Source organism: Neopsephotus bourkii, unplaced genomic scaffold, assembly GCF_033783945.1.
Source record: "Neopsephotus bourkii isolate Nb327-2 ecotype Australia unplaced genomic scaffold, CSIRO-AGI_Nbou_v1 NB_1767, whole genome shotgun sequence".
Classification (NCBI taxonomy): Eukaryota; Metazoa; Chordata; class Aves; order Psittaciformes; family Psittacidae; genus Neopsephotus; species Neopsephotus bourkii.
The window spans coordinates 2,767,060-2,910,044 of NW_026902241.1; the positions used below are offsets into that span (position 1 = coordinate 2,767,060).

General features: G+C 41.4%; 5 protein-coding genes and 1 non-coding gene across 12 annotated transcripts in view; 5 read left to right on the forward strand and 1 right to left on the reverse strand.

Moving 5' to 3' along the window:
• Positions 1–18,512: 18,512 nt before the first annotated feature.
• Positions 18,513–36,335, forward strand: LRP11 (LDL receptor related protein 11). 2 transcript variants are annotated; one of them, XM_061378797.1, is made up of 7 exons: positions 18,517–19,125; positions 23,433–23,593; positions 26,788–26,929; positions 29,167–29,292; positions 30,009–30,218; positions 34,529–34,630; positions 34,913–36,335. In XM_061378797.1, exons 1-7 carry the CDS (start codon positions 18,612–18,614, stop codon positions 35,065–35,067), a joined length of 1,410 nt encoding a protein of 469 aa, XP_061234781.1. In that variant the 5' UTR covers positions 18,517–18,611; the 3' UTR covers positions 35,068–36,335. The 2 variants fall into 2 exon arrangements, with proteins under 2 accessions (XP_061234782.1, XP_061234781.1); XM_061378798.1 differs by lacking the exons at positions 34,529–34,630; positions 34,913–36,335 and adding an exon at positions 30,608–30,910 and having other exon boundaries at positions 18,513–19,125.
• A 5,981-nt stretch (positions 36,336–42,316) lies between these two features.
• Positions 42,317–78,116, reverse strand: PCMT1 (protein-L-isoaspartate (D-aspartate) O-methyltransferase). Of its 2 annotated transcripts, none has more exons than XM_061378493.1 (8): positions 77,834–78,116; positions 63,256–63,360; positions 62,067–62,098; positions 60,532–60,636; positions 57,037–57,157; positions 52,079–52,164; positions 50,379–50,548; positions 42,317–42,755 (listed from the first exon to the last, which is right to left on the reverse strand). In XM_061378493.1, the coding sequence occupies exons 1-8, from the start codon at positions 78,099–78,101 to the stop codon at positions 42,743–42,745; spliced, it is 900 nt and encodes a 299-aa protein (XP_061234477.1). In that variant the 5' UTR covers positions 78,102–78,116; the 3' UTR covers positions 42,317–42,742. The 2 variants fall into 2 exon arrangements, with proteins under 2 accessions (XP_061234477.1, XP_061234478.1); XM_061378494.1 differs by having other exon boundaries at positions 50,332–50,548.
• Positions 78,117–84,317: 6,201 nt separating this feature from the next.
• NUP43 (nucleoporin 43) lies at positions 84,318–93,787 on the forward strand. Its single transcript, XM_061378492.1, has 8 exons — positions 84,318–84,559; positions 84,687–84,809; positions 85,074–85,151; positions 86,042–86,219; positions 89,192–89,327; positions 90,172–90,323; positions 91,284–91,406; positions 92,706–93,787. Exons 1-8 carry the CDS (start codon positions 84,353–84,355, stop codon positions 92,918–92,920), a joined length of 1,212 nt encoding a protein of 403 aa, XP_061234476.1. The 5' UTR covers positions 84,318–84,352; the 3' UTR covers positions 92,921–93,787.
• A 936-nt stretch (positions 93,788–94,723) lies between these two features.
• Positions 94,724–114,808, forward strand: LATS1 (large tumor suppressor kinase 1). Of its 2 annotated transcripts, XM_061378489.1 has the most exons (8): positions 94,724–94,789; positions 99,430–99,937; positions 103,828–103,978; positions 105,824–107,352; positions 111,078–111,660; positions 112,712–112,894; positions 113,134–113,240; positions 114,246–114,808. In XM_061378489.1, exons 2-8 carry the CDS (start codon positions 99,587–99,589, stop codon positions 114,759–114,761), a joined length of 3,420 nt encoding a protein of 1,139 aa, XP_061234473.1. In that variant the 5' UTR covers positions 94,724–94,789; positions 99,430–99,586; the 3' UTR covers positions 114,762–114,808. The 2 variants fall into 2 exon arrangements, with proteins under 2 accessions (XP_061234473.1, XP_061234475.1); XM_061378491.1 differs by lacking the exons at positions 112,712–112,894; positions 113,134–113,240; positions 114,246–114,808 and adding an exon at positions 108,262–108,315 and having other exon boundaries at positions 111,078–111,217.
• Positions 114,809–120,734: 5,926 nt separating this feature from the next.
• On the forward strand, positions 120,735–120,805 carry TRNAG-GCC (transfer RNA glycine (anticodon GCC)). The gene has a single exon. It is a non-coding gene; the product is annotated as a tRNA-Gly (tRNA).
• Positions 120,806–121,093: 288 nt separating this feature from the next.
• KATNA1 (katanin catalytic subunit A1) overlaps positions 121,094–142,985 on the forward strand; it is a 22,460-nt gene continuing 568 nt past the window's right edge. The window contains exons 1-11 of one of the 4 annotated variants that reach the window (XR_009729301.1): positions 121,639–121,836; positions 126,112–126,286; positions 127,013–127,170; positions 131,977–132,160; positions 133,715–133,836; positions 135,648–135,753; positions 136,088–136,246; positions 137,396–137,522; positions 139,045–139,179; positions 139,449–139,575; positions 140,538–140,746. Coding sequence is in view for 2 of the 4 variants with exons in the window: in XM_061378760.1 (XP_061234744.1) it covers positions 126,116–126,286; positions 127,013–127,170; positions 131,977–132,160; positions 133,715–133,836; positions 135,648–135,753; positions 136,088–136,246; positions 137,396–137,522; positions 139,045–139,179; positions 139,449–139,575 (1,289 nt within the window). In the remaining 2 variants the exon portion in view is untranslated. Of the gene's footprint in view, positions 121,158–121,638; positions 121,837–126,111; positions 126,287–127,012; positions 127,171–131,976; positions 132,161–133,714; positions 133,837–135,647; positions 135,754–136,087; positions 136,247–137,395; positions 137,523–139,044; positions 139,180–139,448; positions 139,576–140,537; positions 140,747–142,985 lie in introns of those variants that run through there. The other 3 variants (XR_009729300.1, XM_061378760.1, XM_061378759.1) reach the window with 3 other exon arrangements.

Sequence of the window (142,985 nt, forward strand, 5' to 3'; positions counted from 1 at the left end):
AATATCAACTTTAAGTAATAAGTGGCTGATTTGGTTGCAGGAAAAAATGAATGACTCATCAGGCTGCACATAAACCACTGCATTCTTGTAAATGTATCCTGTATATCTGTATACTCAAACAAGCCTAAGATATGATGATGCTATATTATTTCCAAGCAGAAACAGTATTGAGATCTCTGTGTGGGTGGGTAGGCAGGGGGTGGATATAAGAAAAACCTCTATGATGTATTGTGCATATCTCTATGTTGTTTTTAAATACAGTTCTGAATTATTAATACCTAAAAATGGAATTGTCCAGTTCTGCCCTTATGCATGATTGTTTACTTCAATAAACCTAAATTTAGCAGGAAATACTGAATATTTAATTGCACACAGCATAAGTAAAGAAGACTCCATTCTGGAAAGTCTCCATTTCAGAGATGGCAACAGTCTTGGAGTGAAGTGCCTAATTTCATTTTTTATTGCTGTCATCTGCTGCTAAAGTCTTCTGATTTGTGACTCAGACACTTGATATGCTGTGACGAGCTCCTCACTTTCACAAACCACGGAAAAAAACAAAGGGGTGTCTGACTTCATCCTTCATATCCAGGGCATCATTTATCAAGCAGATGTGAACAAATATGCATCTCCATCAGGCATCCTAATTTAACTTTGGTTTACTTTTTCCTTTAGGACCCACTAGCAGAAGATGCTGAGCCTTCTGTTCATTGTTTCCTTGGCTGGTTTTTGCATACCAGGCCTCAGTGTCTGCCCCATCTGTGCTTTTCCCTTTGGGTGGTGCCTGTAAGGAAAGACAGGTGCTTGTCCATGATGGAGGCCTGTGTGGTTTTGCTTGGCACCCAGGATGGTGGAGGGAGGCACAGCTGCCTGTGCTGGGGAGGCACCCTCAGAGCCAACCACAGTTGCTGGGGTGGCTTGTAGAGCAGGATCTGATGTCACGTACTGATAGGGGATGCACCACAGAAGTCATGTTGATCTCATACAGGTTTTGCCTGTAATTCTTACAGAGGTTTTCTGCCCCTTTGTTTTGGCACTAGCATATGTCTAGTGCCCCTCCATCACTGACTCTGATTTACACCCAAGTGTTCTGCAGTTATGAAAAGTCTGTGATTAAGGCATAATTGGGCTGTTTCCTTACAGTGGATCTCCAGGAAGTCTGTGGCCTCTTCAAACATCCAAGTGGATTTATGGACTAGAGAACTCAACAAAAAAACAATCATGGCCACTCATTTAAATAAAACAGTAAGCTGAAGAACAGCCTCAGACCCCAGCATGCTACTGCCCAGTCCGAAACACTAAGTAAAGTCTGTATTTTGTGTATCTGAGGAGATTGATCTCTATGCATGAAAGGCTCTTTATTCTGTGTACACTCTCATCTACCTCACTGACTTTAGCCCTTCTTTATTCACTACCATATAACTTTTCTTCGCCAGAAATGGATAGGTGGAACCAGAGAAAATGGCATATTTAGTAGGCTATTTAAGAAGTTGCCTCCTGTGTGTCATTGTAAGACCCAGGCTGGCTCTGGCTGCAACCTCCTCTTCCCAAAACCTATCAGTCACAGGGCAGCGTGCATTTTGGCAACATATCCATGTGGGGCTAGTGAGCATAGCTTAGAGTTCCAGGGAGGTAGTGTCTGGAAAAGGATTCTACAGAAGGATAGATAACCAGATACAAAGGCACGCTGCATGTTTCTCACACAGCAGATTGTATCTTAATTCCTGTCAAGACTTAGTATCTAGGCAATGGTGAAAATTCCCCAGTCTAGCAGATCTTTCTGCATACCATTTCTCTCCAGAACTTCAGAGATGTATAAATGCCACCTTTTAATTTCCATTCACTTGACTAAAACATGGTATACAAAATGGCATATCTAAAAGTATTTCTAAACCACAATTCATAAGCATAAAGGAAAAAACCTATCGATTATTTCTCGTTACACTTACAGACACTTTATATGTCCTTCCAATGTAATGCAAATTATGCAACTTGTAATTTCACACTTCCATTTGCAGACAATGATATGCAATTTCAACATTACAGTTAGTGCACACAGTCTGGGTCAGATCTGCAGCTTCACCTCCAGTGGATTTACAAGTGTTGCATGTATGTATTGTATCAGAGAATCATATGCACACAATATAACTTCCAGAGGAAGCAGATTGAAAGCAGTGCCCAAGTCAGGAGTTATGAAAAGGTCTCTGAGTGTGATTGTAAAGCTAGAGATTGACAGAGAAAAAAAAATGAAAATGAATAGGGAACATTATTATTACCAGAAGGTGTGTGGACTACCATACAATTTGGAAGGCATTTCCTAGGACCTGTTCAATCTTTTTCTATAAAAAGAAGGGAGTGTTTGCTAACCTGGTAACAAGGCATATTATTGTGCTGAAGAAGCGTGAAGCAACAATAAATTAAACTTGTTTGAAATATTCTTTCAGAATCTACTGAGGAATCAGCAGACACAGAGGTAATACAGCTCTCCACTCGTTTGTAATACATAGTTCTGGCCTCATACAGGTTAATTGCAATGTCTGAGGGGAGATAGGAAACACTTCTTTTAAAATATCACAGTAATCTTTTCTCACAGGTAGCTCATGCCTCAAATGCAAACCTGCCTTGTGTTTTAGGAACTCATTCAACCAAAACTGAAGTCAAAAGTCAGCCTATTGATGGAGCTAGCATGTAACTTTCTGACCACTGGCAGCATCACAGCTGAATGATGCTTATCAAGGGCCTAGACTTTTCAACAGTAATTCTGGGGTTTCTGTTGTTCTTTCAAAGCAGGTGGGAGGGATAGCATAGTCTCTCGTGCACTTGTATAACGACAGAGGCTGCAGTTAACTGCTCCATTCCTGAGATAAAGTCACAGTTTCCACTGTGAGAATAAAGCCCACCTGTTATTACAATTTCCAGGAGCCTGAGGCTAAAGAATGAACTCTTTCAGCCACCAAGAACTACTTTAACTACCACACTTCCCCTTTTAAAAAGGACATCTTTCTTGAGCCTCAGCTTCTCTGAAAAAAAAAAAAAAGTCTATTTACATAGATTTATATATTCAAATATATGTATGTTTGGGGTTTATATATATACACATACATAAAAAACAAACCCAGGACCTTATTAAAGGAAAACAAAACCCTATTAAAACAAAGCGTTATTCCAAATGCCAATTTTCCCCAAGAGAATGATGAGGCTGAGTTGTTAGTGGCAAATAGCAGATCCATCACTTCAGGCTTGTGCTTGGATATTACTACGAAGAAAGTAAAATGAAAAGCCACATCAAGCATAATGGAGCACTCACTGTCCGTGTGCCAGAACCACCAACAGTGGAGGACATCGTCATAAGAATGAAGAGGTTGGCACAGCTCTGAGCTGGACTTCCAGCTTACCAAATTAAATTACTAAATCTGTATCCCATTATTTTAATGTAATCAAAATTCAGAAGGATGCAAAAACTTGTCTTAGCTAAACAAGTAGTGCAACATCCATGGAATCTTGGTGGGGGAAGGAGGCAAACATAACCTTTTCATGACCTTTGTTAGTATGTTAAGATACTCCCTTACCTACCACTGTACTGTATGTAATAAACATTTTACACCCAGAAACTCTCTCTTCATTTTGCATGACCAGAATAAATAAAATAAGGTTTTCAAAACAAAAAAATATAATTCAATGCAGATCACATTTAGCTGAGAGGAAGCTATGGGCTTGAAAGAGGGAGCAGAGGCACACAAGCATGGTGGTCTGGCTGGGAGAGCTGGTCCCAGTGTGCAGAGGAAGGTAGAGGAAAAGGGGTGTGAGAGTTCTGTCCTGCTTGGGAGAGGTACTGTGTGCTGTGGGAGACAACGGAAGGGAGGATAGGGTGAAAAGGGAATAAAATGGTGTGTGCTGCTTGGAAGAGGTGAAGTGTGATATCGTCCAGAGTAGGGAAGGAGACATGATAGGGAAGAGTTTGTGTCCTGATTAAGAGAGATAGGGCACGCAGTCAGGGAGAGGAAAAAGAGCACAGTGATTATTCAATATGCAGACTTGGGGTGCAAGGAATGCAAAATTATTTCTAATATAAATTAAAGCTACATCTCGAAGTGCAGGGCCAGACTCTTCCAACTGATCAGGCTCCACTCACACAGTGCCCTCATCTGGAACTGGGATATCCTAGTGGAATAATTGTGGTGCTGCTTCAGGATATGAAAGGTACCCGTGAATTCACCTACAGAATAAGTCATGGCATCAAACTGTTGAACGTGGAAGTTGTTTAAGCAGATGTTTTCTTTATGATTATTGTCTAATAAGTACAAAATCCTGTAATTGAAAAAAGAAATATTAAAAACATCAGATGAATAAACAAAAAAGCCAACATGCTATCTCTCAAATTCTAAAGCTGAAGGGTTGTTCAGGTATGTTCCCAATGTGTCTGATTTTGGAAAAGCGACCTGGATTAACATGGATGGATGGATGGATGGCTGGCTGGCTGGCTGGCTGGCTGGCTGGCTGTTGAAAAGCCATGAGCTTGCTGGGGCATTGCAGGGTGGCAGTTGCGCAATCTACTGCAATGACCTGTTGGCTTTGCTGAAGGAGAAGCTTGTCCTGCACGGATATATTCATGCAGACTATCACTAAACTGGTTAAAGCAATACACACAATAATAAATAATTGAAATAGCTTAAAGGAATAGGAGGATAAATTTATTGTAATTAAGTAACAAATGATGCAAAGTATGGCAGAACATCAAATTCTATTAAACGCATGTGTGTGACTCTTGCCTGAATGCAATGCCAGTCTGTGGATAGGTGTGTTACACTCACTGAACAGACTACAGATGTTTAAACAATACTTAAACCTATACTACAGGTGTTTAGGCAATACTTAAACCTATCGTATGTCTGACATTCCGTTCTATGTCAGGCCACTGGAGAGACAAAGGGCAAATATGCAGGATCTCATAGGAGGCCACAGAAGACCCAGATGTCATGGAGTCAACTACCAGGCTTTAAAAAGTCTTTGCCTCGAGATGATATTCCATTTCAGGACATACTGAACAGCAAGTAATACCAGGGAAATAATTCTCAGACTTGAAATTTCAACAACAGCTCATAAAGAGTGAGTAAGCAGAGCTGAAATGCCCTATTGATATCATAGCTGATAAAACATTAGTCTTTCCCTCTTTGTCATACACACTATAACTAAAACATGAAGTGGCTAATGGCACCATTCTTGAAAGAAGACTACAGTAGTATTTTCCAGGAGGATACCTACTCATAAGAATTATATTTCCACTAAGAACAGGAGAAATTTGCTGCAGGAGCCAAGAGAACTTTTTACAAAGTAGGAAATAGCTTTCATCTATTTTCTTTCTGAAAAGAGGAGCTGAGTAAAACAGTTGTGTAAATAAAATGTTATTATAACATATTTAAATTACTAGCTCATATAACCATTAAGTTAAGTGATTCTCCTGCCCCTTTTCTTGGAAAAAAAGAGAGGTCAAATACATTCTTACCTCCTCCGGATTAAGAAAGTTGCTGGCAGAACTGAAAAAGCAAAGGAATGAGAGTGCGGTGGGGTTTTTTACAACATTAAACAAAGCACATAAGCTTTACTAAGAGCTGCTCAAAAATACCAGAAAACCCTATAGCACATACCAGTATCACTTTAATCTACCTCTCAAGTAAACTGACAATCCCACACACTATCCAAACTCTCCACGCCATCTGGCAGGAAGTATACACAGAACCTGAGAAAATTCCTCTGGTTCCAGTCTGGATGGACCTAACAGTGTGATTTCTGAGATTGATCTAACTAAGCAACACATTTGGATACTTGTTCCACACTTAGCCAAATTTCTTGGCCCTTGGAGAAGACAGTTGTTTTTTATTGGGAGAATGCAAAACAGAAAGTATGCATTCAAGTATTTCTTCAAGTATTGAAGACTTGCAGACTATATCAGCCGAGAACAAGAGGTTCAAGTCTGGCCATACTGGAAGAGATCCAGCAAGATATCTTCTACAAGACTTACTTAGATTAGGAGAACAAATAAATTCAGTAGTTTTACTGAAATGAGATACTGCACTGCATACCTGCTGTATAATCAAGCAGTAATAAGAATGTTCTACAATCAAGTGGCTCTATAATACCCTATAGCAACATCACAGTAACTCTTCTGGATATGATCTGACTTTCAGACAGGAATATGGGATACCAGCAACACACATCTCACTCAGACAGCTAATTTACTACACAGGTGATACGGTCTCAGGATTGATTAGTACTTTGGCTTTTCTGTAGCTTCTGGAGATGTAAAATAGGGCAGGCTTTCAACTCCAGGAGTGCCAATCACATGTGCGCTACACAACGTGACTGTGCAGGGAAAGCCTTTCAAAATGGCTTCATGATACAAACCAAGTATACTCTTACTGTGAATTGCACTCCTAATTGCAACTTCAAAATTTCACATATAATTAACTTCTGTGCAACATTAGCATCAAGAAAACCACCTGAGTGAAAAGTATATTGCATAAATATTGCATTTAAATTGCATTCATTCACAGCCCCTTACACTGATTGAAGCACTATCTGGTTAAGCACAAATATAGTATCTTGGTCAAATATATACACAAAAAGAGTCAGTATTGCTCAAGTCCAAGTATTTTCTTTTTCTCTCTGTAAAAGAAATGCAAGAAGGGACAAGCTGGTTTGGTCAAACCATCAACCTGCTGAATCTCCATCTCCTGCCAGAACTGAGCTTCAGGGGAGCTGCTTCTGAAGGTCTGAAATGTTTTTTCACTGCTAGTTTCCAGTTTAGCACAGAGAAGTACAGAAACACCACAAAAACGGTTGTTATCACAACATTTCGAGGCCACATTTAAAGCAAAAAAACCCCACCACACTCTCATTTTAGAAGTGTTTTTCAAGACTATTACCAGCCAGTCCTGGAAATTTATGATATGCAATAGCTCAGACGTGTATTCACACTCTAGGTATTTATTAAATAATAATGAAATCTGAAGTACTGGGGAAAAAATGGAAATTTAAACTCCCAAATCAAAGTCTATATCATATTTAGGATGCTTTTTGGTTATTGCAACCAGTGCATCTTCATTGCACAGTTACCCTGGGTTATCGTATATGAGCCTAACCAAAATCCAGATATTCTTCCATCACAATTTATATACTGTGGCAATATTGAAATTATAGAGACTGAGACAAACTGACTAAGCTTTTTTATGCTGACACCCAATGAGGTATTTGCTCAGGCAATTTCGTCACCCATAAGGAAATATACACATCCTCCAAGACATATATGGAAGAACACCGGGAAGAACATGGCAGGATTATCTGCATTCAAGTCAACTTTCCTCAAGCTTCACTACAAAATGTGTGATTTGCAGCTCAAATGAAAGAAAACCCACTCTCTCATCTAAGTTAACAGCCTTCCCTCTTTGAAGTCCAGGAAGACTATTTTAATGAGGATATAAGTAAAATGCTTGGATAAAACTCATGTAAGAGCTCCAATTAAGAGGCCAACCACAACACACCTAGACCACATTTCTCCACCGTTAAGAAAACAGAAGCACCACTAAACACCACCACTGATTTCACCTGGAGAGATTTGTGTGACCTACAATGCAATAGTGGCAGCAGGCTTAGCATGGCAGCAGCCAGAAATACAAGGGAACTGCTGGAATTGTACAGTCAGAGTGCTTCAAGAAAAAACACACAAATGCAAATATGGTAATCTAAAGCAAACACGGTCAGCTTACCATGCAAAAGGGGAATTGGATTGTACTGAGTGAAAAATACCAGGCAAGAATATTTCTAATTACATCATTTCACTATTCAATGCAATGACTTTCAAGTGTGTTATCATGAATTAATTTTTCTATTGCAGGTCTCCTTTTGTAGACACTTATTAGTGTTTCTAATTTGAAAATAAGAGATGCAGATCATGAATCTGACCCAAAGTCTACTAAAGCCAGCAGAAGTCCCTTGTCAGAGCTGGGAGGGCAAGTGACATGATCAGCTCTGCAAGACAGAGGATCTACTGATCCTGTTCACACACCTTCAGACTAAGAAAAAAGTTGTGCTTCCAGCTATAATGGGTTCATTTTTTATGTATGTAATAGAAAAATACATCAGGTCCTACTTCTCTGACAAAATAATAGCCAGGCAAACCAAAGCAGCCATAAGCTATCACTTTTATTCTTGTAAATTACATGAAGACCTAAAAATGGGTTTTGGCTATTTTTGAACATTGAGGTTCAGAATTAAAATAATCCTTTATGTGAATTTTATTGTCTTTCCACCTAATCATGGTTGCATGCAGTTAGGGCAGTAGAAAAAACATATGAAAGCAGCAGCTCGGGCTGATGGCTGAACTGAAGTGAACTGCACATTTTCCCCAGAGTAGCTAATTTATTAAACCAGCCAATGCATACTCAGCATTAAAAGAAAAATCTTTATCCAAGAAGTCACTTCAGAAAAATCCCTGTGAGATCTAACAGCTGTAACACAATGGGTTAAAATGATCTGTAATGGTTGCTACACTCATTTCTATTGCTTAACATCACCAGGATAAAAAACAGAACAGAAGAGGAGAAAGAAAATGAAAGTAGATTTGAATTTACATTGAGTTTTGTATTTGGCAATGGAGGCTAAAAGGAAGCTTTAAAAACAATGAAGACTGATGTCTTCCATCGCAGATCAAGCTGTCCAGTTGGCTCATAATTTCTGCTGTTGCCAGTAAGCTAAACATTATAATCATTATATTTCTGTTTTTCTGTGAAATTAGTAAAGATGCAAAGGGTCTGTTGCCCTTGCAAACATTCCTGAAGCCCTGTATTTTCTGTAAAGTCTGGAAACTGACAAAAAGAAAGAAGTGCCAAGAAGTTCAAAACTATTCATTTAAGAGCAGCATACTAAATTCAGAACATATAAATGAAGAGTTCTGTATAAAACTGCTTCCAGTGACCAACTAATTGGCTTCTTCATGCCCTCCGTATGAAAAATCATAAGGGGATACTGACAGGAGCGGTGGTGGTCACGACCAGTTTATTTGCTAATTCAGTGGCATCTGCAGAGCCCACTATTATTTGTAACCTGTGACAAAATCTTGACATTATTGATCAACATCAAGGCTGCCATTAGCTTCCATTGACTCACTATTCATGAGCTTATTACCCAATTGATTAACATACTATACCGCAGAAGAAGGCATGGCTCAAATGGCAATGAGTAATATTTTTTAGCTATATATTTTCCTTCTGGGGAGCAATCTTTTGTAGTTTGATGCATATCAAAGCTTTGTGTATTTCAGAAAAATCACGAGCAAAAAGGATTTAGGCTGTCGGTTATGTACTTTCAGCCAGGACATGAAATAGTTTTCCACATTTTCAATATGCAGTAGCAATTTTTTTCATTGACTGGTGGACACAGATTATACAAATCTTTGCTTAGCTAACACACCTTGAAGCACAAGTTGTTCTGCTCCAGTACAAATACAGGCAAAGTCAGTTACTTCAGAGGTTGTAAGATGCTGACCGTAAAAAAATGCATAGTATTGACCCATGTTCATTCTCTCAACCATTCCCCTACTAAGGGTGCTGTTTATAAGCAAAATAACTTTTTCTACTCCTAGCTTAATCTGGGCTCTAGCTGTTAAATTAAGGTTTTACTGTTTGTAAATCAGTGGTAACTTACCCCTACAAAACTGGCTGAAATTCCAGCTACAAATCTACTGCTCTCATATCATCCTTCCCAGAGAAGTAATTTAATAATTTTTAAAATACAATCACAACTGTCCTTCACCTGTCGGACTGCAGTTTTGTATCTTTCATGGCCAAAGAAGCAGCTGCCAGTGCTACTGCATTGACCAGGATGTTGAAGGCACATTTGGTGGATTCTAATTTGAAAAGAAATGTGTTTTTCCAAGATCCAGCTAAGAAATGCATTGAGCGGTACTATTCTCCCAGCAACATTAGGATTTCTTTGCTTAGCTTTACCCTACCTCTCTTTTCCCTGCTCACATTCATGCATGATTTTGATGAAACAGTCAGTTCACTCTAGTACTGCCTATACCCTGGCAACAATGAGCACTATCATTATGTGACACTCTCACAGTGAATTACACTTTATACCAGGTAATAAACACAGTTAATAAATTCACTTTACAGAAGTGGCTCCCCCTTCTCACACCTACCTATCCTCCTTCTTTACAAGGAGATTTATCTCAGTACCAGAGCTTCAGTGCTTTTCCTGTCAGAGTATCTGTACTCATACCACGTGGTGCCTGGCTAATGCCGTGCAGTCAATTATGCAGTATCTGGGCAGAGAAGCAGCCACGGCACACATGAATGCAATGTTAAAGTAATCACCTGATGTCTCCTTCTGAGCCCAATCCTCACCACTGCTGCTAGCGGGAAAGCGTGTCTGAAAAAAAAATCTCCTGCCTTTTTTTCTCATTCTCTGTCTCCTTCCCCGTTCTAGTAAAATAATTGTTTTGTGTTAGGCACAAGTACAGTCAGGCATATAGAAGGAGGGGGAGGCTGCTAATAATATCCCACTTTATCAACTAGTAGAGCTCTCACTTTTTGAACACTGATATTTGATACGGCATTTGATATAAGCACAATTATACACACACATATTGCCAAGACAGGGCTTGGCTATTTTTCTCTTCTTAACGAGAGCAAGGAAAGCTGTTTACAGTACTTGGACTGAAACCATCTCAAGCTGTAACTGGTCATACCTTTTTAACTTGCATCACCGTGGGATGTACATATAATCAATGAGATACGAAACATTTTCATGATTACATTTTTCACTTAGGTGTTTGAAAAATGATTCCTCCTGCTGTTTTCATAACGCCATGTCGTGGTTAAACCATGACACACCAGTACCACAGTATTACACAATTTTGCTTGGAAGGGAAAGGAAATATTAATAAATGATAAAATACAAAGTCGTATATCTGTAATTTCTCCATTCCCACTGTTAACATTTACCACCTTACCCTCTGTAATTTCTGCTGAATGTCTCGGCTTTCACTCTCACAACCAGAAACCTGAGCCTTCAAGCTGCAAAGAAAAGGTTATCACTTCAATTCATTCATGGGCAAATTGCTCAAACTCAGCTGTCAATCAACAGTCCACTCCAGCATCTGAGCCAATTTCTATTTATGATGGGTGTTTACCGAACAGATTCTCACAAGCAAGCTGGAGCAAAGAAAATGTGTTTAATGAGAGCATCATGCTGATGACACATTTTCTGCAGATAACATTTGCATTATGTGTTTACTGATTGCAGAGCACCTAGAAGACATCACATGAAAAAGAAGACATTTCTTTTCCTGAGCACATATTCTACCCAAAAAACAAAAAAACATAAAAAAACAAACAAACAAAAAAAAAAAAAAACATGAGTCCACAGGAAAGAATTTCAGATGGGGAAGCCTGGATGTAACTTTGCCTTTTCTTCCTGCTCCCTTCCTACCTTCTCCATTTCTGTCCATCCTAGTCCTACTCCATTACCTTTCTGTCCCCCTGGTTTTTCTAATCCCTTTTTTTTCTACTAGTTTGGAAAAAATGCATCTAAAGGAAGAGAAAAGCAGTTGCACTCATGTCTTACTCTCATAGTTTCAGTGATTTGTGAATTTCGAATTTGCATAGAAACTGATCAACAGATGGTTGGAAACATGAATATTCATGAATTCTGAATCCCTGTATTACTCTGCCAGGTATTGTTTAGATGGAAAGAACATATGTGTTGTCTAATCCCCACTCTTAGTACAGAAAGCTAGCAGTCTCTGTAACTGTCTCATGTCTTATGAAGTTTTGGACAATAAAACGTGGTACATGTGTATTCTTTGAAAAGGGAAAAAGGATTAAAATCTAACAAACTCCTTTATGAATCTTTAATGCACTCTATTTGAAAATCAAACCATCCCAAAACTTCACTTTGATGACAGGCAAAAATAAAATATCTTAAGCATAACTATAACTGTTTATTTTGATTCGCAACTCCACAAGCTAAAGAAAATCTAAGGCACTCACAACAATGAACCAGTAAAGAAATGTGAAATTACGTACAAGTACTTGCACTTATGCAGACATTAACATCTAGCAGCAATCTAATTTATTTAAGTAATAAGCTGCTGCCACCTTCTGAGTAAAGCTCAACATGACTACAAATGCATCCTTCTCAAAAGGCCAAAGTAACACGAGATGGTAACACGGTAACATTCTGAGCCAATAAAATTAGGCAACAAAACAAGTTCTGCTCCAGCATCAATAAGAAAAAAATCTGCTGCACTTACACATCCTTGCTCAAGAAGCTAATCTGCAGGTGGCCTCAACACTTCCAAGCACAAATTTAAGCACGTCATCCTTATCTCAACTCAGAAAATGCTCTGACATCTATTAATCATCAAACAGCCAAAAGTGACACTGAAGCAAACCAGCAGTTTGGGGTACACTGTTCGCCCTTAAGCCATACCCTTCTTTACCTCTTAAATGCTCACGTGCTCAAAGAAGAGTCTGCTCTCCTTGGGGACACCTTCAAACACAGATTCCTCATTATAAAGTGACAGAAAGAAACACTCTGCTCAAACACAGGAGTTCCAGATCTTTGGTGACTGAGGAAGTGATGACCTGGTGCATTTGCTCCCTCTTCCAACTTCAGCCTGCACAACAGCTGTATGAGCACATTTATGAACACATATCTCATGTTCTCTAAGTGTTTATTTGGCTCAGATCTAAGCTTATTTAGCTTAGACATTAGTTTATTAGCACTTAGACCATAAACCTCTAAGTATTTATTTATGGTTTGCATTCCAGTGGCACAAGAGAGCAGAGCAGTACCAAACCAGTATCACTGCTATCAAGTGAGTGCTTTACAGTCAGTTACTTCAGTTATGAACATATTGATCATCTCCCCAAAATATTCCTAAAAAATAAAATCATGGCCTTGTAGCCTGATTTTCAAAGCAAATGAGGATTATATCATCTCACTGTCTTGCTGTTCCACCTTCCTATAACCTTTCAATGCATTGATCAGTTTCAACTAAAATCGGTAGGAAATTGAAAGCCTTAAAAATACAGGTTTAGAAATCTAGAGCACATAGCTGGAGAAATGCAATCTTTAACTGCACTGGTGACAGGTCAGCCTGCTTCAAAAATCACTGAACTAGAGTCCAGTGATTTGGGGGAGGAGGAGGAGGAAAAATCATAAGCCAAACTATAAGCTGCATGTGAATTTTTTTGGGCAAAACCTAAGGGCCCACGGTGGTAGAATATTAAAGATATGTTTTGGAGGCAATTCTGAGTTACACTAGGAGCATGTCCTGAAACAAGCCAAAAATATGAAGGAGTAAAAAAGGTGTTTGAAAGCCATTCCTAATACACTTTTTTTCCCTCCAGCTGTTCAAAATACCCTGCCCAAATAATCATTTTTTGATGCAGTTATAAAGACTTTTCCAGTGATTCGAGAGGAGTCTATGCTTAAAGATGCTTACAAGAATGAAACAAATACAGAAACAGAGCTGCCCCTTCACCTCTTGCTATACCCCTTTGTACACAGTGCAAAGCCTATTGCCACCTCCATGCAGTTTAGTGCCATGTCTATGTTTCTCAATGCTAGTAAACAGTTCTCAATGTACCATCCCTGCTTTTTGAGGCTCCATCCACCTGATGAAAAATAATGAGGCAGCTGTTTTGGGGGTTGCCGATTTTCAGGGAGGTCGCATCGTTAGTAATCTGTGTCACAGAAGCAGCCTTCATTTCATGACCGAATTAAAACAAAAGCTGTGAAGAATGTAGGGCAACAAAGCTGGTGAAGGGTCTGGAGTACACATCTCATGAGGAAAGTCTGAGGGAACTGGGGTTGTTTAGTCTGGAGAAGAGAACGCTCAGGGGGACCTTATCGCTCTCTACAACTACCAGAAAGGAAGATGGAGCCAGGAGGTGGCTGGTCTCTTCTCTCAAGTAGTAAGTGATAGGACAAGAGGTAATGGCCTCAAGCTGCATCAAGGGAGGTTTAGATTGGATATCAGGAAATATTTCTTCACCAAAAGGGTGCTCAGGCATTGGAACAGGCTGCCCAGGGAAGTGGTGGAATCACCATTCCTGGAAGCATTCAGACTCTTATGTATCACAGTATCACAGTATCACAGTATGTTAGAGATTGGAAGGGACCTCAAAAGATCATCTAGTCCAATCCCCCTGCCGGAGCAGGAACACCTAGATAAGGTTACACAGGAACGTGTCCAGGCGGGTTTTGAATGTCTCCAGAGAAGGAGACTCCACAACCTCCCTGGGCAGCCTGTTCCAGTGTTCTGTCACCCTCACTGAGAAGTTTCTTCTCAAGTTTAAGTGGAACCTCTTGTGTTCCAGTTTGTACCCATTGCCCCTTGTCCTATCATTGTTTGCCACTGAGAAGAGCCTGGCTCCATCCTCGTGACACTCCCCCTTTATATATTTATATACACTAATAAGGTCACCCCTCAATCTCCTCTTCTCCAAACTATAGAGACCCCTCAGTCTTTCCTCATAAGGGAGATGCTCCACTCCCTTAATCATCTTAGTTGCCCTGTGCTGGACTCTCTCCAGCAGGTCCCTGTCCTTCTTAAACTGAGGGGCCCAGAACTGGACACAATATTCCAGATGCGGTCTCACCAGGGCAGAGTAGAGGGGAAGGAGAACCTCTCTCGACCTACTAACCACCCCCCTTCTAATACACCCCAGGATGCCATTGGCCTTCTTGGCCACAAGGGCACAGTGTCGGCTCATGGTCACCCTGTCGTCCACCAGGAACCCCAGGTCCCTCTCCTGCTCTCTAACAGGTCGTTCCCCAACCTATACTGGAACCTGGGGTTGTTCCTGCCCAGATGCAGGACTCTACACTTTCCCTTGTTATATTTCATCAAGTTATTCCCCGCCCAACTCTCCAGCCTGTCCAGGTCTCTCTGGATGGCAGCACAGCCTTCTGGCATGTCGGCCACCCCTCCCAGCTTAGTGTCATCAGCAAACTCAATTCCCTCATCTAAATCATTGATGAATATATGAAGTAATACTGGTCTCAGTACCGACCCTTGAGGCACTCCACTAGTTACAGGCCTCCAACTAGACTCCGCCCCATAGACTACAACTCTCGGGCTTCTCTCCTTCAGCCAGTTCACAGTCCACCTCACTACCCAATCATCCAGACCACACTTCCTCGATTTGGCTGCGAGGATGCTGTGGGAGACTGTCAAACGCTTTGCTGAAGTCAAGGTAGACCACATCCACCGCTCTGCCATCATCCATCCACCGTGTTATTTCCTCAGAAAAGGCCAGCCCTTCCTTCCATGACCTGTAAACTCTCCTCTTCCACTTTAGCATACCCAGCAATTCCCTATTTAGCCACGCAGGTCTCCTGACCCTCTTCCTTGACTTCCTACGTGTCGGGATGCTCCGATCTTGAGCTTGGAAAAAGTGTTCCTTGAATGTCAACCAACTATCTTGGGCCCCTTTACCTTCAAGCAGCCTAGTCCATGGGATTTTCCCTAGCAATTGCTTGAAGAGGCCAAAGTTTGCCCTGCTAAAGTTCAGGGTTGCAATTCTACTTGCTATTCTATTAGCCCTACCACACAAGATCCTGAATTCCACCATCTCATGGTCGCTGCAACCAAGGCAGCCCTCAACCTTCACTCCTTCGATCAGACCCTCCTTGTTAGTGAGGATGAGATCCAGCAGCGCTCCTCTCCTGGCTGGCTCATCCACCATTTGCATGAGGAAGTTATCATCCATACACTGGAGGAACCTCCTGGACTGCGGCTGGGTTGCCGAGTAGTCCTTCCAGCAAACATCAGGGAAGTTAAAATCCCTCACGACGACCACGGCCTGTGACTGTGAGGCCGCTCTCAGCTGCCTGTAGAAGGCCCCGTCAACTTCCTCACCCTGATCCGGTGGCCTGTAACAGACCCCCACAACAGTATCGCCCCTGCCAGCCTGCCCCTTAATTCTCACCCACAGACTCTCAACTCGCTCATCATCTGTCCCCGGACAGAACTCAACGCATTGTAGCTGCTCTTGCACATAAAGAGCAACCGCACCACCCCGCCTGGCTGGCCTGTCTTTCCTGAAAAGGACATAGCCCTCCATGACTCTATTCCAGTCATGTGAGCTGTCTCACCACGTCTCTGTAATTGCCACCAGATCATAATCTCCTGACTTAACACAGGTTTCTAGCTCCTCCTGCTTATTTCCCATGCTGCGCGCATTGGTGTACAGACATTTCAGGGAGCGAGCTGAGCACACCGATTTCACCCTAGGATTACAGGAGGCCTCCCAGTCTTCATCAATTCCGGAGCGCTGTCCCACTGAGGCAAGCCCAGCTACAACCCCATCCCCCTTCGAATCTAGTTTAAAGCTCTCCAAATGAACCCTTCTAATTCTTGCCCCAGCATCTTTTTGCCTCTGTGTGATAAACCTTTCCCACATCCCATTGTCCAGACTGGTGCCCTATAAAACCAGCCGTTATCAAAGAATCCAAAGCCCTGCCTGCAGCACCAGCCTCGAAGCCAATTGTTTATGGACTGAATTTTCCCATTCAGTCCCACATCATCAGTGGAAGATGGAAGGAGTGAAGAGAAGATCACCTGAGCCCCAGAGTCTTTCACCATCCGCCCCAAGTCCCTGTAGTCTTTCTTCATCCCCCTCAGACTGCAGGAAGCAGCTTCCCCCTCACCTGTCTGGAAGACCAGCAGCGGGTAGTAGTCTGTTGGGTGCACCAGGTTGGGGAGCGCCCTGGTGATATCCCTGATCCGGGCTCCAGGCAGACTACACACTTCCCTATGATGAGAGTCAGCTCTGCATATCGGGCCCTCTGTTCCTTTCAGAATGGAATCACCTACTACAGTGACCCTTCTTTCTTTCTTACCAGACGCAGTCTTGAGGTGCGAAGTCGACCGCTTTTTCCTATGTGGCCTTGTAGGCGGGCCTTGCACCACATCCTCACCTACCTCTCCTTCCAGATCCAGGGCCTCAAACCTATTACGGAGGGACACCTGGGGAAGCGGGGCAGGAAGGGAGGAGGGCTGCCCACGACGCCGAACCGGAACTCGCTTCCAACCCTCATCATCTTTTGGTTTCCTACCTCCGGGCGACAGCTACAGGGCAGGGGCTGTCTCGGGCCACCCCCCTCTGTCTGAGAGGACAGGGGGTCCATCCCCTTTTGGGGGGTATCTCCCTGGAGCCGTTCCAACTGGCCAGCCAGGGAGTTACTCCACCAGTCGATCTCCCTTTCACACTCCCTGATGCTCCTCAGCGTCTCAACCTCCTCCTTAAGTTTAGCCACCAAGCTAAGCAGATCTTCTACCTGCTCACACCTCACACAGGTGGAATGCTGTCCTCCCTCCCCCAGCAGTAGCAGGCTCTGGCACTCCCTGCATCCAGAGACCTGAACAGCCACGGTTAGGGCCGGGGTCTCTCTCTGAGTTGCTACAGCCCTCTTACTGCTAGCTCTCTTTCTGGAGACAACCATATTGGTCAGCACAACAACCTGCCTGTTCTTCCCTGGGCCTGGTGGGCAGTGACGTCGTTGCCCTCTCAAAGGCTCTTTCAAGTCAAGGGCAGGGGAGTGGTCGCCGTCACCATGGGAACGCCCCCCGCCACGTCAGCCGCTCTCTCGCAAGGGCTGCTGGGACTTCGGGAATCAGGAAATGTCGGGAATCGCGGTCCCTCTCCGCTATCCCCTCTGAGTTTCCGAGTCTCGGTAGAAGCTCACAGCTGCTGTAGCGTGCCGGCTGCGGCTCTAGCTGGGCTAGCTCCAATCAGCTGACTGATGTAGATGAGGCCCTTGGTGACACGGTTTAGTGGTGGTCTTGGCAGCCCTGGGGTAGTGGTTAGACTTGATCTTATGGGTCTTTCCCAACCGAGCTGTTTCTATGAAAACTGGTAAGTTTTAACTGGAAGCCTTTCTCCAAAACTTGTTCAGCCTTTACTTCAAAAGCTTACATGAGCTCTCCCCCAGCATCCTGAGATTTTTTTCCTAAACCTGAAGAACTCACACCTTTGCTTGCTAGCTTTGACTACTGGGGGCTTTTTCTTAGTTTCTGACCAGAAATGCCACACCTGGGAGGAAGCCCTCCACAATTTGTTCCTTTGTTTGTTGCCCTACACTCATCCAAGCACCAGCAGTTTCAGCGACCATCATTCAGTGACCGCAAGAGGTGCACCCTGACGTACCAAGTGCCTCCCAAATATTCATGCCTGATGGCTCGCGCAAGCCAGGTTTCCCTCACGCGTTTGGGGGACACGTTTGAGGCATTATTTTAGAAGAAAGCGCTTTTTAAAGCCGTCGCGCAGAGCCTGCTCCGACGGGCCCAGACCCAGGCCCAAGCCGAGGACCTCCGCGACCGGCGGGGAGCCCAAAGGGAGGAAAAAGGGGGCGGGACCCGTCTCGGGGGCGGGGCCAAGGCGGCCCCGCCCGGTGGAGCTGTTCAGGGCGGCGGGTACTGAGCGCAGCCGCTCTCAGCCGGGCGGGGCAGGCACCTTCCCGCGCCGCGCTCGCGGGTGCCGGCGGGGGGAGCATCTCCCGCCGCTCCCGCTCCCGCCTGCGCGCCGCCGCCGCCTGGGGCCATGGCGGCGCTGGTGCTGGTGCTGCTGGCGGCGCTGGCCGGGCGGGCCGTGCTGCCAGGCGGGTGGTGCGCGGCGCCTCTGGCCGACCTGCGCTCGCAGATCTCGGGCGTGGAGTCGCTACTGGAGGAGTTTCGCCGGCAGCTGCAGCAGGAGGAGCCGGGTCCGCCAGCGGCGACGGCAGCAGGCGGCGGGGAGGTGTGCGGCGGCAGCAGCAGCTTCTCCGCCAGGCCCGACTCGATCATCCGCACCAAGGACTCCATCGCGGCCGGCGCCACCTTCCTACGGGCCCCCTCCGGCGCGACGGGATGGCGGCAGTGCCTGGACGCCTGCTGCGCCGAGCCGCGCTGCACGCTGGCGGTGGTGCAGGAGCACCCCCGGCCGCGGGGTTCGGCGGCGGAGCTGGGCTGCTACCTCTTCAACTGCACTCACCGAGGCCGCCCCGTCTGCCGCTTCGCCCCGCACCGCGGCTACAGCACCTACAGCCGCCGCCCCTCCGGCCTCGCCCCTCCGCCGGGTAAGTGATGGCTTCGCACCGGGGGGTGGCCGCGCAGGGCCCGGGAAGCGGCGGCCTCACGGCGGGGGGGAAATGGCGGCCGGCAGCCCTCGGCACGGGGGGGCGGGCAGGATCGGCTTCAGGGCCAGCTCTCCGCCGCCATTTGGTGCCCCGCGTAGTGGGAGAAGATGGGAAACCTGCCGCGGGAGGAGAGGACGGGGAGCGCCAGCGGGACCCCTCCCTGAGGCGTCCCAGCCGTGCCTGGGAGTGCGAGCTGGGGGGAAGCCGGCCCTGCCACCGCTGACTCTCAGAACCCGTGGTGCCGGTGGGCCTGCGGCTGGGAGCCGGCTGGTGGGACCCGCGTGTTCACGGGCACCGCACCTCGGACGGGTTGGTGGCCGCTGCGGGGTCCTGCGGGTGTTGGGCACCCTGGAAAGCGGGAAGTGCTGGGGCCGGTTACGCCAGCAGCTGGTGCATAGCTTGAGAGCAAACACAGGGCCGCCTTCTCGGGGGTGCTGTCCAAAAGTTGTCAGCTAAGCGGTTACTCATTCGCTTAATTAAGAGTTTTTTCCTGCTTAAGCAGAACTTGGGAGTTAGACTGAAGAAGACAAGGATGTATCGATACTTAAACTTATATATAAGTATATATATCTATACTTAAACAGGGGAGATTTAGGTTAGATATAAGGAAGAAGTTCTTTACTGTGAGGGTGGTGAGGCACTGGAACAGGTTGCTGAAGAAGTTGCGAATGCTCCATCCCTGGCAGTGTTCAAGGCTAGGCTGGACAGAGCCTTTGGCAACTGTCTTGTCTAGTGTGAGGTGGCCTGGCCCATGGCAGGGGAGCTGGAACTAGATGATCTTAAGGTCCTTTCCAACCCTGACTACTCTGTGATTCTATGATTCCATATTGCACCAGTAGTCCAGAGGCAGCAGGGAGACTGTATAACCGCATGTGGAATCTGGACAACATCAAAAGCATCAAAAGTGTATTTGAGAACAATGTAATCCAGAGCAGGCAGCTGTACAGGAAAACAAGTCTGGGTTTCTAAATATGGAGTCTGATTCCTAGCATCTGCTCCAGAGAACTTACTCTCGCAGCTCCTGTTGTTAAACAGTTGCACTTTAATTCAGTTTGTCTTAATTTCATTATCTTCTGTTGACAGTACTTCCCTAAATGTACTCCTACTAAAGTAAATTACTCATTGCATGAAGAAAACTTATTGGTGGCGTGAATGGACACTGTGGCGCCTGCTGTTGCTGCTCCCTTGGCAGAAGAGCCCTCATAGGCCAGGAGAGATAGAATTAAGATTGAATTATTTTGCTGTCTGATGTTATGTTACTGCTGCATTCTTGAATTACATTGAAAAATTAATCTGGACAACAGTGCATCATCACAGGACGATGAAGGCACACCTCCCTTATGTCATCCCATGATTGAATTTAGGAAATTTAGGAAAGAGTTTTTAATTTCAGGATTTTCTTTCACAAGGAGATCACATTTTACCTGGGTTTTGTTTGGTTTGGTTTTTGTCAGAGTACTGCAGTATTGAGCCTGCTGCTGTTTTCTCTTTGATAATACCAAACCAATCTGTAAACGTGGTGTCCTCATAATTCTGAAACACTTCTGAGCATTAGGATACAGTGATCTCTAGGGTGTTGTGGTTTCATTTATGTTAAGGATCTCCAGTAAAAGAAAAATGATTGCATATTTCATTAATAACAGATCTCTCTTTGTCAGATCAAGTGTATATCTGTATACTTCCAGAGCAGGCAGTGGTGGAATCAATTTGTGAGACTGAACCTTTCACTGTAAATCTAAGTCCTTCTCACTCAGTTTGTGCTGGTTTGGCTGTGGATTTACTTTGCAGTTCCATGCAGTTTGTGCTGTATTAACAGTGAAACCCCGTATGCCTATAGTGAAGCAAGAGGAAATGGGTTTTGCCTTTGTTAGGCATATTTTTAAATTTTGGCATAGAAAGAGGACTTGAGTGCCTCACCAGAAATGTCTGTCTTCTGTGCTGCTCAGTACTGGTGAGCAGTGGGAGAGTTCAACAGTAAGGTGTACTCATATCAAAGACATTTGGGAATCAGCAATGAAATAACCTTTATAACAAAGCCTTCATTCAGAAAACTAGCTGGCACCTTTGTTACTGGCAGGCAAAGCATGCATCATGACAGAGGAAGCAGAGTAAGTTAAGCCATTGGCATTCCCCCCCCAAAGAAAAAATTGTTCATAAAGTTGCAGCTTGTTTTCTTGAAAGTGGACAGCTCTAGCATCTAAGTCTTGATCTGGTATATCAGTTTCATATTGCTTATTTACATTCTACCTAAACAAAAAGTTAGAAACAGAAGTTAAAAGGTGCTTTCTGAGCTGTCCTGTGGCTGGTAGCCCTTTATTGCTGTGAGAAGTGGTTGTACGTGGCTCTGGAGTATGCCTCCTTCCTTTTTTCATGCTGACTTCTTAGCAGCATGTATTCCCCAGATTCAGAGGTGTTTCGCTCACTGAGGGTAATGTATTCCATTGCTTGAAACTTTGCTATGGAAAAAGTGTCTTCAGCTCAATAGGCTGTCTCCTCCCATGCCAGATGTCTCTCTCAGGCCAGTTTTTTCTCATCCACAGCAAAGAGGAGGCATAAGTTTCTGTGACCTGCCCAAAATATGAGATGACATTGCCATTGCAACTCAGAATGTGGAGTATATGGTTAGTCTGGGAAGAGAGTATTTTCACTGCTTAGGGCCTAGGGGAAGTGGGATTGCCTCTCCCCCTGCTGGGCATTGATCGAGTCATTTAAACCAGAGAGGGGACATGAAACCCCTTCCAAGGTAAAAGAATGGGCTGTGCCGTTTCAGATCCACGTCGGTCTCTTTTTGATAGTGACTGGTAAAGTAAATAATCATGTGAAGACTGTGTGTAACTCATATGTACCAAATAGAAGTTACCCTGGCACCATAATGTTGGTGTTTATTAACAATGAGTTCGGGGGCTTTTTGCATCTAAACTTTGCTTTTTAATCTAAGTTGGTTTTGAGAACTGAGTGCATACAAATTAGACAAAGCTTCCTGTGCCAGCTGGATGAGCAAGAACTGTTTCATACTTTCTATTATTAGCCCCTGTTTTCAGTTATTTGTACGTTTTACTAACTTAAGGCATTTGCCTTGAAATTTTCTACGTCTTACTACTGAGAAAAACAAGAAATAGAAAGTTTGCTGTTCAGTCACTGACAAAAAATTGCCCCACTGCTCTGGGCCTTCAAGCAAGTTCTCAATGCTGGAGAGGAGCACGTGCAAGGGGGAATCCTTGCGCTGATGGGGAAGCACCTTTTCTTTCCTGGTGCAGTTCTGCCCACACTGAGTGAAGTTACAGCCTCATGTTCAATAGATTTTTTCTGAGCTTAACATCAATATCCTTTACAGGATATCCTTTGAGAGGTAGAAGAGCAGAATGCACTCTGGCACTTCAGTGTGCCAGGAACATCCCATGCCCAGAGAAAGAATGAAACCTGAGTAGGTAGCTGCAGAAAGATACAGTCTTGTGGCTAAATTTGTCAAATGCTGACTTGTAGAATGGATTTTATATCTCCCTCTTCCCTGCATTGCCTGGTGGTTGCAGAGCAGATGTCTTAAACCACTTCTCACATGCCATATCAGGTTTGTTAGCCTGCTCTGAAAACTTGTAGTCTGATTGGCAAAAGTACTTAGTACTCACAATTTTAATCAATAAGAATTGTACTTTGAATATAGCAAAATATAGCAAATATAGCTACAAATCCTAAATAGTACGAAAATCAAGCTTTGAATGTCTTAAATTCGGCACTTAAAATCAGCAGTCATTTCTGATGTTTTGTAATCAATATGTACACTGCTTTGCCAGGATGTCAGCTTTTGTTAAATATGTCTTTCACTCCTGTAAACATGTATTATAAAAAGTAACTAAAAGCCTATAAAGTTATGCAGGGTACTGTAAAAGGTGTGCAGTAACTGCCATCTGAATATGTATGTAATTCATACTTAAATCCGTTTTCATTAGTTCGGATTAAAAACTACACTGATGCTAACCATGCTGTGTGTTGCATTAGTGAAACACACATGTACATAGAGAGATTTTCTGTGCCATGTGCTTCTAATGTACAAGCTATTTCCTGAAAACATTGAATATGGAACACTTAACTAAAATGTAAGTAGATATTACTTCACTTATCAAAATATGCACTAATGAACATGTTCTACCTTTCAGGAAGTTGCACCTTAACCAAGAAGAACTGTTTTAGATAAATAGTCACTCGGCTTACCCTGATAAATAACAAGAGCTTCTTTTTTTTTATTATAGAAGAATACGATGAGCCTCCACGGTGCAAGGCAGGACAAGATATTGTGCTCCAGTTGCCTGTCGACTGGGTGCTTCTGGATGGCCGAGAAAGTTCAGATGACCATGGAATTGTGCAGTACGAGTGGACCCTGCTGCAAGGTGACTCATCAGTTGAAATGAAGGTACACGTGCAATCGCACCCATGGCCAGTTACTTGCAGATTGATATGTTCATACTGTTTTAAATGTAGAACTAAAAATATTACGGAAATGGATATGGCTACCAGGCACCAACATTAGGATGAATGTAAAGCTTGAGCACTTTTTTCATAGAAGTATAGAGGAGCCCAGGTTGGAAGGGACCTCAAAAGATTGTCTGGTCCAAGCTTTTGTGGGACAAGGAGCCTAGATGGGATTATTTTACCTGTTCAAGCACATCTTAAAAACCTGCAGTGATGGGGACTATACCATGATCCTGGGGGGATTTATTCCAGTGAGTGTTTCTAGAGGTTTATACAGTTCATCTATACGTAGGATGGCATGGGACAGCCAGCAGCTAACAAGTAGATGTTAATTACTGCATTTCAGCTCTGTTTTCAGCATTGTTTGTGTTCACTGGACTTGGTTTTCAGCTTCTGTGATCCAGTTTAGAAACATCTCAGTAATTCAGTTACTAAAAATAAGGTATTTTCACCAACAGTCTTCTGTCAGTGCTTATGGAGAAACTGCAAAAAAATGTGTGATGTAAACCTTGTTATACTATTTTATTACATCCATACAAATCCTGCTTCAATTTGGCTTAATTATTAACATTAATTGATTAATTAATTAAAATTAATTAAAATATTAACTTAAAATTAACCATCAAGAGAGGGATTCTCCATCCCACCTTTCTTTGTGACTGTTTTAGGAGCAGTAGAAAAGGAAGGGAAAAATGTCTCAAACCCATAGAGTTTACTCACAGCCTGTTCACAACCCACAATATTCAGGGCACACTGGGAATTTCACCTAGAGAGGGACATGTAAAGGGGAGTAGGTGTGGACCACAGACTTTACTGTTGCTGAAATGCTGCTGGCGGATAGGAAGAGCTGTTCAAAAGCATTAGTTAAGCCAGTGCTGCATGCTTTTGAAAGTTCTATATTCTACTGCAAGTTCCACATCTTTGAAAGGGTGACTGCAGTCAGCCAGTTCTGAGTGGCTTGAAGCTGCACTGCAATTTGAAACCGTCATGTCAGAGACCACTGTGAGTTTCTTTAGCTTCATTTATTATTTTATTGTCTTGAAAGTAAAAGTTTGAAAGGCTTTGATAAGGAATGTGAACAGAATAATGCATAGAAAAGACTTGAACAAAGTATTTTAAGTATAGTTGCGAGATAGTATCTAGATAAAATGAACAATTTATTATCAAGACTTGTTAGTCTGAGCCTTTGCAGCATTATTTTCTTTAATCAGCAATTAGATACTCTTTAATCTGTGATGTAGTAATATATCTAGAGTAAGACAAAAATTATAAGTGGATTTTATTTTTTTTTTCATACAGCCTTCGTTTTCTGTGTTTAGTGCTTTAGTTGCTATGCTATAGTTACTGGATTTCATGTCATTTATTCTGAGCAAACAATGCACGAATCCATAGCTACAAGGGAGAATGGTTCTGTGTTTAAGTAAGATAAAAGGCAGTCGTTGCATTGCACTTATGTACCAAAGAATAAATAGAAGGTAGAGGAGGGGGCAGGACTGCTATAAAGAGATCTTATCACATTGTAGAAGGAAGCCAGTGGAAATCGTTTTTCTATTGTGACTGATGATTGCTTCTTAGATAATTTGCTTCTGAGATTGCTACCCTTATGCTGTAGCTGTGCAGCTCTGTGACACTCAGGGGCAATTGTGGGGTGTTTGTTATTTATTTTAAAGCTGATTATCTGGAAATTTACTGTCTAGTTTGAGTCAGAGTTTGTAAGAAGGCAGGTACCGCTGGGCATTCTTCAGGGCAGGGCAGAGATAAAAAGGAAAGCACAGAGCATGCCAGGAGGAGTGCAGCGTATTCTTAAGTCAATGGCATTTCTCTGGCTCTGCACTGAGAAGAGAGCTGGACTCCATGGCTCATGAGTTTTAAATACCATATTTGCTCTCCCAGCAGTCATGGTGAAGAGCAGCACGTGCTTTTTAGAGCTTATTAGTCTCTGTAAAACACTAAAGAATAAAATTCTAAGGGGTCATGTACTCCATCAGGAGGTTATCAACAGCATGATCAGATAACTGAGTGCATTCGCATAAATAGAAAATGAAAGCAATTTCAGTTAGGAAATTCACTTACCAGAAGAGAAAAATGCATTTATGAATACACCCTGATATAAATCTGTGCTTAGGACTATTACCATATTTATTGAAAACTGTTCCACTTTAGGCATGAAAAACAACTTTAAGTAAGCAATCCAAAGTTCTTTATTGAATTTAGATGGATATATAGCCCCGTGTGCTTCTTTTGTAAAAATGCACTACATGTCCAATAAACCTGAGTGTTTTCTGTAGTTACTGTATGTGTTACTGAATTTGCAGACAGCTGGAGTTATTCGTGACTGGTAATCGTCACAAGGCTAAAAAAGTTTCAGCATTTGCACTCATTTTATACAAACTTACTTCTAAATGACTGTTATACTGGTAATGCCAGTTTGGTATCTGTTCTGAATTATCATTGAAAATGTTATTTTATTAATTTCTTCAAGATTTAATCCAGTGTAAGATGTTTCTGTATTTGTATCACATGACTTCCTGAAACCTAATGTTTAGGTCACTCACTATAGGTGAACTTATTTCTGGTTCCGAGCAAAGCATGGGCGTCCAGTGCTGGGCATGGAAAAATTCAGTATAGCAATTTGTAAAAGTTGTAAGTGACTACATCAAATGTCATAGTGGACAAAGGTGGGCAGTCTTATTCATATAGTAGTGCTATCAGTCACCTTATCATAAATCAATATATAGCAAAAGCAACTTCTTTGGATACATGTATACTGTCTACAGACTAATTTGACAGAGAATAAAATAGTATTTTACTGCGTACCTTCTCAAATTGCATTCCCAGTTAGCTGACAATTCAAGCTAAATCTGTGTTTCCATTTATCAGCCAGTGCTCAGGGAACTGAGTGTACAAAGGAAGGTGTTACATAAATCTTAGGCATGTTTATTTTTACACCTGGATGCAAAAAAAAAGATCAAAACATCACATGTTGATACACATGCTTGAGTGGGCTGACTAGACTTAAGAGAAGTATTGAATCTGCATGAAAAGCATTATACAGAAATGAGCTCCCTATTCCTACAAATTTATGGATGGATCCTCTATACCAGTGTGGGGTTTTTTGCTGTTCTCTTTCATCAGGTACCACAACCAGGAACACTGAAACTGTCTCACATTCAGGAAGGAGCGTATATTTTCCAGCTAACTGTGACAGACACCGCAGGTCAGCGGAGCTCTGACAACATCTCTGTGACCGTTCTGCCCATGGTTCATTCTGCAGTAGGTGAGAAAATGACGGGAGCCATTGCCTGTGTGACACCCGCGGTATGGTATTCAGAGCAAGGGTCTTGATGGGGGCAGAAATCTTAGTCTCCATTTCTAGTGTTTTATTATGCCCTTATTCACTACATGATGACATCTCTTTCAGCTTTGAATTGCTGTTTCAGAGTTAGGGAGCAAGGAAGCATCGCTTGTTTGTTAGAGCAATAATACTTGCAAGCATTTAAATGTCCATCCTTGTGTTGCTAATAAGCATGCAGGGTTGGAAAAATGAAATACTGACATATGTATCAGGCACATCATAACAGTTCATTATATAGTTAGATGGTGCGTGAAACATGACAGGACTTGTGTCATAGGGAAGACCCAGTTAAAATCAGTTAATAGTATGTGTGAGGCACAGACTCGTAATAATATCGATTTGCATCTGTAGTCTAAAAGATGAGATGATTTCTTGTTTTCATGCATTTAAGCTTTTCTATGCAATGGTTTTTACCAAAGCCTTATGTTATGGGGAAACTGAAACTGGAACTGACCCATCAGTTTTAAACTCTGAGCTCAAGAATCATGTAACAAGCATAAAAGGTAGAAAGTAAAAGATTTCAGTGGCTGCCAATTCTGTAATACTTTCTATTTATATTGTAATTAGCAAGTTGCTAATACAGATCTGCTGCTTTGGCACAAAGGAAAAGTTATACAGTATCATCAGTATGTTCAGCTGAACCAGTCAGAACTGTGCTCTGCCCCAGTGCAGTATCTCTATGTGAGAGAGTAGTCCCTATGGCAATAAATTTATATTACAAGAAACCAGCTACGAGTCTGCTTAATAATGCCTGTATTCCAGTAATGGATGATTGAGTTGTATTCATTAATGTTTAATTCAGCTAAAGCAGCCAGAGAGGTTTTCTGGTTTATTCATTGGCTGCTTGCTGTGGTTGTCTGTGGTATCTTTTGCATGGAACACACAGAGAATTGGCTGTGGTTTTTCTTCTCATTCCCTGAGTACGTTTGCAGTTCGAATGCTACTGCTGGAATTAAACCAGTGCCCAGTGCCTTAATGCATGCAACAATTGTGTGATTATTAGTGCCAAAGATCAGGAGATGCATTTTCTAAGTGTGAATTTAGGAGTTTTAAACAGGTGCCTGTGTTCCTGCCATTCTTCCTTTAGCATTGCACATGTCGGTAGATAGCAAGTTAACAGCCAAAAGCTGTGACTTCTTTATGCAAATCAGTTTGCTATTACAACATTAACCAAACACTGAATTTGATGATACTTTACAAAGCAATGAACTACACTGCTGTTGGAAAGACAAAGGCACGAATGTAAACACTTGATGATTACAAGGTCAGAATGGGTTTCAGGAAAGGTATTAGTGTGCAGATTGAACTGTCCAGGGACCCTCTCCATTTCCAGGGGAATGTAAATATTAAAGCAGGCAGCAGTCAGTTCTTTCTGATGAAGATCCCTTGTGAGACCTTGTGCTTTGTCCTGTTCTGGCATGTGCTGCATTGAAGTCAGTGGATTGCTGATGTAAATAAAGGATGAGCATTCTTTTAGTATTTTAATTAGGCTGCAGAAAACATGCCATAAAAGATCCCATGTAGTCCCTATGTGTGCATGTAAAATAACATACTGTCAGAAATACAGAATGGGTGTATAGTAGGAATTATGTATTGGAGAGATGCAGTTACAGCCATAGAGATTTCGTTTATTTATTTTCAGGACTGTCCTATCTCTTTTAAGCCTGGGCAGAACTCGTTTCAGCTCAGTCCAGCAGGGTTTAAGGTGCTGTAGGGGTGCTGCACAAGGTCTAAGGTGCAACAGCCTCCAGGTTAAGTATTCCTATAGTAAAGAGATTGCCAGAGTAGTGATGAGGGTGTCAGCTATTAGCTGTATTAGCTTCTATGTCAATATAGCATCATATAGCTGAGCCTGGCCTTTCTTTAGCTTTCTGCCTTCTTCATTGTCTTTCTCGACATAGCATGGTTTTGCATTTTCCTTGGTGCTGCAGACTTTACTCTTTGACTCAGTATTTACTGCTTGGATTACTGCTCCATCACTGCCAGTGTTCAAGGCCAGGTTGGACAGCACCTTGAGCAACCTGGTCTAGTGGGAGGTATCCCTGCCCATGGCAGGGGAGGTTGGAACTAGATGATAAGTTTTTTTCGACCCAGACCAGTCTGTGATTCTACGATTCTATGATTTCTGTTTTGGTAATTTGGTAGTTGTTTCTCAACAGCCTGTGTTGGGGTTTGCTCTCGCTACCAGTTTATCTGCGATGATGGATGCTGCATTGACATCACATTTGCTTGCGATGGCGTGAGACAGTGCCCTGATGGATCAGATGAAACTTTCTGCCAGAACCGTAAGTGTGCCAGGCCACAGAAGACTGTGAAAGTAACTACAGCCTGAATGACCAAAGGGCAGTGGTGCCCTTTCTGTGTCTTGTCTCCCTGTGAGCAATCAGCTTGCTCCCACCACAGAGCCATTTGTCGGAAGTAGCACATGGGATGGTTTAATGTGTGGATACAGCAGATGCTCAGAAGTTAACTCCCTTTTCTTCAAAGCATACAAAAACTATTGAAGGTCCCCAAATGGCAGATTTTGCGTTCTCATCATTTAAAAGATCAGTTCTTTACTTGCATAATGATTTTAGAAACAAAGACCCTGGTCTTGATCTGAAAGGGTGTCTCAGTTACGTACCTTGCTAGAATCTGAAACACTGGAAATGTGAGCATATAGGGGAACCAGGGTTTCATGAGTCCTCCTCAACACGTGCCTGTGCTCAGCTAAGTGAACAGAAATCATTAGAGGTGAATTACCTCAACGGATAACCACTATTCCATTGTTATTTCAGTGACTGGATTTCACTGTAGAGTTCATGGATATACTTTTGTGTAATAGCTGTCAGCAGGCGATTGGTAACTTGCTGTGTATCCAGAACTCACACTTCATCATGTATCTGAACCTGAGGAGGTTGTTTATCCTGCCTCAAGGCCCGTGTCAGGAAGTCTCCATCAGAACACTACCATCCCCTTCAATTCTGTACAAAAAGTATGATTTTTGTTTCTGTTCACATAGTCAGCCCAGGTCGGAAGACAGTGACACATGCAGCTCTTGGCACTACCCAGCAAAGGACTGTAGGACTGCCAGAAACCGCGTATGAGAACTCTGCAGAAACCACCCTGAAAGCCACTGCCAGAAATCAGCCTCTTCTCTCAGTGGATGCAGACAGGACAAACCAATCGCTTTCTCAGGGACCAAAGAAACAAATCAGTGGATTTGTGCCAGGTAAGACTTGAAATGAATCAGTTTCAGTAAATCATTCTCTTTACAGAAAGAAAACATCTTGCACCTTGAATTTATTTTAATTGTCTTTTGGTGCCTGGCTAAGAATAAAAATGTGCAGATGTCAAAAATACAGAAGCAGCTTGTAATACAAGTAGGTATTGCTTTATAATTGTCATAGTTCTTACCCAGGGCAAAAGGAAAGTTACAATGTAGGAATGCTAGGAAAAGAATAGTCTAAGGAACAAAACGTGTGGTGAGCTAAACACAAATTCTGCTACAGGCTCAGCTGTGTAAGCTGATGTATAATGCTCTTTAAATCTGTAGGGTGAGAGTAATTGCTTTTCTCCTGGTGCTAACTGAAGACTAATATTTTCTTTCTTATTCTGAAGTCAGACCTTGACTATTATGGGCACTTTTTCCTGAAGTGTGTCTCCAGGGCAGAAGAAATCTTTCATCACTATAGACAAGTCTTTGGTAAAAAGCAGCTCCAAATCTGCAGTACTCTCTGTAGTGTTTCTCCTCCATATTCTGTTGTGAGTCAGTGTGTAATGATTTAGTAAGGCAGTCACCAACCCTTGCCTTGCTAAAGCTCCAGAAGCTGCAGTGAAATTGGTGTGTCTTTCAAAGTTTCTGCTGGTGAATTAAAACGAGCCAAAATGACAGCTGAATAAAACCATGTGCAAAGAGCATAATATGAGTATGAGACCTCTCACTTTTATTTCTTCATGATTTAGACTGATTCTTGCTCGCCAGGACACAGCTGTTTATAAACAGCTGTATTTTCTTGTTACAACAGAGCAGTGCTCAGTGCCCTCTGCTGCTGACTCATGTAAAGAGCACTGCCCTGGTTGGCAATGTGATGTTTCTTCAGATGCTTGTACTGCATCAGTGGAGACCGCTAAAGGAATGAAAACAACATTCTTAAAGAATTGGGCTGCCTCAGCGAATGTGTAGGAACTGATAGTAAAATTCTCTCCCAAATGTTTCCCCCTCTTCTGGCAGTGGAGATGACCTCTGTGCTCCTTATTGGAATGACTTAAAATTCTGCTTCTTGCTCACATAGTCCCAAGTGACACCTAATACAGGGCCACCCAAACTAAACATAAAATTGCCAAAGGCCATTGCAAGCTCAAATGGGAAGTCAACTGCTAAGCAGGTCTCAAAAGCCACTGGGCCTGTGAATCCAGAAGTAAAACCAGAACCGAGGTCACCAACTTTTGCAACCTATAATCAGAGGTTATAACTGGAAGTGCACATAAAAGCGTGGCACTTCTGTACAGTCCTTTTCTGTGCTTACCTGTCACAGTGACTTACTTGCACCACTCTTGCTCTCAAGGCTTATGCACAGCAGTAGACAATAAAAGAAAAAAAGTACTATAAAACTAAAATGAACGTAATGGGGACACAGTGATCAGTGAACTGCCAGCAGCTGCTCTAACCTTTTTCTGTTTTAGACAGAGAGGGTTTTCAGCTGACCATGTCTGGGGTTTAATGCTTGGGGGTTTAATGTTGCTCTTTTGACAAGGCTTATCTGGAATTTAGTTTCAGTTCAATGATACTTAAGGATTTCCTTGTAGAATAGAAGGACCCAAGAGCCCAGTACTTTTAACCAGAAAAGCAGCAAACAGCTCAGTAAGTTTTTACGTTACCTACAGACCAGTTCCAAAGAAGGTGCATGTGGTGAGACACGAAGGGGTACTAGGTAGCAGGGTCCAAAGCCCAGCTGCCAAAACCTGCTCTGCATTGCTGTCTTCTCATGCAGACGCTTAAGCTCCACAGGAGTCACAGGCTGTATGTGAATGATTCCCAGAGGTCCAAAGAGGTTCAAGTCCTGCTCCAGTGGCAAGCATCACAGTCTTTATGGATTTGAGGAGACAGGCATCTAACCTTTTCCTAAAACCCCACCCAGATCTCTCCATCACTGCCATCCCAAGGAGGTTACAGACCAAATCTAATAATGCTACATGCTACAAAAATGAGAGACACAGAAACACTGGAACAGTGCCTTGAAGCCTGCCTGGAAGAGCGTTCAGGAGGGCAGTAATTGCTAGATGCATTTTTGAGAAGAAGCAAGCAGCAGTGAATAGTCTCAGAAGTTCAGCAATTCCACTGGCAAAAATCCTGTTCTGGAATGGACTGTCTCCTGAGACAGTGGCACCTGCTGCTGGTGCCAAGGCAGACCCTGTGCCTCCAGGTCACACTGTAAAGGTCTTTGTTGGACCAAGATGATAATCTTGCTAGTTGGCCTAGAGTTGGCCTTGCAAGCATCCAAAGTGCTCTGATACTTTTCTCCAAGGAAGGTTTCAAGTCCTGCTGCATGTTCCATCACTGCTGCACTTGTAAATGAATATAACAAAAATATCAGTTGCAGCAAAGCACACTGGAGTGAGCAATGGGGCTGGCTTTTAGCAGCAACAGCCAGTGTAGCACACACGGTCAGTGCAGACAGGTTCAGTTCACAAGTGAGATTTGCACTCCCCAGCATAGCCAACTCAAGTGTATAAATCACTGTAACAGCTTTGCATTCCCCTGGCACAGGGTCTCTGCCTCTCCCCAGCTGCCCACGCCAGCTGATGTGCAGTGCCGCTTGGGGCTGGAATTACAGTGTTTGACTGAGCGCCCAAGTCACTGTCATGGCTTTGCTGCAGAGGCATCAACAGCAGTAGCAATAACCTAGATCTCTGATTTAGGGTAGCTGGAAAAGGCTATAAATTGCAGTTTCCTAGGTATGGACTAGAAAATGAAGAGGAAGCAAAAATAAAACCCCCAGAACATATTTAATGTCAGGCTCCTAAACCTGTTTGGAGAAGTCTGTCTTTGTTTTTTACTTGGTAACGGGTAAGATGTTGAGCAGTATTGACTCTGATAGCCCCTCCAGTCCTGTAAGAACAGCCACAAGTCATAAAAAAACCCTTTAAGCTTCATTGAAAGGATTCTGTTATTGTTTAACCCTTCTACAATTTTCCTGCTAAACTTCTCTCCACATTCAGATATGTCTGCCAAATGTCTTTACAAGCAGTTGACTTAAATATTCCCTTTCCTCAAATAGGAAGGAACCAAGTTTATAAAACAGGCATTCAGATCTAGCTTAGGCCTACAGAGTGGAGCAGCTATAAGAAGAGATGATGCCTTTCGGGTACTTTCATAATAAAGACAAATATTCATTTAGCTTTATTTAGGGAAGACAGGAGCAGAAAACAGCTGCTGATTTCAGTCTCGGTATGTTCAGGTTGTTTTGCACAGCTCTGATACCATAGAGGTGCCTTAAATCCAGTACCATTTACACTTAGCATTTCCTTAAGTCCCCTTTATGTGGCAGAACAACTTGAAGAGCCAGATGAGAGCAGGGGCTGTGGCTTGTTACAACACTGTTTCCTAACATGTGAAGTTAATGTTAATGCACCCCTAGCCATAATGGCAGGGCAGTGTAGGCAAAGCTTGGGAGGCTGCATTGTGCCTTACAGCGGGGACATCTGCACTAACCTCGTGCCAATATAAGTGAAACAATTTAAGCTTTAAGTAAGTCACATGTATTTGCTGCTGCCATTTGACAGGGGTGTGCCTTGCAGCCCTTTGGAGCTGGTGGTGGTGGGTGGGAGATACCCATGGTGCGTGTTCCAAGCTAATTCACTGGAACACTTCTTTAACACCCACCAGTAGGTGTAAACCCAATTACGTTTCACATTCATAGTTTACAGATCTTGCAGCATAGTGTGTTTCCACTGGCACTGTCTCAGTTGCGAGGGTTGCCAGCAAATGCATCACAGCGCAAAGTGCCCTTCAGTGTTTATGTTATTAGTAAAAACCAAATACAGTCATTACATTTAAAAACACGGGTGTACTTCTGATTTTTGTGAGGGTGTTGGTGGATTAAGCTGTCAGTCTTGCACAAAGCAATCCCCTAGTCACTGGTGTAGGACTTCAGTGGGAGGGCAGGAGGAGGGAGTCCCAGCTGAGTTACTCTATTTTTCTGAAGCAAAACTGCAGCCGCCTGCACTCCCAACATGTGTGTTTCTTGGCAGCAAAGTATGATTTGTCTCTTCCTGTGTAGTTACAATGCTCTGCAATATCTTCGTACTACACAAAGCTGAAGGGACTCTAAGCCTTCCTCTTTGAAATGTTCACTGCATGTATTCTGATGTCTTGCAAATACTTAAGTTGATTTGGTGACTAAGGTGATTTGTGTAACCAACCTATGCATTTCCTGCTTTACAAGTTCCAAGGGTGGAGGTCAATTCTAGTGTCCCGTGGATAAGATTCCCTGAGTCACTGAACTGCAGTATTCATTTATCCTGCTTGACTTTGTGCAGATAACAGTTCCTCAGGGAGAAGAACAGATGATAAGAATGGGAATGGCGTAATGGTGCCAAAGAGAGACCAGCTTGGAGGTAGTCGTCCAGTCCCAGAAACAGGTAAGAATGACCATGTGAATTCATACTGAATTATGTTAGTTTTCCAGCTAGGTGCTGGAGATGCAGATACTATAGTCAACAATTGAATAACATAGCTCCATATTCTGAACTGTTCCTAACATACCAGATCAGACAGTTCAGTTTCACAGCAAGAGTTGCTCCAAATATTAGCAGCTAAGTGATAGACTGGCTGTATTTTTAAAGGAAAAATAAAAATATCATTATTTCTCTACCAGTTTCTCACTGCATTAAATAAAGTGTAATTTCTCAACCTCCTTGTAGGTGCTGTGTTACCCTTAGCCTTAGGCTTGGCCATCACCGCTTTACTGCTGCTTATGGTTGCTTGTAGACTGCGTTTAGTGAGACAGAAGCTGAAAAAAGCTCGGCCCATTACATCTGAAGAGTCCGATTACCTCATTAATGGGATGTATCTCTAAACACTGGATTTAGGTCAGTTGTTCTCTCCCTTTCTCCTCTGTTCATGAACCTCTGCCTCTATAAAAAAGGACCAAAACCTTTAGTTAAGTTTGAAGTATAGAAGAAGCCTGTAAGATGAGGAACATGTTATTCCCCTTCAGTGATAAATAAACTGGGTAGGTGCCCATGCTCAGAAAAACAGAAGCATTCAGGCTCCTGGAAATAGCCCCGGTTGGCTCTTGAGTAGAAGACACTGCAAGCTGGGGACTCCCCAGAGGGTATGAAGGGTGCCCTTGCCTTGTGAGGGTCCTGGCCATGGCAGAGCAGGCCGCAGGGCCAGGGCACCAGCACAGCCCCAGCCCAGCAGACCCAGTCATGCCGGCCAAGGCACAGAAGGAAGCCTGTGCTGCCCTGCTCTGCCACTGCTGCTGCCGCTGTGCTCTACCCTGGGGACCGGGACCCTCCAGACCAATGTGTTATTCATTGTCCAGCAGAGACTGATTTGTGTACCTTCCACCTGATGCACTGGGAGTGTTGTCATTAAAGAATTTGTCTTGGTTTGTTCATTAAAAGCAATCGCTATTGAAGCACCAGCTTTTGTAATGAAATTTGGGATATAAGGAAGAAAGCATCTTGTTTTCATCAGTAGTTCATACCTCTGTGCAGCTGACAGAGCCATGCTTACTAAATGCTAACATGAAAAAACGCAAGTCATTGGCAGATGAGGTTGGACTTACCAGTACCCGACAGCAGTCATGTGCAATCCCAGAGCCGTGTCTCTCCCTGGAGCTCAGGGCTTGCTCAGCCTCTTCCACGCCTAGCTCGGCACCCTTCATGACATCAGAGAACAGCACGCAGCGGCTTTTACCTGTGACACCGGAGCGTAGGATTCCTCCTGGCTATCCCGTAACTCCCTGCAAAGCTTGGAAGCTTCGGCGACCTGCCCTCACCCCAGCAAAATTCTCATAGAATTAGGAGCAAGTAATTGATATATGTGAGTGAACTTCAGATGTGTTAACAGTAAAACGTGTACAGTACCTGTTATATATACATTTATATATACACACCGTGCTGTCTATCTTGTTTGACTGTCCAAGGATGCCACATTCATCATGGGTCCCAATAAAACCAGAGTCAAATGAGGCATGCATCTTTTTGTATGTCGTCTTTTGTACTTCAGTAACTTCAAGTCAGCGAGAATATTGCCATGGTATACAGATAGTTCTTCAAGTTGCTCGGTCTTGATTACTTCATGTAAAATAGCTCTAATAAACCTATTTTATTCTTATATTTCTTTCATTGCCTTTATTTTCAGCTACCAGCTAAATTTTGTGCTACAAGACCATAGCGTGAGAGCAGACAGCAGCACATCTTTCTGTGAAACAGCCTTAAAAGAAGCTGCAGCATGTATGATGTTTCAGAGATATGTATGAGTTGTTGAGATGTTTTGGTTTAGGAAAACTGAGAAGAACAGGGCATCTACCTCCATGACCTGTCTCTTGAGCAGTACTTGAGCTGAGTGACAGCAATGGCAGAGCTGGTGTGCTAACCACCCAGGGAATCCAGTTGCAGTGCTCCTTGCTCAGTGCCCTTCTACCACATTAGGCAGTCTGGTTGTACTTCAGCATTACATTAGGTCCAGAAGACCTTCTGCTGATGCTGCCTTTTCTGCCTTCTGACTTGCAGAGCATGGCCTCTCTTCCATCCTAGCCTACAGCAGGCAAGGCAAATAGCACAAGATCCAAAAGATTACATTTTAAATGCAGCCTCCTAGGAAACATGCGCTGCCCAGCTGGTTGGGGTGTTGTTTCCCATCATTGAAATTTGAGGTTTTAATTAAATATCTAATTTTCCTTCATCACCTTATGACAGCAGCAAGAAAAGTAGTCTTTTCTCACTGTCCCTGTAGTGCTCCTATTACTGAAACCCCAGCTTGCAGGCAGCACGAGAACGAAAGGTTTGGTTGTGTTCTGGGCAGGATCACAGCGAGATACTACATGGAGCACAAGCCAGCCAGTACAGCCATGCTGCAAGAAGCTGCTCAGCTTTCCAGTCACTTTACCCAACAGCATGTTGGCTGTGTTGTTATGCTGCTGCAAGGGGAATCAACCTTTGTGGGTTTTCCCTATGACACAATCAAGGATAAGTATGTCCAAGCAGAGCTGGAGCCACAGCAGCCGCCAAGTGTAGCACAGGAGTCCAGCTGTCACTACGTTATAGTTGCCACAGTCTTCCCAGGGACTTTTCCAGCAGGGGAGATGGTGAGAGTTGCTGCTGTGCAGATCACCAGCCTGAGGCCTGTGGCCTCTCATGTACCTGCACACACCACAGCTGGACTGAAATGAAAAAGAAGTTTGCACCTTTCCAGAAAGCCTGGGCATCATCAGCTACATGAAGAGCAAGACAAAGGTCGCATAACAACAGATGGGCTTGGCAGGCTCCTGCAATCATACACAGTGGTCTCAGTAACATGGGTTTTCAGTTCTGGGCCACTCATTACAGGAAAGACACTGAGGTGCTGGAGTGCATCCAGAGACAGGCAACAAAGTTGGTGAAGGGCCTGGAGCACAAGTCTTAGGAGGAACTGCTGAGGGAACTGGGGTTGTTTGGACTGGAGAAGAGAAGGCTCAGGTGGACCTAAACACTCACATACCTATCCACAGATCAGGGAATCTGCTCAGACCACTTATTTTTACTACCAACACGCTTTAGATAGATGAGCAGGGAATACTGATTGCTCTGGTAGCACTTACCTGTGGATATTACTCCTCTGTATATTAGGAGAGGTCATCACAGTTTGTTTTGTCTGTATTTTAATAGTGACCAAGATAAAGATATATTTTGGTGAGATCACTTTCTGTACTTTTACTTGTTTTGCCCTTCAGGCCAATTTAGGTACATTTAAGGGTACAGATTATTTCAGAGCAACAAGCAGTGCTTACCTGAGTTTAATCCATAATTAGTAGTCAGTTTTTTTCTGTAAAGGGGGTTGCTTGCTGCCCACTTTTGCAAGGGATTCCTAGCCTCAACATCACTGCTGTAGTCTTCCCATAGAACTGCGGGATTATAGTAGGGACAGTTCCAAAAGCACATTTGCAAAACGAAACGGCTGAAATAGGTCAGTGTGATGCTCCATTTGCTGTTTAAATCCTAGATAAAGCGCTAGAGTTTCAATCCCAAGCTCCACAGAGCGAGTCAGGGGCAGGAACCAAAGGCAACACAAACATGCCACCCCCAAAACAAAGCGAGAGCCTCTCAGCTAAGCCCCATCAGAATTTACTGCCACACATCACTGAGGTCTGTTGCTTGCTCTCATGAGCATCAGGGGTTGGGGGTTTTGGCTTCTAATGGCAAAAACTGAAAGAGTAAAAGCAAAGGGAAAAGGTAGAAAAGATTCAGAGAGGTAATAAACATGTAGTAATTAGTGGGAAAGAAAAGAGCCCATGAAACAGTCAGCTCAACCCGGGTAAGGAAAGGAAAGGAACACATGCTGTAAATGGAGTATTTGCGGGGGTGGGAAGTGCAGAACTAACTTTACTATATATTTTTCAACTAACAGGTACTTAAAACAAGCAAGAATGGAAGGCTCATCTGTACTACAGCAGGAACGCTTGCTGAGCACTGTCCTCTGCACTGGAGCTCTGAAACACAAGGAGAAAGCTGAGAAGGACTGAATCAGCCCAAGAAGCCAGCTCAGAAACAAGTTTTTAGACACCTGCTGGAATGTTAATATTTCATTTGTCAGGCATACTAAACTACTCATAAATCAAATATAGTACTCATACAGTTATAAACTACTCATAAATCAATCAAAAGTACCTTTTGAGCAGGTTGAGAAGAAACAGACAAGGCAGAAAGGTTCAGTGCTGTGGAGGACTGAGTCACAGCTTGACGCCACAATGGCATCAGTTGCTTGGCCAGCCCAAGTGTTTAATCCTGTTTTTAAAGAGGGCAGAGCAAGAAAGTTTAGCATAGTTCTTCACAACTACCCAGTCCTAATGCACAAAACAGATGGATTTGAGATACTGTACATTCAAAACAGATAACTGGACAACAGATACAAGAGGGAGCAGGGAACTTGAATGGGTGCAGGACTAGAAAGATCTTCAAAGTAGGCAGTCCCAAATTTCCACTGCGCTATGGGAAAGCATCTATGAAGTCTAATTCCGTTCACAACAGATGACTTTCCTGAGGCTGCCTCTATACCCAGAGGAGAGAAGCTTGTCCAGAGCTCTGGTCAGAGCATTAGCCTAGACAGATGCTCTCAATCACCTCTTTCCCTATCCAGGGGCCCTTGAAAGTGTCCTCCTAGTCTGTAAGGCACATGAAATAGACGTTACAGATTAACCTCAGATGCTCCTTCTCCATTACAGTAAAAAGGGGATTCAACAGAACAGGTGAACAAGACACTTAACCGTTTGCAATAAAGACATGCAAGATGCAAACATAAGCCCAAATATGGCTGAAAAAAAGGACTTCGTTTTCTCGGTAGCACCAGGGAACTTTCTCAGTAGCTCAGTTCCTCAGTAGGTCTGTTCCTCAGAAGCATACGTTGAAAATGGTTGGGCTACAAATAAACATCAGCAGATCAAAGTGAGATCACAGAGAAGCACCATCAACAGTCCTCATGAGAATAGCCTGTTGGTGCTCGAACAGTTTTGTTTAAAAGGCACAGGATTAAGCCATGCGATGGAGAGCCCTCCCGCTTCACTCACTGCCTGCTTCAAACTCGCTGACTACAAAACGTTCCAGGAATCACCTCAGTGGCCTCCACCAGCAGTGCTGATGCACAGCCTCTGCATGCCAGCTTTCGTCCAGGAAAAATATAACCATGTGATGGTCTCAAGTTAGCTGATCAGCTGGAATGGGAATAGTAAACAGGCAATTCCTGTTACATACACAGCATCCATAGCACACACCAAACTCTCTTCTCTGTGAAGCACCCACAACTGTTTGTGGGTTTTCAAGATACGGGCTCCTGGTTCCTCAAGCTCTGCAGGTCTGCCACTGTTTGACCCCTGGGAACAACTGGATTGGTTGTTCACTGCTTCAGCCAGTCTGTTCTCCCAAGCTGTTCTGGTGTGGAGAGGAGCAAAACAACCCCATGAAACATTACTGCACCTCTTTTTAAAAGATAACCAACCCTTAATGACTGCAAGTGGCAGATCCTACACTCCTAGCTAGCTGGATTCAACCACAGAGGGCAGGCAGAAGTCACACATGGCACACAGGCTGTCCCCAGGACACATGGATGGGAACTGAAAGGAATTCCGAACAGCCAAGTAAAACTCTGCTTGCATTCCGTATGGTATTACTAGGCTTGGTAACTGCTGTGATACATTAGTTACCTGAAAACGGACAGAGTTCAGGTCATTTAGTAAACCAGTACTTCTATACATGCTTGCTCTTTTTTTTAGGGCATGTGAAGTCCTCTGAAGGTTAAACAACCAACCAACCAAGGCCACAAAACCAAGCAGACACCTAGATACAGCTTCCTCTCTGTTTTATTTGGCAAAGTAGCAATTCAGACAGTTCACACAGCATTTATTCAAACTTCAAATCTTCTGCATTTCAGTTTGTCCTCCAAGTTTTTACTTCAGAACCATTGCTCCATCATGAAGGGGCTTTCATTCTTCAATTCCTATGTGTTACTCCTGGATAATCCTTTTCTGTCCAAGTACCTCGACTATCAGCATCCCCTTCAGTGGAAGGGCCGCACTAATCCCAACAGCCTTGGTCCCTGAAGTGGTTCTCCCCCAAGAAGCTGTTGCCGGGTCTCAGCTGTATCACCTCTTCCAAGGTAGGCTAGCTTATCACACTGCGTCCAGAGACAAGAATTTGGATACAGTTGAGCTCATATCTTTCATTTAACTGATTAAATTAGTGAGGAGATGTAAATAAAGCTGAACTCAAACTGACTGATACAGTGACCAAAAGGTTGAACATTAGCATGCATCATTTAAGATATTTCACTTCAACACCAAGAACTAGATTCACAGTTGATTGTGGGTTAGTACAAATTTGTCAGACGCAAGTGGGGTTTTCTGAATTGAATTGTATTGTCTAGAATACACGCTATACTAATTCCTTTGCAAGATTAACCTCGTGCACGTGCTCCCAGGCTGCCGTTGGGTCAGGAGGTGGTACATTAACTTCCCAACATCTAAATAAATTAAGCAATACATATCTTTTACACAGGAATAGGATGGGATCTGCCTTCAAAACGAAGGTTATTTAAAATGTTCCTCTTTCATATTCACAGGCCTTTGAATTTCAAACTTTTATGTTTTCAGGGATTAATTCTGTCACAAAATCATTGCTGTTCTACCATAAAAACTCAATATATTTTTTCAGTGATCACTATGGGTTCTTTTATGCAAGTTATTTTAGTCTATAATCCTTTCTACCATTAAAAAAGAAAAGAAAATAATGATAACATGCTGTTTACTTTAATTCCTGGTTGCTCAAATCTGAGAAGATGACTCAAGATCCACTTCCCCCTTTACCAAAGCAGCCCACCTTATGGTACTGCTTTGCCATTTGCTGTCGACAGTTACAGCACTGAAACAGAAAACTTGAGGCAGAAAAAAAAAAGGTTTATAGCCTTACAAAAGTGAACAATTGCCTCTCTGTCTGTACTTACGAGTCCAGGATTCATTGTTCCTCCTGTACGTATCATGGTTTCCTTGTATGGCAATTAAAATTCATCTTCTAAAAAGCCAGAATTTTTCCTGGGTGCCCACAGTTAGAAAAATGAGAACATTAACAGAGCAAATGGCTTTGCCAAAAGCAACTTTCTTTTAGAACCAAACTGGAGCTGGTTTGGTTTTTTAATAAAGAATCTAGCAAACCCTATCTCAGTATTCTGCTACATACTGATCCTAGTCTTCCACACAAGCACACAACCCTCCTCCTGCTTTTAGCTTTATTTGGCAAAGCAGCATTGCGTAAACTGTTCAGTGATTGGGACACAGCTTACATCATATCTACAGTGTTAAGTCCATGTGTATCTCACCAGTAGTGAGCTATAAACCAAAACAGAATTTCAAGGCTCCACTGATTAATTTTAGAAGGATTACAACACACCTGTTGTGTCCAACTTGAACAGGCATGTTTGATAAGAGTGGCCACCCACCTCTGATGTTCTGAAGTTTAATATACATACAAATGCCTGGTTTTAAGGTAATAAAGCAGCTGATTGTATCTACTACATGCTAGTCTATGACACCATGTCAAAAGCTTAAAAAGGAAGTTCATCTCCTTTTAATAGCATCTAGCAGACATTGGAAGACAGAAAACCTGGTATTGCCTACGTAGTGTTGTAAGGTGCACAGAAGCAGTTTTATCAAGGGACACAGGAGCCAAGAAAAGTGAGTGTTCAAGTACCCCCTTCAAAATTAGAGTTCACAAGCAGTAGGTCTTGATCTGCAGTTCTGCAGAAATTCACTTTGAACAGATGAAAGTAAAATAAAGGCATGTTAAATAAAACAGTGCCCAGTAAAACTTTCTGCCATTTCTTTGTCAGATTTGCCTTGAGCAGCTAAAAAAATAAAACAAACACCACGCTTTTCCATGCTGATAACAGTAGAATGAAGTCCAAAACAAGCTGCAATGCTGTTGGTTTTCAAAAAGCTTTTAGAACTGGAGATGAGCAGTCCACTGTAACACTATGTTTGGGTCAAGATGATGTAGCTTTTACAATTCATCCCTGTAGAAAGAAAATACAGGCAGTTATGTTTCTCCTCCCCTTGGAAATCATATTTGAAAAGTTCTGATATTGAATCAGGTCACATTTAAGTGCTCATGCACATCAGCAAAACTTCAGAAATCTCTTCAAGCATTCAAAAGAAAAAACAAGAACAACTCAAAACCCAAAGGAAAGGCAACAGCAATCCCATATCATCTCATACTGTTATGTGATGTATCGTGAAATATGGGTCCCTTTATTTTACACTGAATGGATCCTTTGCTTTGATGAATGTTCCCCACACCATACAGCTATATACACAGCTACCGGTCATCCACACTGTTGGCTCCATGCTGACGAGAAACTGATCCAACTTACTAGTCAGAGTATTGGCAAAAAACATTATTTGCAGCTGCCAAAAAGAGGACTTTTGCTTCAGCTGCAGTCTCTCAAGAAAGCTAGGAACGCAATCTCACATCACCATTGTGCAGTTTGTACCACCTACGTCATTTACTTCACAGAGGAGCTTGAATAGCTCCCAGTGGAGCTACACTAAATCAGGAGTAGGTTATGGAAAGGGTGGAGGCAGCACGTGCATGTGTTAAAAGGAGACTCAGGTAGAGAAAGGGTGCATCAATAAGTCTCTAAATCATGAGGAATCTACAAAAAGCAGGGACATGTAAAACACACAAATAGGAAACCCATATTTCAAAAGTGAAAGTATCATATATTTCTGAAGGATGGACTTTAATGCAAAATGTCCATAGAATCTGAAAGCTGTGCACTGGGCCACTATGAATGTTGGAAAACTCAAATCATAAGTGTTTGCTCCCCCCCGCCCCTTTCACAAGGCACAAGTGATCTATAAACTCCCAATGAGTTTGCTGCAATTTTTCTTCTAATAGGTACATTATCCTCATTATCCAAAGCAGCGTCTGAATTAGGAAAAACTTCATTAATGTGATTGCTGGCTCAATAATCGTAGTATTTCCAGCTGTCATGCAAACTAACCCACAAGCATATAGTGCTACATGCACACAGGCAAAAGCTTTAAAGTTACAAAGGCATTATCCTTCAAGAATCATATCATATAGCATGGAACAAGAGCATGCAAAACATTTTAGAAGCAACTGAAAAGGCTATTGCAACTAGTGCTTAAATGACTAGCTCTCTATCGAATGCAGCTGGGAGGCAAACCTTGTGATTTGTTAGTGATAAATATTTGCATTCTTTGCACTTTGCACTGCCTTCTAATAGGGAATACTATTCACACATCTTCAGACTGTTCCAGTAATTACAGAAAGCAGAGATAAAGCAGAAGAGGGAAGAACACATCTTGGCAGGGGTAAATAAAAATCTGTTTATAACCAAAGGTTTGGAATCTCTCCATATCTGCCTATTTCACAGAATGGGTATTTGCTTACTTTAAACAGATAAAAATAAATTAACATTTGATACTCAGTTTAAAATGCATTGCCAATGAAATGAGGACAAGTACTCCATTCATCCTTAATGCTTTCAGGAGCTGCACCATCAGTTAAATATTTACAACTTCAAAAAGCATGGGTAAGTAATGACTGCTACTATGGCTGGTTTATTCTCAGACGCCTAATTGCTGATGTGATTTGCATCCTTACTCCCATCATATACCCTCATACCTTTGTAAAAGCCTGACCTTTTACTGTGAAAAATAATTCTTAAGCCTTTAAACCCAAGCTAGATCCTCAAGAAATTGTAAGCCCAAGAAAAATACCATACTTACTCTGAAACTATTAAACATGATAATTTTACCCATTCACAGGCACTGGTAAGGTTTTTGCATAACACTGCTAATGCACTTCATGACTTTGAAGTGGTTTGTTTTTTTATCTTTTACAAAATTGTATGTAGAATCCAAATAAGTGATACCAACATGCCACTGTTTTAACTGTTGGTAGCTCGCATTGCTTTAAGCTATTCCTGACAACATAATAATGTTCCTGTAAGTTATGTATATCCTAGATACCACTTGCAAAATAAAGGTTTTCATATTCTCCTTATTAGAACATTTACTGTATTCAGGGGATCAGCTTCCCTCAAGAGATTTTTCACATGCTTTTCACTATTCATTAATCTAAAAGCAGCACAACAGCCCAAAACAACCCAGGATGTAGGTGTTAAAATTACACAGCATTTATTTTCTACTGTTACAAGACACTGAGCTTATATCTGCACTACTGGAATGTATATATTAGAAAACACAGAAAAGTCTTGGATCATCAGGTAGGCAACATTTCTCAGCTTCTCACTAATGTGAACAGCTTACAGACTTAAACACATATTGCAGAGTAGTTGACTTGAACTTCAGCTGTATGGATCACAAGCTACCAAGCTATGAAATCTACCAGGTTACAATCACTGGTAAAAAACAGTATACTTGCCTCTCCTCCCAGCAGTAAAAGATCTGTCCTAACAGAAAACTTAGAAGGAGACTCACAAGACAGCTGTTTCCCTGTTAATAATATTCTGCTGTCCCCTACAGCCATAGCAAAGATAGACTAATTTGTATCTTTCTGCCTTTCTCTGGCCACAGCTAGTTCCTGTGATTCTTACACAGTTCACTTATTTCCCTCCACCTTCATATATGTACTCCTTCCGATCTGCTTACTAGCTCCTGCTTAGTAAGCAATACATAGGTGTTAAGTCATCACAATAGACCTTCTCAGGTCCCTGGAATTCTAACAAGAGAATCACTTATCTAATATTGTCAATTGAGGCATCAAAGCAATTTTATAAGCTTAAGTTAAAGCAAATCTCAGAAGTCATTAGCTCAAGCTTAGTATTCTAAAAATAAATTTAAGAAACTTTGAAAAACATTGGCTGATAGGGAAAACATATACACAAATATTCCACACTTCCCATTGGGAGTATCCAACAATAAACTACGAAGCAGTCTCAGAAAAATCTAATGGGGAGAGTTTCAGATAAATAAAAACCCCCACAAAACACGAAAGAATCACAACCCTTAGCAACACTAAAAAAATAACAGAAGTTTGGGATACACATAAGTCAGGAGTTTTGTGATCCGTCTCTTCCACTTTGGTGGAGAGCATTCAAATTAGATATTTAAACAAGCATTTATAAATTTATCTGAAATCTGTAACTCACTCTTTTTTATCCACTTCAATTTTCTTGTCATTAGGCAGCATCTGACTTTCCCTTTTGGATACATCACTCATCTATGAAAAATATGCTGTCATTACTGATACTATATTTCTAATTCATATGAGGCTACACTCCATTTCAGGAGCTATTCAGTGTTTCAGCAGCTAATTTTTGATCCCTTTGTAATTTTAAAGGTAACTGAACGCAATATTTAGACTTGTAGCATTTTAATCTGAAAAAGTGCTGTTATAAAGTATTTATTATTTGCTATGATCAATCATCAAATTGAGAGAGTAGATTGAAATGACAAAAGGAATCTTCTCTGCAACCTATTCTGTCAGTTACATCACATGCATTTGTACATTATGCATAAACTCTAAATTTAACCCAAAATATTACTGTGCAGAGATTCTTTTTGCCAAAGTAAAATAAAAGCTTTAATCATAATCATTACTCTAAGGAATTTGAGGCAAACAATTCTTGCTCATTTTAACTGAAATTAGACAACTAGCTCATTAGGGACGTTCAAAACACTGAATAAGTTTCTAAGCAGAAATGTATTTAAATATTTCTTAATAGTTTTTCCAAAAGGGTGCTTAATCATGTTGTATGTATAGATAAGTGGGATACAGTAACAGCCCCAGTCTAGTCTTTGCAGTTTTTGCTGAAAGGTTAATACTGATATTTTTTATTTTATCAGCAAATACGAATTTAGCATGACATTTACAAATAATTCCTACTAATGCAATATTCTAAGTTTAAAAAAGCAGTCTGATAACATTTTTAAACAGCTGTTTGAAAATATCAAGAATTGCAACACAGACTCATTGCTAAGTGTTCCTTACGCTGTTACTCTCTTATTTCTCTTTGTATCAGAAAGAGCATAGCCAACAGGGCCAGGGCAGTGATCACTCTGCCGGTACTCAGCATTGGTGATGCCACACCTCAAATCATGTGTTCAGTTCTGGGCCCCTCACTACAAGAAAGACATTGAGGTGCTGGAGCAAGTGCAGAAAAGGGCAATGAAGCTGGTGAAGGGTCTGGAGCACAAGTGTGATGAGGAGCAGCTCAGGGAACTGGGATTGTTTAGTCTGGAGAGAAGGAAGCTCAGGGGAGACCTCACCACCCTCTACAACTACCTCAAAGAAGGCTGTAGTGAGGTGGGTGTTGGTCTCTTCTCCCAAGTAACAAGACAAGAGGCAATCACCTCAAGCTGTGCCAGGAGAGGTTTAGATCTGATATGATGAAAAATGTCTTCACTGAAAGGACTGTGGAGCGCTGAACAGGCTGCCCAGGGAAGTGGTTGAGTTACCATCCCTGGAGGTATGTAAAAAAAGATGTGTAAATGTGGTGCTTAGGAACATGGTTTAGTGGTGGACCCGTCCATGCTGGGTTAATGGTTGGAACTGATGATCTTGAAGGTCTTTCCCAATCTAAACGATTCTATGATTCTTTAAATCATCTTTCCATATAAGTAGTAAGTGAAGTCTCTGAGAAGTAGAACCACAGAGATGCCAATTCACACAAGAACTACCAATAAGCTAGCCAATAAGTTGTCTTCTCAACTGTGCAGCACAAAAGGTCTTATCTCCTCCCTACTTACCAGCAAGGAAAAAAATAAATATTGGGAAGTTTTATGTGAAAGTATAAACATGCGTACCAGCATAATCACATGAGTAGGGTCTACCTACTGATGGATCTCTGATATACTAATGGATTTAATTTTGTATCAAAGATAGGGTTCCTTTGTATATTCTGCTTCCAAATGCCCCATGAAGTCACATTTGAGAAGACTGCCACTAATACTTCTGCATCTGAACCCAAGCTAGAAAGTTACTGGATTTCTTTTAGTCCACAATATTCACAAAATGAGATTCTTTATTTAACACCACATCAATTTATTGAAATCTAAGGAGTCTTTTTGTTTCCAGCTAGTCCTGATTTTCTTTTATTCAAAGTTCCAGTTTTATACAGTGGTGAATAATGCAAAAGATCTGAAGGTAGGTTTCACCTCAAATATCACCTGGAGATAAAGTCACTGCTGTGCTGGTTTGTAAAGAGCACCTTGCAGCCCAGTAAGGAAGGGTACCAGCTTCTCCAACATGTGAATGGCTAAGCAAAAATTTAAGCCCCTTCTTTCTTGCCAAGTGGAAGGTCTGCTAGCCTAGGAAAATACTGCTGGCCTCCTGATTGTATTTTGTGAAGGAACACCAATATCTCACATCATGAAAGTTACCTGCATTAGGAAAATACCTCTTTCATCTTTGATGCTAGCATAGATAAGAACTGCTGACTTATGATTAGGACTTTCCTTAGCAACAGCTGGTTGACCATACACTTTGGACTCACCAATAGGGAAAAACAACAAAAAGACAGATGTGAACTCCTGTAAGGTCAGCAGTGAGGGCAGCTATTCTTGAGAAGGGAATGGGATTTTTGTCAGATCACAAAAATAACGATTAAAGAAGAAACAAACATTACAAGAAGTGGACTTCTGAGTTTTCCCTTAACAGAGATTTCCAAGTCAGAACCAAATTTAAACATACATAGGAAGAAACAGCCTCTGTGTCACCACAGTGATCAAGATCACCCTTCAGGCTAAGCACTTACCTCTTCTGATAACACCAGTGTATATTCTTAACATTTAAATTAAAAGAAAAAGCCTAGAAGCATTTCAGAAAACAAGAGAAACTGGTAAAAAAATCTGCAGAAAAGAACCCTACAATACCCCCGACTGAAGAAGGCTCAAAGATAACGTATTACTTCTTCCTGAGCTAGCAGAGAAAAAGAGTACAAAGCCACACGGAATAGATGCAAAGACCTTAGAATTCTAGTCCCTAATACACCATACCACCTTCAGCAGCAGCAAAGGATAATCACTGTCACTCCAGAAACTCTTATAAATTGTGTTTATTGAACACACATTGCTGCTACAAAAAAAACCCTCAAACAACAAAACCAAAACAATTGCTATTATAATCAGATCAGGTGGAAATTCAGAAAAAAATTCTGTAAACCTCTCTGGACAAAGAAAGGCTTGAGAAGAACACTTCTCTTTTCTAGAGTAAACTGAGCACATGGACTCCAAACTTGAATAAAGTCCACTAAATTTGCAAGAGCAGGAAACTAACCACAAAGCAAAACTTCCAAAGCCTTACAAGAGGCCCCCAAGTACCACCCTGAGGGAATATTGGCAATATTCGAGGACAAAGTATTCACTTGCATAACAAATACAAAACATCTGAATAATGAGCATGCTTCACAAGCTTTGAAACTAAGCAGGAACTCATTAAAGTCGTTCTAAGAGTAGTTTGTACATGGTGGCTAGAGAGTAATTCAAGAAACATTGAAATGACGTTTCAGTAAGCAGCAGTAATGCAAACTGCTTTGGTTGTACTTTGAATGGACATTTGGATAGCTTAAACTCTTAAGTGTTCATGTATCAGAACCAGAAGCTGTACTGCAGAATATCAAGTGGGGGAAAAAAAACCAAACAAACAAAAAAACCCCCCAAAAAACACAAAACAACACAACAAAGAAATAAACCAAAACCAAAATCTAAATGTAGGAGTTGTAAAGCTCAAGAGTTGTTTTCAGAACTCAGTACACATCTAGGCACTTCATTTACACAGATAATACATTCACAAGGTTTTTCTGACTTTTCTGACAGGAAGCAAAACAGGACTGCTGCTTTGTTCATTTGCATACTAATGCCTAGTATGGTTTAAGCTGACAACTGTGTTACATCTATGTTATTGGCCATTCAATTCAGCAAACTAGGAGGGTTACTACCCCTAGAAAGGCCTTTAGAGTTTGCTGTGTTGGCAACCACAAATATATTCCCATCAGAGACAATGACAGACTTTTAATAACATGTGCAAGAAAAATTTCCAAACACTACTTAACCATATTTATACACTAGGGGAAAAGGGTTTACCTTCTCCGCTTTCTGCTACTTGGGGCTGAGGGAAAAGTGCTTGCAAGATTATCTGTATTTCTCACAAAAGTCTTTACAAAGATTTTTCTTCATCTGTGACGTTTCAGAAAAATAAAATTAAAAAAAAAGAAAAAGACACCCAATTACCACTAACTTACAGGAAAAAAACAATATGTATTCTGAAGTAGTACTTTACCCTAATTACTGGGCAAGCTACTTATAAAAAGTTCATTAAAGGGAAGTTTCATTAAAAAAAAACCAAGCCAACCCTCTGTTGAAAACAACAAATAAGAAACTTCAACACAGCAAAGACTAAATAAAATATGTCTGAAAGAGACAAAGTGCAACACATGCAATATTTTTCTTTTGCTTTTAAATTAACTCAAACTTAGCATAACCTCCTTTTGGTGATGTAGTAATGCAGACTGAGTCACTTGTCATGGTATGGAGCAGAAAGCAATGACAGCAGAAAGGCAGGCCTTGCAGTCTATCTGCTTAAAATTCACACCCTTTCACCTTGTATGTGTGTGGAAGAAGAAAGTGGAACAGAAAATCACTTCCACCTGGACCACTGCTTCTCTTTATCTGTTAAAGGCACATATATCACTCCCATCAGAGGCTTCATTTTGACACTGCCATCTTCTAGTTTGTCATACTGTTCGAGCATCTGGTTTCCCCCTGCAGGACCAACTGGCAATATCAATCTTCCGCCAGGTTTTAACTGATCTATAAGCTAGAACACAACACAGAAATTAGAATGTATCCAGCCACTTCAGAGAAGCTGAATTCAAAGTTTGCTACATTAACAGCTTTCCACCATTCATCTATCTACTATTATGCAGGATATAATTATTTCAATTAGGAAAAATAAAACCATGCACTAGAAATGAGAGTATCTCAACAACATAATAGAAACACAATAATTTCATGTAATTACAAAAGAAGGTAAAATAGTAATTAGACTGAGTTGGTTGCAGTTTTAGTTTCTATGTAAGAGGGGAAAAATATGTAAATCCTGAATTATTTTTACAATAGATGCCATTTTTTTAAACTGCTAGTTTTAATGGTTTGATATTTATTGTGCATCAGTACAGGCCCACTGCCCAGCATTTCTGGGGTAACTGAACCCCAACTTGATCCTTGAATCTTTCAGAATAAGATTTGAGATTTGTGACTTGTCTCTAAATTTATCTTCCTGGAATAATCTTAAATTCTTTACAATACACTCACTACCCAACAGCTCCTCTTTCATTCTGTGAATGGAAGAGATTTTACAAAACTAGTCTAAAATATATGAATATGAGTAAGACAAGTAACAAGTAAGAAAGTATGTGAGAAAAATGCATGGGTTAGATCTGCTTTCATAATAACATGAGGCAGCTGATCGCAGTAGTCTCAAGGAAAATTCAGTACTTCCCAGACACCATGGAAAAAAAAAATCTTAAGCCCTGTTACTAACAAAAGCTATAATTAAGAACTGTTGCGTTCACTACTAAGCTTTACATTACCTTTTTAATTGTCACCTGTCAACACTTTGCTGGGAACACCACACCCCCCCCATACCCCAGAAGAAGAAAACCAAACCAACCGCCAGTACCTGGAACTGTCTAACCTGTCTAAAGCACCCCAAACCTCCAGTCCTTCACTATCCCTTTAAAATTCAGTTTTAAGAAAAACTTTACTGGTATCTAGCATATTATGATTATGGTACATATTCCCAGTCACCTGATAAAAGGAAGAGGAAAAAAAGTTTGCAAGAATGGACTTCAAGTATGCACACTCTAAAGTCCCTAGTTACTCTGGTTTCTTTAGGAAGAACTGGCCTGTGACCACTCAGAAAGCTACAAACACATGGCATCGTCTGTATTTCCAGCTGACCATGTTACTTTTCCAACAGGCTCAATACCTTAGAACCCAGGAAACAAATACTTAAATTTTGTAATTCAGTGTTTGATACAAACAAATTATTTTTTGAAATAAAATGCTCCAGTTCATTGTTGTAATGGAGTTGTGCACAAGTAATTTAAAAATCTTTATTTAAAGGAGAGTTATTAGAACACACAGCTTTTGCAAACCAACAGGAAGCCAAATTGTAACAGAAACAACACCCCCCCATCATACAGTAATACCACGCTGCCCACTGACGCTCCCAGCAGTGTAAGTCTACCAAGTATTTTACATGTATACACGTATACATTATACATGTATACACATGTGAAATAGTCTTTACAGCTAAGAGAAATGCAAAACATAAAAAGCTTACTGCTTGGGGCACAACTGGTGCTGCTGCTCCTACATGAATTGCATCATAGGGAGCTTCTTCTGCATATCCCATTCTTCCATCTCCCACTGCAAGAGAACAGTTTTTTAACATTTTCAAAAGGAGTAAACAGCTAATGTCCCATACCTATAAGGCAGATAAAAGCTATCCTCAGATTTCAACTAAAATTCTGCTGAGCAGTAATAACAAGAAGTCAGTTTAAAAACATTAGCACAATTGCAAAATAAATGCAGCAAAACACCCTTGTACATACATATATACACATACCTATAAAAAATATAAAATACTACAGAAATGCCTGAAATTAGAATGTATAGATTTATAACAAAAGTTCTTGGAAATATGTGGTCCACCCAGAAAAGATACTTAAGCATTTATATGCCTTACCATTCCAATACAGGCAACTTCTCCCCTCACTTACCCTCTTAGAACATACGCTTTGCTTTGCCTTGCCTTCACACACAACATTCTTAAATACAAGGCAAATCATAAATCTAAAGCATTAAATCTCAGCAGCACACATCAGAAGATTCCAAAGATGAGAAAAAGACAAAGCAAGTATTCACATAGGCTGTGAACCTATAACTGTACTACCAGTTAGAATGAAACACCACAGCTACATTCATAAATTAATGCAGTAACACACTAATCCCCATGCATCCCCCTTTGTCAGCAGATGGGTCTCACTACCCTTCCTGGACAAACATGGATAGCCACATCAGACACTCATCAGATCAAGCTCCAGGTGGCTGCTTGGAAGTTATTAGGAGTAATTAAGTTATTCAGAGGGCTACCAATGACGCTTCAAGAAGCTCCCTATTACAGATGTCTCATACCATTGCAGTTATGCAGGATGAAAGGGGAACAGATTGGGTTTTTTAAGCCACTGAAACATGGCAAGCTAAACTAGACTCCAAGTGAAGCTTTGAAAGATGATAATGTGAATGTGGCATTCACAGTATTTACAGGAAACCAACAGGAAATTCAGAGCATGTTAGGCAAGCTCTCTCTGGAGTTATTTAGGAACAAAAGAAGTCAGGCTAAACCATTCATAAATTCATACTCAGTGAGTGCTGAAGTCCCACTAATCAGCTAAGATGAAAAAGCAATGAAGCTAACGAACAGAGTCCTCTTGCTCAGCACAAGTTTTTTGGGGTTTCCTGTCTTCAGACTGAACTTTGACTTCCATGCAATCACTATTATCAGAGCATAATCAAAAGGCTGAAGGAGTCAACAGAAGTTCTAAGACCCTGCCAGAGGCTAAAAATTTGTCAACTTCTTGCCTTCCAACAACTCAGAAGGCAGGAAAAAGATACGGTGGCCATATCAGGTTTCATTTTGATCTCAGTGCTAGAGGGCCACCTGAACACTCACAGCATCAAGTACCCAAAAGTGTACAGGAAGTTCTGGACAGCTCCTTTGAACAATTAGAATTGAGAAGCTTGCCACCTTTCATATCAGCTTCTGAAACAAGACCCTTCAAAGACCTCCTACACCCAAAGCTTAAGGATACAGCACATTTTCTCAGTAGCTGGGAAGCCCCTTAAAAACTCAGTGACTTTATTTCCTCACGTCATCACTTCTGACCAGCACAAGTTTGCACCAAGGGCCACAGGCAGAAGCTGCCAAGCAAGAGCTACCAGTGTTTCAAGAGAACTCATGACTATTGATCACCAGTTCCACTAAGTCAACTTTTATTACTGTTGACAGTAGTGAAAGTTCCAGTATTTGCAGGGCTTCATCTCTGACCCTGCCAAAGTGGATTCAAATGGAAGAACCACCCTAATGCAGTCAAGTATATCATTTATATTTGCTTATCTTAGTGGCACTGTTGTCCTGGTTTCAGCCGGAACAGAGTTAATTTTCTTCCTAGTATCTGATGCAGTGCTGTGTTTCAGCTTTAGTCTGACAACAATGCCGATAACACACCAATGTTTTAGTTGTTGCCAAGTAATGCTTACTCTGATCAAGGACTTTTCAGTCTCATGCTTTGCGCCAGCGAGGAGGGGCACAAGAAGCCAGGAAGGAGCAGAGACAGGACACCTGACCTGAACTAGCCAAATGAGTATTTCAAAAGGTTGGTGAGCAAGCAGCTGCATGGTACTTACTTGCCATCTGGGTTTAAACCAGGACAATTGTACACCTCCTCTAAAGAGAAATGGTTTGTTACTGTATCAACTGCTGTCCCATCAGAGAAGGCAATGGGAAAAGACTTCTTAGCTCAACCATACAGATACTGCTTTGAATTGTTAGTTACACAAGGAGACAGACCTTCACTCCCTAACCTGCAGCAGTAGGCACTAGAAGCAGCAATCTCCAATATGAATCTGTTGACAAAAGATTGTTAAATTGTGAAAGAAACTGCTAAGCTGAAAAAGAGCACTTGTATTCTGCGACTCAAACACACCTTGTGTGCTGCCCAAGGAAGTCTCAGTGTGACTTGTGCACATCTCATCACTTCACTGACAGTGGTAAAAGGGACTCAAAACATTTAAAAACCTTTACTCTTAGAATCAGTAGTCCAAACCCTACCATCTTCAGAATCAGCACAAATACCAACAAAAACAAATTCATGCTTCTTTGTATGCACCATGCACATCATGCTCTTCACTTTTAACATCAACAAAAATTTCCTGACTACAGTAGTCAGGTAGATACCCACTCACGATGGGAACACATGTTTAGATATCCAGAAGATTTTATTTCTTTTTTTAATAAAAAAAAAATTAAAAGTTGGCATTTATATATTCAATGTGATACAAATTATTGTATTATTCAATGTCCAAAGGGAAACAGCAGCCTAAATTTTGAGCTTGTGCTTGCATCCTAAGTAACATCCCCTGTCCTACTTAGATCTCTAGTTATATGCCACCTGTTAATGAAGTAATCACAGTGGTGGGTAGTGGGTGGTGATGAGGGGGAAGTAATGTCAGGACAGGACTTTATGACACAAAAGGGGCTTGTAGCTTGTTTTTGAACCCAGACCTGATCTGCTGGTAGTGGTACTCAAGCCTTCAGTGTCTCTATGTGGACTTGTTTTGCATGGAGTTGTATCATCAGCACAGAAACAGAAGAAAAATACTTCACTGTGGTTATAATACTCTCATCCCCTCTGGCTATGTCTGCATCAGCAAACAGTGCAATACAATAGAAGCAGATCTGTCCAGAAAAACAGCTTTTGCTGAGAACCTGATGTCCATGCAACATCGGCATTTCAGAATGACTGACTGCTCTGGTCTAGTTCTAGTCTTACTTGCTTAATATCCGTTAACAAATCACAATATATTTGGTTGCCTTTCAGAGCACATAATCCAGGCTAGTTTAATCCTAAAGAAATCAGAGTTTGTGCTCTCCAAGAGTACTCACCTGTAAGTCAAAGTGTGGTGAGTGAAAGCAGTTGAGATTCACCTTAAAGGCACCCTCCTCATTTTAAGACAAAAAAACCCAAATCAAAGCAAAAACAAACCACACACCAAAACCAGCAAAACACCCCACAAACTAATATAGAGATACCCTAAGTTACTTATTACAAGTTCTCAGTGCTGTTCTATTACTGAGGCACCCCAAAATAGTGTTGTTGCTTTTGAAATGCAGTTACAGTATATGAGAGGTGTGACAAAGCAATGGAGAGTGCCTGAAACATACTTGTGGAAAGCCAGCAACTGACATACCTCCCATCACCAATTAACCCTGGGGTTTTAGTTTTTTTTCTGTGTGTTGGGGAAGGTGTTGTTGTTTTAAAAAACAGCTCTGGATTTTAGCTCCACACCAAAGTACTTCCAGAAATTAAGAACATCAAGGTTTGTTGTAGGTATGATCAGAAGCGTAAGCCCAAATTTCTCTTGTACAGCAACAATGAAAATTATCCCCCTATTTCCCCTCTCCAGCACAACAGACTCAGGATAACTTCCTTAACAAGAAAGTTTAAGGCATAAAGTGTTCTTAGCAAGGGGCACTGCATTATTTTTTTACACGTGTACAAGAACACATGTAGACTGGCTTAATTTGAATAATAAAAAACTTATTCAGAAAAGTCACTCATTTAAAAAAAACAATTACCAAGAAGCAGAAGGTAATTAAGGTAAGAGCCAAACACCACAATCATTATTTTTCCAAACACTCTTGTAAGAAACCTCAAAAATACTCCAGATCTTCAACTTCTTTTTTAAATTTAAAGAATGGAATGATAATGAAGGGAATGCTTCCTCCTGCCAGCTGTGTATCTTTCTTTTCTTAAAAACAAAACAAAAAAAACCCACAAACCCATCCTTTTGTCAAAAGAAGTATTATTTAAAACAATTCACTGTATAATTTTAGAGTTACTGAGAGGAAATAATCCTATTTGAATTACAGTAGTTTGGTGTCATTTAATCACTTCCCTAACATGCAAATACCATTAATTTTTAAAACAAGTGAAAAACTTCAGGGATGCATACTGCCAATTTGGTACTTTTTCCACTCTGCGCGCAGCTTTCTCCATTACTCTTATCAGAAATATACAGGTTTTGTTAAATCAGGCAAATTTAGATGACAGTACATTTATTCAAGCAAAGTTGTGAATTCAAACCCAATTTTAAATAGCAAATTCACATGACAGACCTTCCGCAGGTGAAGTGGAAAGCACTTCCCTGATAAGCTTCTCTAGTAGTATAATTACATAATCTTTCAGATTATCATAGAATCGTAGAATAGTTAGGGTTGGAAAGGACCTTAAGATCACCAAGTTCCAACCCTCAGAAGTCATATTCTCAAAACTGTGTGAAGATTATATTTTTCAAAGGCCTTAAGATGATTTTAATTTAAAATATTCATTTGGCTTTTCTTTCTTCGGCTTAACGTCTTCAACTGAAATTTTTAATCACCTTCAATTCTAGTCATTTTCAACCAGCTGCTAGAAAGAATATCAGTTTAATTAGTAAGTATATCAGTCTGATGCTCACCAATCAGTTTCACTCTTCCTGAAGACAGCAATGTGGGATCATCTTTTTTGACATTATTTATTGAGTCATCTACTAGTTCTTTGATATGATCAATTCCTACAACTTGTCCTTTGGGACCCACCTGGAATAAAAATATACAGTTGAATAATTTCTGCTAGATTTGTTTACAGAATGAGTATTTCTATCACCTGAGCCCATTTCTCCAAAATAAAAACAAAACCAGTAAAGTGGTAAGTATATTTTCCCCAACGTTACTGAAACTACTGCTTGGAATGACACACCCTGACTGCTAGAAGCAACTGGTAATTAGAATTTGCCAGTACAGTCTTATAAATGCTTGTAATAGTCATATTTTTTTTGAGACATAATTCAATTAAGTTACATTATTAGTGGAGATCTCTTCTTTCAATTTTACAAGTCAGATTAGATCATGAGTGTTTGCACTACCTGCAACAGAAAGTAACAACTTCAAGGACAAAGACTAGAACTAATCTTCTTTCATGTTGAATAAACATACTTAAAGATTAAGGTTTTTTTAGAGAAGACCTTACTTCAAGGAAAATAGAAAGTCATGCATCTTTTTCCAAGTTCTCAAGAGCCCTATCCTTTCAGGAGCAAATGCACTAATTAATAGTCAGGGACAAATTACCTTCCATCTACCATTGCATTCACTAATCTACTTTGAGATTTACAGCTCTCTTCCACAGGAAGAATGGAACTTTTGAGAGCTCATAACTCACAGAAGGTCATAAAAGATCTGTGTAGTCAGTCTGAAGGGAGAAAAAGGTCTACTAGCAAAACTACTACAGGCATTTCTTCTGCAATTGTGTCTTAATTCTAGAAAAAAAAATATCCAATTTCGGGGAGAGGAGAAAGAATCCAAATCTTAAAATCTGATCATTTTGAAGAGGATCCAGCTCAAATAACACAATGGCAGAGTATGTCCTAGCAGTCCATGTTGTCATATAAAACTTTGCCTTTGGTCATATTTGAACCCGTTGGTTACACTTCTGTATCTTATATTTCTATGTTGCCAAGACATGGAAAATTAATAGCTTGTTATTGATACCATGGGGATTTTTCTGTTTCATTATGAAAAAGTGCTATGGTAGGGTTAAAAAAAAGAAAAAAGAAAAAAGGAGAGAGAGGAGTGTTAACTCTTCTTTTTCAAGTAGAAGCCCATCAGCCTAGCCTTTGAAACAGAGCAAGACACGTGGCAAGTTTTTACCATGGCAACTACAGGTTGCCATCTGGAGGAATGCCTGGCAGTCAGCTGTACCAGAAGCTAACAAAAGATAACATCACAGAAATTCCCATTTAGCAAGATAATGATAGCACAAGAACCTCCTGCTGCATGTCAGTCCAGTAAGATATTTCTAAAGCCTCAATCTGTCTATTGCCTGGAACCTTGAAATGTGTGCAGTTGAAACAACAGCAAAATGGCACAATTTTGGGGATCTCTGTGGTTTGTTAAAATTAAATATATACCCCACTTTTTATAATTCCAGTACTTACAGGATGAAAACTACAATTACTTTATTTGCCAGCAAACTTTAAAAGCATATAAACTTAAAATTGCATGCTATATAGTTAAGTTCATCACAGCAGTTTAACATCAAAACCCAAACAAAAAAATCTTAAAGATGCTTTACTAGCTTAAGTAAACATAAAGCTTTCCCAAGACTACCACCAGTGAGATTATCATCACAGGAGCAAAGCTGTTATGACATCAATGTGCACTTAGGTACTTGTGCTACAAATGCAAGCTTTTCATTGAGATCTCAAGTAGACAGAAAAGCAACATCCACATGATCCAGTAAGCACATACCCAAATGAATTTTGATAGGAACACACTTTGCCATCATTCCCTGTAATATACATCTCTCAAACTTTTGTTACAGTTTAAAAGAACTTTACAGAAAAAGTCAGAGCAGTACATCTTGTCTTATCTATATTCATTCAAGTGGATGAAGCAAGACCCATAGTGCATAGTACTGCTATCAAACAGAACAAAGGCATTTATCCAGTTTCACAAAACACATGCTCATAAGGCTTTCCACAGCATACCACTAAGAATTCAGAAGAGGAATGTGACATTCATATGGCAATAGAAGAATAGCATGATTAATGTCAGCAAAATTGGGAAGCAATTTCCTTTTTATGGTAATTCTGACTTCTTGCCATGTTTTCAGCTTTTCATATGTAGCTGTTTTAAAAGAAGAAAGTGCACACCAGAACTTATCATGTCTTATCAAAAATGGCTATTCCCCATGAGTAACTGTAGTGAGAAATACACCTAACCATGACAAAAAATTTTAATACTTGCAGGATTGGAGCTTCCATGCTTACTACTGGCACTTGATTGTTTACTACAAAGTTACAAGAAAAACAGTAGGCACTGAGTTAAATAAGTGACATTTAAGATTTCCTCTAAACTGCAGTTTGATTAACTTATTTCAACTACAAATTTATTTTTTCTTTTTTTTTTTAGATTTTGCAGCTAGCACTTAAAAAAACTAAATACTTTTGCTACTTCATTGCCCAGTCCTACACATTCTTTACAAACAGAACTCAACAGATCAGCTGCTTGAAAACAGAAAACTGAGTAGCAAAAAACCCCATATGTGAATTTATCATCTCATCACCATGTTCTAAATTAACCTCTCAGAAAGATAAAAAGAAAAAAAAAATCTAGTTGGCAGTTTAATAAAGGTGTCTGCTAGTTATAAAGCAATGAGACAGGCCTGGAATGGAGAAGGAAGAACTGACTATAGTCTACTACATAAATTAGTCTAACAGTACTGTAGTTATAACCAGCACAATGTTTTTCATCTCTTTTCCTGATGCAACATAGAGTGGAACCACAGAAAATTCCTTACATACAGGTGGAACAACCCAGAGATTAAGTTTCTTAGAGAAGGTGTCGGGGAAAAAAAAAAATAAATAAAACCAACCAAACAAATTAATATCTAACTTAGAACAAATTAAATGGATACTTATAGTGATGCTCACACAATATAGAAAGGAGGAAAAAAAAGTTAAATTCAGGGACAATTTATATACATACAATATACTTTCCTCTAGAAATAGGATTCTTTTAAGTCTCACTAAGCCCTCGTAGCAGGAAGACACGACAATAGATCACAATGAGAAAATTCACGGCACACAAGATAATGTAAAAATTGAGCTGGACAAGCAAAATATCATCTTCCTTCAAGATATAAAGCAATTACTAAAATACAAGAAAGAAATAAACCCTTCCCCTCTAAACAGTTTCTTCACCATCACATGATTTGCCAGATCTTTAACTCAACCATCTAGTATCAGCTAGGCTAAGAAATAGGTACTAATCGCATCCAGAAGAGTAAACTATCTTCTGCATAACATGCATCAGTCCACTGTACAAAGAACGCTTTCTTCCCCTCCCCTTCAATTCAGAGTTATGCTGCAGTTCAAGCAGTTCTGATGGTTCAGTGATTAAACTAAATATCTCACCATTCGTGAGAAGCATGCTGTAAGGATTCCACTTCCAGATCCTACATCAAGTGCTTTGGCTCCTTCATGTAACTGATCAGACAGAAGTTCAAGAGCATATGCATGCTAAAAGAAGAAAGAGACAGAAAATTTCAATATATTTCAAGTATCTGTTCTACCCAATATATGTTAATTTCTTCAGTGACTTGGACCAATGCACTGAAGATTCATGCAAGATATTTCAGAATTACTTTCTATTACAAAAAAAGTGAAGGGTGGCAGGAGTTAACTATATGATATAATCATTATTATTTCATTGACTTCAAATTGTGCATGTATGTATATTAAAACTACCTCTTGTATTACCTGCATACTTGCTGAATCAAACAGTAGGAAAAAGTTTCTTTACAGCAGCAGATAGCCAGGCTCTTACATGAAATGCAGTAGTTTACAGACACACTTCATGAGTTTTGCTTTCCTACAGGGTGGACCACTACACAAACTAAGCTTAGGTCACACACTCAAACACCAATTTGTTCTTTAGTGTTTCAGAGATAGCCATAACCACACTCTTACAGCTTAATCCATCACACCCAGAAAACAAGTAATTAGAACATTTATTGTTAGAACATTTATTGTCAACATTTGCTTAGAGGATACATTTCGTTTTTGCTCTAACATTTCATATACTACTAGTGCTAAGTAAAGGAGAATTCAAAGGCTATGACTTACACGAATTAAAATTCTGAAAACATAATTAATACTTATTTTATCCCTTAGCCACAGTACCTTCTTTCTCTGTCTTTTCTTGATTAAAATCCTAACATTTCTATACAAAATTCCTGATTTTTTTTATATTGGTAACTAAGTAAATTCTAACCCAACTAGGTAGTTGTCAAGAGAAGCAGACTTTTACTTTGTTTTGCCACTTCTCAAACACTGCAAGGAGAAAATGCATACCAGAGAATCACAGAATGGTTTGGGTTGGAAGGGACCTTAAAGCTCATCTAGTTCCAGCTCCCCTGCCATTTTTTTTCCTCCTGTCTAAAGAATTAAAAGCATTACAGCAATACCAGACCATAGAAATCACTGTTATCCACTCTGAATTTTTACACTTTTATAAATTACAGAGTAATTAAGGTTGGAAAGGTTCTCTCAAAATCCCATGGTTCAACCCTCTTTCAACATATGGGCAATTTATATTAGGGTGCTTAGAGCCCTGTCCAGTCAGCTTCTTTGTATAACACAGAATAGTTTTCACAATCTGTGAAACCTGTTCCAGTGCTTAACTACCCTCAATGGGAATTGTTTTTTACCCTAGAAACTAATCAGAATGGTCCATGTTTCTTTTTTATTGTCCACTACCCCTCGTCTTATCATTGTGCACCTCCAAGGAAAGTCTAGCTTGATCTTCTCTGTGCCTTCCCAGTAGGCAGTCCACAACAACATCACTGCAATCAACTGCTCATTAAATTTGCTAGGATAAATATTTAATTTCAGAAGCATTTTGATGTTTATAAAATCACCTATATTAATCAGGTTAGTTTAAAGCTTACCATATGTGGAGCACTGATTGTTGCTTGGAAACCTGCAAAGCAAGAGAATGAAAGAACATGTTGACCATTGTTCAGACCAACACAATCTTTATTACCTTGACTACACAATGCAATGCTTTAATTGTCACTCTCATTCAGAGGACCACACACAAACCCCTGAACAGTTACACTGGTGCTCCAGAAGTGAGTTAAGGTACATTATCTCAAAGCTATGCCATGTCAACTGTGGACAGAAAAAAAACAAGGGTTCTGCCCTGGACCTCAGTTTGAATCTCCATTTCATCACTATATTGCCTTAGCTTGATCAAGCATGTTGAATTAAAAGAGTAATGAGCCCCAGAATAACGTAATGCCTTTTCCCCTTAGGCCCTATGTAAAAGCCTGAACTTGTCAGTTGAGTTTTATGTGGTGGGGACCATATTGTCTCCAACTTCTGGAGACAATAACCTGCCATCTATCTTGCAAACAGCACACATCTATGAGAACACATGGAAGAACACTCACCTATATTTTTCCTGTGAAGCACACATACAAATACATACTCAAAAGCTTATGCATCTTTAAAAATTCTTGAATTTTCCTATACAACTATTAAAATCCTAATATAATTCATGGTTCTCACCACTCACTATTAGGGCGGGGTGTCAAAAAAAAAAAAAAAGGAATATATTCACTTAATTCATTCTGCTGGCTTGGAAAGATAAAACTGGGATCTGGATGGGAAACAACAACTGTCTTATAAAGAGATTGTCCCATTTAAAGCCTATGTTCATTTTAAAACTTAAGTCTCATGTAAAGGCTTAAGGAACTCTGCATTGATCTCAAATGAATCATTTATGTAAAGAGAAACTGTTTCTGACATAAACTGGATACAAATGATTTTTAAGTAATTAAAAATTATCTGCACCATCACAAGTTCTGTGGTTTAAAAAAATACATATTTATACCTATTAATATTAACTATAAAATGTTTATCCTGATGTATACAGGCATGTTTTAAAAATAAAAAAAAACACAAACAACTTTGCTCCATAACAAACAGAAACTTAGTTAAAAGGTATTGAATAAAGAACTACAGAAGCTTCCAAATTTAAAATAGTATGTTCACATTCTTAACGCATATATGACAAAGGCAGTCACAGTAATGCAAATTGGAGCAATCTCAATCATTTTTACAAGATGCTCTTACCTATAGACTGTGGAGAATCCATATAAGGGTTGTATTTTGCGTAGTGGCAACGGTCTGTAGCCAGCATCACTTCAAATACCTTGTCTGATTTGATGATCCCATTTTCTATAAAATACAAATAAATAAATAAAACTGAAGGCATTGCCTCTCTACTGCAACGCAAGACCTTGTGAAATACATTAATAAATTCCTAATATTGTGAAAAATCATGCAACCTTCCTTACCCTCTCTAATACTCTAACCCTCATCATCACAGTATCACGGTATCACAGTATGTTAGAGATTGGAAGGGACCTCAAAAGATCATCTAGTCCAATCCCCCTGCCGGAGCAGGAACACTTACATAAGGTTACACAGGAATATGTCCAGGCGGGTTTTGAATGTCTCCAGAGAAGGAGACTCCACAATCTCCCTGGGCAGCCTGTTCCAGTGTTCTGTCACCCTCACTGAGAAGTTTCTTCTCAAGTTTAAGTGGAACCTCTTGTGTTCCAGTTTGTACCCATTGCCCCTTGTCCTATCATTGTTTGCCACTGAGAAGAGCCTGGCTCCATCCTCGTGACACTCCCCCTTTATATATTTATATACACTAATAAGGTCACCCCTCAATCTCCTCCAAACTATAGGGACCCAGCTCCCTCAGTCTTTCTTCATAAGGGAGATGCTCCACTCCCTTAATCATCTTAGTTGCCCTGCGCTGGACTCTCTCCAGCAGGTCCCTGTCCTTTTTAAACTGAGGGGCCCAGAACTGGACACAGTATTCCAGATGAGGTCTCACCAGGACAGAGTAGAGGGGAAGGAGGACCTCTCTCGACCTACTAACCACCCCTCTTCTAATACACCCCAGGATGCCATTGGCCTTCTTGGCCACAAGGGCACAGTGTCGGCTCATGGTCACTCTGTCAATCACCAGGACCCCCAGGTCCCTCTCCCCTACACTGCTCTCTAACAGGTCGTTCCCCAACCTATACCGGAACCCGGGGTTGTTCCTGCCCAGATGCAGGACTCTACACTTTCCCTTGTTATATTTCATCAAGTTATTCCCCACCCAACTCTCCAGCCTGTCCAGGTCTCTCTGGATGGCAGCACAGCCTTCTGGCGTGTCGGCCACCCCTCCCAGCTTAGTGTCATCAGCAAACTTGCTGATAGTACACTCAATTCCCTCATCTAAATCATTGATGAATATATTAAATAATATTGGTCCCAGTACCGACCCTTGAGGCACTCCACTAGATACAGGCCTCCAACTAGACTCCGCCCCATAGACTACAACTCTCTGGCTTCTCTCCTTCAGCCAGTTCACAGCCCACCTCACTACCCGATCATCCAGACCACACTTCCTCAATTTAGCCGCAAGGATGCTGTGGGAGACCGTGTCAAACGCTTTGCTGAAGTCGAGGTAGACCACATCCACCGCTCTGCCATCATCCATCCACCGTGTTATTTCCTCATAAAAGGCTATGAGATTGGTCAAGCATGACTTCCCCTTGGTGAAGCCATGTTGACTGCCCCTCATAACCCTCTTATCCTTGATATGCCTTAAGATGGCACCAAGGATAAGGTGTTCCATCACTTTCCCAGGAATGGAGGTGAGGCTGACTGGTCTATAGTTACCTGGGTCCTCCTTCTTGCCCTTTTTGAAGACGGGAGTGACATTTGCTTTCCTCCAGTCCTCAGGCACCTCTCCCGTTTCCCAAGACTTGGTATAGATGATGGAGAGCGGTCTAGCAATGATCTCAGCCAGTTCCCTCAGCACCCGTGGGTGCATCCCATCTGGACCCATGGATTTATGGATGTCCAGATTGCTCAACTGGTCTCTAACCCATTCCTCATCGACTAAGGCAAACTGTTCCGTTGATCTGTCTTCATCTGAGGTCTCAGCGGTACAGGGCTCTTCAGGACTGCCTCCGGCAGAGTAGACAGAGACAAAGAAGGCATTCAGTAACTCTGCCATCTCTGTATCTTCTGTCACCAGGGCACCCGTCCCGTTCATCAGCGGGCCTACATTGCCTCTGGTGTTAGTTTTATCTGCCATGTATTTGAAAAAGCTCTTTCTGCTGTCCTTGACCCTTCTCGCCAGCTTTAATTCCAAGGAGGCCTTAGTCATCCTAGCTGCTTTCCTACATCCTCTAGCAGCAGCCTTATATTCCTCCCAAGTGGCCAGCCCTTCCTTCCATGACCTGTAAACTCTTCTCTTCCACTTCAGCATACCCAGCAATTCCCTATTTAGCCACGCAGGTCTCCTGACCCTCTTCCTTGACTTCCTACGTGTCGGGATGCTCTGATCTTGAGCTCGGAAAAAGCAGTCCTTGAACGTCAACCAACTACCTTGGGCCCCTTTCCCTTCAAGCAGCCTAGCCCATGGGATTTCCCCTAGCAATTGCTTGAAGAGGCCAAAGTTTGCCCTGCTAGAGTCCAGGGTTGCAATTCTACTTGCTATTCTATTGGCCCTACCACACAAGATCCTGAATTCCACCACCTCGTGGTCGCTGCAACCAAGGCAGCCCTCAACCTTCACTGCTTCGACCAGACCCTCCTTGGTAGTGAGGATGAGATCCAGCAGTGCTCCTCTCCTGGTTGGCTCATCCACCATTTGCATGAGGAAGTTATCATCCATACACTGGAGGAACCTCCTGGACTGCGGCTGGGTTGCCGAGTAGTCCTTCCAGCAAATATCAGGGAAGTTAAAATCCCCCATGACGACCACGGCCTGTGACTGTGAGGCCGCTGTCAGCTGCCTGTAGAAGGCCTCATCAACTTCCTCACCCTGATCCGGTGGCCTGTAACAGACCCCCACAACAGTATCGCCCCTGCCATCCTGCCCCTGAATTCTCACCCACAGACTCTCAACTCGCTCATCATCTGTCCCCGGACCGAACTCAACGCATTGTAGCTGCTCTCGCACATAAAGAGCAACCCCACCACCCCGCCTGGCTGGCCTGTCTTTCCTGAAAAGGACATAGCCCTCCATGACTATATTCCAGTCATGTGAGCTGTCCCACCACGTCTCTGTAATTGCCACCAGGTCATAATCTCCTGACTTAACACAGGTTTCTAGCTCCTCCTGCTTATTTCCCATACTGCGCGCATTGGTGTACAGACATTTCAGGGAGCGAGCCGAGCACACCGATTTCACCCTAGGATTACAGGAGGCCTCCCAGTCTTCATCAATTCTGGAGCGCTGTCCCACTGAGGCAAGCCCAGCTACAACCCCATCCCCCTTCGAATCTAGTTTAAAGCTCTCCAAATGAGCCCTGTTAATTCCTGCCCCAGCATCCTTTTGCCTCTGTGCGATAAACCTTTCCCACATCCCATTGTCCAGACTGGTGCCCTATAAAACCAGCTGTTATCAAAGAATCCAAAGCCCTGCCTGCAGCACCAGCCTCGAAGCCAATCGTTTATGGACTGAATTTTCCAATTCAGTCCCACATCATCAACAGAAGATGGAAGGTTGAAGAGAAGATCACTTGAGCTCCAGAGTCTTTCACCATCCGCCCCAAGGCCCTGTAGTCTTTCTTCATCCCCCTCAGACTGCGGGAAGCAGCTTCCCCCTCACCCGTCTGGAAGACCAGCAGCAGGTAGTAGTCTGTCGGGTGCACCAGGTTGGGGAGCGCCCTGGTGATATCCCTGATCCGGGCTCCAGGCAGACTACACACTTCCCTATGATGAGGGTCAACTCTGCATATCGGGCCCTCTGTTCCTTTCAGAATGGAATCACCTACTACAATGACCCTTCTTTCTTTCTTATCAGAGGCAGTCTTGAGGTGTGAAGTCGACCGCTTTTTCCTATGTGGCCTTGTAGGTGGGCCTTGCACCACATCCTCACCTACCTCTCCTTCCAGATCCAGGGCCTCAAACCTATTACGGAGGGTCACCTGGCGAAGCGGGGCAGGAAGGGAGGAGGGCTGCCCACGACACCGAATCGGAACTCGCTTCCAACCCTCATCATCTTTTTGGTCCCCTACCTCTGGGCGACAGCTACATGACAGGGGCTGTCTCAGGCCATCCCCCTCTGTCTGAGAGGGCAGGGGGTCCATCCCCTTTTGGGGGGTATCTCCCTGGAGCCGTTCCAACTGGCCAGCCAGGGAGTCACTCCACCAGTCGATCTCCCTTTCACACTCCCTGATGCTCCTCAGCGTCTCAACCTCCTCCTTAAGTTTAGCCACCAAGCTAAGCATATCTTCTACCTGCTCACACCTCACACAGGTGGAATAATGCTGTCCTCCCTCCCCCGGCAGTAGCAGGCTCTGGCACTCCCTGCATCCAGAGACCTGAACAGCCACGGTTAGGGTCGGGGTCTCTCTCTGAGTTGCTACAGTCCTCTTACTGCTAGCTCTCTTTCTGGAGACGACCATATTGGTCAGCACAACGACCTACCTGTTCTTCCCTGGGCCTGGTGGGCAGCGACGTGTCCCTGCCCTCTCAAAGGCTCTTTCAAGTCAAGGGGCAGGGGGGTGGTAGCCGTCACCGTGGGAACGCCCCCCGCCACGTCAGCTGCTCTCTCGCAAGGGCTGCTTGGACATCGGTAATCAGGAAATGTCGGGAATCGCGGTGCCTCTCCGCTATCCCCTCTGATTTTCCTAATTTCGGTAGAACCTCAATATGGCTGTAGCGTGCCGGCTGCGGCTCTAGCTGGGCTAGCTCCAATCAGCTGACTGAATGCGAGTAGCGAGTTTCAGCCGAATTTAAATCTCCCGCGTCACCGTGGGAACGCCCCCCCTGCCACGTCAGCCGCTCTCTCGCAAGGGCTGCTGGGACTTCGGGAATCAGGAAACATCAGAGTTTAACCTGTTGTTCACAGCTCAAATATTGCTTAAGCCAGTGAACTTCAAACAAGACTGTCCCAGTGGTTAGAGATGCTCTCTGAAACAACAGAGACCATTTTCAAAGATTTATCTATCCCCTAGAAAAACTCGACTTCATGCACACCTACTGACATAAGTCAGTAAGAATCTGATACTACTCTATACACCAAACAAAATATACTTCAGGTTTCTAAGCAGCTATATGTGACTCATTATCAAAACATATACAAAAACAGGTTAGAAATGTGAAGATGCAGTATCATCGCTCAGTATTTTATTTTCAAGATCTTTTTTGAGTTAGCAGAAGAAAAAAAAAATCCTTTTATAAAAAAAACTCTTACAGAACCAGAATTCTTATCCTGGAGCAGACTGAAGCCAAAGAGTTTTTATATCAAAATACTTTGAATCTTTGTTCACTTTTCAAAATAAAATGTAAATATAGATGCGTGTAAATGACAGAAGCACTGTACAGTGCCGCCATTTTTCCTTCCTATTTTATTGAAGTTTTTAACTTTGATAATTCTTTTTTTAAAGTTCTGAAAAGACATTTATGAGTAACAAAAAACTTTAGAAAACAAATGGAAAAAATTAATCACTCGCATTAAAAAGTATAAAACTACAAATAACTGACATTTCAACAATGGATTGTTTCACTGAGCTACTTACTTTAAACAAGGAAGATTTTATTTGGAAAATTGTACTTTAAAGGGGGGGGGGAAATTGAGTACTTTATAACCTAACCCAAAACACATTAACAGAAAAATCAGATTAAGAAACTTTTGTAAGATTGTCCTAACTGAAGTTGCATCGATGTTTTAAAGTACTGTCACTAATGAAGCCACGCCAAGGCCTGGGCTTCCTTCTGCAGAGGCTTCCCTGAGTGTTTATGGTGTGATCCCAAATACCCGGAGCTGTCATGGGATTTTTTTTATTTTGGTTATCCTATATAGCATAAGCTTGACTTCAGAGAGCAAAATAACCCCTACAAATCATTATGCTTCTTAGTCTGAAGACAAAGTATCAACTGCATTAGGAATATACTACCAAATTATTAATAAAAAGAAAATTTCTGTTAAAAAAAAAAAAAATTCTTTTTCAAAATTATTTCTGTATCTGAGAAGTCCCAGAAAAAGCACACACTCCCCTCAAAGACCACACACATATCCTGTGCATTATACTGTATACTATAGTTCCAGCCAGAGGAAACTCCTCATTTCAGTGCAAGCTTTTTAATCTGAGACAGCAGTTGATTGCAGCAGTTTATAAGTTTACTTACTGATAAAAATTGTACCCCAAATTAAAACAAATCAATCCACTAACACTGGCACTACAATAGAAGATAGTAAGTAAAATAAAAGCTTTCCCCTGACCACTTGGAACGGGTAGTGTATCAGTTCTGTGAGCAAAGTAGAGAAACAAAACCAAACAAACAAAAAAAAAACAACTTACCATTAGATTCTCATGAGCTGCCACCAAGAAATAGTAGCTCCAAAATAAATGTACTTAAAAACCAATAAAAATAAATAGGGAGGAGCATAAGGAAAGCCAATGATAACAGGCATAAAGAGATCACTGTTCTGGTGGGTGAAAAGGAGGTCAAAAAGCAGCAGCTAAGAAGCACTCAGAAAAGATCTAAAAATCACAATTTATTCCTGGAGATTGTGTATTGCGTATGTAGATACCTACATTCTAGAAGCTACAGGTAGCCATCTGCTCTTTCCTTTTGTGTCTTCTGGAAACATGAAGAGAATATGAAAATCAAGCTTCCAGCTTGAAAGAGCAACTGCAGGGCCCTATTGTAAGGCTGAGAACCTCCTCTAGTTTCCAGGAAACCTTCTCTATACTACTGTGACTGCAGGCTTCTTCCAAACCTCTTCTTTCACACTACCCATTATCCACTTCCGTCTTTTGCAAAACTCCGTGCCTGCCACCTCACCTCTCTCATCTACTCCTTAGAATATAAGTAAATTCATCTCTCAGCACTCAAAAACTTTGTTTTCTCTATTCTATTACTTTACTCATATTTTACTCATTCTTCCCCCAACTTGTTCAATCAGAGCTCTGACAGAGATTGTCTGTGGTATCTGTGCAAAGCAAAGCATAAAACTTTGTTTCAGCCCACGTATAATTTCACCAAGTGTGATGCTTACACTGACAGATAAATTACAAAAAAAAAAAAAAAAAAACAAAACCAAACCAAAATCAAAACAACATGAAAACAGTAGGCACTATTATTCTAATTTTCTACAAATTCTGAGCATTTCAGCTGCTCTCATTCAGCACTCAGATTTACTGACTGTTGGACTATCTCTAACGAGTGTCATCTTTTCCATTCCAATAAATAAGAAGTTAAGCAAGTAACCCATGCTCAGAGTCCCCTGCAGAACCAATAGGAGAAGCTGGATCTCATGCCTCAGCCAGGTACTTCAATTATCAAATAAAACTCCCTCTTCATAAAAGAATACACCCTCTCAGCTATGAATGTGGAATTACAGGGCATCATATTATTCCCCATAGATTAAGTCTTGCTTTTCAAATTTGCTTATTATATAACAGAGACAACAACAAATTTTAGGTGGGAATTAAGAAATCAAACCTTAAACAGTAAAGTCAATATTGACTTTATAGTGATTTCTTCTGTGTTGATAACGAAAAGGATTTTTCTTAGTCTCATGGTTGAGTATACAGATAAACTGCAACTGCAGGTTACTGAACTCCAATGGAAGTCCTTTCTTTCCTCCAAGTCAGTCCCAAGATGACCAACTGCCAGGATCTTAATTCTGCCTGGAACAAATATCTATCAGATTCTGAAGTACAGAAAACAAGTATATGCCCTAAGAATCCAGTAAACAGTAGATTTATACTGCAAAGATGACTTTTCATGCCATACCTAGGTGCTGAAAAAAATACGACAATCGGCAGTAAATTATTTATTAACAAAATGTCAATGCAAAACTTTTTCTAAATCTTAAAAGGAAGCTATATATTGCAGGAAAGTAATTCACAACCAAATGTATGTAGGTTGATTATCCTTTCCAACAATAACTCTCCTTGAGGAGACTGGTGGGTTTTTTAAGATTCCAGTAATCAGTACTGCAAACAAATCAGATACTAAATTATTAAGTGTTTATACACAAAGGCTAATACACAAACACACCAGCTTACAGCTTAAAATCAAACATTAACTCTCCGATTTATTACAGTTATACCAGCAAAACTCCTAAGCTTCGAAGGGCTAAAGCTGAAAAGTAACCGTTACTTGAAGAGTGGAGCCCAGCCTGCAGAGTTCAAGAGTTACTCTGTGTAGAGGCTGAAGCAATGACAACTTGACATAATTGGAGCTTGTTTGAAAACTCACTCTGGTCTGCTTCTTTTCCACAAAAACCACCATGAAAACAGGAAAAAGAGCTCACAGAGCAGTCCTTGGATCTGAAGGTGGAAATATACCAGGGTTGAATGTAACCTGGGAAACTGGGCAGTGGGCTGTCAGAGAGCAAGGAAAAAAAGAGCTAAGGTCTGAAAAGCCACCATGGACTCCCAACAAGTAAACAACCTACCTTTTTCTTCAGGGCAAACACATTACTGAAGTGCTTATCTTTCAAAGAACTGCCTACATCACTGATGGTATCCTGACTGTTGATCAAACAAGTTTCCAACCAAACCATAAAATACAAGCACTTAACATTTACACCAACACTGGCTTCCAGATCAGAAGGAGGGTGTCTCATTGCCACATGATAAGATCCAGCACACAAGCTTACTATACAAACTATAAACAGCTACTCAAACACCTCCTGTTGCTGGCTTTACATAAACAACACTCATGCAGATTCCAAAACCATTTACTGTAGGACTATTTTAGCATCCATATAGCTATGTTTCTCCCCAGATTACTTTCTCCATAACCACTCGATAGAACTTTACTTACGAAAATGACTTTTGAGCAACAGTGGTATTTTAAAATCATACAGAGGTCTTCAAGCATGATGCAAAGCACAGAGCTCTATATTACTAAAGATTAAATCAAACAGATTAATATTACTCAAGTGACAAATCAGAGTTTTTAGATGTCTCCATCTGACCCACATAAAACAGCTAGCAACATTCAAGAGGAAAGTGGGCAGAACAAAACCACATCTTGATTTTTAAGCGACATGAAGTTAGCTGGTTTTAGGCAGCCAACTGACTGATGTCTTCAAGGTCTTTTTGTGTGGGGAGAGAAAAGAAAAAGATAAGAAAGGAAGCAATTCAGTTAATATAATTTTATTTAATGAGCACAGGAATATTTCACGGTAAGTCATGAAGACAAAAAAGCACGTTGAACAAGAAGTGACGGATCAGCATCCCAAAGTCCAATAAAGGACTCTTGCTCCAAAACATACAAAGTTCTTTGTGTTAAAGAAACTGGAAGTAGGTGTTTGCAAACAAGCGGGTTTTTTTAAACCACTGATACATACAAAACTTTTGTGCTTTGCTGCTAATTTCAGAGTATCTGCTTCAAACATTCAGCTGCACATCTGTCAGCACTATGATTCGGATCCACAATAATACATTTTTCAAACAGAACATTGCATACAGTTAACTGGAGGGAATTAGTTGAGTGTGTGTCATTCTGAGACACGACAGAAAGACTGAGGAAAGTAAGGGCCCATCAGAACTAATCTTAGGGTCCAGAAATTAAACACAAAGGTCAAATCCCATGAAAATCTCAACAAGTCAGAAATTAAAAATAAAATAAATAAAAATAGCATCTAAAACATGCAGAGGTAAAAATACATGGGAACAAACAACTAGGATTCAACACAACAAACAAGTGTGCAGCCTCAAGATTCAGTTACATACAAACCTACCCTCCAAAATTTCACTTCTGCTTTACAGGAGTACCCCTTCCCTATTTAATAATGATCACCTTCATAAACAGCTTGCTCATTTTGGTAGAACAGGTAAGAGCTCTAGATTAATTTTCATGGATTTGAAAGTCTGCAGATAACCAATTTAGACATATTTAATCACAGTTGTATTGCTCCCTCAGACTATAAGCCAACATTGCAAAATTGGCATTAACCATTTTCTTCTCTGGGGGTGGAGAAAACCATGCTAGCTCTTGGCTCACAGTACCCCAGTGCATATCTTTATCACAAAGGCCATCCACAACATACTCATCGCAACAGTTATGCTGATTTTGTCTAAATTTGTATCAGCAGCTGACTGAAAAACGTTTTGGGAGTACATGAAAGAAGAATGTGAATTTAAGGTTGGGTTCAGCATGCAAGAACACAGCACTGCACTTGCCAAGAAACACCTGTGTGCAGACGAGAGAAACTTCACCTCTGAGCACACCTTTATCCCTCTGATTTGAGAGGGCTGAACTACACCAATGAATTACATGGAGTGTCAAAACTGAGGAGTGCAATACAAAGTAGCAACAACCATCAGCAGTAACTAAAAACTGCTGCAGAGAGTAAGATAAACTTAGCTGGATAGGATGGACAGTCAAGGAGCTCCCTTCACAGTAAGGCTTGAGGCAAGACTTCTTTTATAGCTTTAGGAGTTCTTTAACGGCAGATGATGCACATCTTAAACCACTTTGCTGATCTGTTTTCAGAGAAGCCAATACTGTCAAGACCAGCAGTCAGACCACATGAAGAGCCTGTTTTTATGGAGGTGGTAACATTAGAACAGGTACCAGTATTATGCAAAAGCTGGGAAAGATCAAAGGATACAGGAAACATGAACCTGTCTCTTCAGACAAAATGACATAAAGCTGTCATACTAACAGAAAGAGGGAAAAATTTCTAAAGTTACATTTGTCTGACCATCTCTTCCAGATTTTGACAGTACAAGCATTTAAAACTATTTTGTGCTCAACTCCAGTGTTGCAGTATTCAGGTTCTTAACTCTTAAAACATAACTCGCAAGTTAACCAGTCCAGGAAAGACATCATTCCAAAAGTTTACGGGTCCCAAGCTCTGAGTTTACTCTGGTTTTGCCAAAATTTCGGAATTTAAAACAAAATTAAAAACACTAATAAAAACAACCTCACCTTGTAACAGCATTAAGAAAATATTTTACTTGAAAACGTGCTATCATAACGCTAACAAACATGACTTTGATTACATGCACACAAATGATCATGCAAAAGAACACAAACCGTATGCATTTCTTTCCAAGTTTACTAACAGCTTTTAGTGAGCTTTTGATACTATATCAGGATGAAAGAAACAGTAGCATTAAAAGAAAAGCTTAAAGTTATACTGAAGCTAAAATATACAAGATTCCATCTTTTCAACATGGCCACAAGCAATGGTAGTCATCTATATGGGGCAGATTTGCAAAATTATTTCCATTTTACTAAGGATTATTAGGCAGCTTCAGACTACGAGAAAGAAAACATTATGCCATTAAATCCAGAGACAATTAAAAAAAATAAATCTTTAATCAAGCAAAAGAACTAATCTTTAAATTAAAATGACTGATCATGAAATGTTGGGATAGAAAGAAGCCGCCAAAAACATGCTTTTTCCCCCCCCCCCGAATGACTGAGGACTTCGACTTCATTGCATTGAATTTTGGGGTTGCTGTGAGAAAGAATGGGTATGGTTTTAACACTACATTGACAACTTGTCTAACATCAAGGGGAAAAAATATGCCAACAAAGAGCCAGTTAACAACACAATCTCAATTTACATACATCTAAAATAAGATCAATGGTTTTGAAGTTAACATTTTTTATTTTCTGGCATATTAAGTTGTCTTAAAAAGATCACGCATCATTCTTCAGTCACTTGTTTCGAAGTATGCACTGAAAAACATGCAGCATTCCATGGCCTGCTTGGTTACTTTGTCCCTTTTAAGACATGGAAGCAAGCAAAAGGCTTGTAAAGAATACCTGCCTAAATCTGCAAGCAAATACACAAAAAGCACTTACCACTGCTCTAAAACAATGACTGTTACAGTGAAATGAGCAATGAACGTATCTTTATATAGTTTCACTAACTCGGAGAACTGTATTGCCACTAAATAGAAGCGCTGGTAACAGTCAATAACAACTTATAACGAAGAAAAATCTTCAGTGCTATTTTCAAGGAAAAGAATATGTAGCCTACCAGTTTTCTACTGACATTTAATGTGGAAGCAAAACCAGTTTAAGACGTTCCCATTCCCCCCAGTCACTTATACCTGTAACAACATTCACTGCTTCTCTAACCACAATAGCACAACGGGTTACAGACATTGAGGAGTATAAACCCCAGTTTCACAAGAGGAGTAATGAGAAAGTGACCCAGTCTTACAAAACTGCCTCCCTCACAAACAGTTCTGTAAGAACAGTGAAGAAAAGACTCCTGGTGCAAGGGCAGGAGCAAGAACCTCTCAATCCAGGCTTTGCTGCAGAACACATACTGTGTCACTACAACCTATGTTATTTCCCTTATTTTAACTTATGCAAATCACACGCAAAATTACAAATTCAGTTACTAAGTTACGAAATAAACACTTGGACAACTTCATCTGCGTTGCATTCTTACTTCTAGCATAAAAATGCCAGAAATGCTATGCTACTTATCTGGTTTTAGAGGAAAAGAGAGGTTAAAGACATTGAGGGATCTTCTACTACTCAGAAGGAATTCTCCAGAACATTTTAATCTTTCTGCAACCAATGATTTTTAAGTTTGTTTAAAAAGTATCTGAAAGAATAACACTTTCTTCAAAAGTTGCTCCCAACTTTAGCAACAAGGTATAACCTTACCTGGAGAACTCAAGTTACCATCTTAATGCTCCAACTGCTCTGCACTGATAAAACCCTATGCCTCAGCAGAGCTCCACTGAGATCAACAACACAATCCTGCTGCAAGATCAAACGGCTCTCTGCCTCCAAACCATTTTCTTTCCAATCTTCTCTTTAACATCCGTCAAAATATTTGGCATACATATGCAAAACGGTGGGGGGGAGGGGGGAGGGGAAATTACAGACTGTAACTTTGCAGGCAACTACAATCACTGCATATTTTGAGACCACAATATTAAACATGCTAGTTTAATCTCCTGTTGTTGGTTACTGGTAATGGTTTTTAGCTTTTTCATTATTATTATTTACAAAGCCCTAAACAGTTTCCATGTGTTGAAAAACACTGTCATTGTTCTCTTCAACAAATAATTGGTTTTGCCCTCAGGTTCTCAGAGCCATTGACAATTCTGGCAATAACAACTTTTTGGATGTATTTTGGAGCTTGACATTCATTTTTAAGTCAGAATTTTTTTCCCTGCTGTGTAAGGAAATAGAATTTCACTGAAACAATATTTCTAGACCTTACAGTTGCAAAATGAAAGAAAGAAACAAAAAAAAAAAAAAAAAAAAGCACCGTAACTCTTGTAATTAGAGAAGTTATTATTTATTTGTTAGCTTTTACAGTGAAACTGAAAGTCATTTCAGCATTTATTGCTCCACTGGATGGAAGTGTTCTCAGAAGAGCAGAAAAAGAAATTACTGGAAAATACAAGATTATCTCACAGAAGCAGACTAGAGAAAGCAACGAGGACCATTCTCCTCTGTCTCCAAAATAACGAAGAGGCCAAACAGGTGAATCTGTCTGTGGTCTTGCAGTATTACTAAAATAGGAGATAACTGTATAATAGAGGCTCCAAATCTACAACCTTTCATGTTTAGGGCACAGACTTGAAGAGAGGAAAAGGAAGACCAGGAATAAAGACACTACGAGTGTATCTAATACAGATTACTCCGAGGCGAACATGAAAAATGCTAAACTCCGAATAGAGAAGGTGTTATCACCCTGTCCTCTCAGCCTGGATCACGGCTGGAGACCCAGCGGACTCCAGGATGCACTGAAGAACACCAGTGAAGAGCAGCATCCGCCCAACACCCTCCACGTTCAGCACGGGGACAGCACAAACCTTCGGGAAGGACAAGGAACGCCAAGTACCGGGCAGCCGCCGTAAAGTTCGGCGGCAGCAAGAGCGTGTAATATCAACAGCTCCTCTCTCCTATCCCACCCCTCCGAAAAGGGCAGCGCGGGGCTGGGGCCGAAGGCGAGAACTTGAACCCGAGTGGACTACTGCTGCCGTTGCCACACGCCCCTTCCACCCAACAAAAACAACCCTGGCCTCCCCTGCGCGCTTCCCAGCGCCGGACAGCTCTCACTGCGTTTAGCGGGGCCCGGAAAAACCGACGGACGGTGTACGCGCTCCTGCCGCCACCACCGCTCCCCTGCCCGCCCGGCGAGAGGCCCCAGGGCACCGTTCCCGCCACCCGGCGGCCGTGCTGAGCCGGCACAGGCGGCCGGAGCGAAGCCAGAGGGACGCTGAGCCCACTGCGTGTGGAGGATCACGGGCCCTCCAGAGCTGCCGCCGCGGCCCCGCCTGAGCTTGCACAAGAACGTTACGGGCAGACGGGGTCGAGGCGGCGGGAACGGGGCCGCAGCGGGGGGAGGAGGCGGAGGGCTGACAGCAGCCACGGCCGCCGCGTAGCGCTTCCCCTTCGGGACCGCCATCGACGCCACCGCTGCCGCCGCATCTCCTCCCGCAACAACAGCCCGGGCCCGCCCTGCACCAGCGGCCACCGCCCTCCGCCCGGCTGCGGACACCCAGACACACACCCCCCGCCCGGGCGCCGCCTTCGCCTCCTCCCCCCGCCGGCGCTGCTCCTTGACAGTTGGCGGCTGGGCGGGCGCCGCGGGAACGCCAAGTGTGCGCGGCCGAGCGGCCGGTAACGGTCACCCTGCGGCTGAGGCGAGCAGCGGGGCCGCCAGCCCGGGACTCACTGCGGAGATTGTGGATGAGCTCGGAGTGGCTGGCGCCTCCCGACTTCCAGGCCATCGCTAGACACGCTCTGCGGAGCAGGTACAGAGCCGCCTTCAGCACCGCGACTGCGCACAGCAGCTTCCCCAGGAAGGACACAACCTCCAGCGCCGACACAGGCACCGCCTCCTCGCCGCCGCCGCCGCCTCCTCCCCCTCCCGCCGCCGCCGCTGCCGCCGCGCGCTCGCTGAGGGGAGGGGCCACGCGCCCACCGCCCCGCGCGCCCGACATTCTCCGGCCGCCGCCGTTGCCGTGCCAGCCCCTGCCGGCCCCCGCGCATGCGCGCCCACTGCCCCCGGGAGCGCGCGTGGGGAGATCCCCGCGCGCCGGTCCCTTCAGCCGCGACGGTGCCTGGGGGCTACCAGCAGGCGTGGGGAAACCGGCCTGGCCTACCCCCTTCCCCCCCCCGCGGTGCCACCGGGGGCACCCGGTAACGCACGAACGCTCCTGGCTGCCTCAGCACGTCGTGACCACTCGCGGGGGAAGGCGGGGCGCACGGGCCGCTTAATCCCTGGTGCCGGTAGCGCCCTCCAGCCCGGGCCCGGAGTCCTCCCGTCCCCACAGCTGCCATCTGCGGCGCCTGTCGCGGTGGCAGGGCGCAGGTCTGGTTGCAGCGGCCGTGGGTCCTGTGCCTGCCACAGAAGCGGCATGGCCACGGGGCGAGACGGGTCTGCGAACTCAGGAGCTGTGTAATGAATGAGCTAGCGAAAAGCACGTCAGTTCTCTCACTTCCCCGGCTTTGGCCGCTCCCATGAAGCGAGCTGGCACATGCCCCATCCCGAAGAAAGGGAGCGGTGAACCAGAGGTACCGACGCCGCTCGCGCCCCTCCACCCTTGCGACAGAGCCAATTATCGCCGTCCCGCGGAGCGGTGCTGTGCATGGGGCTCGCCGATTGGTCGCGACCAGCCCGCGCGGGCCAGGCCTACGTGTTGTAGGCTGCCATTGGTCAGCTGCCGCGCCCGACCCCGGCGGCGGGAGACTATCAGCGGCGGGCTGCCGGGGCATGTGGGGTATTCACGTGGAAAACGACACAGAAAATGGGGAAGGGAAGCGGGTTACGGGCGTTGGCACCTGCGTCTGTAACTAAACGCTGCCAGGTGATCTACAGCAGCATCGTCTGGCGCGCCGCTGTGGTAGGATGAGGTTAGAAATTGAAGTGCCTTTTAAGAGGTGTCTAGATTGCAAAATCAGTAACTCAAGAAGACATGCCAAAGCACTGCTTCTGCTGTGGCCTTTACTCTGTCCCAGCACAGGCACATGACGAAGTCGTAGCCGCAAGGGAAAAACAGCACTGTTGGTTTATCCCATTGTAATGCAGAAACCCACAGAATTAACTTCCACAGTCATGAGGTATTCCTGGGTACTCCTGACCTCCTTCATCATTAGTTTTACCAGCTATATTCATTTGCCACCTGTTATTTATATGTTTCTACTGGTTTTAAGGGAAAGCAAATTCCAACAGCAAACAGCTTTGGGGAGCCTGCTGCTGCCAGTGATGTGACTTTTGCCTTTGTGCCCCTTCTGGTCTCTGAACAAGCTGCCACAGGCCCAGGACTGCAATTGTACAGTATTTCTTCTCTTACCCGGGGGCAACAGCACAGGTATGTCATTTACATGGTATCAGACAGCACTGGTTTCAGTTCTTTGCTTTTGAAAAGTGAGAATAGTGATACATAACTATGAATAGGTAGGCCCTATCAATAGTGCATTGTATAAACATTAGAGAAAATAAGGTATCATCCAGCAGATATTTCAAATGTTATATTGTTTCCTAAAAGCATTCCTGATAACAAGGACACATAGCCCTAACATTGTGGGAGACACAGGTATCGTCTTGGGTGCAAGAACCCACCCTAGGAGGGATGAGCCTGTTCCAGCTTCACATAACACATATTCCCCATCCCATCACTGCTGGTTCACATGAAGGTGGGAATCTGATTTTCTGGCTATCAGTTAGTCCAGGGCAAATCTGGCAGTTGCCCAATGCGTACACCAATCCTACCACATACACCATGGTCCCACCTATAGACTTCCAAGACCTTTCCCATATGGTTCTTTTACTCCTGGAGGGATATCCACTGCTTTATTCGGTATTCTTCATCTAACTTCTCCTAAGCATGGCTTGGCAGATGCTTTACAGTCTGTGAGGGAATCCCAGCCTGCCCCAGAATATAAAAGATCTCCCTGTGCATCCAGTGGGCTGGAAGAGAAAGAAGGCATGGAGTTACAGGAATTCCTGAAGGGCAGCAAGTATAGAGAACAGACAGACATTGTAAAAGTACACACACAAAAATACTGCATTGTTTTAAATGCAAAAACCATCTTCTGTTGTCAGATGCAAGCAACTGCATTGCTCTCACATAGAGAGGTTGTTGGCAAGAAACTAGCTGGCCCATGTTTAAAAGCATTCCAGGGATACTTACCCCCTCGGGAGACCAGAAACACAAGAGAAACCATTTATATACAAACTGACGCTGCTTACCCATACAAGCTCGAATTAGGGTTAAGCTTGTCACAGGCCACAGGGAGAGCCACCTTTATCTCCTAAGCACACAGACCTGCTCAGGTGCTTTTGGACTGACTGTACCTGTTGGCCATCTCTTGGCTACGTTCTCAGCATGACTATTCAGAGAACGACAACAACATAACTGAGCCTTCCCAAGCAATTTCTGGGGTGTCTTGGATGGATACCAGGCATGTGTGGAGGAAACAGCATTTAGCTTGGCAGGTTTCCATGAGCTTTAAGGCAAACCAAGTTGTCTCAAAGAGCCCTGAGAAACCAACATGTATCAATAGCAGCAGGATTCACCCATGTGTGCAGTCAACAAATGTGGGGGTCCTTAGCTCTTTCTGCTCTATAATCCTAGGCCATGAGTGCACTTTTTAATCTTATTAAGAGCATATCCATTAAGATAAAACTAAAAGGAACACAGGGATTCCATACTAGAGTAAAAGACAAGCAGAAATAAAAAAAACAAAAACAAACCAACCAACCTGTTTTCTGGCCATCAGCATTCACATGGAACCCCTCCATCTGTTCTGACACTCAGCATTCCTGTTATCCTCTTCCCCTCACTTGTCCAAACCAGTGTAAACACCTTGCTCCCTGGATGCTCACTGTCAGTTCCAGGCACCTCCAACTTCCACAGGTACACCATTTCCAGGGAGCTGGTTCATGGATAACCCCGTTAGGGAAGAGCCATGGAAATGCCAGCAGCCAGTGTGAGCTGTCACTTGATTGTTCTGACGTGGAGATCCCACTAATTGTAAGCACATCGGATCTCTCTCCTTTTCTGCAAATTCACCCACATCTCAATCCCTTAGCAGTACTTACATACATTTATATAAAAACCCCTCCATGCTACTATTTCTGTTTCATCCCTTCCCTCCCACCTCATGAACCCATTATATTTTTCAAATTCTTTGAATTTAAAGCATATGAAAAGTTGATCATCACTGTCTGATCCCATCTGCTTCTGCATATACATACCACAAGCAGAAATTTCCTTGTAAAATGAAATGTTCCTGCTGAACATTTCCGCAGTTCTGTCCCAAACCCCACACTAATTGGCTTCTACACGTACATTCCTCTCCCTGCTTCCATTCTGTTTCTAACTTCATCACTCTCCTTCATTTCATCTTTTCCTGTAAACTCCAGCCAGTTTGGTGTGTACCTTCATTTTGTATTCCCCTGTCAGAAGCTTACATTCTTTTGAACTCAGCAACCTTCTTTTCCCAGTCCTGCACTCAGAAAGGATATGAGAAGGACCCAGACTTTCTTCATTAGAGCAGAGGAGTGGGACCCCTCCATGCATGAAGGTAAGCCAGGAGCCAGGGATGAGAATACCACACAGCAAGACACCATCCCAAGCAGAGCAGGGCTGGGGTGGTAATGGTTTTGCCACCAAGCAAAAGCTAAGTGACAAGTCAAGTCCCAAGTCAAGCCAGCCATCGTCAGGGGCATGGCTGGGTGCAGGCCCTCCTACAACACAGCTCAAACCAGGAGTGGTGGGAGCCTCAGGTGAGGACTTGTGAAAGCCTTCAGGGCCCTGGCACTCTGCTCTTGTATCTGCTCTGCAGTACCCTGCACAGCGACTGCGGCTATTCAAGAGATTGAACAGGGCACCACTCCAGGAGTTATGACCAACCATAAATATTATTCTGGCATCTGCAAATAACTTTCTTAAAATATTGTTGAATGATAATTGGAGGCAAGTAGATCACAAGCAAATATTGCTCAGAATTAGCTTTACCCTGCCCTAATACATCCACTGATGTAGAAAGTGCCTTCATTCCCAGGCCCTCTAACCTCTGGCAAAAAGACAGACATGCTTTCTGTTTTCCTGCTTTTCACTCACACTCCTAGCCACATTTAAGGTTGATCCATAGAAGCTCCTTAATGTCTCAGCTAGTATGTTTGGACACAATGCCCAAAGTCAGCTTTGTCTAGACTTAAGGTCCTTTTTGACTACCTCAGACATATTTGATGAGGCATATTTTCTCCTGGTGTTTGTTTCCTCCTTTTATTTGTTTATTTAAATCTGCTATTACACTGAAACAGCATACTAACACAGTAGTCATCTCTTACAGTAATCAAACACAGAGAATATATTTAAAGGTATACAGAGCAGCCCTAAATCCATCACAGCTCCAATCTTCATCACATAACATTTTGACATTTTTTCAAACAAAAATTTAAGGCCAGTAAGAAAAATTGTGATTCTTCTTTCCCTCTTAATGAGAATAAACCTCTATGTCCAACCTACTCCCCTAAATCCTTTTGAACAAACAATCCTAAGCAAAGAAAGAAGCCATTCAAGAACAAGATAAAAAATACACACAGAAATCACAAAGTAACCCACAAAAAATACTTGGCTAATAAAACATTTTGGTAATCCCAAAGTGTTCTCTCTTCCATTTTAAGCTATTTAGAGTGTAGCTGTATCTTGAGGATGCCTATTGACCTTTCTCCCAGGTGTTACGAGAATTAGCTGAAAATACTGCTACAGTTGACAGTGACTTGCAGGATTGCTTTTAGCAGCTTTGTACAGGCTGCCAGAGGTATAGGATACTCTTGAACAATAATGCTACTGTGACATACAACAAAGCTAGTTTAAGGCTTGCAGTATGTTACACTATGATAGCATCCATCTTTGTGAATGTGTTGGAGTCTGCATAACTATCAAAAAAGTTAAGAAGTTCCTCAAAGTTGAAGTTCAAATTATGCCTGAAGTATATATTACTGATTTGGTATCACAGCTGAAAGATTACAAATGGGCATAGCAGACTTGGTGAGGAACTCAAGAATGCTGGGTAGAGAAACTCCAACAGATGGCTTTAGTAGGTGAATTGCAGTAACACAGGTGAAAGTTTGTCTGAGCAGCTGCTGCTAAATCTGACAACTCTGCCTGAGAGAAGAACCTCAGAGAGCTGGCAGGGGCAGCTTTTAAAGAATGAGGCAGAAAATCAGGTTGTAAAGTGGGAAGGTGCTTGTGAGAAAGTCCCTTACTACACTACTAGTTTAGCTGTGCCAAAATAACAGCATAGCTATGTCAGTCTTCAGCTTTTTTCACAGCTAACCACTTAAGTTTTTATTGCACAGTTGTTTAGGTCTCCAGTGAAATACCGTAAAAGAAGTACACGTGAGCTCTTCTTGAACGTGCTATTTGGGACAAAAAATTATTGCTGGCATACAAGGATGCCAGAGAGGTACTTTTCATCAGGGACTGTAGTGATAGGACAAGGGATAATGGGATCAAACTTACACAGGGAAAGTTTAGGTTAGATCTAAGGAAGTTTTTTACTTTAACGGTGGTGAGGCACTGGCACAGGTTACCCAAGAAACTTGTGTCTGCCCCATCCCTAGCAGTGTTCAAGGCCAGGCTGGATGGAGACTTGGGTGACATGGTCTAGTGCAAGGTGTCCCTGCCCATGGCAGGGGGGGTGGAACTAGATGATCTTAAGGGTTAGAAACCCAACCCTAAGTAGTCTATGATTCTGTGATTTCTGTACAGGTAGGCATCTGATGGAGTGAGTGGAGTACCACTTGCAGATATATAAAAGCGAATGTAGACCAGAGACCATTAGCTGCTGTAAAAGCCACTGATTTTGAGAAAAGGTGGTGGCCTCGCAGAAACCATTCATGTACGTAACTATCATTGTGGGTGCAGACAGCCCAGCTGAGCAGTCAGGGAAGGGCACCGGCACACTCACGCCTTTTGTTTCTTCCTCTACCGGACCCGATTCCGCACATACCCACCTGTTTGGCAGCTTGCTGTTCGTGTTGGTGAGGCCCGAGCGACCAGGGCAGGGCCCCCCTCACTCCCGGACCCCTGCGGGGCGTCGCGCTGTTACCCCAACTTGTTCAACTCGGTAAAGGGCAGCAGCGGCCGCCGGGCCGCTGGTACATACGGCCATGCCGGGTACGCCCCCGTCCCGCTGCTCCGGTCCGCGCGCTCGCGCTCTCCGCCGTGCCCCGTGCATGTCCCTCCACGCTTGCCGTCGCCCCGCAGCCAATCAGCAGTGGTGCGGCGAAGCGGGCGGGAGCCGGTGTGCGGCGGGGTCGGCCATGGAGGACGTGTGCGCCAAGTTCGTGTCGCAGAAGATCAGCAAGGCGCGCTGGCGGCCCCTGCCCGCCGCCGCCCTCCAGCCCCCGGACATCTTCGCCACCGGCTCCTGGGACAACGAGGTAGTGAGCCCGTAGGCGTAGCGCGGCACGGCCTTCCCGCCGGGGCGTGGGTCCGCCGCAGTCCCCGTCGCTTCTTGTCTAGGAGAAAATACGTTCGGGTAAAACTGGTGGTGTTGTTTCCATACAGGATAACAGGATTTCCGTTTGGTCTGTTGGAGACCTTGGAAATGCGGGCCTCAGCGGGGAGTACCAAGGAGAACCTCAGCTGCTGTGTGACATCCGGCACAACGGTGATGTTATGGACATGCAGGTAAAACAGCTGTGTTGAAAAGATCTGTGTTTTTTAAGGGCTTGTCACTTAAGAAAGTGATAGTAAGCTGTCAAAATGCTGAGACGGACAAAAAAACCACCAAACAACAAAACTTACGAACTAAGGCAAAACCAACTATTATTAGTTTGTGGGTTTGTTTTTTCTATTTTTATTATATTTACCAGTAATTCAGGTTACCCTGAAATCAAAGTTATCATCGTGGTACTGACATCAACTAATAGCATGTTTATTGTCTCTCTTTAGTTTTTGGATCAAGAGAGAATTGTGGTTGCTTCATCAACAGGAACTGTAACTGTATTCCGTCATCATCAAAATAACCAGGTAAGTTACTTGCACTGGCTTTAAGCTGCTATTCTGAGTAATGCAGTTTGCTTTGATCTTAACATAAGATTTTTCAAAAGGACTACAGCAAGAAACATCTGCATACGAAAATTTCATTTTATTATTTGAAGTCTGTTAGAAAAAACTTTGGCTTTATACATACAAGGAAAGGAAAAACATTTTGCATACATTACATAAGTTAGATTCCAGAGCCAGCTAGACTGGGGTGGCTGCTTGTATGTATCTGTAACCAAATAGTTCATTCATTGAAAACATACTTCAAGAGTGTAGAGTGTTTTGGGAGAATGGGTATTAATAGACTTGTACCTGCTTTATTAGAGTTTCTGTACTCATGAACTTAATGATTCATGTTGAGTTTCTCTCATGTGAGGAAAGATAGGTAAACTCTAGAGTCTTTTGCTTTTATTATAAATTATCGCAAATAAATATGTAATAACTTTATAAACTCATAATGACACAATAAAGACTAATAAAGATGTACTACCTAAAATAAACTGAATTCCTTGCAGTCTAACCCTGACCATGTATTTTTTTAAGGCCTTGGTTCTTTTCCCTTGTCCTGAGGAAAGATGGAAGGGATAAACCTAGTGAAACGCATTTCAGAGTTCATAAATCATGTTCTTTCTAATTTCTAGCTTATGTGAAAAAGGGGGTTATAGAGGAAATAATCAATGATTCATTGAAAATTTGTATGCTCAAGAGTTGAGGACAGTTTAGATCTCTGATTCTTACTCATATAGAAGAGTCTCATTCCTGTGAGGTAGTGTGGCTTTCCTGGGGCTTGCTTCTGGTTTCCTGAGTATTCTGGAAGCTTTGGTCTATCAGGATTGTTATTTAATAGCAGAACTTCATGTCTGGTTACTATTTAGACTTTATCAGCCAACCAGCGGTGGGAGAAAGCCCACTATCATGTGGATCAAGATACATCTTGTGGTGGAGCAGCATGTACCGGAGTTATCTGCAACAAACCAGAAATTATAACTGTTGGCGAAGATGGTAGAATAAACCTCTTCAGAGCTGACCAAAAGGATGCAGTAAGAACTATAGGTATGTCAAGTAACTGTTCAAATTAGTGATTGATCTTAAGGTCCTTTCCAGCCCTAACTATTCTAAGATTCTATGATTTGTTTGGGTTTTAGCTTCTCAAATGATAACAAAAAAGTCAGTTGTGAATTGCAGTAAATATTCAAGCTGAACATTTTTGCTCCAGATTATTCCTGTGTTCCTTCAGCCTTCAGATACGTGAAACATATTTCAGATGTATTTCTATATTAATTCAGGTATTTACAAGTAAATGTTTTAACTGATGGAGAAGTTTCAAGCCTGATATTCTCTGGAGGCTTCTCTTTCATCTGGAATTGTTAAATGCTATGACAGTATACATGAAATCTGGTTAGATTTCAAGATGTTTTTTATTCCAAGTTCTTCATAACTGGAGGTCAGTGAAGCGGTTATTTCAATTCACTGTTTGTACTAAGATTAACCCTCGTGATGTCCATATATATAAATATCTGTTTCGCTGTGCCTAAAGAGAACACCAAAGACCAGACACCCCCGTGTTCCGTGTTCTTCTGTCATATATCATGGCTTACAGTGATTGTTTCTCACTCACTGAAAAAGCTCCATATTTCCTGGAGTAGTAGATTAAATGATGGAGTAAGATGTTTCTGAAAGGTGTCAATACATGGTTATTCCCAACTCCTCTGTCATGCTAGTCTCATGGAAATAGGATACAAATCTGTAGCATCTGTTGGAAATGAAACTTAAAAGCTGAAATAATTTAAAAGGCCAGTAACACCATGTTTGATAGTGGCATTATTAAACCAGGACCTTCTCTCTGAAGCTTCAGTCTGATACACAGCACCCGTGTTTCTCCTCAAGCAATACCTTTCCTCCAGCAGGTGAAGGAATTCACACAGTGATAAGCCAATTAAGAGAGGAGGCTGTCTGGGATTTCTAGAGGGAATACTGGTGTATGCATGGCTGTATATGCACACACAAGATAAATCCTATTAACTGCATACAGTCCGTTACTGAAGCTCCTTGAGAAGCCTCTCTATGCTTTAAAAAAAAGTAGGGCATGAGGCAGATTTTATTAGCACATGCACACAAAAGACAGTAACTTCCCCTCTGAGGGGTGACAACATGGACTAGCTTAAAAGGATTACTTTATTTGTAAGATTTTTGTTGCATACAGATACTAGCAGAGTGTTTTGGTACAAGTTTGAGAGTAGAATGTTTTGCTGACTCACAGGAAGCAGATATCCACACAAAAAATGTGTGTTTTTCTCTGGCCAATTGCTGAGATGCTTAGATACAGATTTGCTAATGTGCAGGATGCAAGTTGTTCATTTCTATAGCACTCACTTGATAGTACTTTGTAAAAATGCTTGCTTTGTAGTGGCAGCATCAGTCAGCTTTAGCTGCAGTGAGACTGCATTGAGATTTGCTGGCATTTGAGAAATCACATGTAAATTAATTGAGAAGCGTCCTTTTGGAAATGGGAAGGGAAATGTTAAAATAGCAATTAAAATAGAACCTGATAAGTGAAGCTTACCAGGAGTTATGTAGAAGGGCCTAGCACAAAGTTGTTAACTACAGACTGACAGTAAGACTTGGAGAGGGAAGAGAAAACATCTTGGAAGATGCTTTCAGGTTCTTCAGGATGGAGCTCTGTTGAGTAAGCAATCCTTTGTGCTGGTTCCCAGTTCAGTTACGTCCTCACATTTCCCAGGCCCTGAGCTGAACCCTCAACATGTTTTACCATGAAGATAGAACTCTTGTACCTCATGAAATATTTGTAAAGGAGTAACTTGCTATTTTTCTTGTTATTTAATAGATTTAATAGTAGAATACAAAATTGATGTGTTTATAGTCAATCATGGCAGGAAAAAGCTTCCAAGTTAGAGATGATGTAAAAATCTTTCGGAGCCATAAAGATGCATCACTGCTAAATCACTTTTTTTTATTCTGTTACAAAATTCTAAAACCTTTATAATGTCGGTGTTCAGTAATCTAACATTTCTTCTTAAAGGTGGTCTGGTGGTTTTCTTCCCCTCTGCTTTTATTTAAATAACAGGCAGAAAAGAAAACTCAGTTCAAATATCTGTAATCAGGCATCAGTGTGGCTTGTCTGTCTCAATATGGGAAAAGGTTTCCATCTTTTGAAGCCAAAAATTCACCTATGATTTCAATATGGGCTTACACAAAGAGTTTTAAAATACTGGAGATGAAAGTAGAGTTAACAATGTTACCCATCATAATCCAGATGAAAAGTTTATGTAAAATAACAGAATGAAAATACAAGAAAACGATGTCTATGTTCTCTCCTAAAGTCTCTAATGTTCTACCTCAGGCTGTAAAGTGTTTGACATTGTAAATTACTGTGTCCAAAAGAAGCACTGGACTAAAGAACCTGAAAAAAAAGCTTTGCTATTTAGTTATTAACAAGCACAGCATAATTCTGGTTTGGCTTTAGGGACAGGGCTGGATATCACATTGACAGTTCTTGGAAAAGGTCTAAAGCAAGCTAGTGAATACAAAAGCTTCTGTATGCAACCTCTTAATGTTCTTAGCCAGAGTGCCTGTTTCTTGTATTCAAAAGAACTGCATTCTGAAAAGCTCCATAGCTTGCCTGCTGTCAGCAGGTGCAGAGCATATAAAGAAAACTCTTATGAAAACCATGCAAATTGACTTATCTTTTAGGAACTATAGACAAATCTTACTTATTGAAAAAGTAGTTCTGTAACCACTGGAGCTAATCACACATAGCTTCTTACAGATTTGCCTCAGTAGTATTTGATATGGCAAGCAAGGGCTCTGTTTTCACAGGGTACCCTTTACCCTTTAAGACTTAAAATTCACATGACACTAGTCTGTCTCTGTCCCTGAAAATGTAGAGAGGTTGTATCCATGTTTAAGAAGCTGTGTTCTGTTTTCTAAAAAGAGTTATTTGGTCATAATTAAATGGAGACTGTCATTCCTTAGGTTTACCTGGATGCTTTCCTCATCTCTTACAGACAATGCAGACAGCAGTACACTCCATGCTGTGACCTTCCTCCGCACAACTGAGATCTTGACAGTAAACTCAATTGGACAGTTAAAGATATGGGACCTCAGACAGCAAAGAAATGAGCCATCTCAAATATTTTCTTTGTAAGACCTTCATTATTTACTGAGAAGCTTATGCTACTTTATACAATGTGATGTGCATCTTTCCTGGTACCTTCTTGACAATAGGCTGATAAATGACTGATATTTTTTCAACCAAGGGTTTTAGCTTCTTTGGTATTTAAATAATCATAAGCAGACTCTGTTTAATGGCTGAATTACTGTTGTGGCAGAGCACTGTATTTAGGTGGTCTGTTTTATGATTTCACTGTTACAGGACTATTGCACCTGTACACTTGCTTTTTTTTATGGGGAAAAAAGCCCAAACCAAACCCAAACCAAAACTCTTTCCCTAATTGAATACACTTTGCTTCTGTTTTTCTCTGCAGGCCTAATGTAAAGTTTCTAGCATTTGAAATGTATCTGAATGATAACTTTGCCTTATAAGATATTGTGAGAATAATTGCCATTGCTGTTAATAGGCAGTGGTTTAGGTGCCTCGGGTTTTTTTTAGTGCCCGTAGTAACTCTTGGTGTATGTTGTGAAACTGCAAGCATAACATGAATTTCACAATTATTGTAGGTATACTTATTATCTGTATGCAAGGTTTACCCACTTCCATATACTTGTCAGATGCTGTGTAGCTGCTTGTATACCATGCGGCACAGAACCTGTTCTCGTCCAACTTCATGTTATTGCCATACCTCTAGTTTCCAGTAGATGTCATGTGGCTTCAGCCTGTAGTGAGCAGGTGCTACAGGAATTGAAGCTGCAGTCAAGCTTTACCTTCTTTGTAAACCACTCGGAGGGATTAGGAAGGAGAACACAGAAGCTGAATAAAGAATTTGTGTTTGGGTTGATTCGGTTTTGTCTTTCTTCTCCTTTACAGGACAGGAGACAGAGTTCCACTGCACTGTGTGGACAGGCATCCCAACCAGCAGCATATTGTGGCCACAGGGGGCCAAGATGGGATGCTGAGCATATGGGACATCAGGCACGGTACCATGCCAGTGTCCCTGCTAAATGCTCATGAAGCAGAAAGTATGTATCTGAAATGGAGGGAGGAGAAGGTGGCACTTTAGAAAATCTTCTAATTTCTGTAAAAAATTAGGTAGTGTAGCTACAACAGAAAACAATCATATTGTTGCTTCTTAATGGGTTTTCATCCAGTTGCCTTCAGTTTGTTCTTTTTCTGTGTATGCAGCTGTTCTTATCTAAACTAAAACTAGACATAATAAGCAGCTCTTTAATTTAGAGTCATTAGACGCATTTGATCAGAATCGCTGTGTTTCTAGAGAGGTAGGCATGTAAGTAGTTATAGAAGTTGATGCTGTGGTATGCAGGCATAGATAGTAAAGCAAGAATGCAGTTACTAACAAACTTGAAAACGCAAGGAAGGAGGGGAAACTGAAGATGGTACAACCCCATCTGGTGTTTCCACGGTGCTGAAACAGCTCACTGTCCTGGTAACGTTATATGAACAAGATAGCAATTCATTTTGTGGTAAAAATTTCTTTACTTGATGCCACAATTCTGTTTAAGGAGTACAAATATTTCTTGGTGTTAAATTTTACTGACTTAAATATCTTTTCCATAGTTGTGCTATTTAGAAACAAAATAATAATGTGTGTGCTGGGAAAGAATGGAATGCTGTGTACAGATTTAAACTTAGCAGTAGGGAAGAGTGCATGAGAAATTATTCAGAATGCCTGAATTCAGATAAGATTTTAACTTCTATCAATTTTCACAGTACTGAAAATGGAGCAAATAGTCTCTCTTGGTTGGTTGACTGGGTTTCTTTATCTCTCAGGGGAAGGAGGGAAAACTGCTGTAAATGACTATGGATAGGGTTTTGGGTGTTATACCCACACATTTAAGAACAGAAGGTTGTGGTGGGGGCCTGGGTTCCTGTAAGTGCATGTCCATGTCACACTAGCGAAAGTGAAGCACTTCATGCTTGTTCTGAATCGATTTTGTTTGATTTTGGTTTGATACTTCCAGTGTGGGAAGTTCACTTCCATCCCTCCAACCCTGACCATTTGTTTACGTGCTCTGAAGATGGATCTCTTTGGCACTGGGATACTTCCACAGACATATCTGAAAAACCGTCTTTTCTTCATCAAGGTAAGGATGTTCAAAGTCAGTCTACACTCAGCTTGTCAGTTGGCCACTTAAAGTTGGTGTTCTCACATGACCCAATTGATAACACAATCCTTATACTGAAAATTAAAAGCTGGTTTCTTTCCTTAGAAAGAAAGCCCTGATAGGCACTTCAGGAAAGCTACTAGTAAGACTTGCAGTTGTGTGAGGTTTTTGTGGTCTGCTTTGGGGTTTTCTGTCTGTGGTTGGTTTTGGTTTTTTTTAATGTGCTATAATCTGTCCAGTGTGTGAAGGGGCGTGTCTGGTATTTCAGAGATGGATCATGTGCACTTAAAAATCATTTGTATATAGAAAAAACATGAAGACAGCCTAAATGACATATTACTGTCTGAGGCTGAGGGTGGTACACCAATGTTATAATACCAAAGTAATTGATATGTTAATAGGATAGTGGAATTATTAGTTTACTATTCAAGGTCATAATTGGGATTTTTAAAGAATGAAACTGGATCCCTTTGTATAGTGGCAGGATTTTAATTAAAAATCCGATAGACTTAATAGAAACACTTATTTTCACATTGTAGTCACAAGAGTGCTTAATTGCTTGCCACTTCAGACTGTAAACAGCCGGGAAACTTTCAGATGTCATCTACTGCCTTTAGCCTCAAAGTTGCTATTCAAAACTCTGTTCTATATAGGGAAACAGGATAACTGACTCAGGATGCACACTGCGTATTTTCAAGTGTATTAAGTAGAAACCCCTTTTAGCACTGCTTCGGCCACTTGCTGATTTTATGCTGAATTATAGTTCTCAAACTGGGAAACTTCAGTTTGAATGTAAAATATTATGTGGAAAAAATTTAGTCAAATTCAGGTGTATCACTTGCTGCAGAATAAGAAGGGAAGAAGAGATGGTAGGGAGTGTTTACTAAAGCAATGCTGATGCCCCAGATACAGCAAAACACTGTGGAAATAGACTTCTGGTCCTGGGTCTGTTCTTGCTTTGGTCTCTGGCTAGAAAAACTTTTGGATACTTCCACTGTTTGTTCAGCGAGATGAATTCATAGCTGTTCTGACCTATTTTGTCTTAACTGAGGACAGAGCTGGTAATAGGTTTCTGTTATCACTTCAAGTACTTAATGGTTTTATTAAGCTGTTTTTTCATTTTTTATCAAAGAGACAACAACATCTGTTAACTATTCTGAAAACTGGCTTAAATGCAAAATATTCCTATTATGTCTGTCCCAAACCTACTGTGTTTCTCCAAATTCTGAGAATGTATAAGCTGAATTGGAACTTACTTCCCTGTCTTCCCTCTTTCAGGAGGAAGAAGTACTGCCTATTTTTCCCACAATACCATTAACCAGTCTGTAGTAAGTGCCTGGCTGAGCAACGATCCTACCAAAGACCGCATGGAAATCACCAACTTAGTTCCAAATCAGACCTTGTCTGTGAACAGTTTAGATATTTTAGGACCATGCCTAGTATATGGTACTGATGCAGAGGCTATCTATGTGAACAGACAGCTTTTTGCATGAAACAACTGAAGTGCCCCTTTGAAGTACTGATCCCCTGGAACTATTTGGAAATGCCAGGTTCATTCTTAATGATACTCATTAGTCTGTTAGCAGCGTGTGGGGGAGAGGCAGTCCTGGTACTGCACAAGAAATGTAAAGTACCTCAGATTCTGACAGCTCTCGCTCATTATTGATGCTCCAGGATGGGTAACTTATATGTAAACTTGTCATTTCTTCCCTAGTGCCTGTTTGATTTTGGAAAGCAGGAAAGTATTCACTAGGGCAAGATACTTGCTGTTAACTGATCTCCATTGTACACATATGCATACAAAGCAAAGAAAAGGTAAACCACTGATTTTTATTATAACTTTTTTTCCTGGTAAAGATATTTTTCAAATATTATTTTTAAGGCCAGACTTTGGGGTTCTTTGAAATTCTTTTTATGTCACCTGAGATTTTTTTAAGCTGAGTTTTTTATATATTTAGGGGAACATAACTTTTTATGTCAGTTCATGAGAATTGGAAAGCTGTTAAAGCTGTGGAATGTGAAAGGTTCTGTAGGAATCTTAGCATTCTAGTAATATTATTTTTGATTATTTACAGCTTCATCATGTATGCTGCATGTTAAAACTTGACCTTGATAACATGCCACTACGTCCCTCAACAGAAATGTGTTTTTTATAGCTAAGAGGTCATAATTGACAGACATGTCAGCTGTGATTTCGGGGGTGAGAACAATTTCTAAACTTGAGACATGGTCTTTGTCACAGTCAGCGTTTCACATCTGGTTTGTTGCAGTGTTTGAGAAGTTAAATTTTATGATGAGCGTGGCACCTGTTTTGTTGCAGAGAACCCTTTCTCTTTTTAATAAAAAGTTTTGCACAAGAATACTGGTCTGACTTACTGAACTGGGATAGATGTACTTTCAGTCATCTTAGCAGGAGGGTAAGTAACCATCAGTTACTTGGACTGATCCTGGGGATAAAAGCTGAAGGATGGAAAGAAACCATCCAACCAACCAGCCACAGATTTGAGCAGCAGCTCTGTTACAAGGTTTCCCATGACTTTTTCCATCAAAACTGCTTTAGAACATACTTTACTTCCATGTCAGCAAGAACAAGCCTTCTTGATCTGTTGTGATAAGAGTGCCTTACCTGGTCTGAACTCCTTGCATGTGTGGCTGGAGGAGATGGATGGTGTGCTGGGGATGGGGCTCTCCCTTCCCTCGTACAGGGCTGTATGGAAACGCCGTTGTGTTTGAAATGCCACACGCTCAGCCTGAAAACAAACGGGCCAGGTGCATCCCGGAGGAGTATGTGGTGGGTAATCCTTCCTGGCGCCTTGCACATGTCGGTCCCTCACGAGTTCTTCATTGCGGCATTAACCGGCTCACGAAGACTCGGCAAAACTGCTCCCCAATGGAAAATCTGTGTTTATCCATCGAACATAACTCTGCCACAGAAACACAGAAGCAGTGCTGGAAGCCGGGCAGGGGCGGGTGGGTAGGCGAGGGGGCTCTACCGCGGTCCCACCGTTGCCAGAGAGGTCACGCTGCCACTCCCGGTGCAGCTCCAGGCCCTCGGCTATCCCGGCTGGTGGCCGCCGGGCTCCATCCGGGTCGGGGTTGCTCGAGGGGGGGGCGCCAGCTGCGCAAGGCAGGTCGGGAGCTGCCCATATCCGGGAAGCCCTCCGCGGCTTAGACACCGACAAAATGGCGGTGCCGAACTGAGAGGCCCGTGGCAGCGGCGGTAGGCGCTGGCGGAGGGATCGAGGAGCCGCTGCCGGCATCGCGGAGGGCCGCGGCGGTCGTCGCCGCGCGGGCGGGGCTGAGCATTGTGCGCCCACGCCCGGCCCCGGGGCGCTGCCGCCGCCGCTGCCTTCTCGCCGCAGGTAGGTCCGTTGCGTTGTGGTGGCCAAGGAGGGGCGGCGGTGAGGCTGGGCAGAGGCCGCTAGTGGGGGACGAGAGGCCGAGGTGCGGCCCAAACTCGGGTACGAGCGAGCCCGTTCCGACAGAACAGCCCATGGAGAGCTGGGCCCTTCTTGTGCTGCTGGGAGCGGGCGGGACGCGGCCGCGGGAGACGTTGCCGGCTTCGGTTCCCCTGCTGAGGGTTGGTGTTTCGGAAGGTGGTTTCTCGTTCGCTAGGAGTCAGCTCCTCGGGAGGGGCAGCAGGACCCGTGCGCGGCCGCCGGGCAAGTGTTTCTCCGGCCTTGCTGTTGTGCTGAGCCCCGACGGCCAGGACAAGGGGGAAAGAGCTGGTGGTGTGGGGAGCCCAGCGCCGCTGCACCAGACCGCCCTCGGGTCACGGCCTGGGGCTGGCTGGGCGGCAAAGCGCGGTGTCCCGATGCAGGGGTATGGAACCGGGATACTCGTGGCTGTCGTATCCCCGGCGCTGCAACACTGCCGGGCCAGGTGGCTCTTGACGCGCTGCTGTGCTGCAGGAGTCGCCTTGGTGCCAGCGCAGCGCACACTTTCGTCCTCGGTCGCTGTCCTGCTGTAGCCGTAAAGATCACTCTTGCATGAGCTAGAAATCTGCTGCGGCTACTGGAAATAAGCGGGAATGTGTTCGTCCATAAGGAGATCTGTATCCTGTTCAGGGAGATAGCAGAATGTAAAAATGGAAACAAGCAGGGCAAACAGTGTTCCCAGTGTTCAGTTAGCCTCTGGTCATTTCCAGCTCAGTCTCCCCTGAGTCTATGTAGTTGTGTTCTTTTGCTAATTTGAGGGTCCACTTTTCTCTTCATCCGATGGAAACTTTTAGCGTTGGAAATTCATCCTGTGGCAAATTGCTTTACTGCTCAATGCCCTGTTATCTGAAGAACGGCTTCTTTTTGTTGGTTTCAACCAAGCCCCTACAGACTTGATTTTACGTCTCCCAGATTCATTGTTGTTTCATTCTGTCTGCTCCTCCACCGAATAAAGCATTGTGATTATGTGTAAAATAACTTATTACACCAGTAGATGAGAGATGGAACCAAAATAGATTAATGTGTGGCATTCCATACTTAGTTGGAAATATGAGTGTTTAAAAGTATGTTTAAAACTTTTGTAGATGAGAGATGTTACAGATCCATTACAAAGCTGTGTATTGTTCTCTGCAGAAGGTCTTGGAAGACATTGACAGTTGCATGCAACTATTCTGAGTTTTCATTCAAATGCCATTTTTTAAGTCCAGTCTTTCATGATTATACTGTAAAAATAGAAGTTTGGGGTCTTCTTTCTTGGCAGTTTGATTTGTAGAGGAAATCACTTTATCCCATATTTTGAAAAGAACTGAAAATTTATTTTTTTTAGTTACTTTAGGGAAGTGGAGAACTTCAGCAGCAGAAACAGCTGCATTAACAAACAGATCTATCACACTTAATGATACAAAACTGCAAGGGGGAAGATGTCAGTTCACTTGATTACAGTTTCTGGTTGCTAGTTAAGAGGTACAGAATTAAGATGGATTTGAGATGGATTTCTTCGTGAGCAGTCAAAACTTTCTTGCTTTGGAAGGTATGTGAATATCTGTAAGAGGAGGTGGCTTCTGAATTTTGAGGCTTACACACAAAGCAAGGTGAACTGTAGTAATACTTGCTTTTTTTGTACTTCATTTAATGAGAGCCCCTATTCAGTTGGGATTCTGAGCAATTAAGACTAGTTTTGCATGTACATCAAACTGCTGTTACCCATCACTGATGCCAAAAGAAACAACCCACCAAGAAAAAGTTACTGTTTTTTATCCGGGTAAGTCTGTTAGCTTGGTTCACTCTTCATGGCCTTGCAGACGCTTATGGTGTCAATGGTAAGTGGTGGGAGATAAGTGGACTGGCTGGGTTACACTGGTAAAGTCCTGCTTCTGCAAAAAAATTATGTGAAAGTGCAGCTTTATTTTCCAAGACTCCTTGGTCTTGGAAATAACCCGTTATTCTGCAATTGCCAGCAGAGTAATGGCTATCAAACACTTGGAGCATCCCTGTCTTAAAGTTCACAAAGCACCTTCAAAAGAAATATGATTCTGTCAGCTTTGCATCTAAAGAAATGGGAGCACAAGCTGATTGTGCCCTCCCTCAGTGGTAGACTCTTGGTTTCCTCATTTATGGTTTAAGTGTCCTGTTTATTTAACCTTGATTTCTCTCAGGGGTGTTACATTTGTTTATCTCAGCTACCTGTGGTGTAACCATAAAATGAATATTGAAATGCCAGATGAAGTTATGGTGAAATACACAGGTGCAAAACAACTGTTTTCTCCTGAATTCCAGGCCTTGGAACTTGTTGGAAGGACTAACTTGTGTAGAGATTTTATTTTTTTTCCTCTCATTGGTATGTGTGTGGCACAAGATCAATACCAACTGTTTTATTTAGATTGATAATGGGGAACTAGGTATCACTCCTAATTTTGATTGAATTTGAACCGGTAATCTAAATTATGAAGCCTTGTTGTCTTATGTTTTGGGATGAGTTTATGCTAGAGGTTTCACACTTCTGGAGGCAGCAGTTCTTTTGTTATTAACGTAGATCTTCGCGCTTGGGTATCCAACACATGTTTTGAAGCAGGTCACTTGGAAAGAAAAGGAACATCTGTAGCAAAACTAGTAAAGTAGTCTAAATGTAGTTACTTGGAAAAAGTGGTTTTGACCAGGTATTTTCGTGCGGTCTTAAATATGGCCTGTTTTGGAAGTGGCCAAAATTAAATTACATTTTAATTGTTCTCATGCTGTACTTTCTTCTGAATCCAAATTTCTTAATGTTTTGAGCAAAGCTTCACTGTTTAATAATAAAATTTACTTATGTCTGTTGATTTTTCCTTACTTAGTGGGCACTGAAGAATTGTATGTTATCAGACTGCAGGAAAAAACTTAAATGTCTTTGGTAGTTATATTAATTTAAGGTTTCAAACCGTCACAGGTCAAAGAAAGCACTTAAGATAGTTCCATTAGAGAAAACTGTTACTTCTGAAGTGGATCTCCAAGGGGAATGGGACTAAGTGGGCTTTCTTCCCTTGTGTTTCTTTTCATAGTCCTTATTTATGTATTACTTCAAGCTTTCAGGGTTTATTAATTTATGGTAGCATGTGTACTTAATTTACATAATTTGCATATGTATTAGACATATATAGTTCTTTTTCCTATTAATTTGTTGTCTTATTCTTCCTCAGTCAACTGAATCAGTTGGTTTGTGACAGTGCAAATACTGTAGCAGTAAGAGCTGGATGAAGAGGATGACTTTTGTGTAGACTGTGTAGAACTTAGACACCTGTTTAATTTGAGAAACATGAGCTACGTCTTTGAGACAAAAGGTGCAGACACCTGAATCATCAGAAATAATCTTTCAGAAAACTAGGAATGCAGATTCTAGCACTGTGAGAAATAGAAACAGGAAATCAAAACAATTTCAGTATTGCTATTGTTAGACTTCACATTATAGCAAATGAACAGTGTTGAGCTTTACTGTTCCTCTAGTTGCTTGTGAAGAAGAGACAGTGCTGAAATGCAACATTTTTCTATCTTGTGCTGTGTTAGTAACTGATCTTCCTCCATGGAGTAGTAGAGACTGCAAAAGTTCTATTTTGTGATACTCTAAGAAGCAAATGCTCTGTAACTTCTTTAGTGTTCCACCTTGGTTGCTCTATCCTTTGCCTCACCACTCGCACTACTAGCTAGTGCACAGCACAGATGCAGACTCAAGTTCCCTGCAGACAAAGGGTTCTCTCCCTGATGAGTCGGTGCCTTCAAAGTGTAAACGCCTTTTATTTGTTTTTGGCAGAAAGTTCTGCTTCCCTTACCAAATGTCACAGCTTTGCTCTCACTGAATTTGATGCTTGAGTTGTTAAACAGTTTTACAAGAAAAACTTTGATTACATTTTCTGTTTTCTTTCTCCCTGCTCTCACCTTCCCTTTTGTAAAATAAATTAAAAAATAACTATTGTTGAAGGCTGATTGAAGAAGACTTGAGCTAAGAGACACTGAAAACACTAAACAGGTTTAAATGGCACATGGTACAAGAAGTCATAAAGTTGCATGAGATGAGCTAGGCAAGTGTTTACTTTTTACATATGTGACTGCTGCAGAATGGGTAAAATCGTGGCGATTGTGTACTCTCACTGCTGTACTTTGTTCTTCTCACTTCCATCTGCTTGAGGAGCTTGATGTCAGGATTGTTGGAACAACTGGGGTATTAGGTCCACGTCCCAGTGAACTGAGTAGCAGAGTTGGTACCTTCAGCTATAGGAGTGTTGGTGGAGAGAATGTGGGTGATGTATAGAGACAGCATGCGGCAGAAAGGGAAGGCACACACAGCTGTTCATACCTGCTCTTGAAAGCTCTGTCCACCACACTGAGTTCCTCTTCCCTCTGTCCGTGTCCTTTGCAATTCAGGACCATTTGGACTTGAGGTGCCTAAATCATGTTTTATTAATGTACTTTTTGAAACCTGTCGTGGTTTAACCATGAAGGCAATGCTGCATGTGAACATTTCCCTGCCACCGGCGCTGCATTGTCAACTTTGTCACTGCTGTATGTGTAATGGGGTTGTTTTGTTTTGTTAACAGGGTAGCAGTTTCGGTTGTGACGAACTCCAGCACTACAGGAGCCATGGTTTCACAGTGAAGAGCCACTGCTTTCCCCAGTTCTAAAACTACCAGCCACCCTTCCTTGAATTTTGGTGTGTGCGACTCCCTGGTGGAGGCTGCATATATACATGTTTTCATGAAGAGAAGTGAGAAGCCAGAAGGTTATAGACAGATGAGGCCTAAGACTTTTCCTGCCAGTAACTATACTGGCAGCAGCCAGCAGATGCTACAGGAAATACGAGAGAGCCTCAGGAATTTACCTAAACCCTCAGATGCTGCTAAAGCTGATCATAGCATGGGTAAAATGTTATCTGAAGATCCGAGACATGGCAGAAATCCCCCCAAATTTGTAACGTATCATAAAGTTTTGCAGGAGATTAGAAACTCACTTCTGCCTTTCGCAAATGAAACAACCTCAGCTGTCAAAGGAACGTCAGAGGTTAATCGACAAATGCTGCAAGACTTACAAGCTGCTGGCTTTGATGAGGTGAAATGTTTTATTTTCAAGATTTGCTAACTATAAACCATTAGCTCAGCTTGGAGGGGGTGTTGATCATGGAATGTTTGAACAGCATATGATAAGCAAAATGGGGTCTCCAAAACCTGGTAGGTTTCTAATTAGGACGTGTAACTGGCAGTAGTAGGGGATGAAGCAGAGGAATAGAAGGATTTAGACAGGCCTGGATTTTATTTTTTAAGCATCTTGTGCAGTTCTCATGTCTTAGGAGTTTGTTGTCTTAATTATTTACATAATTTTAAACAGAGAGAACTGGGCTAGACTAGGATGGATTTTGCCTCTGATACTGAATGGGATTTTGGATTATGCTCACTTAAAATATGTTGATAACACATGGCCATTCTGAATTGAAAGGCAGTACCATATATTTCAGAAATTAATTTTAATGAGATTTTTACATCTGTGACTAACAGAAACTCAGACTTTATGGAGAAAGAAATTTTGCTATCCTTTCTTTATGCAATTTGTCCAACAAAGGTAAAATAACAAGATACCTGACAAAGCTAGTTGTCTGGTGTCTTCTCCATGGTATATTCTCAAGACAAAAATTCTCTTGAAAATCTTGGGCACAAGTAATTATTCTGCTGTTATTCTTATTATAATAACAGGGAACTAAATAATTGTTCAATTTAGTTAATTACATTATTGACTAAAATTATTTCCATTCATTTTAATAAGTGAAAGGAGTCTGAAAACGGTTTCCAGGAGTTAAAAATGAATGTGCTTGTAGTTCCTGTGTTTTTACTGGGACTTGCGCCTCAAAGTAAATTACACCTGCTTTCATGCCTTCTCTGTAAAACCTGAGTACAAAAGCAGGTTTATAAAAAAGCTAGCAAACCACTCATATTTCCAAAGGATGAAGGCACAGTACCACAGCAGGGATTGCCTTTGCAGTGCTTGCAGTAGTGACTGCTCACAAGTTCTGCTGGCTACGATGCTATGGTATTTATAGAGGGATCCACCTCCTACCAAGAATGACCTCCAAACTATCAACTGGCATTTCCTCAAAAATGTCCTAGTGTCAGGTGCTGATAGTGGTTTTCCATGTTTCTTTTGCTTTCTCAGATACACAGTGCAGGCTGTGTTTTAATAAGAACAGAAGGATTTTTTTAATGATAAAGTATTTCAGAATAACTTGCTCAGTGCTTTGTGCTGAGGTTTTCTTTTTTTCTTAAGTAGATCAGTTCTCAGATCCATTTTTACAGATAGAACCTTCAGTCAGCTTCGCAAACTAAAGAATGGTATGTGGCTGGCTAATAAACTAGAAAGGTATCTTGGTGGTTTTTGTTTGATCCTTTGTATCTTGAAGTCTTTTGCTTTGTTCTTGGTTACAACTGCAAATCCCCGGGACACTTGCGACTCTATGGACCATGTTTCAGGCACAGTGCCAGTGTAAGCTGTCTCTGCCGTGTGTTAACACAAGAGTTGTGTTGCCACAATAGTCCATATGGCACTGGCCTGTGTACGCCACCAGAACAGATAGAGCTGAAGTAGGAAAGCATTTTTCTTGGTGGGGGGTATTTGAGAAAGCAAGTAGGGATGGAATGGGAATGTATTTTGAGTGGGGATTGTTTTATGGACTGGGGTGCCCTGCCTAATTGTGAGCAGCTGGTCTGGGCTGTTTCTGACTTCCACTGGGCATGTTTGTGATTCAGCAGCTCATACGTAGAACTTCTTAATTTTGTGATGTCAGATGCATTACTGGCTTTCTGTAGAGACTGACATCCCAGCCTGTCTGTAGTGGAGGCTATGTGTAACTGCTAGGTACCATGTCCATTTTTTAATTTCATTTACTTTGATTTGGACTTGTTTGTATTAGCAGTGTTTCCTCATTTCAACTTTTAATGAGATTTCATCAAGGTGTTGAAAATGGATTTAAAGTAAAAATGCAGATTTGTCTGTTTGCCATTATTGTGGAGTCACTGCTTGGTGACTCAGTCACCACTTAGAGTTTTGAAACATAATTTATTTTGTACCTTTTTTTAATATATTGAATATCACAAATGTTCTAGTTATTACCCCCCACCCCTCAAGTAGTGGGAAGTATTCAGTGTTAAAGCTGAAGAGATACATAGATACCTGTCACGATCAGGTATATATATATAGTGTGTCTATAGATACATATATATATATATATGTGTGTATATGTATAGTAATTATGTGAGAATGCAGTTCATTGGGTTGGTTTGGTTTTTTTTTGTGGTGTTTTGTTGTTTGTTTGTTTTTGTTTTGTCTCTAAAACCATCCTAAATAGCTCACAGGAAATCTTTCTCACCTATTAGGATTCAGGTTCAGTTCTCATATGTTCTGTGTAAGGTGATACTGTTAAAGACATTGAATACTTCATGTCACTTAGGCGACCATGTGTTTTGTTCCTCAGCTGGAGAGGAGGGAGATTCTTTGGCTCTTAATCATGTTTTCTGGTTAGTGGAGAAGGAGCTAAATTTAATCTCTTCAAATGCTGGTTCTGTACTTTGAAATTCTATCTGTTTCTACAGCTTGGTGATGTGAACTTGTAGATTTAGGTTTCTATATTGTAGAATTACTTGGCTTTAAAAAACAGTAAATTTAGGGTTGAAACTGATTAAGAAGAGAATTCGAGTCAGTAGGTAGGAATGAATGATGGGTCCCATAAAAGTACGTTCAAATTGGAAACTAAATACTCTGAACACCTTAACCTTCTCTTTGCACAATGATCAAATAGCATACTGGTGCTGAAAACGTACTACTTTGCAATGGATCTGTCTTGCCTACAGTATAGTCATAACTATGTCGTGAAGGAGCTATAAGATCAAAAGTTGTACTTGCTTTTTCAGCAGTGTCATCTGGTCTGTAAAGATTGTGACAACCTTAATACTTTTTGTTTGTTTTAATGTTAAAATCCTTCTTTAAGTTTCTGCTTTGTTCATTGAACTGCTTGTTTCTGAGGGCTGTATGTAATTCTGTGGTTTTGTAGTGTTAAAAATGTTCACAGGCATGGTGAAAATGTAAATGTGGGTTTGACTGTGAAACCAATACTGACTGAGCCTGCTTTGATGCCCCATTGATTTTAGTAGGTAACCTGCTGAAATGCAGGGTAAGCTGAAATAGTTACTTCCATATGACAAAGTACATCCATAACAAGTCACTAAGGACAGCGTACTTAATTATAAGAAGTCATGCTGTGGATTTGTTTCAGACTTGAGTCAGTTGCACAAATCCTGTTCAATATAAGTGGGAGAATGGTGCATGTCTTCTGACCATCTCTGAAATTCTGCTGCATGACCTTGATCTGGAAAAAACACTGGCACATAATACATTTTCCCTTGACAGAGGTGGGATTGGCCATCAGATCAAAACTTGTGTTTGGAGCACACAACCACAAAAATAACAGAATTTCTGCCAATAAGGCTGTCTTCATCAGGAAAAATTCTTAGGGAGAAACTAGCAGGTGTGTGTTGACATAAGTCAGGCTGAGTTCAAGGAAGATGAGCAAAACCCAGTGTTCACGTTAGGGTGTCTTTCATAGCATAGCTTAGGTTGGAAGGGACCTCTGGTCATCATGTGACTAGCTGATACCTGGGTAGTGTGTATGGGTAATAAATGCTGATATAAGCAAGCTGTATGAATGACAAGGTGGCAGGATTTACATCACACTACAGCACTTCAACAAGTTAACTTTTTTTCCCTGAAGATCCAGATTATATTGGTGCTTTGGGGGATCTGTTTCGGAGAAAACATTTTTAAAGTATTTTTAAATTGAGAGAAATCAGTTATGTACTTTGTAAAATTGCTGGAGGATATTTGGCAGAATAACCACAATTTTGGGTATTTTTGCCATTTTCTTGTAAATTATTTTTTGCATATAATTTTGCCTTTAGGATATGGTTATACAAGCTCTTAGACAAACTAACAACCGTAGTATAGAAGCTGCCATCGAATTTATAAGTAAAATGAGCTACCAGGATCCTCGTCGGGAGCAGATGGTTGCAGCAGCAGCAAGGCCTGTGAATGCAGGGATGAAACCACCAGGTAGGTGTATCCATAGTAACTCACTCAGTGTATTCGTATAGGTAAAATATATAAAACATCAAATTCCTCCTTCATATGCTCACAGTGGAACAGCGGAGATTTAAGATACAGTTCTTTTGCTTTTAAAAATAGAATGTCAAATATATAGTATAATTCTCCTGAAAGATAGGTATGTTTGACATAAGTTTCTTAAACAATTCTTTTTATAACTAAGTGGGTTTAGTACTGTATAAAAGTATTTCGTATCAGGAGTGGCATTCAGATCTCATTTTAAGTCATTTTTGTCCCTCATTGGTATGATGCCCATATTTTCTTCTCAGTGTCAGGTGCCATTTAGAAGTCAGTGGTGAGCACTGAATTCTTGTTTTAATTTTTTGTCTCTTTTCACACACACTGCCATGAAGCAGCACTGTGTATGTGTATTTTTGTGTCTATATGTGTGCTTATGTATCGTATGGCTACAGTTTTGTATTATAGGATGTCCGGTTTCAAAATCCCCCTTTCTGCTTAATTTTCTGTTTGGTTCCAGATTTTGTTTGTATAGTTTTTAAGGCAGACTTCATATTTTTATAGATGTTAGGGGACAGACTATAGCTATAGTAGCAACAGAGTCAAAATGTTACCACTTGCTGTTATTGCTCTCTTAACACATGCAAGCACGTTTTTAATACAGCTTGATGCTTTTTTTTTTAACAGGCTTTAGCAGCATACACCTAAATAACTTTCAAATGCAGCACAAATACTGAACCTCATTCAAATAAAAGTTGAGTGCTGAGCTGCCAGCACTGTAAAGTTACATTTTAAGTTGGCTGTATAGGTACGAGGAAGAATTGGTATCAAGAGTAGCCAAGTACAGCATTATTTTCATTTAGACTGTGAAGCAGACTTAGTCGGTACTCACGTGAAGCTTCTAGCTAAATGCCACCATTTAGCCCTGAATTTCATTGTTACTTGCAAAGATAGTTATTAACACGTTCTTTAACTGAAGGCACAGGGACTTTGAGCAGTTAAACTACTATATGTCTTTACAAGTGCCTCAGTAATAATGTAAAAAGCACAATAAGTCTGCATGCACTATCAGTTCATTGTGTATTATTTTGTTTGTATGATGCAAAATAACACCTATGAAGTAAATATATTGTAGTGGTAAGGTTTGTTTTCTTGCAGTTTGAATTCTTGCCTCTCTACAACACTTTTACTCATAAAACCGTAACTTTTAAAGTATCGAATTTAACATGCAAGGAATAAAAGAAGTTTGGATGAACTGTATGAATACAAGAGTGTAAGGAGGCTTTCTGATTGGACAACATTCAGTTCAATTGTAGTTTAAAAACACTTAAATGTTTTGTAAGTGTTAAACTGGAAGGAATAGCGACATGACTAAATGTATCTTTCTCCATGCTACTGCTTTATTTCATTAGTACTGCGCATCTCTTGAGAGTTACTTGTATGCATGATTAGTGTGCCTGATAAGACAGGCATACATAGTGTGCTGATATGTAGGCACATATAGTGTGCCTAATAATTGTGCACATTCCCATCCTTTTTTCAATTAAAAATTGAGTGTATCTGCAGTTGAGGAAAGATGCATCTTCAAAAAAGTAATTTCAAAAAACTCTGATACTAGAGTTTTATTGCATTCTTTGCTCTTACACTGTGTACTAAACGTATAACCATAGCCTGATGTACTGCTAGATAATTTTTTCATGTGAAATACAGTGGATTATGCTATGTCAGAGAATTCCCATCCTATTTCTGCAGTAATTAATGAAAAAGAATAAAATATCCAAAGCAGTAAATGGAAATTACTTCTGGTAATATAAATGTGTTTTCTTTTCGTTAAAGGAGGGACTGTTCAGCAATCTGTTAACCGCAAGCAGAGCTGGAAGGGTTCTAAGGAGTCCTTGGTTCCTCAGCGGCATGGGCCTTCCCTGGGAGATGGTGTAGTTTATCGCTCAGAAAGCCCCAGCTCTCAGCCTGATATGGGAAGGCCACTATCCGGATCTGGCATTGCAGCATTTGCTCAGGCTCATCCTGGCAATGGACAGAGAGTGAACCCCCCACCTCTACCACAGATACGGAGTGTCACTCCTCCTCCTCCACCTCCTCGAGGACACACACCCCCTCCAAGGGGAACGACTCCTCCACCTCCTTCCTGGGAACCAAACTCTCAAACAAAGCGTTACTCTGGAAACATGGAGTACGTGATCTCCCGTATTTCTCCGGTGCCACCAGGAGCATGGCAGGATGGTTACCCACCTCCACCTATGAATCCTCCACCCATAAATTCTTCCACGCAGGGTCAGAGAGGCATGAGTGCTGTCCCCATTGGCAGGCAACCAATAATCATGCAGAGTTCTGCCAACAGCAAATTCAGTTTTCCCTCAGGAAGAGCTGGAATGCAAAATGGCAATTGTCAGGCAGAGTTCATAGTTCACCAGAATATGGTGCCTGGGAACTCAGTGAGTCGCCAGCCACCCCCATACCCCATGAATCCAACCAACAGGCAAAGTCCCACAGCACTACAGATGCAGGCAGGGGGATCTGCTCCTCCTTCAGCATATACCAATGGGAATCTTCCTCAGGCAATGATGGTGCCAAACAGAAATAGTCACAACATGGAACTTTACAATACAACTGTAGCTGGAATACCTGCGTCTTGGTCACAGCCTTCCCCTGTGCAGCCACAGTCATCGCCTGGCAATGGGCATGACATGCCTGCATGGCAACCCAATGTTCCTGTACGGTCAAATTCTTTCAACAACCATCATGGCAATAGGCAGAGTCACTCCAGCAACTCTCAGCCTTCAGCTACAACAGTAACAGCTATAACACCAGCTCCCATTCAGCCACCAGTAAAAAGTATGCGTGTTTTAAAACCTGAGCTACAGACTGCCCTAGCGCCCAGTCACCCTTCCTGGATGCCACAGCCAGTGCAATCTGTTCAGACCATTCCCTTCTCTGAGAGTCCCTCTACAAACATGGCAGTAATGGCCCCTGTTGGAGAGGCTCCAAATTACCAGGGTCCCCCACCACCTTACCCAAAACACTTGTTACACCAGAATCCCTCTGTCAATCTCTATGAGACAGGACCCAAGCTCAACAAGGAGGAGCCACCTATTTTATCCAAGGAGGATGAGAGTGAAAAGAATTATGAATGTGTTGATTCAACAGATAAAGAAAAGAAACAAATTACAACATCACCTGTTCCTGTTAGAAAAAACAAGAAAGATGAAGAAAGAAGAGAGTCCCGCATTCAAAGCTATTCCCCTCAGGCCTTTAAATTCTTCATGGAGCAGCACGTGGAGAATATACTGAAGTCGCATCAACAGCGTTTGCATCGGAAGAAACAACTAGAGAATGAAATGATGCGGGTAAACTCTTCATTCTTTTTAAACCTCTGACTAGAACTGTTCCTGTATTACTTTGAAGAAGTATGTCTTAATTGTAGGATGTTAAATAGTGCAGATAAATAGGACATTGTGGTATATCATGCTATAAAAATCTGTTGTTAGTGTGTTGTTTGGTTGGTTTGTTTTAAAGACAAACTGCAGGTACAAGTAATGCAGGGACAAGTCATAGGCTAGTTAATGCATTTATGTAGTCACGCAACCAGTGATACCTTTTATGTTCTGCAGTTTTTTTCCAGTCGTGACAAGGGGGTTTTAAGTTTAAATTAAAAAAAATAAAATCTATATTTAAAAGTTAGGTTTTTAGAATGAAAAAGACATGGTACCTTTTGCCTCCAGCGTCAGACTGTAAAAGGATCTCTTTAAATGATGGGTAATTGGATGGGATAAGAAAACCCAGACATCAATAAAAACATGTAAAATCAGCTTCTAAGTCCCAACATGAAGTCTCTGTAGTCTGTTTCTGGATTTCAGTGTTCTACTAAACCACATCCAGAGAGTAAAAGGTGGAGCTGATATATACATGTCATTTCAGAAAAGGAAATAGTGAGAAGTAGTGCAGTTAAGATTTGCAGAAATGGAAGTTCGAGATGTGTTACTTATGTCTATTTCTTAACAATTGTAGCTGAAAATTTGACACGTATGAGGTACCTTTTAATTTATTCTATAAAAGAATGCATTTGGCTTATGCCACTTTCTCTAAGTGCTGTTTAAATCTGTGTTCTCTTTTTGAAATATTTTACTGTAAATTGTGATATTTTTTAAGTGTTTGCTTAATCGCTAATATGTAAATGTTAGCAAGATTTCTTCCTGGAGCTCTTTCTAGATCTTTATTCTTAGTCTTCTCTCTTTCCTTTTCACTTCCACTAACAGCTGATTTAAACTGTTAAGGTGTGGGAAGCTTTCCTGAACTCCCTGTGTAGACAAGTAAGATTCTGGAGCAACAGTCTTTATTAAGAATAGCATGATTCCTTCTTAGAGGGCTTTGCATGCAATCCTGCATCAAAATTAAGCATGAATTATTTTGACTATTTTCGAGTATTTAAATGTAAAATTATAATTAATGTTGATTTGCAAACTTCACTTTCCCTTCTTACTGTCTTGTGTTCCATAGTATCTCAAGCATAAGTATTACTTATATAAAAGCATTGATACAACTTTCCTTGATATTTTTGTTGTGCATTTAAAGCACTCTAGTAAATGCATTATAAAATGCAGGTTTTGATATTTGTACTAGATTTACAGCTGGGATGTTTAATTACAGGCTGAAGGGTGGAAAAAAGGGGTATTATGCTGCAGCAGACCTCTTCTTTTTGACCAGAGTATAGGAGAGGAATCCCACAACAGTGGGATCCCACTAGAGTAATACTATCCTTGCAGGATGCTGTATTTCTAGCATACGTGATATTTTTCTAGCATATGTGATTTTTTCTATAATATCAGGTTCCCTAAAGAATAGAGTGGAGCTATCTCAAGAATATTTATCCACATTCAGATGTGTGAATTTGGCCAAGAATTATGCTAGGTGTCTTTGCTGCAAAGGGAAACTAAAGTAATGAGAAGGGAGAAGAGCAAGAGTGAATTGTGTGATGATACAGAGCAATTCAGAAAGTTCTTGTGTCTGGCATTGACTAGAAATAATGGGACATGTATGTGCATGAGCATTTGTGAACTGACAAATTTGGTTAATTCTTGGTAAATGCTCTAGCTGAGGAGAGTTGTAGGGGAAAATCAGCAATGCAGAGTGATCAGTTTGTGATTGGTACTTGTTTTAGTGGATGGCATAGGAAAAAGTGCAGATATCTGGTTCTAACTATCCTAACTGCTGTCTGTCTGATGCTGACAAAAAAATTTGTCTGAAATTTGAAACATTCTTCCCCATTTAAATCTTACTGTACTGATATTTCTTGTGAAGTTTGCTTGGGTGGACAAGTATTTTGTATGCATTTTTCCTAATTGCATTTCCTTTGGATCCATTTTTGTTATAATGCCTGTAAGAAATTTACTGTGTTCTAACACTATTTTCTTTAATACATAATATACAGTATTCCTAAAAGCATTTTTAAGACACTGAATGATATCTAGTTGATCTTTTACCTTGCTGTTTTTCTCAGTCACATCTATTATATTTTGCTTCAAATTATGTTCTAAGTTAGGCAAAGTATAAGTCATCTATTAACATGAGGTTATACAAGCCAAGACTAGTGGTTAACTAATCCTGGTGACAGTCCTGAGTACTGTTATGCAGACAGTATCTTAAACAGTTGAAGCTTTGAGGAGATGGAAGCAGGAAGATTTGGTATCAAGAGTTGATGAGATGTGACGATAAGAAATTGAAAACTTCACAGTTGTGATGTTTGCAGGGGTTCAGTTTGGCTATGTTCAGTTTTATGATTAGAATGTCCAGGAAAAAAATAAGGGAATATACTGTAGGTTGAACTTGGAAAACATTGCTGTAGGATGGTGATTTCAAGCCAGACTGGCAGACAGAGATGCTATGAAAAAGGGAGCATGTAAGATTTTTAAAATGCTGACGGCAAACAGAAGGAAGAATGAGCATCAAGCTGTGTGGGGGTAGCATCACAGAGAAAAGAATATAAAAACTGAAGAAAGATTCTGTTCACATTGAAACCAAAAAGAAGAGAATCGGATTCCAGGGCCTGAAATGTGCCAAGAAAAATGGTACTGGAGTCTAATAGCACTTTAAAGGAATTGAAACCAGCAAAAATACAGTAGGAGGAAGCCAGGAATACTAGGAGAATGCTCAGTGTGTTTTTTGTAGATAAGGGTTTCCATGATGTAGGTTATGAGTTATGTATGGCCTGGGTGGGAGTGTTTCAGCTGTCAGCATGTCAGTAGTATTGGTCAGAACACCAGGGGTGTTCATTTAAGATAGGGGTATATACACAGATAGGAGCCAAGAACAGATGAGGAGTGAGATGAACACGGAGAGGAGTGAGATGCTTCAGAGAAACTGTTCTGCCCAACTAGTTGGTATGCAGAGGGGAGACAGGTAGAGACTGTGACTAAAGTCTTGTCAGAAAGAGGTGGGTTATGCGATAAGAGGAAAGGTCTAGGCTTGTGCCTGAGACGTGCTTCGTGTGGGCAGGCAGTAGGAAATGTTGCCAGGTAGATCTGGTTGATGTAGCTACACAGAGAAGTGTGAGAGGGAGAGAGCTGTGCGCTTCCTCTTGCAACTAAAGTTCCACTGACAGCACAAGTTTAGTGACTTTTGCTCTAGCTAGAGACTGGAAGCTTTTTCCCACAGCAGCTCCTGATGTAGCCCTCAGCAACTTGCTGCTTCTAGGCTTATCTTGGCTTCCTTTAGCTGTGCAAAGAGAATCAGGGAGGCAGCTGATGCACACTGTTACTCAGATAAGTTTTTATCAGTAGTTTGTAAATTACCCTTTCTCACCTTGAGAACATGTTCCTTTCTCAAGAACCTTCTGGTGCATGGCACCTCATACATTTTGGTGTTGAAATCAATCTTTTTTTTTTTTTTTTCATCACTCCTACATGTTTTCACAGAATCTTCATGTATACATTAAACCAGAACAAAACCCTTTTAAGTATTACTATCCATGCTGTATATAAGTATTTGGTTTGCTCTGCCTAAGCCTTGTAAATGTAAGATCACCAAGAATTAAGAGTACCATTCACTCTTCAGTTTAATTCTGTTTGCTGCACAGGTTGGGTTGTCACCAGAAGCCCGAGATCAAATGAGGAAAATGTTGTGCCAGAAAGAGTCTAATTATATTCGACTAAGAAGAGCTAAAATGGACAAGTCGATGTTTGTAAAAATTAAAACCCTGGGAGTTGGTGCATTTGGAGAAGTTTGCTTAGCAAGAAAAGTGGATACTAATGCTTTGTATGCAACCAAAACACTGAGGAAAAAAGACGTCTTGCTTAGAAATCAAGTTGCTCATGTGAAAGCTGAGCGGGATATCCTTGCAGAAGCTGATAATGAATGGGTGGTTCGCCTGTACTATTCATTCCAAGATAAAGACAATTTGTACTTTGTAATGGACTACATTCCAGGAGGTGATATGATGAGTCTTCTAATTAGAATGGGTGTATTTCCAGAAAATCTGGCACGGTTCTACACAGCAGAACTGACCTGTGCAGTTGAAAGTGTTCATAAAATGGGCTTCATCCACAGAGATATTAAACCTGATAATATCTTGATAGACCGTGATGGTCATATTAAATTGACTGACTTCGGGCTCTGTACAGGTTTTCGATGGACCCACGATTCAAAATACTACCAGAGTGGTAAGAGAAATATAAAAGGCTTCTTTGTTCCTTTGTTGACATGTCATTCTTTGCAAGGGATTAAATTATAAATGAGTAGAAAGAAGACTGTGCTGTTTAATTTCTGAATAGTAATGCATCTAACAGTATATCTGCACACCACTCAGACTGGAAAAAGCAATGTTTAGCATGGGAGAGTTTGTAAGTGTGAGCATTGATTCCTTAAGGAAGAAGGAATGATTAATGCTGTTGTAGATTTGTCCTGTTAGTGGTTTCTGAAACTTGGAAAGAGAAGATTCCAGCACTAGCAAGATAATTACATAGACAACAGTCCGTACTCCTGAAACTACATTATCACTATTACATTTAAAACTATCTTAAAGATAGGTTAAAAAAAAACCCAAAACTGGCCCGAAGTTCTGAGTGTCTCATGAACTTTTAGTGTAACCCATTGATTTCTGAGTAAGGTTTAAGTAGACTTATAGAAATCCTACTCGATTACTTAAAGCATCAATTAAAGAGCAAAAAAACCCTCACAGTTCCAGGAGTGTTAAATACAAATTTTGTAATAAGCTATTTTTAATTTCCAAAAATGAAACCGTATCATAAAAAAAAATTAAATTACTTTTGACTTGTTTTTAGCAAAACATTATATATCTTAGGCCACACTTACACAGTCTCTGGAGAGAAGTTAAAGATTTAAAATCTGATTTTATTTTTTGATGCTGTAAATATTGGGGTGTTCTGTTTACATAAGAGCAAGAACAATATACATCCTTTGCCCCCAATGTGATTATGTTAAGGAAAAGCTAAGAAAAGATTAAACTTGACACTTTCTCAGAGTTATATAAAAAAAATAACTGAAAAAACCCACTCTTCTCAAAAGCTGGTAGTTTGTATCATAAGCAAAAAGACAAAGTCTTGCTGTTGATGACCCTTTCAGCTTTCAGATTGATCACTGAAATTGAAGCTGATTTTGTTTGTAACAAGAAATGTTAATAGATCAAGAAAATTTCCTACTAGATAAGAACTAATCTTCATCAATTTTGGCATCTTTCTCGCTTGATTGTAGGTGATCATGCACGTCAAGACAGTATGGATTTCAGCAGTGAATGGGGTGACCCAGCAAATTGCAGGTGTGGAGATCGGCTGAAACCACTTGAACGCAGGGCTGCACGTCAGCATCAGCGCTGTCTGGCCCATTCCCTTGTTGGCACACCCAATTATATTGCACCAGAAGTGTTGTTGCGAACAGGTAATGCATTTCTGTACGGTAATCTCACTGCAAAGTGACTGATTTTCAGGTAGCTTGCTTCACCTTCCTGACAGCACCACTTTTGCTAAGTATATAGTATTTTGACAAAAAGTAAATAGTTGATAATATGGAAATCTTAAGTATTGAATAGAATTCTGTTGTGAACCCTTTTTATTCTTAGAAATACAAGATTAAAATTATACTAAGGCTTTGACTACCTTGTTTTGACTTCATTTCAGGTTACACCCAGTTGTGTGACTGGTGGAGTGTTGGAGTAATTCTCTTTGAAATGCTAGTGGGGCAGCCTCCATTCCTGGCACAAACACCACTGGAAACACAAATGAAGGTATTTTAAAAGCCTGGTATTAACAGTCTGAAAAGGAGGCTTGAAACTTTTATAGTCGTTCTAATTTGTAGTGGGATGAAATGTGATTTTTAGAGTGCTGCTCTATCCAAGCATGCTATAAAATAACACAGTTTTAAACTTCTCATTACTATGGTGGTGCACGTAATTTGTAAGGGGACTTCAAGGATCACGTTCACGTCTTTTATCTGGTCACAAGTAAACATGCCAGCTAAAACCAACATTTCAGATCTTGGTCATTCCCTGTCACTTGTTGAACCTGTTGCACTTGTTATTTGCACTTTTGTCTCCTCTTCCAGCATCTGAGTGTTCTTTTCCCACCACTTGTCTTCCATGCCTGCTTATCAGCAGATTTCCTTTGTATTGTGATGTATCTGCAGGTGCTCAGCATGCAGACATGGAGGAGCATCAAATAACTGTGGCTGCTCAGAGTTATGGGCAGCTCAGAGCAATTGGTTTCTTCCTTCCTGAGCCCCAGCTGCTTCAGAGAAACCACCAGGGCAATCTTCTGCAGACGCCATTTTTGCAGAAGTGCATTCAGCTTGCAAGATAGTAGTTGGCTCAGCTGTAGTGCAGATTGGATTTTATTATTTGAAGTCTGTTAATCTTTCCAGTGCATCAAATAAATCATCATTCATTTGCCTCACCTTCTGTTTAAGATTGTAAGCCATATGCCTGATACTGGGTTCCAGGTGCTGGGTTTCACTGGACTTTTGTTGATTTATAGTAGGGGCATTCCCTACTATGCCAGACTCTAGATTTGTAATGTGAATAAACTTTACCTGCATTTTGCCAGATTTCCAGGCATAATACCTGTTGTGTTTCTGAAGGCGTAGCTTCAGGTTTTCCCCTCTCTCTTGTGAAAACACGCATATTGAACGATGCTTTGTGGCTGTTTGAAGTGTTTTTATTTTGTTGTTTTAATTTTCACTGTTTTTTCCTTCTTGTGAAATCATATATAGAGTAACACCTCTTTTTGCTTTAAAGGTTATCAACTGGCAAACTGCACTTCATATTCCACCTCAAGCTAAATTGACTCCAGAGGCCTCCGATCTTATTATTAAACTCTGCCGAGGGCCAGAAGATCGTTTAGGCAAAAATGGTGCAGATGAAATAAAAGCTCATCCATTTTTTAGAACAATTGATTTTTCAAGTGATCTACGGCGGCAGTCTGCTTTCTACATTCCCAAAATTGCTCATCCTACAGACACATCCAACTTTGATCCAGTTGATCCAGATAAATTGTGGAGTGATGATGATAAGGAAGGGAACAGAAATGATACACTCAATGGATGGTACAAAAATGGCAAACATCCTGAACATGCTTTCTATGAGTTCACCTTCCGAAGGTTTTTTGATGACAATGGCTACCCATACAACAATCCAAAACCCATTGAGTATGAGTATGGTAGTTCCCAAAACTCAGAACAGCAGTCAGATGATGATGATGATGACGAACAGGCAGGTAGAGGAGTTCAGAACCGTGACCTGGTTTATGTTTAGTAGAGGAATAAAGATTAAAAACTAAATAAACTTATTTTGCAGCTGAAGTTTTTGAGAAGTCTCTTAAGAGAATTGAGAAAAGATTGCTACAGTAAATACATGCACACTTTTTATTTTTTAAACACTAAGAAAATTGTGTCTTTTCTTTCCCTCTCTGTGCATTTTGTTTCCCCAGAATACAGGGAAATCCTTCTAAAGTATTAATTTATTCCAGCATTATTAATTGTTTAATTTAGAAAAGAGAGATTTGGTGTTAGGTTAAAAAAAAAAAAAATCACTTGAATTTTCTTATTGGTTCTCTGTACTCTAAGTACTCAAAATAGGAAATAGTGATCAAGGGGTTATGTTTGTTTGTTGTTGTTTTTTTTTTTCCTGAAGATGATGCCTCTTGTGTATTTGTACATATGCTGAATAATTTTAGAAAACAGAATCTCTGCTTCAGAACTTTTGATGAGTCTTTCCTTGCATTGACCAAATATAAAACCTACTTTATGCTTAATAGAGCTTTCTGATACATTTCTGAAGAGAAAAAGAAAAAGGCTGCTGTACCCTCACTTCTCACTGTATTTAGCCTGATAATTCACAGTATTGGAAAAACTGAGCCGTCTATCTGGTGAAATGTTTCCAGCTGCTGTGCTAGTGGTATAGTTCTCAGCTTTGGAACAAGAAAGTATCAGTCTTTGCTATAGTGTGATTGTAAAGTGGTAAAGAATTAGAACTAGTATTTTATTAAATAGTAATTGAATTTAACATTAGTAATGCTGTAGCATGTGCCTGGTACTCCTAAAGCAAAAGGACTGCTCTCTCGGGAGCAACTCAATTGTATCCTGTCATCAGTTCTCCTATCATTATGAGAGGAAAAGAAACTTTAGGAAAAATACTTTTTGAAATGTAGTTTAGTTTCCTGACTAAATCCGAGCTGTAAAAAGTGTGTACAGTTGCTTTAGTTGAGATTTTTAGTTTGAAAAATAAAGTCTAGAATAACTTCTTTATTACAGGTTTGAGACAGTAATGGAGAAAGACGATAAATTATGGCATTTGAGACTGTTGTTGTGGAGACTAGTTTCACTGGCTTTAGCAGTTTTTGTCCTAGTTATGCAGACAGTGAGGAGAAATGTCATGCACCAGTCCATCTGAGCCATCACTACAGTTTCAGTGGTCCATTTTTCACAGTCCCATTCATAACCGAATTAGGAACTGAACAGCTATGTCTGCTGCCTTCTGCATTACTGTTTTCACAATTTCACTCAGCAGGTGAGCAGACATCCCCTTGGGTCTCATGGTGGGAGGGTACTGAGCCTGCTGAAGTTGCTGGGACCAGGGAGGGGTGGCAACCCTCTGAGCAGCTTCCCTGGGACAAGACCAGGAGCTACAGGTGAGGGGCAGGAAGAATTACGGGGTTTACCTCTCTTTCTTCGCTGCTTTCTCCGGAAGCTAACACAGTGGTAAAGAAAATGCAATATTTTTAGTAAATTTCATGTCTTTTATAACATTGCTTCCTCCTTGGAATTGAATTCCAAATGATAATCTAATATTGTGCCTGTAAGCATTAGTGCTTTCTTGAATCATTTGTGCCATTGCACTGGCATTGTGACTGTCTAAAAATCATGAAACTGGTGTTCATAACTGTTCTTGCAGCAATCACCAGGTACTAATTTGCTTTTCTCACCAAGCTGGTTCAGGGAATTCTGGTGCACTTCAGGCCATTTGTTCCGTTACTGTTTGTGTCTCTTTGTGCCAGTGCAACTGTCTGTAGTTCTAAGCTAAATACTAGATCAGTGAAAAAACTGCTTGGTGTTTACAGGACACCTCTGAATGCTGGAAGTGTTCAACTGAGTGATCCATTTTCCAGTGTGGCTCGAAAACTGATTTATATTGGCATAACTGAGGAAGGAGTAAATTGCAGAAAAGGCAGTTTGGCAGCCTTTTCTGCCAAAGAAAGCCAGGGGACAACATCTTAAACAGACTTGGTCACAGGAGAAAACATTTGTGGAAGTCCATCCCTCTACTGTGAAGTCGTTATCATGGTTAGTGAGACAACTAGTTAGGGCGGTTTTCTTTTCCCAAACAGGTAGTTAGTTACTTTCTGTAATGAAAATGGGTTTGTATCTTAGTAAAATTCATGTTCTATCTGCTTGTTCCACAGCTGTTGAAATGGAATAGCTTTTAAGATTTATTTCATTTAGCTTAAATATCATAAAGTGGTTGCAGTGTATAACTACTCCATTTTATATGTTATGTAAAAAAGATTGTTTTCCATGTAAATAAACATTAAAGTTATCCTCCTTCATACCAAGTATCCCAGTAAAACTGGTCTATTTGTCTTGGAGTAAAGTATAATATATTACTGGTTAAAGGTGATTTAATCAAGCCTGCTTTACCATTTGTGAAGTGTGCAGAGAAAATAATGTCAATTCTTCATTAAATTGACCGTTAAAATTGATTTATTTTTTTTTTATCTGAGTATATTTCTCCTCTGCCTGCATTGTATTATGGTTTATCCAGTTTTACACTATAACTGGTCTTTAGCCAGTGGGTTGGGAAAGAAAAAAAAGGGTCCTGTAAAGGCATCACTGCAGTTCTATAAAAGCAAAACTGTTTGCTTACTTTAAGGATATGTGCAAGTACTGAAATATTAAATATTCTGCCATTTTTAAAGAAATATAGGGAGAGCTCATACCTGTAGAATTTGGTACATGCTTCTCGCATTTTCTGTTACCTTGTGTTAGAAGTTGTAGTATACCTTGTTTGAATTTTGCCACCTATATGCTGCAGTATTGTATATTTTCTTGCAGAAATGCAGTGTGTTACAGTCCAAGTTCTCCGAGACAGTTAGTTTTACATAAATGTTGTCACAACTGTCCAACATGATGTGCCTGACCCATGTTTTGAAACTTCTTGTTTCATACATAGATTTGGAGTCTGCTGAGATTCTTCATAGCTGCTGCTTAAAACATGGGTGTTTCACTGGTGACCTATGATGGGGATTAGTTTGTACAGACGGGTGAGCAGAGAGACTCTTAACCAGCAGCTATGGAATTCTGCAGTAAGTTTTAGTTCAGGTTACTTTCACTTTGTATAACATGAAAGCAAATTTCTCTTTTATGTTCTCTTGTATACATATTAATTATATTTATAAAATGTTCTATAATCCTGTAACTGTACTGTAAATACTATTTGATACTCAGTGGCATTCTATCCTAGGGCAGGCCCTCTTGCTGTGTCTTTTCTATCCTCTATTTGTAATAGAATCTATAGGATATATGGCTAGAAAGTTCCTTTGAGACTGAAGTATCTTCTGGTGTTGCAGAGCTGTGAGTGGAAATGATTTATTTAGACACCCTTTAATATTATTCAGCTAACAGGCAGTGCAGTGGGTGGGTTCTTAGATGATGTTGCTGCCAGCCAAGATACTATTAGGCTTTGGTTTCAGATAACTTTGGTGTTTCAGATCAGGCCTTTAAAATCTGTTTGCTTTAATTCAATCAAAGCAAAAAGATTGTAAATTGGGTCAATGTCGTAGTAAAATGTTTGAATGCCGTAAGATGCTCCTGATAAAGGCACTATTCAAGTTTACTGATTTATATATATCTGTATAGATATATATAGATGCATTCCATATGTGTATATGTATATATAATGTCTTTGTATTATAAATATCCTTCTGATTGTCTGTTCTTTTGGATCTTCCAATTAAACACATAGACCACAGCACTACTCTGCTTAAGCAAATTCATTTATTACACGCCCAGTTAGTAAACTTGACATTATGTTGCATTATCCCACACCTATAGCAAGTTACTCACCGATCTTTTGAGTATTCTATACTTGTCTCTGTCATGACATGGGCATCCCCCTTTTGCCAGGTCTCTGCATACCTGGGTGGTATGTGATCTCTGAATGCTCACTGATATGTCTGGGTTTCATGGGGTTAAGTAGTGGTGGTGGCTGGGACCAACATCTTCAAGTCCCCTGATACTCCTATGAAAAGAACATGCGTCTTTTATGCCGACTTTTCCAGTAAGTACCCAGAGCGTCCATCCCCTTCATGCAGCAGACTTCCTCTGTCTACACCCAATACAGGCAGCTTCCTTGCCTATGCTGACTGAACTGTTATCACAGTATGTGTATTTGACCAAGGGCATATGCGTGAGTGGATGGTTGACACTTGCTTAGAAGGTACTTCAGAACAAGAGAGATGATTCCAGCACTTGTGGCCGGCCTGACTGGATTATCAGCTGCTGGTAATCTGACATTCCTGAGTTTTAGAAACTGTTTGTTTTCTCAAAATCAGCTTCTGTAGCATAACACCTGCTGGGATAATAAAAAAATTACAATTGATCTTTATAAGAAATTAAGTCCTTGGTTTTGCTAATCAAATACCAGATGTAAACAGAAGTTGCCCAAGTGTGTTTTTCTTCACATCCCTCTTCCGAGTCCCTTTTACCCTGCAACAGCTCTACTGGTTAACAAAAAAATTGCATGTTTAATAGCAGAAATGTCCTCATACTTGGCTGTCATGTCTGTAACCTGTTCTCAAAAGTATACGTTCTGATGTTGAAGAATGCAACTTGTTAGTGCTCTTCCCCTGTCCTTTGCTGCCTCTTTCATCAAAATAATTAAATCTTAGTTATTTATTATGCATGCATCATGTATCATGAAGCTGTTCCTTTTCTTGAGAAATATGACAACATAAAACAACTTTCATGTTATTAGGAGGGAGGATAGTCTTTGAGGAAGTCCACTTCTTTAAGTGCACGTCTAACTGCTGACACAGAAACCAGTCTTATTGCAGAAACTATCTTATATCCTAATTCTTGTACCTTTGGTTTGAGGGGAGTGAGTGGAAGTATGGCATACGTTTTTCATTCATTAGCCATCTACAACTGGAAAGAGGGTAATCTCTAGCTCTCATCAAGCAAGTGATGTGATACAGTAACGTTCTGAATTGACGAAACTTATCAACCGCTTTATCTTATAGCTAAAGTACTGTAGGAAGGGTTGTTTTAAATCCAGGCACTCCTTAAAGGGACAGACTAAAATTGCCAATTTAACAATGTTAAACAGGTTAAAAATAGAAAAGTGGAAGGGGAGAAATGGATGTGATAAACTTAACTAAAAGACTACATAATGCTGCAGGTCTTCTGAGTTCACTGAAATGGATTGTCCTAAACCTCCTGCATTGTGCCCAGCCTTTAGATCCTATTTGTTGCTAAGCAGCTGAGTCTGTTTAAGATGGGTGATAGGTCAACTGCTCCAACAGGGGCACCATACCCAAGGATGGTGTCTCAGCATACAGTTTTCCTAGGACCAGTAGCACATGAGGTGGTTTTCTTTCCAAGAACACCACCCTTTTTAACAGCTTGAAGAGGTGGAGACAGTCACAAAGCAATGAGTATATGGCTAGAAATCAATAAATGCTATTCACTAGGCAAACCGCATTGTGGATTATGGAATGTAAATAGCTGGAGGAAGTCCCTCTTTACAGGTTGATCCTAATTCTGCTCAGCCTGCTGTTGGGGCAGGCCTAGTCTTCTGGTCCCCCACCACACTGCGTCTTTCCTCCTCAGAGGTACGAACTTAGCGGGGCTAGTTTATAACTTATACCTGTGCTCTCAGGCCTCTCATGTGCTGCTGTCAGGTTACACCTGCAGCAATACATACCAACTTGGACCACAGTCTTATGTTAAAATACATTTAAAATTCAAACACTATTTCACAGCCATGTTTTTAATATAACCGACATGCCCGAGGTGGCTAAGGTATCTTTCCACCATTGAATACATATCTACCTATGAGATGAAATATAATCCTGTTTAGACCCAGACACGGCTGACCGTCCCTCACTGCCGCCGCGGGTATTCTAAGGGCCGCGGTGCGGTAGACCCAAACCTTGGAACACTTGCTATGGCGCAGGCGCACTGCACTCCTGTCACCTTCGACAGACGGAGGCGGAAAACAGCCTGTATATAAGCATTGGTGGTTCAGTGGTAGAATTCTCGCCTGCCACGCGGGAGGCCCGGGTTCGATTCCCGGCCAATGCAACTGTGCTTTTTTTGTTCCCCTTGCTCTTTTTCCTCCTTAAAATTTAAACAAAACAAGCCAAAAAAGGTTATGGGTGTCAGTAGCCCTGCTAAAACAGACGCCAGCATGTCGCCCGCGTGGCTGGCTGGACCTTCCCTTCCCATCACCGCCCACAGAGCCTGCCCCCGCCCCCTGCCCGGGGTGGAAGTGACGCAGCCGGATTTGCCTTCAAACTGCCGGCGGCGGCAGGAGGTAGGCGGTCAGGTCGGGGGTGGGGTTAGAGTTGCTGCAGCGGCAGTAGGAGGAGGAAGGAGCGAAGGCGTTGTGGCTGCTTGGAGCAGTTGCGGCGGCGGGGCCGAGCTCTGGAGAGGAGTAAGTGAGCGATGAAACACTGTGGTATCTTTCCTCCTCGTGGCAGCTGGGCTGTCCTCCGCCCACACGTACCACTTGCGAGCGTTGGGGGGGTCCACCCCCTCTCCCGTCCGCCGGTCTGAGGCGAGGAGCGATGTCCGCGCTCCGGGCGGCATGGGGAGCCCTGAGGGGAAGCTCCCCCGGGGCGGGCGGGAGGAGGGTTCCGGCTCCCTCGTCCTGCGACCCAGGGGCCGGGACCTGCTTTGGGGAGTGAGTCGCACGGTCATTGTTGTCGCGACACCCGTGACTTTTAACACCGGCCTCGTCGGTCTTAAGTTTTTGCTGGAGCTCACGCGTGCTCGGAGCGTCACGGGATGTCGCTGCGGATTCCCCCAAGTTAATGGAGGCGCGGGTGGCTGCAGGTGCGTGGCCGCTCAGCTCCCTGCCCTGCTGCCATTGCATCGCGGGCACCGGCTCGGACACTGGGCTGCAGTTCGTTTTTCTCCTTTCACCCTCCGCCTCTTTATTTTCTTTTAAGGGAGTAAACTTTTGGCAGGTAGTCAAGTTTTCTCTCTGAACAGAGAGAAACAGTGTAGACCTCGGTTCTAGGTCCCCATTCTGCCGCAGACCCTTCTGAATTTTCTGAGGAACTTGTTAACACTGACCTTTTGAGAGAATTCCAGCCCTTGTGAAGTGGGGAGTAAGTAATATACTTTTTTTTTTTTTCTTCTTTTTTAAGTCTTTTGGCTTAAAATCTGCTAGCAGGTTTTATGTTTTCAAGGCCATGTTGTGCTAATACAGTAGCGTATACTGGGTTTTTTTGATTAATTTTTTCTTCAATAAGCATCTAGGCATGCTTGTATCTGTTGTTCCTGGTGTTTTTTTCACTATTGAATACAAGTGGATGAGAACCAGTTTGTTTCATATCCAGTAAGTCTGGCAGCTCTTCTATTTCCCAAGTAGTTAACACAATCCCGTGTTGACACCAAATGTTGCTAGGAGTGGATGTTATGAAGAAGACTGTTAAAGGTGCAAGGGAGCTCGAAGGTGATGCCAAGCCGCTGTCACCAGCACAAACTGATTCCTGAGAAATATTACTTGGGTGGGTTTTTTATGTTGTTTTTTCTCTTCTGGTTTGCTGAGAGAACTTTCTGAATTTCACGTAGTGGCTCCGATGTCAGAGCCTGTATAGCAGCCTGAAATAATGGAAATGTGCGCTCTGCCAAAAATCGGGCTTTGGCTTAGTCCAAACATTAAGGTTGGCCTGAAGAACTCTTTAGAGGTGTTTTCCTTGTATGGCTGGTGCTGTTTTCTGAGTCAGAAGGGTAGCTGCTGGGTACGCTGTAGTAACTGCTGGACCCCAACTTCAATCTTCCCTCCCAACATCTGCATCCCAACATCAATCTCTTATTTTTTAAAGTTGCAGGAGGTTTCTTTGTGAAACAGCATTGGCACTGTTCAGTTACACCTTCCCACATTCTAATGCATGAATATAAGCAGAAATTACCTGGAGTCGTTCCTTATGATAACTCCTTGAGTCATTGTGGAACACATGATGTATCCCCAGTGTTTTTCTGATGATGGGCAGGCTGTTATCTTTAAAATGAAATACAAAAAGAAGTTCTAAACACTCATTATGAAAAGTTTTATGTATTTTGAACTTTTGTTAGGTTTCAGGCCCCACTACTTTGAGCTGCTCCAAACTCTAGAAGTATTTTAGGTGCTTGCAGTAAATGAGGAAATGTGTTCTGCTACTAGAGGTGTGTTAAATTTGATGCGTTTCTGCCGTGTTAATTTCAGAGAACCATATATACTGACAACTAGTGTAGAAAGTATTCTTACTGTGAAGCATGTGTGTTTGTACACAGTGTAGAATTAAACTTGCAAGACAAAAGTGCTTAGGTTATTTTCCTTATATCTTGTGCACTGTAAACCTTACGAGCTCATTACTATTTCAGTTTGCTGTGGAACATAGATAACTTCACTGGGCATGATTCATGGAAAGGTCATGGCTGATAAGTGCAGCCTTGCTGCTTTGACATCCTGTTATGCGATAATAGTAGGTATTTGTAAATACTTAGGTGCAGGGTTAGTTGTGTATTGCTCTGGGGTTTTGGTTTGGGTTTTTTTAATTCCTTCAGGTCTGGTTTAACTTTGGATCTGTGCGTACTCATGTCTGTTCCAGGTGTGCTTGCCACCCTGAGTTGTCACAGTGTGACTTTCTGCTGCAAACTTTAATCTGGGTTCAGATTAGTACTTTTAACTCCTGTTTTTCCCCGTCTTAAAACTGCTTCAGCACCTTCAGTTACAGGTGCAGTAAGGCTACAGGCGTACATTACTGCATCAGCTGACACTGCCAGTATTCAAGTGGCAGTGCAGTGGCATGTCCAGACATAAGCAGAGTCAGCAGCTTTTTCTGCCCTGCTTGTACACAAGAGCCTTGTATTCAGAAGCCACTTCAACATCTTCTGCTCTTATGACTCAACATGAAGCAAAAAATTACATTTGTTTTCTAGTTTACACTAGATTCTCTCGCATTTTCAGTACCACAGATTAAACTGGTTGATTCCTGGGTTTTCATTGGAACTACTGCTTTTGGTTGTGCTGGAAGCATTATACACTTAAGTGATCGCCTTCTCCCCCCACCCTGTATGAGATGTTAGCTTGTTCTTCTTATATGTCTGTTTCTCCTCTCTGTCCTTCCTCTCTCTGTCTTCTCTCTGTTGTTTTATTATTGCTATTTTAACATTTCCAGATGAAAACTACTCTTTCAGGCTTCTTCCTCCACATCCCAATATTTAAGCAGAATTGCTGTTCTGCTTGGATTGCTCTACAACATTCGGGGGGGGGAGGGAGAATAGTTATCTGTGACTTCTCTCTGTGTTTGGCAGTCTAGTTTGGCTTTAGTAACTTGCTGTTACTTAATTTTTAAAAGGTTTATTAGCATCTTGCTCAACATGTGATTTTAGCAGTATTACTCATCGGTTTGAATTCTCAGGACAGGCAAACAGGTGTATCTGGTAGGATGAGCAGGAGTGGAAAATCTTGCTCCTAAATATAGCAGGGAAGACTTTGGTAATATCTGTGTGATGATCCATAGAGCAGTTGACAAACACCTTCAGGCTTTTTTCTCCTGAGGTAAAAACCAACAAGGCTCCAAAGTCAAACTGTGCCTCCAAAGCCTAATTAGCCCGGGTTATGGCAGGCTTTGTAGTTTTTGGTCACATTAACTATATCAGCTTGTAGCCATCGCAGCCAGCTCAGCCAGCCTCTGGCTGGAGTGAGATTATATAGTGTAGGTCCTTAGGTTAGCATGTTTCACAGTCTCAACCCCACAGGTCCTTTCTCTGCGTGTGGGTGTGGGCTGTCAGAGGCGTATCTGCAGCTCCTCTGCTGCTAGAGTTTTGCTGTTCAGGCTGAAGCTTTTCACAGCAGCTGTCTGCTCCAGGGGAAATAGGAGAAGAAAGAGAAAAGAAGCAGAGAGAAGAGAATATTGGCTCAGGAACGGATTAGCTGTGAGTCCATGCGTAAAGCTACTTGGGAAGGACACAGAAAAAGCAGTGGGAGGTATAAAATGTTTGACTTGTACTTAGCAGCCCCTCTTTACAGCAATAGCTTGTCTGGTGTGTGCAAGATGTAGCTTCTGAAACCTCCAATACTTTGTCTGAATTTGACCCTGACCTGGTCTTGAAATGTGTTGAGTCTTCAGTCTGTTTATTGCGCATGTGAGTTTAGTACCTCTTACATTCTTTAAATAGTTGATCTGTGTCAAGTATGCTTCATCCCAGGGCTTAGCCGTAATTGCTTTTCTGCAATTGCGTGTTACGGGTAGTGGGTACAGGTACCACAATGAGAGCAAGATGACTCCTGCAAGCATGCTTTCTGTGCTTATTTTAATGCTTTCTGTGCTTGGTTCTAGGAGATTAGGAGAGTGGGGAAACTCCAGGTGTGCAAGAGACAGGAGGAGTGGACATAGTGCAGGTATCTTGGGGAAGGAAGGGGGTGGGGTATGTAAGTAACGAAAAAGAGCATAGGCTGATTGCTGTATGGGCTGTGGTGACTGGCAGTTGTGTGTTTGTACAAATAATATTGTATTTGTATAAATAATAATTCTGAGGTATTCTAATGGAAAGGGTCTGATTCTGCTAGTGCTGCAGAGTGGAAGTGGTTGCAGTTCATGATGCTTGCTCCATTAAAAAAAAAAAGAAAAAAAGCCAAACAAAGCCAACTAAACCACTGGTAGGGAAAAGTAGCGTGAACAGTATGTTAAATAAAGTGAGTATCTACACAGTTAGTGTTCAGTTGTAGCCTTTTCTTACTTTTTAGTGACAACTTAGCAGCCTCAGTATTTTTCAAGAGTTTCTTTTTAAGTGTAAAAATGAAGGTAATAGGAAGGTTCAAGCTGGGCATGGAAGGTGGGTATTTCTTTCAAAGAAATATTAAATAATACTGAAGAATTGTAAAATCAAACAAATGGAAAAATAGTGCTCACAAGGTAAAATCAGACTGTTAAACTTATATGCATGGAATGTTAAGGCAAAAAAACCCCACCAAAACTTAATTCATATTGGAGATGGGCTTTGGTTTATTGTTTGTTGGATTGTTGTTTTTTTTAAGCTGGAGGCTATAGTATGGGCAGTGTAGTGCTAACAGGAAAATAGCCATCTGTCTTAGAATAGAATAAAGAGGGAAGGAGAGCATGCAGTTGAGGCTTGCAATGGTACATTTAAATCTGCATATCTTAGCTATGCTTTTCAACAGGATCTTCATTGTGTGAAACAATTTTAGGAAGTGAAGAGTTGAATTTTTACTAACAGAGTAACAATTATATTTTCATATGAATTGTATTCATTTTTTCTAAGCAGTATCTTTCCAGCTTCTATATTTTGATAATGCCAAATGAGGTAATAGTTAAAAAAATGTATTCTGATCCTGGGATTATTAATTTTTTCCTTAATATTTCCTGTTTTTCCAGCTTCATGTTGAACATGAGCATTGTTATGATCAGTGAGAATGTAAAGCTGGCCCGTGAATATGCCTTATTGGGAAATTATGACTCTGCAATGGTCTACTACCAGGGAGTTCTTGACCAAATGAATAAGTATCTCTACTCTGTCAGAGATACATATCTGCAACAGAAATGGCAACAGGTGAATAATATTTTTCTGGAATATTTTGAGGGAAAAGCATTAAAGTAGCAAAAATTGTCTGTCATGGTAAAGTATAAAAATACTCACACTGTCCTCTGATAAACTGTAGTGCTGTTATATGTAGGCGTTTTTCCTTGTTATTTTATAGACTTACTTAAGTAATCTTTATGACTTCTTGCTCTGATGGTGACAAAACAGGCAATGGAACACAGCCCTGGGGATCCAGTGTGCTGCCTGACTTGTCAGCTTCCTGCTGATGAGTGCCCCTGTTATGCTGAAGTTTTGTAGGCTGGTATCATTTTGAATAGTCTTACTTCCTTCGCAGTGTTTCAGTAGTGTGACTTAGATCCTTAATAGAAGCTGAGTTGTGGCCACCATGTTAATTTATCTTTAATACAAACCACCATTTTTTTAATCAACACTGATTCCACAAGGCTGTGTTCTTTTGTGTCATACTTATTTAATATGCAGAATATGTCAAAAGTCTCTTAGTCGTTAAATCCAAAATCCAAATTTGTTTATTCTTTAAATTTGCTAAGGAAAGCAGAAAAAAGTTTTTGGTATCTGATTTCTGTTATTCTTGTCTACTAAAGTATGACCAGGTAGCTTGTGAAACTATGGAATCCATCCAGGCATTACATGGGCTTGAAATCAAGACTCATAAACTTACTTGCAATGTGCTTAATCCACTTTGTTGTTGGTTGTTTGTTTTTTTTTCCTAATCAGGTTTGGCAAGAGATAAGTGTGGAAGCTAAGCATGTAAAAGATATAATGAAAACACTAGAGAGTTTTAAACTAGACAGTACGCCACTGAAAGCTTCACAACAGGAATTACCAGCTCATGAGGCAGAAGTCTGGTCTTTGCCAGTGCCTGCTGAACGTAGGTAAGAGGAAATTTGAAGACCTAAATTAGCATTTATCAGGGCAAAGTGAACATTGACTTTGGCCTGTTCTTGTGTAATTTTTGTTCTAGAACTTAGATGTGTAACACACCAGCAGCTTGCCACCATTTGTGGTCAAGGAGAGGTCATTTTGAGGCAGCCTGCTTCAGAGCATTCTTGGGCTTTTATCTTGTATACACTTGAGTAATGTCAAGTTTGGTGCTTGTTTTTTGTTGTTTTGGGGGGGGCGGGTAGAGGCATTTTGGTTTGGGAAAGGTGTTTTGTTTGGTTACTCGTTTGCTCTTTCCCTTTTTTTTTGGGGGGGGGGTGGTTGTTTTGTTTTTCCCTGCCTTAAGATAAACTTGTCATTCTGTTGCAGCTCAACTCTATTCTTTTATTAATCTTCTTACCAACTTAAAAATGATTCTGCATGTAGCTGATATGAAAAGGATGAAGGCATGTTATCAGAATAATATAAAATCTAGAAGTGTCCAAGCTCAGTTCCTTTGTGTAACAACGTGGTTCCCTGATCATGAACTGGTCAGCGAGGCTAGCATAAGCTCAAGGGGAGGGCTAGGAACAAGCAGCTTCAGGCAAGCCTGCTTATTTCAGAATTATGCTGGGTTAGTATCTGTGAAACCAAGGCCTTGTGGTGTGGTTTGATGATGCAGCTGCTGCTGAAGGATAGTCCTACCCTCCATAGTTGCCGGAGGGGTTTGTTTCGTTGTGTTTTTTTTTTTTGCTTTCCTCTTTGTTGGTGTTGGTTAGCTGTTTCAGAATGCTAAATGAGCAAAAAAAGACATTGTTTTGTGGGGCTAGTGTTTGTTTCCCACACCCCCACTTCCCTGAAATTAACTATCTGAACTGGTTAATTGCAGGTTCTGACACATGCCTGTAGTAGCTTGAAGGAGGGAACAGGAGTGCATGCAAAGCAGACACGAACTGTGCATTTTGACATCAAGAGACTATTAGATGAGCATAGCTGTTCTTTGAGGCTTTGAACTTAAGAGCTATTTCTCATATATCTGTAACTTCAGTCTTTATGGGTACATTTTCACATTTCTTTTTTAAATTATTTTAAGTCTAACTTCTGAAAGAAATGGATCTTGTGTGATCACACTATTCCTGTCGATCTCATTTAATAACTAGGAACACTGTTACCCAAATTCATTCAAACCTTCTGGAAGGATAGAGTCTCAGAGGTAGAACCCTCCTAATGTTTTGAAGCATTCTAGAGATAAACTTGTGTTTCTAAAATGGGAAAGACTTGAGCGAACTGTTTCTGTTTCATTTAAGTTGTTATCTGCTGAAGTATTGACTTGTGATAATACGAAAAAGCCATGGTGAACACTTAGGCCATGTTGCATTGAAATAACCACACTAAATTCCTGTACTGAGATAGCAGGACTCAAATTTAGGTGGAAATTAGATGTGTAATCATAGAATCATAAAATCATAGAATAGTTAGGGTTGGAAAGGACCTTAAGATCATCAAGTTCCAACCCCCCTGCCATGGGCAGGGACACCTCGCACTAAACCATATCACCCAAGGCCTCGTCCAACCGGGCCTTGAACACTGCCAAGGATGGAGCATTCACAACCTCTCTGGGCAACCCATTCCAGTGCCTCACCACCCTAACAGGAAAGAATTTTCTCCTTATATCCAATCTAAACTTCCCCTGTTGTAAGTTTTAACCCATTACCCCTTGTCCTATCACTACAGTCCCTAATGAATACTCCATCCCCAGCATCCCTGTAGGCCCCCTTCAGATACTGGAAGGCTGCTATGAGGTCTCCACGCAGCCTTCTCTTCTCCAAGCTGAACAGCCCCAACTTTCTCAGCCTGTCTTCATATGGGAGGTGCTCCAGTCCCCTGACCATCCTCGTGGCCCTCCTCTGGACTTGTTCCAACAGTTCCATGTCCTTTTTATGTTGAAGCCACCAGAACTGCACACAATACTCCAAGTGAGGTCTCATGAGAGCAGAGTAAAGGGGCAGGATCACCTCCTTCGACCTGCTGGTCACACTCCTTTTGATGCAGCCCAGGGTACGGTTGGCTTTCTGGGCTGCGAGCGCACACTGAAGCCAGCTCATGTTCATTTTCTCATGGACCAGCACCCCCAAGTCCTTCTCTGCAGGGCTGCTCTGAATCTCTTCTCTGCCCAACCTGTAGCTGTGCCTGGGATTGCTCCGACCCAGGTGTAGGACCTTGCACTTGGCATGGTTAAACTTCATGAGGTTGGCATCAGCCCACCTCACAAGCGTGTCAAGGTCCCTCTGGATGGCATTCCTTCCCTCCAGCGTATCAACCGAACCACACAGCTTGGTGTCATCGGCAAACTTGCTGAGGGCGCACTCAATCCCACTGTCCATGTCAGCGACAAAGATGTTGAACAAGACCGGTCCCAACACTGATCCCTGAGGGACACCACTCGTTACTGGTCTCCAGCTGGACATTGAGCCATTGACCACAACTCTTTGCGTGCGGCCATCCAGCCAGTTCTTTATCCACCGAGTGGTCCATCCATCAAATTGATGTCTCTCCAATTTAGAGACAAGGATGTCGTGTGGGACAGTGTTGAACGCTTTATACAAGTCCAGGTAGATGACCAACTGCTCTACCCCTGTCCATCAGTTCTATACCCATGAAGGCCACCAAATTGGTCAGGCAGGATTTCCCCTTAGTGAAGCCATGCTGGCTGTCACCAAGCACCTTGTTGTTTTTCATGTGCCTTAGCATGCCTTCCAGGAGAATCTGCTCCAAGATTTTGCCAGGCACAGAGGTGAGACTGACTGGTCTGTAATTCCCTGGGTCATCCATTTTCCCCTTCTTGAAAATGGGGGTTATATTTCCCTTTTTCCAGTCGTCGGGAACTTCACCTGACTGCCATGATTTTTCAAATATGATGGCCAGCGGCTTAGCAACTTCATTCGCCAGCTCCTTCAGGACCCGCGGATGGATTTCATCAGGACCCATGGACTTGTGCATGTTCAGATTTTTAAGATGGTCTTGAACCAATTCCTCTCCTACAGTGGGCCCAAGGTCTTCATTCTCACAGTCCCTGTGTCTGCCTTCCAAGACTTGGGTGGTGCAGTCAGAGCCTTTGCCAGTGAAGACCGAGATAAAGAAGCCATTCAGAACCTCAGCCTTCTCCAAATCCTATGTAGCTAGTTCTCCCAAGAGCTTCCTGAGGGGGCCTATGTTCTCCCTAATCTGTTTTTTATTTGCTATGTACCTGTAGAATCCTTTCCTATTATCCTTAATATCCCTTGCCAGATTTAATTCTAACTGGGCCTTAGCTTTCCTGACCTGGTCCCTAGCTTCCAGGGCAGCGTCCCTGTGCTCTTCCCAGGCCGCCTGTCCTTGCTTCCACTTTCTATAAGACACTTTTTTCATTTGAATTTTCCTCAGCAGCTCCTTATCCATCCAAGGAGGTCTCCTGGCCCTCTCCTGCTGCACTTCCTTCTGGTTGGGATGCAACACTCCTGAGCTTGTAGCAGGTGGTCCTTGAAGACCACCCAAGAGTCTTGGGCCCCCCTGCCCTCTAGGGCTATATCCCATGGAACCTTTACTAAGCAGGTTCCTGAAGAGGCCAAAGGCTGCTCATTTGAAGTCCAGGGCAGTGAGCTTGCTGCACGCTCTTCTCACTGTCCTGAGGATCTCAAATTCGAGCATCTCATGATTGCTGCATCCAAGGCTGCCCTGGAGCGTCACATTTCCTATGAGCCCTTCCCTGTTGGTGAGCACAAGGTCAAGCATGGCACCTCTCCTTGTCAGTTCCTCTATTACTTGCAGAAGGTAGTTGTCTTCCACACAATCGAGGAACCTCCTGGATTGCTTGTGGCCGGCTGTACCATCATTCCAACAGATGTCAGGGTGGTTGAAGTCACCCATGAGGACAGCGGCCTGTGAGCGTGAGGCTTTTCCTATCTGCCTATAGAGTGCTTCATCCACAGGTTTTCCTTGATCAGGCGATCTGTAACACATCCCCACAGTAATGTCTCCCATCACTGTTTTCCCTTTAACCCTGACTCACAAACTCTCTGTTAACTGCTCACCCATCCCCAGACAGAGCTCGATACTCTCCAGCCTATCCCTAACATAAAGGGCACCTCCCCCCTCCCACCTGCCAGTCCTGTCTAAAGACTCTAAAGAGTCTGTAACCTTCCATTCCAACACTCCAGTCATAGGAGCCATCCCACCATGTTTCTGTGATGCCTATTATATCATAGCCCCATAGACATGCGCACATCTCTAATTCCTCTTGTTTGTTACCCATGCTATGGGCATTTATATAGAGGCTATTCCTTTATTTTGACCTTTGTGGTGGAATTTAGAGATGCCTGGGTGTTCATAAGTAGAAGTATAGGTTGGTAGATATTCCATTTGGGGAGTGAAAAGACCTTAACACATATGATCTTGTCCATTAGCGTATTCATGTTGGCTATTATGCATTTCACATTGAGAAGAGATGTACAGTTGTGACAGACTTGCTGCTGTGACTCAGTTAAAGACAGCTTTTATGAATGTACTGAACCCTGATATATCTTGAGTGATCCATAATACTAGGATTACTTTTATTTATGAAATATACAAAGCAAGGAGCTTGTTTTAAGCAAATGAGCCCTAAGCGTGTGGGAAAGGAAAAGTGGATTTTCAGTGACTATCTGAAAATGTCTGTTTTGTTTCTGACATACAGATTTTTATTTTGAGTAAAATGGCTTTTCAGTTTGTAGCCTTGATTTGGTTATGTAGTGCTCACCAGTGACTTTACACTGAGGCTTTTTTCATATGTTACAACTAATTAGACCTTCGCCAGGACCTAGAAAACGTCAGTCTGTTCCGTGCAGTGATTGCAGAGGTCATAACAATCGTGTGAGTGCAGCTGTCAGAGGCCCTCACCGTCCATCCTCTCGAAATCCCAATGATAAAGGGAAGGCGGTTCGCGGCCGGGAAAAAAAGGATCAGCAAAGTAAAGGAAAAGAGGAAAAGGTAAACTTGCAAATAACTTCATGGAGTTGAGAAACTCAGTCTTGTTTTCTTAATATTGAGTGTATTATAAAATTAGATGCCTATAAATGTTCTGTTCAATCAGCATGCTGATTTGAATCGCACTTTGTAAGGTATCTTTGCTTTATGGGCAGTCTTAGTTACAGATTAAGTAAAAACAAACAAACCCCCAAAAACCACAACCAGTAAAAAAAAAAACAAACCTCAAACCTCCCAAACAACCAAACCCTGAAAAAAAACCTAAACCTTCTTTTAGAGGAAGTGATCTGGTAAATGTGGGCTTGTTTACTGCTACTTGGATATAGTATAAATCTGAATTATTGAAGCCGAACCTGATAGAGCTTGTTCAAATGAGACGTCCTTGCTTTCATATATTCTAGGCTGACACTGACTTACCTTTTCCAAAATATTTCAAGATCTATTTAATTGTAAAAGGGATGCCTTTTCTTATTTTTTGGTTGATATCTGCTATTAGTTCCAGACTCTTCAGTTTAAAACAAACTGAATCCCAACATACTTCATGAGAGGGAATGATCCATGCAGTCAGAGTGTTTTAAGTTTTGCTTGTGCTCTGGTCTTCATGAATTTAACTGACCAGAGTAGCAGGTCATACTGAAGACACTAAACTCATAGCTTTCCAGAGTCTGGACAAGTCAAATATCCATGTAACAGTTTGATAGCTTCATCCACCATACGCTGTGGCAAGATGTCATAGCCTGTAGAGGTAGTATAAACTGCAAGGGTGGAATTATTTAGTGATGTAAGCTACTGTTTTTTATTAAGAGCTAAATTACATTGTCTTTGACTGACAATCCTCTCTCAGTATGGATAAAAACACACAGAGACAGGGTAGGTCTTTCTTTCTTTTTTACAGTCATTCTGTTAACACAAGTGCTTGCTGTTAAATGTATAAAGAATGGCGTATGTCTGTTGCATTTTATTTCTTTTCACTTGCATGGTCTCTGCTGTTTGAGCCCTTTCAGCAGTATAGCTTCTTTGCTTCTGCTTTCCTGCTGTATCAGTTAATTAGCTCTTTTTTTACTTCTGTGGTCTTCCTACAGATCACCTTTTCTTATCCTGCATATGGAAGTCCTGCTTATTTTTTTTTGGTCTCTCATATATATGGCATATTTATGACTCACATCTCATGATTTGAGATACTCTAGCTTAGTATGACACTTTCTGATCTAGCCTTATGTGTAATTCCACCTACCCATCTACTGTCTCAAAGTTTTTGATTCCTCTGGAAAAAAACACTGTGATAGGTGTATGCAGTTTTGATTACCTACTAAAGCAAAGGAACTGCATCAGTACAATATGCTGACATTTCCTTTCTGGAGAAGGAAGTGGGATGAGAGCAGTACAGAATTCTGGGAGAACCACATAGATCCTGCAGTGTACCAGGAATATGGATGCTTCATAATTTTCATGCTGGTTTATGTTGCTGCCTTCTAGAAGTATGATGCTATTGTGGACTTGTATAAAAATCCATTAGTAGCATAACCATTGTTACATGCGTATATCTTTTATATGTAGAACAAATGTGCATCGGAGATTTCAGAGGCTGAGCCAAAGAAATTTGATAGTACTGGATATGATAAAGATTTAGTAGAAGCTTTGGAAAGAGATATAATTTCTCAGAATCCCAACATTCGATGGTAAGTTTGAATACTGCTGACAGTTTTTCTGAGTTATTTCTTTTTCCTCTCATGTAATATGACAAGACTGAAGTATTTTGTTGTTGTTGTTGGTTGGGGGTGTTTGTTTGGGGGGTGTGGTTGGGTGTGGTGGGTTTGTGTTGGGTTTTGGGGTGTGTGTTGTTTGGTTTTTTGGTTTGTGGTTTGTGTTTTTTTTTGTTTTTGTTTGTGGGTGGTTTGGTTTTTTTTTTTTGGTTTTTTTGGGTTGTTTGGGGTGTTTTTTTTGTTGTGGTGGTTTGGGTTGTTTTTTGGGGGGTGGTTTGTGGGTTGGGGGTGGGGGGGGTTTGTTTTTTGGTGTTGGTTTTGGGGGGTGTGGTTGGTTGTGTCCACCAGGACCCCCAGGTCCCTCTCCCCTACACTGCTCTCTAACAGGTCGTTCCCCAATCTATACTGGAACCTGGGGTTGTTCCTGCCCAGATGCAGGACTCTACACTTTCCCTTGTTATATTTCATCAAGTTTAGCATATGCTTGCGCATAAAAAGTACCTACAGGTTTTCTTTACTGATTAAATAGGTGAGTAAACTTCTTGTGTAGCTGAATATTTTTAGAACACTGTTTTTTTCCACCTGTAGATTCATAGAATAGTTTGGGTTGGAAGGTGCCTTTGAAGACCAGCTGGTTCAACCCCATGCCATGGCCAAGGATATCTTTTGCTAGATCAGGTTGCTCAAAGCCCAACCTGAGCACACAAAGCTTCTTAAACATTTCTGAGAGTCCTAAAATGGATTTTTAGGTAGACTTTTGCAATGTAGAAGATTCTAGTATCTATCAGTGTCTCTTTGTTTAAAAACCTGTTTTGCTACCCAGGAGCATACCAAGATAGTAAACCAATTAACAAAGAAGTTATGTCAATATAGGAACCCTTTGAAATCTTGTTGGACATGCTGTGACTGCCAGGATAAAATATAATCATGTGCCAGTACCTTTACATAAATGTGGTAAATATTAAACCTTATACAAAGGTTGGTTTGTGTTCCAAGTGTTTCCAAGCTTAGGTGATTTTTGTGAGGATTAAATGATCAAAGATCTTCTGGAAAATAAAATAGGCTTAAAAAACCCCCAGCCTTGAGCAGTCCCACAAACAACTTGTTAATGCATGCAGCTGACATGTATTTCACTTTAACATGTAAATATATGTTTCGGTTTTCATGTTGAATCTTAAATTGCAACTTCAGATTTGAAACTAATTCTTCATACAGATATGTTTTGAAACCAAAATATTACTTGGGCAAATGCTGATAAGTGAAATGCCCTAAGAGTTACCCTCAGGAAATCAGACCAGCTTATAAGGTATCTAAGAATTAATAATTCTGTAACTCTGAAAAAGAATTCTAAAAATTCTTTTTACTTCAACTCTGTTTTCCAGTCTTCGGTAGATTGTTCTCATACTAATGAAAGCTGGCATTCAGGTCTCATGGGCAGCCAAACTCTTGGCAAAAGAAGAAAGTATCATCTGTAACTAGCATAAGTTTAAACGGCTTGCCTTATCCTGCTTATTCTTTCCGTGAATAAGATCAGCGATGCCCTCATGAAAGAGTTGTGTCTCATTGCTTTTGCGTCTAGCTGCAGTCTGCTAGTCAGATGTCAGCTGTTTTGCTGTAGGCTTTTATCTGTTTCTGTAGGCTTTTGACACAAGCATAAATCCAACTTTTTTTCCTGAATTATGGAAGAGCTGTTACATAATAAGTTTAACTGCATATTGTTTTGAGTTGTGGACTGATTCTTTTGCAGCCTGTCAGAATCTGTCAAACAGTTTCCTCTTTCTTGCCAGGGATGACATTGCTGATTTAGTAGAAGCCAAAAAGCTGCTTAAGGAAGCTGTAGTTTTACCCATGTGGATGCCGGAGTTTTTTAAGGGAATTAGAAGACCATGGAAGGTATGAAAAAATCTGATCCTGTGATCTTAAGTAGGGTTATAAGATTGGATCTTGGCGGAACAAGAAATTTCAGGTGTTCTGTAGTATATGTAAATTCTTTCCACGTTTCAGTAACAAAGTTTATGGTAAATAATACTAACAAAATAAAGATGTCAGCTGGATAAATACATTGTCTTCAGCTATATTGTATTACTGTAATAGCAATTAATTACTTACCTCTGAATAACTCTTCATGGGAAAGTTTACATCTAGTATTTTACTATTACACTGCTAAACTCTGAAATTGTCTGTGTTTTGATTCTTGTCCTGAAAGTGGTTCTTTTCATTCTAATAGGGTGTTCTGATGGTTGGTCCTCCTGGTACTGGAAAGACCCTCCTGGCAAAAGCTGTAGCGACTGAATGCAAGACTACTTTTTTCAATGTTTCTTCTTCCACACTTACCTCAAAATACAGAGGAGAATCTGAGAAACTTGTTCGTCTGCTGTTTGAAATGGTGATTGAAGTTCCTGAACATAAATAGTGAGATAATGAAGTAGAATTACCTGTGGAATAGTGAAACTTAGCTAAGGTGTAGAAGTAAATAGTGAGATAATGAAGTAGAATTACCTGTGGAATACTGAAACTTAGCTAAGGTGTAGAAGTCGTAACATAAACAGCTCTCCAAGCTTCAAACATTTTAGGACCTTCTGATTTGGCCAAAATCTGTTTATTCCTAAATAGCTTTATAAAAATGGAAAAATTAGGTCATCTTTATTTTCAGGGTTAGCTTTTTATGTTAGAGGTAGCTCACTATAAGCTGATAAGCACTGTAGAACATACTTGAATGTAAAAGTGAAGGTGGAATCTAATTGCTTTCTGGGTGAGAACCCTGCTTAGGCTGTGCATGTTTTGTTGTTGTTGTGTGTGTTTTTTTTGTTCTTAAAATAAGTGGAATTGCAAACTGTAGTTGTCTTCAGAGCATGTAACACTTGAAATTGGCTCAGAATATGTAGTCTTTTATGTTTTCCCATGTGTTAACAGGTCTGCATGCAGTGTTTGCTACTGTGCCTGGTACTGAAGGGGGCAGCAGAGTTGCAGTTACAGTAGTCAGAAAAATCAGGAAATACAGGATCATAGTTTGATAGGCATGATATCAACTCTTTAATATGATCAATCAGTGATCAATCAAAAATGCAGATACATAATGGACAGCATCTCAACTGCTTTAGGACAACAGTTTTTATTTTCCCAGATCCTTGTCTTTAACCTCTCTTGGTTTTTGAAAGACTAGATTATTTTGTAGTTAACCTGTTTTTTGGACAGGTTCCATATTATGATGTCCTAGCTTTAACTTGAGTTGTCATTCCTGCTTGAATAACTGATGACTTTCACAGTTATAAGTCTTACTGTGTTATTATTATGTCTGTAAAACTGCCTTTAGCTTATTAAACATTATTTATAACCGTAACAATTACAGGACTTTGCCAAAAAACATGCTGCTCAAATGGTATTAATCAATGCACAACTGCTCTGTAGTTCTGTGCAGTGGTCAGAGAGGGAAGGTTAGGTATTGTCTGATACTTACCTGTTTTGAATGTGCTGCTGTTTCTTAAATGTGAGTGGACTGCTATTTCAGTTTCTGCTTTATCTTTTGCCTTTTTAGGCTCGATTTTATGCCCCAACAACTATATTTATTGATGAGATAGACTCTATCTGTAGTCGCAGGGGAACTTCAGAGGAGCATGAAGCTAGCCGACGTGTGAAGGCAGAGCTGCTAGTTCAGATGGATGGTAAATAACCTAATTGCTGGGAAGTACTGGACTGGAGGAAAAACAGTCAATCAAAACTTTATTCCTCAGAAGCGATTTCTTTGAAAGCCTTACATAAAATCGGGGTAAAAAGATGAAGCTGCGCTGTTGCAGCTGTCAGTGTGGAAGGAAAAAATTATACCAGTTATTTAACAATCTTTCAGCATTTGAGCAACAACCTTATATTACTGACCCAGGATAGCAAAGATTTCAAAACTACAGAAGAAAAAAAGTATTAACTGGTCCTCTCAGTCTTTACATAGCATGTCACTTCTCCAAAACCAAGGAGAAGGTGGCTCAAAAGACCTGTCATGTGTTCCAATTTAGACTTCAAAGCAATCATTGCACTTAGCTTATTTTGGATCCCCCTTTTTTTTTCTTTTTTTTTTCCCACTTAAATATATAAATAAAAAGGCAGTTTTTTATAGAAGTGGTTGGGAATGTTTTCTTTTAAAAACACAGATTATTACAGCTATTTGGTTAATGTTTCACAAATCAACGAAGTTTAAAAGTAGGTAACACTGCAGTTTCTATTGAGGCATCCTCTTTATACTCTGCTGAGCAAGGAGAAAGGAGGAGGGCAGCTGAAAAGTGCTAGTCTATGGAGTAATTTGTGGTACAATTACATGAGTCAGAAGATTTGTATATTTGGTTCTCTGTTGCTGATACCCTTTTATGTTTGACTTTAAATAGCAGCAGATCTGTAATACTCTTCTCATAGCTCAAGTATGTACATAACCTAATTTTATTAGTAACAGCTATTAGAAGTCCTTTTGCTTGAGCACTCATAAATGATGTTTTGTATGCAGATTTTCAGGCAGACTAGGATATTCCAGAGCTTAGTCCTATAAGCGAAAACAGTAAATGCAGAGAGTAGCAGGTTTAATGAAACTAACTTCTGTATATAGCAGCAGTTTCACAGTACTTTCAATGCAGAGGTGTTCTCTCTGAGAAGCTGTTACTCAGTCCACCAAATAAGCATTCACTTCAGCAGTTGGTAAGAATCCACCTGTGTATGTGAAGTGTTTGGCCTAAAATTAGAAGTGAAAAAATTTTGTAGGGTAGTAATGCTGCTTTTGTGTGGCTGTTACTGAATGCTGTGGGGGGAAGCATCTGTTTTCTTGGTGTGGCAATGGGTTTGGGGGAGTTACTTTGTCTTTTCTCACATGCTGTTACCGGACGTTGATGTGAAAATTCAAATACTGTAATGTCAGAAATCCAACCAGCTCTGCTATAAAACTGTTCCTGCCATGATAGGGAGGACCTTGCTGATCTGAGTGGTGGCCTATGCCACTGGTCCTAATTAAACAAAGTTTCCATTTTTTCTTGCAGGCTGTCATACAGGTGAAAAACTGAACTCTTGCCCTTAGTGATTCTGTTGTGCTTAGACTCACTAAAGGGCATTATGGTAGCTGCTTTAATATTACAGAATTGTGGATATTGTTATCTCTACATGAAACACCATGAAACATGTACATTTTGCTTTCTTTTTTCTCCAATCCAGGTGTTGGAGGGGCTGCTGAAAACGATGATCCTTCCAAAATGGTCATGGTACTTGCTGCTACTAATTTTCCTTGGGATATTGATGAAGCCCTAAGACGGAGACTAGAAAAGAGAATTTATATTCCTTTACCATCCGGTAGGAAGACTTGGGGAGAGGAGTGGTTGGAAAGACTAAAACCTAAACTTCAGCAATATTCCTTTAAATTTGATCACCTGGTTTAAAGATTTTATACATGTATGAAATTAATTTGTTAATTCAGAACAAGTTTAAGTCTAAACATTGAACATTTGCCTTTGTAGCAAGTACAGTGTTTTTGTTTTCATTCTCCCTCTTATCATTTTGCAGTTCATTATTTATCTTCACAAAGCAAATCATACAGACTAAATTTTTTGTTCTTTGATTAGCAAAAGGTAGAGAGGAACTCCTAAGAATAAATCTACAAGAGCTGGAATTGGCTGATGACGTTGACCTTGCAAATATAGCTGAGAAAATGGAGGGTTACTCGGGTGCAGACATTACCAACGTATGCAGGTATGTTAACATTGCATCATTTGTGTTACTACTGCTACAAGCTCTCTTAAGAAAACTGTTTGTAAAGTAATTTACATGATTAAAATGATTGGATTAAAAACAGACTGTAACTTTTCTTCTATGTATGTCTAAAAGGTAAAATACTACATTAATTAATTAGATTTCTGTTTGATATTTTCCTGTAATAATGATGGAGAGCAGTTGCAACGTGGGAGTCTAAACAAACTATGATTTAGGTAAAATTCCATGTTCTTTCATGTACACCAAATTCCTTGCATGAGGAACATGCACAGAATGGTAGACTTTAAGTTTTGCAGAGTTGCAGTCATTCTGCTGAGGTTACACTAGTTCAACAGAACATCCATGTGTAAGAGGCAATAGTGGCAGAGGCAACGATAACTAAAGTAAAACATGGAGTGTTCTTCCTTCATGACTCAAAAAAGGCACACTGCGTTGTGTGACAGTATGAGCTGTGTACTCGCATGCTGGCTTTAGTGATGAGTGGTTTAAGTTTTCTTCTGCTCCTTCCCCTCAGTTGTGTTTGCATGCAGTCACCTGTGGGCCTATTCTATAGCCTAAATTACTGAAAATACTTTCTAACCCTTCCCCCAGTCTTTGCTTTCAAAAATTGAAAGCGGAAGGAAAGGACTGATCTCCTGAGAGACTTAGTATCAGTCATTTGATTTATATCTGAAGATTTGCACTGGCACAGTTGGAGCAATGGCGAATTATGGAAACAGCAGTAATTCACAAAGAACTGAAACTTCTTAAGATGCTGTTGTCATCTAATAAGCACCTGTGTAACTGTACTTTCAGGCTTTTTGGGCAGCACTGAAATGTGGCAGTGCAAGGCTTGAGCTCTTAGTTGTGCTAGTGCCAACTGTTGTGGGGCTGTACTTTGAACAGGATAAGAGAAATGTTCTGTATTAAAACCACCTCCTCATTGCTTTCCTGAAACACAGATCCATTTCTTGCCTTGACTCCTAATACAGCTCTGCAAACACTTGTCAGGACAGCTGAAAGGACAATATGCAGGGATGAATGCGAGTAGCCTGCATGCAAAACTGCCACCAAAGGCTCTATCAGCAGGGTCGCTTCAGGCTGAACTAAGAGTTTGGAGCCTCAGTACTATTTCCTCGACAAACCTTACACAGTGTCTGGGAAAAGAACGGTATGTTAGTTGTTCTGAACCAGTGTTGGGCAGATTTGTTTCATTTGTAGGTCTGTGAGATGAATTTGTGGTGGTTATTTTGCTTGGTCTTGCTGTTGGTTGTCCTTTGAAAGCAGTTTGTGCTAATAGGCTCATGTTATGTGAAAGAGAATTTGTTTGGCCTACTGTTCAGTAAATTTTAGCTGCAGTTTGTGTCCTCTGGTCTGTTCAGTGTTTGGTTTTTGTCATTCATTTCATACTGGATAGCAATACAGTTGTTTAAAAGTCATCATACTTGTAACGTTTTTCAGTGAATTTCATGTATGTATATATTTATACACACTGTTGCTTTATTATTTTTTTTTAATCAGAACTTAAAAACCCAACCAAACAAACACCCCCCCCCCCCCCAACAACAAAACAAAAGCAATCAAACACAAAGAAACCCACAAAGAAATAATTTGAGTCTTTCATTTGTGGCAGTCTCCTTAGAGATGACTGACATGGCAGCAACCAGAAATCCGGACAAACTGTGGTTTGGAGGTGCATGAATTGATATTAGTAAGAAAGTGCTTCTATTAGCCTGTTAACTGTGTCAGGAAGACAGATGTTGGACATAATTGTCTCATTTACATTGAGACAAAAAGACATATGGCTTATTTAAAAGTGATTTTGTGTAGTTGAGACTCGCAGTATATAAGCAAAGTTCAAACTTGTAGGCTAGTGTCCTCACTCATGACAGGAGCAGAACTTAAGAAAGAATGAACTAAGAACTCTGTTTTTCTCAAATTATTCTCCTACCTTCAAGAACTGGAGGTGAAATCCAAAGTTTTCTGAGCTGGAGTGAAAACCAGTCAGAGATAACAGTGCAGTTTTGAACAGTCAGTATGTAACCATGGAAAATGTAGGTGAAACTTTAATATTATAAGACATTCAGGAAATCTCTAAATTGCATAGTAGATGTGATTATGAACTTGTCTTGGATTGTTGTTTTGAGTGTACTGTGAAGGTTGAAGGCCTTAGGGATGCTCCCTACAGGTATAACACTGGCTCTTTGTTCACAAATAATAACAGCAAATCATGGTACTACTAGACTGAGATGGAGTTTAACAAGGCAACTTTTTGGGGTTGTTCTGAAATTCTCGTTATTGTAGTATGCATTCTAATTGCTGACAATTATTTAGTAAACAAACCTCCCCTATGAAGACATGCCGAGAGATTTGGGGTGGTTCAGCATGGAGAAGGCTCTAAGAAGATCTTAGTGCAGCCTTCCAGTACCTAAAGGGGAGCTGCAAGAAAACTGGAGAGGGACTTTTTACAGGAGCATGTAGTGACAGGACAAGGGGCAATAGCTTTAATCTGATGGAGGGGAGATTGACATCAGATATTGGGAAGAGGTCCTTTACTATGAGGCTTGTGAGACACTGGCAGAGGTTGCCCAGAGCAACTGTGGCTGCCACATCCCTGGCAGTGTCCAAGGCCAGGTTGAATGGGGCTTTGAGCAAACCGGTCTAGCGGAAGATGTTCCTGCCCATGGCAGGGGGTTGAAACTAGAGGATCTTTAAGGTCCCTTCCAACCCTAACCATTTCATGATTCTGTGAAATTCATGAAGTCTGTCAGTTATGGTTTCCTTTAGGAGGAAGGGGTGAAGCTGGAACAGAATATGCTGAAACCATCATTCTTAATCCTCCTAGAAGACAATGCATAAGTTTTCTCTCTTTGGCTTCTCACTCACTAATACAATATGATACGCTATTGTGATATCTCCAGGATTACCCTTGCATCTTTTTTACCTAAAATAAGTAGCATTTTCTTCTTATTATAAGCTATATAACAATGAATTAGCAGGAGCTTTAGTCTTCTAGTGTTAGGTATTAATTACTTCAGCAGCTCATCAGCTGCTGCTGTGGATGTTACTGTTGGAAATCCAAATGCCGTCAAACTTAATGCATCAACAAAATGACACTTGTAAAGCCACTTGATGCTTATAGAGGCTAGAAGTTTGAGGAGCTACAGACTGAACAGACTATGTAGTTTAACATTTAGCTGTGAACCTACAGGTTGGAGGAAGATACTGTTGACCCCTTTTTCTTTCAAGTGGGATTCCTATTTGGACCAGGAAATGTTTAAAACATTCCAGTTACTCCTCCTATACATAGGAGGAGTGAAAGTATTTGTCTTCTTCCTGTCTGAAGATACTGTAAACAGCAGCTACGTCATAGACATGCAGTGGCATTAGATAAACCAGTTAGTCCTCTC

What these genes read in the sequence shown, in the direction of transcription:
- LRP11 (XM_061378797.1), top strand. Translation starts at nt 18,612, where the DNA reads ATGGCGGCGCTGGTGCTGGTGCTGCTGGCGGCGCTGGCCGGGCGGGCC. An exon ending in CGGCCTCGCCCCTCCGCCGG is followed by an intron (nt 19,126 to 23,432) that starts GTAAGTGATGGC and finishes TTTTTATTATAG; the next exon opens with AAGAATACGATGAGCCTCCA. An exon ending in CATGGTTCATTCTGCAGTAG is followed by an intron (nt 26,930 to 29,166) that starts GTGAGAAAATGA and finishes GTTTCTCAACAG; the next exon opens with CCTGTGTTGGGGTTTGCTCT.
- PCMT1 (XM_061378493.1), bottom strand. Translation starts at nt 78,101, where the DNA reads ATGTCGGGCGCGCGGGGCGGTGGGCGCGTGGCCCCTCCCCTCAGCGAG. An exon ending in GCTCATCCACAATCTCCGCA is followed by an intron (nt 63,361 to 77,833) that starts GTGAGTCCCGGG and finishes TGTATTTTATAG; the next exon opens with AAAATGGGATCATCAAATCA. An exon ending in CACCAGTTGTGCCCCAAGCA is followed by an intron (nt 50,549 to 52,078) that starts GTAAGCTTTTTA and finishes GTTGTGTTCTAG; the next exon opens with CTTATAGATCAGTTAAAACC.
- NUP43 (XM_061378492.1), top strand. Translation starts at nt 84,353, where the DNA reads ATGTCCCTCCACGCTTGCCGTCGCCCCGCAGCCAATCAGCAGTGGTGC. An exon ending in GTCATCATCAAAATAACCAG is followed by an intron (nt 85,152 to 86,041) that starts GTAAGTTACTTG and finishes GTTACTATTTAG; the next exon opens with ACTTTATCAGCCAACCAGCG. An exon ending in GGATGCAGTAAGAACTATAG is followed by an intron (nt 86,220 to 89,191) that starts GTATGTCAAGTA and finishes CATCTCTTACAG; the next exon opens with ACAATGCAGACAGCAGTACA.
- LATS1 (XM_061378489.1), top strand. Translation starts at nt 99,587, where the DNA reads ATGAAGAGAAGTGAGAAGCCAGAAGGTTATAGACAGATGAGGCCTAAG. An exon ending in AAGCTGCTGGCTTTGATGAG is followed by an intron (nt 99,938 to 103,827) that starts GTGAAATGTTTT and finishes TTTTGCCTTTAG; the next exon opens with GATATGGTTATACAAGCTCT. An exon ending in CACTGGAAACACAAATGAAG is followed by an intron (nt 113,241 to 114,245) that starts GTATTTTAAAAG and finishes TTTGCTTTAAAG; the next exon opens with GTTATCAACTGGCAAACTGC.